The sequence below is a fragment of the Mastigoproctus giganteus genome, chromosome 5 (genome assembly GCF_048544385.1).
Source record: "Mastigoproctus giganteus isolate SK-2022 chromosome 5, ASM4854438v1, whole genome shotgun sequence".
In the NCBI taxonomy this organism is placed as follows: Eukaryota; Metazoa; Arthropoda; class Arachnida; order Uropygi; family Thelyphonidae; genus Mastigoproctus; species Mastigoproctus giganteus.
The window spans coordinates 133149478-133293656 of record NC_143579.1 but is presented as its reverse complement, the minus strand read 5'-3'; the positions used below and the strand labels follow the sequence as shown (position 1 = coordinate 133293656).

The window sequence follows — 144179 nt, the reverse complement described above, 5'->3', positions numbered from 1 at the left end:
AACTGAAGTCTTGTCTAAATGATCCTGCAGTGCTTCTTTAACCAGTGCCTCCATTAATTTTCCTGGAACAGAAGTTAAGCTCACAGGTCTATAATTACTTGTGTCAGCCTTTGATCCTCCTTTGTGAATTGGGGTCACATTTGCACATTTCCAGTCTATGGGTACCTCCCCTGAGTCCAAGGAAGCTCTCATAATTATGGCTAAGGGTTTGCTTACTTCCTTTGCTGCCTCCTTTAATATAACTGGATAGATCCCATCCACCCCGGGTGCCTTTCTTGTGTTTATCTTCAACAGTTTCTCCTCCACTTTACTCCCAGTTATTTCAAGATTCTGTAGCTTACTGCTAGAGTTGAATACACCTCTGGCATTCCCCTCGCTGAATAACTCCTCATGTGTGAATGTCGATGCAAAATATTCATTTAGTTTGTTAGCTACCTGAGCTGGATCATCAACAGTTGACCCATCGATATCAAGTGGACCAATCTGATTCATCCCCTTCCTTCTAGAGTTTACATAAGTAAAGAACTCTTTGCTGTTTTTCTTTGCATCCCTTGCCAAGGATTTCTCGTAATCTGCCTTTGCTTGCCTAACCTCCTTTGTAACTTGGTTGCATATCAACTTGTATGTATCATAGGCTTATATGTGATGTGTTAATTTGTAAGTATCCCATGCATTTTTCTTCTCTGCCATATGTCTCATTAGTTCATCTGACATCCAATTTGGCCTAAACATGGAACAATATTTCTTAGTTGGTATGTAAAGCCTAGTAGCTTCCAAGATAAGTTCTTTGAATGCTTCCCATTTTGAATTTGCTGTTGGTAACATCATCAGTTGGTTCCACTGTATAGAATTTAAATACTGTCTCAGTCCATCGTAGTCGCCTTTACGGAAGCAATAACCCTTCCCTTTACCCCTGATGGTAGTTACCTCTTTGAGTAAATCCCACTTCAGCACACTTAGATCACTGCCACCTAGTGGTTCATTTATCTGCAGATTCTTAATGGATGAAGAATCACTGCTGGTAATCAAATCAAGAGTGTTACTCCCTCTAGTTGCCTCCCGAACATGCTGATGTAGAAAACAACCATCCAATAAATCCACAAAAGCCCTGCTAGTGTGTGAGTGACCAGCTCCAAAATTCCAGTCAATATCTGGGAAATTAAAATCTCCCATTATAAGACTCTCTGATTTACTGGCCCACTCTATTTCCCTGTACAGTTTCTTATTATACTCATCAGAGTCATTAGGCCTATAGCACACTCCTACTCTCAATTTTGATCTCCCAATGCTTATGTCACACCAAACTGACTCAACACTGCACTGTCCAGCGATGTCGACTGGCTTCACTTCCTTGGTTTTTATGTGTTTCTTAACTAATAGACTAATGTGTTTCTTAAATAATGAATAAGTTATTAAAAATTGCATTTGAATGTCAGGCTAGCAGGGAAGAAGCATTGTAAGGTCGAAAGGGTTGAAGCATTTTTTTTTTTAAGGGATACGCTAGTTGGCCAAATGAAACCAAAATGTGGGTCTTATATTGCCAATCCTTGTTATGGTGGATGGACCACTTGTAACTCCTTTGGAGAGGTCGGTTTGAGATTCTAACATAGACCGGACAAATTCATGAATGTCTCATTAATAAACACTTTTTGTCCGATGACTTTCCTAAAATGCCTTCTAAATAAATTTTCTGTTTATACTCCGGCACGACAGCCAAGTTAGTAGAGTTTACAATAAATCGTCAATACAAATATTTATCGTATTTAGTAGCCACGGGCTTGAACCCCGGTCCACTCAAGGAACGCGTATTATGCACTCTCACTCCTGATTACTCGGCTACGTCAGGCCAACTCTTGCAGTTCCTTCACTCTTAACAAAAAATTACTAAATAAATTTGAAATGTTATTTTTTGACGACCACAATGATTCGTATTAGAGATCCACCTGGTCATTGAACCGAAAACATAGATGCTATGTTTTCGGTTTTCTAAAACATAGAAAACATAGGCATGAATGCAGAAAACTGGCTTCTCAAGATTGTGTCATCTACTTCAATAGATAAACTATTCTAACACTTTATACGCTACGATGAATAATTTTAATAAATGAGCATCACGTTATAAACCATTTACCAGTTTCATGTTCTCATGTAAGAACAGGGAATTCAGATTTGCCTTCCTCAAACTGCTCATCTCATGTGGTAAGAGGGGTCGCTAACCTGTGTCTAGCGTTCTTACAGCATATTACAGCCTATTGTTCTCTGGCACTCCCAATACTTCATTAATCCCTGCTTAATTTTATTGTGTAGCCCGGGGAGGGTGTAATATTTTATAGAATCTCTTGCATTTTTAGAAACCGTCTGTATGGTTTCTATAAATGCATTATATCCGTGCGTCTGAACTTAAGATAAACAATAAAGGTATTATTACTCCTGGTAATGTCTACTTTACTCCAATAACTATCACACTAGAGATTTTATTTTATTAATCAGAAAGCAAACGGTAAACGTTGGTTACATGAACTCCTGCAATACATATAAGTGACATATAATTGCACTTAAGTTTTATAATACAGTAATGCAATAGCTTGGTAACGGTGACATCGGCATATACAGTGAAGATAAGAAACACAACGAAGTTAAATTATATACGAATGGCTCAAATGTAGTAGTGCAATTACGAATATATAAATATGTGTCTATACCAACGAGTATAGATGTGGCAGTAAATGAATACCAGAGAGCTGAAGAAACAAGCAGAAAGTAAACGAATTGGTTGCTTACTTATGATTCTGAGATCTAGGGATGGAGCTAGGGGTCTGAGAATCTTTGAGGCTTGCACGAAATCAGTGTACAGATGAGAAGTCAAGGTAGGACAGTTTTGCACCCTACATAATCTTAATGAGTGTTGCATATCTCCAACGATCAATTCCGAAGGTTGTCAGGCTGAAGGATTCTTTCAGGAGAAGATTCTTGCAAGGAACTCGAGTACTGATTAAGTTCAAGAGAACAGAAACAGTAAATTTCAAATTTCAGCATTTCATACAGGACCACGAGGTTTGAGTATTTTATTCGTGAAGAGAGAGAGATGCAAAACCAAAGATGTCACAGTTCTGGACAGATGCCGTTATGGAATACAGTCCTATTTCTGTAGCATGGGTATTTTATCATTGATTTTTGAGCCATTTGTTTCTCCATTCAGGCAGCGATAACGTGAATTATAGATATGTAGTAGCATCTACTATTTTAATGCGGGGACTAGCAGACTAAAAGCTTTGCGAAAGAGATTGGGGAAATCAGTATTGAAAATATTATCCATTCTCAAAAATACCAGTTACAGTTAGGTGTGCGTTAAGCGGCAAGCAACTAACACATAATAAATAAAATAATAATAAAAGAAACTGGCGCTTAGCACAGATTGCTGTCTTCTAACACCGTATGGATAGGAATCCTTAAGGACTTCTTTAAACACCTGTCATCGTTACTCGGTCTCGGGGAGAGGAGTTGCAGGTTTTTTTCCCAAAAACAGAGTTTTCTTCTTGCAACGAAAACACCGAACATACAAGATTCCTTCTAAGCGGATAATAAAATACACTCAAATCACACATACTGGTGCCTTACAACTTGAGTAGCTTTTAACCGACTTTTCATAAATATTTTATTACCATTAAAGATAAGAGTAATTATTCTTTAAAATTTGCACACATTTAATATGGTATAAATATTATTAATATATTTATAAAAAAATAAAGCAAACAGTAAGTTACTTTAAAAATAATTAAGCTAGCAACACCATTAGGTTCAAAAATAATAAATGTATTTACTGCCCTCGCCGACAACTTACATGGGTATTGCCTCATACGAATTAAAAATTATCTTATTTTAAACCCTGTTCCATTTCCATCCGGATTAGGAAGAGGATTATGGGTTAATTTCCCTTTGTGGTGTTCGTCGATCTCAAATACTCCGAACATAGAGCAAACAGGAAATTACACTTTAAGGGCAGGGCCTTTCATTAAAGTTCAGAGGGTCCAGATTCAAGGATTAATGTTGGTGCTATCCCGTCGTATTCTTTGGATTATGGAGGTACTCTTTTTGCTTTTGGACACCCGTTTTCATTTGGGGTCTCGGGTACGTTTCACCTATCCCCCTCGCACCTCTAAGGACTGGTCGATCCTTCTTTCGGAGATTTTCAGTGGGTCCAATTGTGACCGGAATTGTAGATTTCTCTTCCCCCAGCAGATTATGCCATCCGATGCATTCTAGAGAGAGGTGCCGCTAAGAACTAAACTAATAATGCAAGCATTATACTCAAAGGTATTGCTTATTGTTATTCTAGGAAGCTAATTATAATTAGGACAAATATTCAATTTAAATAAATAATTTTTATTACTAATAATGTACAGTACATATTATGAGATGGGCTGCAATACGTGACCAATTGCCCATCACGGCGACAAACCAGGAGCGTTACAATATTGAGCAAAAATTTATTATTATTATTATTTAGATGATTAAAATAACGTTATGTACATAAGTTACAGGACATTTTAGTGAAACTGAGAGTATTACGGTAATGATAAGTAAATAATAATTAAGTGAGCATTTGCAGTTAAAATCCCATTTCAATAATCCGTCACCAGCAAAATTTGTTTGTGATGGTTTATTGAAAGTGAGAACACTTCCCAACGATTTCTCGTTGGAAGGGTTCGATTGCATTTCACTAATCTAAAAATTAACTCTTTGGACAGTTTATCTTCGTTTATTCATTTTAAGGTACAGTATTCGGACCCACCTATTAGTTTCTGCAGTGAGGCAGATTCTAAGGTCCACAGTTTCGTAGCATATAGGTTTCCGAGATATACTGATGTTTGCATATATCTGTTTTTTCTATCATTGCCGTTTAGAATATGTCATTTTGCTCTCCATATTTGACCATTGAAATACTTCAGGAGGTACTCAATGTAGTCGTCGAATCTAAGTTTAGTTTTGAGGCGAAGTAAACACAGACTAGTAGCTGAAGGCATCAGCCATCCTACAGTTATTGGTTGAATCGCAGTAATTTTATGTAATTTAATTTTTATGAGAGTATCATAACGGTTGATTTGTCAGGACTGAGGCGAAGCCCGAAGTTGCACAGAAAACTAGCAAGTGTCTGGAGGTGTTCATTTGTATTATACGTATAATCAACGTATAATACGTTGATTATACGTACTCATTGCGAGGGCGTATGAATGAGATCCAGCATATAATAAATACTCATTGCAAGGTATATAAAAGAGATCAGTACAGTAGTGAAGGAGAGGATCCCCCATATGAAACACCAGTAGATGTCTTCCTGGTGAAGGTTCTTTTTTGGATGGTAAGATAATAATAATAAAATTCTTTATTCATAGAAACGTAGGACACGGTTCCCGCTTCAGGCAATCAGAGGAATCTAACAATGAGCAGTACATTCAATATATACAAAATTACGTAGGTACACAGCAAATACATAAAATACATATAAAATGCCAATAGCTCGCTTTCATCGATATCAACTGAAATAATCAGATTTGAATTAAAGCTAATTACAATTTGAGCTGGTTCTTCTGAAATAGTGATTATACAGGGTATATATAGATTATATAGTTATTATATACATGATGAAATACATTGAGACAGTCTGAAAATCTTTCACTGGGAGTTATTACTAGTTCCACTGAGAATTTCAGGAATGCTGACGGCAAGTGACAATGGATTTGCGCTTTTCTTCTCTGTAGGCAGAATCTCTGAACCACAGATCCAAATCAATGCTTGCAGAGTTCAGGAGTTTCGAACAGCATCAGGATGATGCTGTTCGAAAAGTTCCGCTTGAGGGCGGGAGCTTCTACAGATTAAAACAGAACACTGGAGGGTTTCTGAGGGCTCTACCCGGGATTTTCCAGCCTACGATTTCTCAGATGTTGATGCACAGATTAAGTGCCATTGTGAGCTTCCTCGCATATGCCAAATGCTGGGCTGGGGTGTATCTGAGATTTATGCAGAGCTATGATTTTGATTGTGTATTGGGTACACAATCAAAATCATTGGGCCAACAATTGGGTGAACCCAATTGTTGGCCCAATTTAGGACTCAGAATTTTAGATCCCAGAGCGTCTTCAGACGGGGCATAGGAGCATTCGACCAAACTTCAATATCATAATTGATGATTGGACTAAAGTAGTAGAGGAGAAATTTTCTAACTGTTTCATTCTTGTGCGCTCTACAAAGATCAATTTTCATACCACAGAAACTCCGTAATGCTCTTGAACGCCTAGGTGAAAAGATAATATAGTTGGTCTTTTCCGGGTTTAGTTTAAGCCCAAAATAGGCGGCGTGTTCACAGAAAGAGGACAGATATTTCTTCAGGATAATAGACTTCGATAATTCGCATGTAAAGGCACCTGGGGTGGATGGGATCTATTCAGTTATATTAAAAGAGGCGGCAAAGGAAATAAGTAAACCCTTAGCCATAATTATGAGAGCATCCTTGCACTCAGGAGAAGTATCCAACAACTGAGAGATGTGCAAATGTATCCCCAATTCACAAAGGGGGGATCTAAGGATTACTCGAGTAATTACAGACCAGTTAGTTTAACTTCTGTTCCGGGGAAAAGAATGGAGTCACTAGTTAAAGATGCATTGCAGGATAATCTATACAAGACTGCAGTAATAATTCAGACACAGCATGGGTTTGTTACGGGAAAGTCTTGTCTGACAAAGTTGATTGGATATTATGATGTGGTTACAAAGGAACTGGATGCAAAAAATAATTTTGATATCATATATTTGGATTTCAGGAAAGCTTTTGACACTGTTGCGAATGGAAGACGACTGTACAAATTGGAGCAGAATGGTATTAAGGATAAGTTGCTACAATGGATAAAATGGTGGTTAAGTGGGAGAAGACAAAGAGTGGTAATCAATGGTCGCTGCTCTTCGTGGACTAATATTATTAGTGGAGTTCCTCAGGGTTCGGTGTTGGGCTCACTGTTGTTTTGTATATTTATCAATGATATTGATGAAGGTATATCAGGCTTAACGTTCAAGTATGCAGATGATACAAAGGTTGGCAGGGTTGTTAACGACAGTAATGGCAGTGTGCTACTACAACAATAGGATCTAGAAGAGTTGGGCAGATGGTCTGAGAATTGGCAATTGAAGTTTAGCATCGACAAATGCAAAGTACTGCATATGGCTAGACGTAACCCAAGAGAAACGTACCAACTGTGAGGTACTACACTTAGAATAGTAGAAAATGAAAAAGACTTGGAAGTAATTGTGGAATCAGATTCGAAGTTTTCTGAGCAATGCAGACAGGCTACCAGAGCAGGTTATTGGGTATTGTCAATGATATACAGGAATTTTGCTAGTAGGAAAAAGGAGCTGATTGTTCCTTTGTATAAGACGATGGTCAGGCCACGCCTTGAGTACTGCGTACAGCTGGAGGCCTCGTTTTAGAAAGGATGTAGAGTTGCTTGAGCGTGTACAGAGAAGGGCAACAAGATTGGTGAGGGGAACGAAGGGGTTCTCTTACCAAGAAAGGCTTAAGTTCTACAAATTTCGGCGGCTGGAGACTAGGCACCTGCGAGGTTATAAGATTGAGGTGTATAAGGCCTTGAATGGGTTGAGAAAGCTGAGCAAGTAAGCTTGCTCAGCTAGCTTCCGCTTGTTCAGATTACGAACTTGGGGGGGGGGGGGGGCATAAATTCAAACTGAGGAAAAACAGTTGTAGAATATACGTGCGGAAATTTACCTTTAGTCAGCGGTTGGTTAATTGCTGAAACAAACTTCCACCTGTCGTCGTTGAAGTTGATAGCTTAAATAATTTCAAGGAGGAACTGGACAAACGTTTAGAGGGAATGGACGTGTGAATTTTTTTTTTTTTTTTTTGTTTGGCTGATGCTACATAAGCTGATACGCTTGCTTTTTTGCATCACATGCCTCCCTTACTATTAGTATATTACTGTTCCATTTCGTGGTGTGGTGAGGTGTTAGCAGGGTTTGAGAGGTAACATGCAATATCGTCGGTGTAAGCAATAAACGCAGGTATTCATTAGCGGAATAACTATCGCTGAAAATAGCAGTGCCGACAACGATCCACCTTGAGACACTTCTAATCATTAGTAGTGGAGTAATGAAGCCCAACAAGTCTTTGAATTCGGATTTGTGCTTAAAGATGTCTGAATACCATTCTTACTTTTACGTAGGAAGGATTCGTCTAACCTTGCCGCAATAACCAACACAAAAAGAGGCATGGTACGTGGTACGACCAAGGGATTTTTGATCCTGACCTTGATTAACTAAGAAGCTAATCAAGGTTAGGACTACTTCAGGTTTCAAGTTGAATAAATAAATAATATACAGAGTGTTTCAAAAGTATGTGCGAAAAATTCTGGGACGTTTTCAAAATAAAAAAAAAACTGAAAGTTCTACAGACTTGTCTGCATGACAATTTAATTTTAAAAGTAGGTATGAAGCTGTGAATGGTAAAAAAATAATAATAATAAATAAGCAGACATACCTAGTAAAATGTTTATTCCTGCTGGAGATGTCAGCTTTCTTGACTATTTTATTAATTACCATCCAAACCGCCATAGCCATTTTTTAAATTTCAAAGAACCATAGTTCTGTAAGCGAAGTATCGGATACATGATCATTTTATTTTGGTCCGTAGAATGTGTCACAGAATTTGTTGAGCAAATATGTTGCTTCCCTTCTACTACGTATATTTTAAAAATACTCTCTCTATATATGCTTTTAAATTAACTGCTCATTTGCTTTTATTGATCGGTAATAGTTATAACTCTAAGGCACCATGTGCCAACAATTTATAAACCAAGAGCCTTTAAAACCTTACAAAGATGAAGTAGGTAAAAACTAACTTAACTTTTATACAAAACGATACAACTTTCATTCACAGTTTAGAACTGAAACTCTGTTACAGATTAATCATAGTGCAGTTGACTCTGAAGAAATACATTAGCAATATTAAAACAACTAGATGAACAATCTCGATTAGTTCTATTAGGTGTATTCAACAAAATATACCAAGAAAATGTTTTTCCAGACAAATGGCACCCAGCAATCATACTAGAGTTCCTGAAACAGGGAAAATAACTATCAAATCCACAGAACTATAGCCCTATAACTTTGACTAGTTTCTTGAGTAAAGTCTTAGAGAAAATGCTTCATAACGGACTAGATTTCCGTTCCTTAGGACTTATCTTTGAAAAATTAACTTTTTTTGCAGCGCATTGGCGTCCAGTTCCGTAGCCGAGTGGTCAGGAGCGGGAGTGCAAGTGCAGACGCTCTTTGAGTTTGACCGAAGTTCAAGTCCCTGACTGCTAAATACGGTCGATTTGCCAACCCGCACTGGACCAGCGTGGCAGATTATGGTCCATTTCCCTCGGTATGAATTGTTGAGGAGGCTTCCATGCTGAAGTGGGATGGAAGGCTCCTCAATATATATATATTTTTTTTAACTTTCAGTTTGATAATGGCTGCAGTTAAACTTTTTTAACCGCTAGACTAAGTGCCCCAGTACACACGGCAACATCCTGTGGGCTAAGAGGGCACGATCGGTTCATCACTGAGCCCGTCGAACAGCCCTTGGGGCCATCCGTATATCACCTGTACAAAGCCTGTATGAAAAAGCCCAAGAACCTACCCTGGATGAGGGACACTGTTAATTTTGTGCTCAGCGAAAAATTACTACCAGGTTACTACCATTGTTTCTACACCAGAATGTGGGCAACATTATCCGCTACAACCAAGATGCAATAAAATAGCAAGGAATCGATATCCTTGCTATTTTATTGTGTAGGATTAAGAGATCTTCTCAACAGAAATCTGAAACTTTAATCTTACGACCTGCAGGCGACTTCTCCTCCCACTGTTGGTTCAAAAAAAAAAAAAAAAAAAAAAAATATATATATATATATATATATATATATATATAATTTAAATTACCCTGGCTAGTACCAACTTCTTCTTTTTTCTTTTTCTTTTTTTCGTTCTTCCGGAGTAAAAGTTGCAGATGCTAAAGGAAGTTGATCCGCTGGTTCCAAAAAGACTAAAATTATATCCCTATCACGTGTCCATTGAAAGATACATTCTCAATTTTACTAACTTAATGAACAAACTATTTCAAATATTATATATTATTTCCTTTTTACCACTTGGAGAGTTTTTCATATAATCCATTTTGCTTTATCTCTTAAGATACAGAGCTGCATCACCCCGATTTCTCTTTATGCCTCAATTATTCAGGCATCGGCCTCATCAATATGTCTGAAACAGCACATCGGGCTGGATACTAAGATGGCTTAACCAAATAGCTGGAAACCCCTCACACCATCTCTACCCTCACTCTCACTCTTGGAAACAGCCCCGTGGATGCATATAATTATGGAACATAGGCACCCTTGCTTATAACCGGAGGGCATGATGCTCCAGACATCCTCAGATAGACTCATCAAGCAACCAAACACTAACAGAAGAATTACAGACCAACACAGAGAGAAAGAGAGAGAGAGAGAGAGAGAGAGAGAGAGAGAGAGAGAGAGAGAGAGAGAGAGAGAGAGAGAGAGAGATACTTCATCCTTGATCAGCTGGGCTGTTTGGGTAACATGTTCCCCCAGCTACGACACTCAAATTTGCCAACGACATGGGCATCTTCGGAAGATTTGAGAAGATAGCAGTTATGGAAAGATTGTTTTTGAAGAAACTTACGCCATGCTACAATTCAGAAAGACCAAAACCTAATAAACTTATATGCTATGATTTTGCACACAGTAAAAAATAACCAATATCTAAGATAACCAATTATTAAGTGTTACGTGAAACCCGTACTGTAAAGTGTTAAGTTTCACAACGCAAAATTTATTTAACTTTACTTTATCATAATCGTCTTTATTGCCCTCCTAGCATATAAATGGCGTATCGGGGCCAATATAATTTATTTATTTATTGTATGAATAACAATAATAATAAACAAGCAGCAATCTGCTGTACAGCACTGCTGTAAAGTTGACATCAGAGATTCCTCATTATTATAAGAAATTCGCGCACAACTGCTTTAATTAATCTCCAAGCTGACTAGTTCAGTATCCAAGTAGCTTCGTTTCAAAAACCTCTTTGAAGGAATATAAAGACAATTCCTTCTTTCAGTATTGCTTCTGTTAAATTATGACACTTGCTTTAGTAGCAGAATCCGCTTCCTTCTTAATCTTGAGCTTTACCAAAATTCTTCATTAATTCTTCATTTATATGCAAAAGTGGAGAACTTTTTTTTTTATTATTCAAACAGTGGAACATATTTTATATTGCTTCACCCTGATAAAAATTGTTCCCTATTTTCCTACTGTGTCCAGAGTTATCAATAACTTCATGCTGCTTACGAGGAGCCAATTTCAGATCACTGTTTGCTATATACAGATGGCTCAAAAATTGAATTTTGTGGTAGTGGCGGTTTACTCTTCAGACATACCTTTGCCCAAAAACTCTCGAAAGACTGCAGCATTTATACTGAAGAACTGCAAGCCACTATATGTATTAGCACTATATGAAATACCGCGATTAAATTTCCAAAGGAGTAGTTTTCACTGGCTCCCTTAGCTCCATGATGATTATAAAAATATCCGTTCTAAAACCATCCACTACAACAACAAATTCAATACAGAGTGCCAAAAGTCCTTTAACAAAGGTCACAGCATCACAGCATCATTGCTGTTCTCATGTCATGTCGGAATACAAGCGAACAAATAAAACTGCGAAAGAAGCGAACAGCAACAATTCTGCACCATAGCACATTCCTTTCTCAGGCTACAAAACTGGTAGGATATAACAATAGCAAAGGCAAGTTGTAACCAATAACAAAGTACGCCAAATTAAAAGTATAAAATAAATCTACCATACAGCAAAACAGAAGTGATTAGATGATATTAGAAAGGTAAGAATGGGACTTGCTCATTTCAGCCAATTTCGTCTCCTGTTAGGAGAGGCTCCTCAATGTTCTACTTGTCATACACCACAAAGTCGATTAGGTTTTAATTGATTGTCCAAATTTTGCAGGAATTTACTTAAACAGCTTAAAAGTGTTGATAACCGAACAGCATACCCTCACTCTCAAAATAAGGAAAAAACTGATGTTTTTTTCAGTTCCTTAAACAAATAAATTTTTAAAATCAAATATGAAACAAAGTCATCATGACCGATAAAGCTAGTAATTCCTGGACTCTTAAATTTATTCCAGTGAAATACAGTACAAGTAATAACAATATTGTCTTAATAAATCATTGGCGCATTTTAGCCACAATAGCTCTTATGTCAAGAACCCCAAAAAACAAACCATAATTCTAATTTAGTAATAAAATATTTTTAAATGTCGATCGTATTCAAAGGCGCTATATTTCATAATGTGTCAGTAAATATTGAGTTACCTGGTGTAAGTTCGGTATTCGTTTATTACAATACATGAAATAAACGTAAACTTCTTTATTAGTAAAACGTTGTAGTAAAATGAATTATGAGAAAAGTAAATGCATAAAGCAGTAGTTTTATTCTTGCCTGGAGTTTCGTCGTCGGTCTCCTTATTCGACTTTTCTACATTTTAAATTACATTTAATAATATTAATATTAAAAATATAATAAAAATACAAATTTATATAAATATAATATAAATACAAATACAATGTAAATATAAATACAAAATCTGTTCCTCATAATATCGTTTCTCGTGTATTTATCATTTATATCGCGTCTTTGAATTAATTTTTGTCAAAAAAATCAGAAATATGAATAAAAATAAAATAAAAATAAACACTGCCGTTAGGTTAAACATGATATACCAGACAATACCTTCGCCATAAGGAACTCTACCCACCACGTCGCATAATGCTGCTTCTTTCTGAACTACTTCATTGAACTCTACTACAAAGTCACAATAGTTGATCCGTAAAATTGCGCAACTTGACGACAAAAGTGATTACGAAGTTCATAATTAAAATTAATCCGTTTAATTCTAGTTAATGTTATCCTCTGAATTCCTAGTTAAGCTCCTTCAAATGATATATGCTGTGTCATTGTAAACGAAAAACTAGAGGATAGAATCGCGGATAAACATACGAGTTCATTCAGCAACAGTTTTCATAATTTAAAACACACTACTACATCATACTTATTGTACATAGTTTTCCTATGTATTCTTAATTCTACCAAAAATGTTTAATTAAAAACTAAATGCAACTAGGCATAATATCATAAGAGCGTGAAATTATCTATTTAATATCGGTGAAGAGAAAAGAGAAAACTACGAAAGTAGTGTAAAAGGCATCATTTCATCTGTATCTCATATTGTGAACATCCTTCACAACGAGTTGCCATGAAATTGCACTAACTCAAATAAACAACGCTTCACTAATAGAGAAGTCTATTGTTACTTATTCTCGATGGGTACCACCATCCAAACTGCACCGTTTGAAAAATGATATGGGATAACATACTCTTTTATCCTCATATTAGACTTAGACAGCAAAAAAGATGAAAGAAAGTGATAGTAGGAGAGGAAAAGGAAGGAATGCCGTCGAAAGAGGGAAGGGACATACGAGGGACATACACTAACACCACGGAAAAACTCAAATTCCTCGAATAGACAAAGCTTCCCCAGTGGGGAAGACTGTTGTTACCTATTCTTGGAAACTATGATTAACAGGCTCCCTCTGGCGACACCGTTTCAAAGCTGTTTGCCTATCATCGGTGGGTGGGCAGGTACCCTGGTATTGTCAACATGAGAACACAGTTGTGAAGTTAATCCTACAATATGAGAGATGCCAAAAGGTGTATGTCTGCAATATATAGTAACTCGTTATGAAGAATGATCTCAATATGAGATACAGATGAAATTATGCCTTTTATACTACTTTCGTAGTTTTCTCTTTAAGCTGTATTTACACTGATATTAAATACCAAAAATTTTTGTACTGTCGATATTTGACCTACTTGTTTACTAACCTCTCACCATTTAAATTCCAAAACTCCGATGTGGGTTGGCTGACAGCTCGCCAATTTTACAAGCATCCCGTGAGCCCCTGGCTACTGGTAGTCAAGGGCATATTACCTGAATTATATTAAATACCAACCTGTAGCATACAACCAAGCAATGAAGCACTTCCAAGAGGGATACACACTGTACTACAAGTATCGGGCACCAAGAGACATTCATATAAAAACAATTTCACTATGATATGGGCCTCCTTTCTGCTTCAGTACGGCAGATAACCTCCTCGGTACTTAAATTCATAATTTAAAAATTTGTCTGTTTAATTCTAGTTAATATTACCTCTGAATTCCTCCTTGAGCTCCTTCAAATAATATATGCTGTGTCACTGCAGACGAAAAACTAGAGCATAGAATCGTGGGAAACATATGAGGACAAACATCAACTTTTCACCAAATTTGGGAATGAAATAGTTCCTTCGGTATCTATGTCGAAATAAAATATCAACTACAGATTAAGATAAAGCCCTCAGCAAGCCAATTGTAAGATGTTATTTTCCTTAAAACCGATCATCGCACTATTGCTTTTTTTGCAACAAAGCCACTGAAACGTCGGTGTATTATGCATGTAAACTGCACGCAATTTACCTTAGTGTCAAAAAAGCCCCCAAGACTGGATTCGGACTGGGGCTTTTCCCAAATGGTGAGGAAGTACAGCGATCCTAACCAATGCGCTTCTTTAGATGTAAGCACAGTGGTTAGTTACAGTTTTTAGCAGCACTCTCTAATATCAATCATGAAAGCACGTCCACTTCTATTACTTCACAATTCCTCGTGGGTAGCGCGGTTGGTAGAATCGCCCTCCTCCCCACACCAGGTTGAAAAGACCTGAGTTGGAGTCCCGTCGATGACGAGAGATTTATATGGGCCTTTTTCACAACGTAACTGAGTTAGTCGGTCTCAGCCGCTGGTAGCATGTTTTTTTTTCTCGCGGAAACTAGGATTTTTCGTCCAGCAAACTTAAAATCGACTACAGAACACACGCAATTTATAGATAGATTATACGGAGCGGTATGGTGTTAGTCGCAGATGTTCCTACAACAACAATTTCATAATTAGGACAATGCAGCCCGCATTGAACACTTCCCCTGACTCAGTCAGTTTTTTCTGTTAGATTAAAGCAGAGTTTTTCCTCAATTTTATCACTCCAAAGAACGCAGTTGAATGATAAATTCATATTCATTTCCCACTAGGATGGCACCATTATACTTCTTGCTGAGAATTGACTTTTGCAATTATGTAATCATAGGTTTAGAAACTGCAGCTTGTTCATAAAAATTATTCCGACGCAATATTTAACGTATAGCAATCACGCTGATAGTCCCTCCAGGACGTTTCTGGTCCCCAGAGAAATTTTATCCCGGCTAATGTGGTGATTTTGTTTAAAACAAGTTTGACAGCTCAGAGTCCTTTTTTGTCAAAATACGTGGCCGGTCGGTCTTTCCAATTCACTTTATAACGTGATTACCCTATGAGTTCCCAGTACTTTTGCTACCATCGTGTATATGCACTGAAATCAGGGATATTTTAACAGAGAATAAAAGAGATTCAATGCAGTGCCCTAAAGGAGCAAAAACTTTGTTTTGCCGTTTGTGACACGTCAACCGCTTTTCCACCATCCATCTAATAGGACTTGGGAATAACTTAAAAATATGCCGAAGCGTTTTCAACCAATATAATTTTTCTATATGCCAAACTGTGGCGTGTTTTATCCATTCTGTGCTGCTCTTCACCATTAATCGCTAGAGGTTTGAACAGGGTTCTTCTGTATATTAACACAGAGGAACCTCCGCCGCTACAAAAAAAAAAAAAAGCCTGTCGCCATTTCTTGTTCTTTGTGACAGTGATAAAACTAATGTACGAACAGTAATAGAGATATTAAGGTTCTCATTTTTTAGAGAAATCGTCAGATCGCTGACTTCAGCCACAAATAATAGTTTTTTGCCCCTTCGTTGATGCATTATAAGCTTGCTTACTTTTATCTTTTTGTCACTACTATACTGTGTCTCAAAGACCATATCTGTGGTTTCAGCCAGTGGAAATTCTGCAGTCTTCCAGTTGTAAAATGGACGGATCGCTATTAGATTAAAATATGTAGCTTTTTGAAGTGACCGTCGGAACCACTGACTAGATGTCTTCCTTATGATCAGTAATTCTAAAGTTGGAATTTATGGTCCTAGAATTTATCTTGGTGATAAATTTATCTTGGCAATGACAGTCTTTGCGTTATATGAAGAGTTAAGTTGATTTATCAATTTAATGTGCAGTACTTGCTGTTCAATTCTCACACATTTCTATCACGTTGCATCCACACAGTTGACAGCGTAATATAGCCTCAGATGCTGATGCGCCATAAAACCACTAAACAAACAAAGCATCCACACAGAAAGATTCTCTCTTAAATTCCCAAAATTAATTTTTTGATTTTATTTCTTTTTTCTCGTTGCCTTCTCCTCTCTGGATTTTGTTTCTTGACCCGCACTAACAGAGCTAATAAACAGAGTAGAACATTATCTAATGGTATTCAGATAGATATTTTTCTTCCTCTCTTCATCTTAGGAAGTAATATCTGTGAAAAATTGTGGTTGGTTTTGATTTAGTCTAACGGAATAACTTTTACTAAGATCCATTGAAATTCTTTTGTAGAATCTAAATGTTTGCCAGGTCAAGGTTGAAATTACCTCAGTCAAGAACCTTGTGAAACCTGTGCTACTGCTTTATGCAAGTTTTAAGGCGAATTTTGATCAATATTAAGGAATGCTATTTCTTTATGTCTCGTCTAGACATAGAGACAGAGACTCATTCTCATCTTATTTCAAGGATCCTGCAAGGCAAGTCTACAATTCCTGGTAAGTTGTGGTTAGCTTAACGATGTAGCAATCGGCTGTAATATCCGCTTCGAAGACAACGAAATCTTGGAATTAAGTGTTATTTTTCTTCTCGGTGCTTAATATCTTCAATTTTCACCAGACAAAGGGTAATTTTTAACAGAGACTTCTCTAACAAACAATTCTAACACCATCTAATTACTATGCAACGTACATTACACTTAAATTTAAAATTATTAAAATTACAGACTACCAAACGCGCCTTTCACCACAAACAGTGATTACAGAGTTAGAGATAGAGAGAAAGACAGACAGATTAACCATTAGTGTCATCCTTGAAACGTCTTCTACTAGTTCGGTAACGGCAACCAGTTGAAACTATCTTAAGCATTGCATTTGCCCTAGAAGCCTTATAATATGCACAGTATAGGAATCATCAGCGCACAAACATCCACAATATGCTTAACCTAGTGGGCCGTATTTGGTTTCCAGTAGAATACAAGCATTCTTCTTCAAATGATGACTTTATTACGATCCAATAAAGGTTTAGCTGTATAAAATTTCGATAAATCAAAGAAAAGAAGAATGGTGTGACTTAGATCTCGAAGGGTTAAAATGTGACGCATTCATAAGAAATCTTTATGATGGAGAGCAAGGGATGATTTTTTGAAATTCATCCCTTTTGAATAATTCAATAGCGAAATATGTAATGAATGAATATGAACTAGTCATACTGTCCTAATTAACAAGTGTTTCTACTTGTACGACTCTGGTACGACTATTTTTGTATTAAACAGATAGCTTTGTGTATTAAACAGATAGCTTTGTGTATTAAACAGATAAAGTCTTTCCCCTTTCATCGAAGTTAATGGGGCAGAGTCGCAGTTTTCAACACACTATTTCACTTTCATGTGGTTTTAAGAAGTTAGTGATCACTAGGCTAATTTCCTAGGTTTCTTTGATTTCACATGATTGGAATGCATATAAATTAAGCTCAGGGAGTATTTTTGTGTATTTTCTAGAACATCAGAAACTATTGTCTATCGAAATTTTCAATAAAAAAACAAAGTTCGATTGGCTTTATCCGACTGTTGGCTTATGTTATTCTAGTACAATTGGCAAAACGCTATAAATCCTAATAGTGCTTTCAGTCTTTAATTCTAAACAGTCGTTTAACATATCCATCGCTAAAAATACGGACCGGATATTTTTGACCCGTAGTGTTGATCTGAACCAGTAATGTTTTATTTTGTTCCCAAACGTTGCCCCAAGGTCGACGTATGCTCTCATCTGGTCAAGACAGAATGACAAGTGGTCCAATGTTATTATCTAAAGGAGAAATCTGTCTCCGTCCGCCATTCCAACGTTGTCGATTTATCCTTGCCAGAATGATTTGTGTATTTATGTTGGCAGAAGCAAGAGCAAATCGATTTGGAATACCTTGTTTCCCTTGAACTACATTACTGGAAGATGCGTCTAAGGTGCGCCAAAATAATTAAGTTGAAAACGCTTAGCCTTACCAAAATAACAAAAAACCGGAATGAGATAAAAAGTTTCAAAGAAAAACAAATAAACAAGCAAACAAGGATCAACTTATGTATGACAAAAATATTCCAATGTATTTCATCAATCTGTGGGAATTCTTTCGTCTGCTGGATTTTAATGTTGTCTAGTTTTGTTTCAATTTCATTAAATATTTATAATCAACATTTCGCATGATGAAAAAATTCATTTCTTTGCTGTCGAAAAACCTTAATTAGCAGCATCGGTTTTCCTCCACCATTGCCACAGATACCTCATTAATTATGAGTTGGTTCTATCAGAGCTATTAAGGCAGAACAAAATCATTAACGCATTCAATTAGAACACCTTTGATAAGCTCAGCGAAACACTGGTGTGTTTTGCAGCAGAAGTAATTAATTTTGCATGTTTACGACCTCTTGTCCTGCTATGGACATTTGGAAGATGAAAACAAAAGGATAATGGAAAAGGACAAAAGGGTAAATGCATAAAAGAAACAACTATTCTTGTTGTCTAACTTTTTTACTTTCTTTTAGGAATTGAGCTCTACAATAGGTAAACGAACACTATTAGCAGTGGTGCAAGCAGGAGAAAACAGTTTCGCAGTGCATTAAATAGAAGTGCATTTTTCAGCAATGAGTGCATACACGAAACATTGCCAAAAAAGAACGCTGGGAAAATATCCGGGGATGTTTCGAGCTTGAAAGGAATCCAGAGTTTCCCAGCTGTCGACTCCACCTATCTCCGAAAGTTTTTAATTTTATTATCGTTCCCATTATCTTCGAGTGTGATAAGACTGGTTATTTAAGTAGAAGTTTTTTCTTTTTTCATTTCATTTAAGAAAACCATTTCAGATTGCGCTAACACGCAATACAACTCCATAGAAGAAGCGAAATAAACAATTTCTTCTTTTTGCAGTTTTCTAGTCCGGCGAAGCTTTGATGTTAAATCTTCATTTCCATGTCACACTGGTTAACATCTGTCAGCGTCTGTTGTTCATCTTTTTCTTGGAGATAGCGCTGCGTGCTTTTGTGCTTTCTCTCTAACCCTTTGAACACTAAGCACATCGAGAGAGAGTAAACGAATGTGGGCATCTTCGGATGCTGCTATTGTTCAGTAGCTTGCTCTCTCTCTCCTGACTGACCTCATTCCCACGAACAGCCGTGGTGTGCTTCAGCCAGCCCACCTTTTTTACTAGACAACAAGATTTACGCTTCTAGTCGCCTGCTCCCATAGCAACAAGGTTTAGAATAAAATAAAGAAGTTTATAAAAATGTCCTTCGCCATGTGCTGGTGAATAGATCACGGCCATGCGTTTATCTCTTATCCCAGGTGAAGCCGAATTTTTAAATTTTGTTTGCCGTTTCGGCATCCTCTTTCTCAGCCTGCAAGTCTGCGAGCTGCTGCAAGGCGAAGCTGATTTTTGTTGTAGGTCACCATCGCATAAAGTACCCTTTTGAAATATGTGTAACCATAAAGTGGGTCACTTAGTTATCATTTTGTACGAGATGGCTTTTAATTAAAGATAAATTTCGCCACTTATAGAGTATTTTTCCACATTTCTTCGTACTTCGATGATTTTTACTGCAGTAATTTTCCCTTTCGAAATGTGAACAAATATAAACGCACTTATTAATGAAACAAATGAATAAATAACGAATTAAATCAGTGAAACGTAATGGTAAACTCTGAATCCAATTTTATACAGTAAAGGGAATATAAACAGATTCGCTTCCCGGACGGCCTAAGTGATGCACTCAGTCAGCAAAATCGCATTCATATTTTATCCGCCGTTGAATATTCTGATATGCGTTAGTCTTCACTCACACGAAGAAACGGTTGATTACTTCTCAGCAACTTAGTGTTATCTTGTATTCTAGCAAGGCAAATGTGTAGTGTTTTCTTCTTATAGCAATTATGCACCCAGACACTCAGACTACTCACATCATCAACTTTTTCACCAAGGCTGGTTTAGGGAAATGAATCAGTACATTAAATCGGAGGATGTAATTGTAGTAATTTTTACTGTTTTTTTTTCTTGTTATCATTCTTACCTCGCCCACCAAGGACGACCGGATTGAACAAGGAATTTATACAATATTCACCGTGACATTTAACATATATTCGGTTTATTTTCGTCGCCGCACACACGCGCGCACACCTCACACGCTGAGTACAGAGCAGTTTGATGGCTATTAGCGGAAACTATTAATCAAGGAAAATTTCCAGTTATACTCAAAAGCTAGGACTCAGTTCGGATAGTTTACAATTTAGAATTTATTCACGCCACACATAAGCTCAAGTTAATTTAAACGGACACGAGCAGAATTTCGCTTGGTTCATGATGTTTTAAATCATCATAAGACAAACAGCTATGTGCGTGTGAAATATATAATTTTGTAGGAAGGAAGCGTCGTGCAATTCGCAATTCTTCATCGAGTTTTGTTCCTTAAAGAGCCAAGATTGTTTTGCTTAATACGATGTGGAATCATATCAGATGTCTTTTCGGTAATGTTCTTCGTGTCCACCTCATCTGTTCTCACAGAATGGATGGATGAGTTCTCTAAAGAGGCTTATTTTACTAGACTGTAGGAGGTGGATTTCTTTCTTTTTTTTTTTTTTTACACAGAAACAAGGAGGCAAAATCTTCAAGGTTTTGCCTCGTGCGTACATTAAAAAAAAACAAGGAATCACAATACATGCACTTTACAGATATAATGACTATATCTGTAATGTATATTTGTTAGAATATACATTACAGAATTATGTTATGTTATAATTAGAACATTATGTTAGAATATATAGTTCAGTGAAGAGCAATATATCGTTCAGTGAAGAACCCCAGACCCCTCCAAACGAATGTTAAACGGCAATGCATCGCGCAGACTAACCTGCTACGAAGGATGCTTTCTATGGCAACAACAGGGAGTGAACAAAATATGGAAACTCTCGAAAATTAAAGTAATAGTTTTTTGTGAAGGCTATAACGTATTTATTAACAGGCAATGGTATTTTTTTTTGTTTCTTGTACATAGAACTGTGAAGAAGGTCGATAAAAGCTGATGTTCATTTAGAAGTGATATAAAAAGTTCATTAGAAAACAGAGTGATAAAAAGATGCATGAAGAAAATGACCGACTAGTCTGAATTCCAAAGAGGTCAAATCGTTGGTGCACGTTTAGCAAGGGCATCGATGACTAAAACTGGTGAGTGGTTTTATATGCCCAGAGCAACTGTGCCAAAAGTGATGTCTGAATTCGCCAAATATGGAAAAACAAAATCTGATAATGTCAATTGTGGCAGAAAATCGAAGCTGACTGAAAGAGACCGCCGGCACTGAAAAGGATTGTAGTCCGAAAAAGTAACTTCAGAACTTAATGTGAGTCCCAACAAAACAGTTTGGTGAGAACTTCATAAAGCTATTGCCAAAATACTCGTTATGCTAGGAAGAGAATGATGGTGTGAAGAGCACGAAAACTGGTCACTTGATGATTGGAAAAATGTCTTATTTTCAGACGAATCATCATTCACGCTTTTTCCAACATTAGGGAGAATTTACGTTTGGTGAATGCTAAAGGAAGCTTATCATCCTGACTGACAACCATCAAACATGGAGGACGATCACCAATGGTTTGGACCGCAGTATCTAGTATTCTTTAGGTTTGTAATCACCCTGAACGGCGAATAATTTCCACTGATCACCTTGATATTCTGAGTGACCCAGTTCATCCGATAGTGCAAACTATTTCCCACAAAAGATGTCATGTTTAAAGACGACAATGCTCCAATTCATACATTCAAACGTATCCCATCTTGGTTTGAGCGGCATGAAACTGAGGCTAAGCATCTCCCGTGGCCTGCACAATCACAAGACTTAAGACGTTATTGAGCCACTGTGAACATATTTGGAGAGGAGAGTGAGAAACAGATTTCTTTAATCTTGATCCCTCAAGGAACTTAATCTTCCTCTGTGAAGAGTATTTATAAATAGAACTGTGAAGAAGGTCGATAAAAGCTGATGTTCATTTAGAAGTGATATAAAAAGTTCATTGATTTCGAAGATATTTACTTTTTGTTTTGCTAATCATTAATTAGATTAACAGTCATCGGTTGAAATTTTCTTGAAAATCGGGGAAGAGGTATATTTCTGAAGAATAAAAAAAATTACACCAAGTGAATTTAGCAAAAAAAAAAAAAAAACAAAAAAAAAAAATAGCACCTATGATTTAAAATCAGTTCAAAAGAGGCTTATGTACAAGTTAGATGATATACATATCGTATTTTATTTAAAGCATGTTCGATTATCAAATAACTATTTTTTTAAATTACTATTTTTTTAGAAAATTATTTTTTCCTGCTTGTACACTATATTCAAGAAGTGTTCACATAAACTTCACGGAATTTTGTTCACATGATCAGTAGCCGTGAAGTGGGATTTGTGTACCAGTTCTTTTTTAGGGATGTGTGATGCACTGGAAATACGCGCTAACCTGTTGTCATAATATTTGTTTCATAAGTTCCAAAGAATATCCTAAATGAAGCCTGAAATTTAAAAAAAAAGATCAGACACACCGCTGCAAATATATAGCAATGTTTCAGAAGAGGGAGAAATCGGAGTTATAGAATTCGAATTGGAAATAAAACTTCCCTGGAGACTAATCTATCTTTGAGACAAACAAGAGCATACAAGAGAGGAACAAACAAGAATATACAAGAGAGGGACAAACAAGAACACAAACTAAAAGGGTAACAGTGGCCGCAGGCAGAGGCAAAATGGATTCTTGCATTGCTTCTATTAGAATGAGCAGCAGTCTGGAAAGCAAGGCAATGGGGATTTCCAGGACTGCTGGGAGTCATAGTGGAACAAATAAATACATGGGCTGTGTTATGGTTACTAAGAGTAGAAACAGGTGCATGTATACTTGCATGTACACCAATGCTAGGAGTATAATTAATAAATTTGATGAGCTTGAAGTGCTAGTCAAGACATCAAAGGCAGATGTTGTTGGGACATCAGAGACGTGGGGTCACACAGACATAAGCAGTGCAGAATTGGAATTTGGGGAGTACAATGTGTACAGAAAGGATAGACACGACAGGAAGGGACGAGTGGTTATGCTGTTACTTAAGAAAACATAAAATCTAAGGAACTGCATCCAATTGATGTTGGTGGACAATGCAATGTTGAATCTGTTTGGTGTGACATAAGCACTGGGAAATTAAAAATGAGAGTAGGTGTGTGTTATAGGCCTAATGAATCTGATGAGTATAATGAGCAATTGTGCAGAGAAATAGAGTGGGCCAGTAGATCAGAATGTCTTATAATGGGGGATTTTAACTTTCCAGATATCGACTGGAACTTGGCGGTTGGTGACTCGCACACTAGCAAGACTTTTGCGGATTTATTGGATGACTGTTTTCTACAGCAACATGACATGTTTAAGAGGCAACCAGAAGGAGTAATACTCGTGATCTGATTATCAGGAGTGACTATTTGTGCATTAAGAATTTGCAGATAAAGGAACCACTGGGTGACAGTGATCACAATGTACAGATGTGGGAATTACTTAAAGATGTAACTACCATGGAGGCTAAAGGGAAGGGCTATTGCTTTCGCAAAGGTGACTACAGGGGTCTCAGACCGTTTTAAATTCTGTACAGGGTGAACCAACGTTGAATTCTAAATGGGAAGCCTTCAGGGACTTAATTTTGGAGGATACTAGGCTTTTCATTCCAACTAAGAAATACTGTTCAAGAGCACTAATGAGGCTCGTGGCAGAGAAGAAAAATGTAAGGGATGCATATAAAGTATCAGGTGACACAGAAGCCTATGGCAGATATAAACTTGTCTGTAATCAAATCACAAAGAAGGTTAGGCAGGCGAAGGCAGATTACGAGAAATCCTTGGCAAAGGATGCAAAGAAAAACAGCAAAGAGTTCTTTACTTATGTAAACTCTACAAGGAAAGGGATGAATCAGATTGGACCACTTAACATAGATAGGTTGACTATTGATGATCATGCTCAAGTAACTGATAAACTGAATGGGTATTTTGCATCTACATTCACACATGAGGAGTTATTCAATGATAGGAGGTCCAGAACTTTATCAAACTCTAACAAGGAGCTAAGTGGAACTGAGAGCAAAGTGGAGGAGAAATTTTTGAAGTTAAACATAAAAAAGGCACCTGGGGTGGACGGGATCTATCCAGTTACATTAAAGGAGGCAGCAAAGGAAGTAAGCAAACCCTTAGTCATAATTATGAGAGCTTCCTTGGACTCAAGGGGTCCCCATGGACTGGAGGTGTGCAAATGTATCACCGATTCACAAAGGGGGTTCATAAGGTGACATAAGTAACTATAGACTTGTTAGTTTAACTTGGTTCCGGGGAAAATAATGAAATCACTGGTTAAAGAAACATTGCAGGATCATGTAGACAAGACTGCAGTAATAGTTAAGACACAGCATGGGTTTGTTAAATGGAGGTCCTGTCTGACCAATTTGATTGGATACTATGATGTGGTTACAAAGGAACTGGATGCCAAAAATAAGTTTGATATCATATACTTGGATTTCAGGAAAACGTTTGATACTGTTGCGCGTGGAAGACTGCTGTACAAGTTGGAGAGGTATGGCATTAAGGGTAAGTTGCTACAATGGGAAAAGGGATGGTTGAGTGGAAGACGACAGAGAGTGGTAATCAATGGACACTGCTCTTCGTGGACAAATATTATTAGTGGAGTTCCGCAGGGTTAGGTGTTGGGCACACTGTCGTTTTGTATATTTATCAATGATATTGATGAAGGTATATCAGGTTTAATGTCCAAGTTTGCAGATGATACAAAGGTTAGCAGGGTTGTTAACGACAGTAAAGCCAGTATGCTACTCCAACTGGATCTAGATAAGTTGGGCAAATGGGCTAAGAAGTGGCAACTGAAGTTTAACTTTGACAAATGCAAATGGGTAGCAATTACCGAAAACTACATATGGGTAGCAATTACCGAAAACTACATATGGGTAGCAATTACCGAAAACTACATATGGGTAGCAATTACCGAAAACTACATATGGGTAGCAATAACCGAAAAGAAACGTACCAACTGTATGGTACTACACTCAGGGAAGTGGAAAGTGAAAAAGACCTGGGGTAATTGTGCAGTCAAATATAAAGTTTGTGTACAGTGCAGACTTGTTGCCAGAGCAGGTCATGGAGTCTTGTCAATGATATATAGGAATTTTGCTAACAGGTAGAGGGATGTGATTATCCCGTTGTACAAAGCAATGGTCAGGCCACACCTAGAATACTGTGCACAGGTCTGGAAGCCTCATTTTAGGAAGGATGTAGAGTTGCTAGAACGAGTACAAAGAAGGGCAACAAGATTGGTTAGGGAAACAAAGGGGTGCTCCTACGAAGAAAGGCTTAGCTTAAGTTCTGCAAATGTAGCGGCTAGAGAGTAGCCACCTGCGAGGTGATCTGATTGAGGTGTATAAGGCCTTGAATGGGTTGGGAAAGCTGAATGCTAATGGGATCCTTCCTCTTACCCAGATTAAGAACCTGAGGGGGGCACAGATTCAAATTGAGGAAAGGCAGTTGTAGAATAGATGTGCAAAATTTGCCTTTAGCCAGCGGGTAGTTGATTAGTGGAACAGACTTCCATCTTTTGTTGTGGAAGTTGATAACCTAAATAAATTTAAGGCTGAGCTGGACGGGCATTTGGAACGAACGGAGGAGGGGTGAAAGGGAGGTTTGTTTTTTTTTTTTTTTTTTTGCTTATTCTGCATAAGCTTGCTTTCTTGCATCGTATGTCTCTACTAATGCTAATACTCTGAAAGTTGATTTGACTTTGTAATGCAAAAACATCCGAAACATATTTGGATTTATATATCAAGATCTCAAAATGTTATGAAGGAAAAATCAAGGTTTTTATTAATCCGATTTTTGAATGAAATTTATGACGGCCCAAAAAAAAAAGAAAAAGAAAAAGAAAAAATAAATAATAATAAATTAAATATTTCAAAAAGACCAAATAAAAAAAAATTGGAATATTAGTCCACTAGATGTTCAGTTGTTAAATGCAGATGGACACATATGGTGTTGACAACAAGCACTTTATGCATTTGCGAACACCTAAAGAAACTATGAAAAAAGACATAACTCTCACAAGGCTGCAAGGATGGGTAATCATGAAACGTCACGAAGGGTGTCAGAAGGAGAAATTCCATTAATCCCTATCCGTTTTCTGCTTATCTTCATCCAAGGAAACCTTTCTGTCATGAAAAGAATGTTTCTATCAAACACAAATCAGTTAGTAAAATGAAATTAGACTTCTATATGTACACTAATGACGGGAAGTAGAGAAAAGTGATCAAAGAAACAGTCAAATGTTCAAGGTTATCACTCACGGGTGCCTATCACTTATCACCAACAATTAATAAGTGATTGACAGAAAGAGTGCTACGACCAATAGAACTCAATGCACCATAATCTTTATACAAGCAAATTCGACATTTGAACTTCCCCTCCCTATGCTCTTCATATTTATTTTGACCCTAACTTAAATACTTCCTGGTAACGCTTTAAATTTTCACATTGAATCTGTAATTATGTTAGCGCATGTTATTCCCCGCATTGCTCCTGCTATCTCAGGAAAACATCCTGCGATATCCATTACTTATGAAAGATTCTACCAGCCAAAACATGTGAGGGATTCTATTGTGAACAAATAAATAAAAACATATTTCATAATATGATGAATGTGGTTTTAATCCTTAGTTGTTATTGTCGTTGCTGCTGTTGTTAAATATCTACGGTCGTCTTGCCAGAAAAAAATTAACATACTCAGAGTTATTTCGTCAATATCATGGGGTGAGGATCGGTACACGTTACTTCATCTGTATAGAGCCCTAATCAGATCTCGCCTTGATTACGGTGCCCCGGTGTATGATCTTGCTAGGGAGAGCGTGCCAGCACGGCTTGCCCCTGTTCAACATTCTGATAGGCGCTGATAGAACTTCGCCAGTTCAAAGTCTTTACGTTGATGCCCATGAACTTCCTATAAGCCTCAGGAGAAAGATGCCGCCGACCGGGCTAGCCGAGTGGGTAAAGTACCTGCCCGGCAACCCAAAGGTCGCGGGTTCGATTCCCGCCTCGGGCTTGGATCAAAGTACTGCAAAAACCTTGGGAGGTGCAATATGGCCACAGAAGCCGATGCGCCAACAACTACCAAATCAAAAAAAAAAAAAAAAAGAGAAAGATGCTACTTCTCAACTATACAACTAAAATTCAAATTCTACCTAACCACCCCATTAGGCCGATACTTAAGCTCCCAATACCTCAGCTCCCAATGTACTATAGAAATAAACCCAAGGCAGTTCAGAGTACTGCTATCAGATTGCAGGCATTGTCAGAAATTGAAATATACATCTTGACAAAGTTCTCAAAGATCCAAACAGCCCGAATCCTCCATGGTCCGCTATCAAACCGTCCTGTGGCAGTTATTTCTAAACTAGGGAAAGCACTCTATTGCGAATGTCAACATACAACAACTCCATATTGCCCACATCCAAAATGATTTGCGTTTTACAAAAATATATACTAATGGGTCAAAACTGATAACGGGGTGGGTGCCGTAGCCGCATTCCCTCATAAAACCTTTTCAGTATCACTTTCCCCTGAATGCAGCAGCTCTACAGCTGAATTATGCGCCATCACGCTTGCACTAAAACATATTCTCCATCTGTTCATCCAAAAAAGCATGATATATACGGAATCCCAGAGTGCGCTTATAGCTTTACAGAATATCTCATCTCATGCACATCCTTTAATAAAGTTCATAAAATCCAAATTGATGCATATCCAGGAACTCCAGCGAGGGGTCATCTTCTGCTGGATCCCAGGCCATGCTGGGATACCAGGAAATGAATGTACAGACTATACTGCCAAGCATCCAACCAACATAGAATTATCACATTATTATGTTCCATATTCTGACTACAAATGTTATATACGAAAAATATGTAGGACATGTGGACATGTGTTTTTGTAATGGGCGGCTCCTAGAACGTTAGTTCAACTCCGCCTCGTATCGAAAAATATGTAGGAAACAATATTGCACTTTTCAATTAAATGGCAAGCTCAAATGGAAAATAAACTCCATCAGATTAAACCTCTATCGCAGTTACGGACCGCCAACTTCCGTGTAAACAGAAGGGAGGAAATAATCTTAGCCAGAGCGCGAATTGGCCACAGTCAACTTATCCACTGTTATCTTCTCACAGGTAATGATCCTCCGCAATGCACACAATGCAACTCTCCGCTTACTTACAACTTCTTGTTGAATGTGCTTTGTACACTACTGCACGACAAGTCTCATTCAGCTTTCTGCCTAATCTAAAAGGACCCCTGACACTCAACCATATCATAGGTAACGATGCTAATCTGCTGGAGGTTTTTCACTTTATCAAACAGATAAACTTAAGTGATCGTTTTTGACTAATGTCATAGTAATCACGATGCATGTGTATTATTCATACCATTGACAGGTGCAATATGGCCTATGTAGTCCTTGCACAAAAAAAAAAAAAAAAAAACAGCTGCTGTTACAATTTAGGCCATATTGCACCCGTATGTAATATGTCTGTAAATTGCGTGTGGTCTGTGATCAATTTGCTTTTGGCTGGACGAAAAAGAGTTTCCGGGAGAAACGACTGTGCTACCCTCTCTTGAGACCTACTAAACACAGCCACGTTCTATAAAAGACCCATAAAAATTTCTCGGTTCATTGATGGGATTCGAATTGGAATCTTTTCCACTCGGTGCGGGGAGGACGATCGTGATTATACTAAGTCTGGTACCCACGTTGAAAATGAGAATTGTCAATACCTTAGACATTTAAGACACAAAACTTGTAGACATCTGACTAATCTATTTCATCTAACTGCTAGTTGCCCAACAACTGCTAGATTTGGCAGTTATACTGTGGGACGCTTTCTCCTGTGAGGTGATATACTCGCATTTCTCGAAAACTTAATTTCCTTGTCATTTTATGATACCTCATAAAACATCTTTAATTATTTAATATGCATCCCTGTTCTCTCCTTCTTTCTAGTACCAGAAACCTCGCCCTATATCTTTGCGTTCTTGTACCTTATTTCTTCCTTTGTAATTTCCTTTTCCACGAAGACTATCCTACTTGTATTTGAGTTATTACTTTCTAATTTCTTCAAAGGACTCTTGGAAGTATTTTATGTTTCATATCTTCCGCGCGTTTCTGCCACCTTCATGGTCGTATTTTATTCATCTGCTTTTCTTCTTATAAAACTTAAACATCGTTATCTCTCTCTCTCTGTTCGCTTTTCTAATTACTTTTTTTCTTCAGTTTTATTCCAAGTCCCGAGTTTTCCATATATCTTGTATTTTTTCATGTTGGAAAAATTGGTTTTTTCCTGCTTTATTTCACAAAATTTTCTCTTCTTCGTCACATCATGAGATAATTTATCACAAATATTTGGTTATATTAAAATAATGAAAAACCATAGTGGAGCTAATTGTCGCCCTACAAAAAAAAAAAAAAAAAAAAGAAAAAAAAATAGATTTTGGAATAATACTCACAAGAGTAAAAAGAAGAAGTTTTATTTCAGCAGTCGTAAATTTTATACAAAGGGAATTATGGGCATAACATATTTGCATAAGCATTTTGGACACACATTTTAGAAATTGTTGTACATGCTTGCTGAAAACGAAAAGCATGTTTAAAAGACTGCTACAATATTTTGAATGAGTGAAACCGAATATTTCGAGCAGCTTTAAATAATATATGGTGTTTATTTTACATTTCAGGAATCTGAAAATACCGACAAAAATAAAATGCTGCTGTCGCAGCTAATGTTAACGTACGAGACAGTGGTGTTTTCTTTTAAATGACATTCTCAGATGTATGACTTCAGTAGTCTTCTATTTTTACAAATCACTGTTACAGTCTTTACAGTGCAATAAAGAAAGCATCTCAGTCCAGCACACCTCATCCAGGTCAGGCTATATATGTATACTGTATATATATAACAGGGAAGAGAAATAGTAAATGTGCAGTTTATCGGGGGATGAAAAATTGACATGTATGTCTGCAGCGTGACTGAAGTTTGCTATGATTTTAAGAGGTGTAATAGCCCGGCTTCATCTAGTCTGTTGCCAACACAGTTATTATTATTTTTTTTTTTTCTTTGACATTATGATAAGCAGAACTGTAAAGAAAGCTATTTGTAGATATTAAACCATAGTATTCCACGAGAATTTCATGATATGAAAACTGTTTTTCTAAGTAAATAAATTTTATTAGTTATCTACGTACCGGTTACCTTTCGTTCCGTGTGGGGCTAGGCCACACTTGTTTCACGCTTCGGAAGATCCGTGGTCAATTTTTGTAGGCAGAGGGGAGTGATTTATTCCCTATGGTACCGATTGAAACTTCTGAAGGGCTTTTTGTTTAAGCTTTATTTTTGCCACTTGACCTCTTCCTTCTCTTTTTTCTACAAAATATTGTTGTATATAGTCCTGAAAAAATTGCTGGTGTTTGGCTAAAGTTGCTGAGGAAGATGCCAAAATGATTTCTCAGCAATTTATATTTGGGAATTTTGAAGGTCTAGTGATGTTTAGAGAAAAATTGATTATACACCCCTTTTCGGTATCTATTGAGAAACCTTTGAAAATTTCTCGCTTCACAAGTACTAGAGAAACTGACGATAAAAAAAACTAAGGTTCCCTTATTTTTATAAAGTTTCAGTTCCTTAATTTTTATAAAGAAACTGAATACTCTTAACCATGTGATTCAAAAACTTAGATTCAAATTTCTTTCACATGAGTATGTATAATGAATAATAATTGTGTTACATAGACCTTCAGAATTTGCTTTGAGAAATTAAGTATAATGAATTAGGGACCTTTCCTTCTAAATTCCTCTTAAAATTAAATTATAATAATAATTTATGGTTAAAAGAACATTAATTTTGCTCACTCCTTAAATATTATATACTACAGTTTAAGAGGTTATAGCAGTACGAATAGAGCAGTGTCGATACTCCACAGATACTTCTATAAAATAAAGTAAGCAAATATTTTGGAAGCGAAGTCAAATTAGTTTAGTCCATACTTTCAGGCCTAAAATTTAGTTTACACAGTCGCATGGCTCAATTTCCAAGAAGAATTATTTACATGATTTTATTCTATAATGCCCTTAAATAATAATGTTGGGTTCATATTATTAAATGAATTTGATTTTATTATAAGCTAATTAAGAAGCTACATTAGAAATGTAGCCAATTAAGAAGCTACATTAGAAATGTAGCTAATTAAGAAGCTACATTTCTAATGAATCAACACAAAATTAAATCATAATTGCACATCATTTTATGATGCTACCTCAACTTTAACTGGGAAAAGTAAAATTCATAAATAACAAACGTAATTCATAAATAACAAACGTATTTTATAATTTCTTAGACGGATTTCGTCAGTGTCCCTAAGTGATGAAAATGTATTCTTTCTGCGATGGACAAAATTAGGTCAGAGACCATCTGTTGTAACTCGTGCAACACGAATAGCCGGAAGGAGGTGATTTCAACTGGTAGAGGAAACTTTCTTCGAAGCGAAACTTTCTCGCCTACGATTCAATTACACGAAAATATTCGAAGAAATTCCATAGCATTTTATATTCCTTAGAATAATTAGATATAGTTTTCTTCTAGAATACAGATTTATAGAATGTTACAAAACAAATAACGTCATTTATCCAGCAGAAAGCAGTGACTGGTATATATTTTAAATTACAATAATTATTAAACTTTTTGTCTTAATTCGCATTCGCTACTGACATTTTAAAAGTATATAACAGTTCACGAAAGTACCTTCTAAGCAAATTACAAAGAAATCTCACCATCTTCACTTAAGTTGAACTGCTCTTTTTTTTTTTTTTTTCTTTTCTGAGAGACAGAAAAGTAGGAATGAAAATAAAATTCTCAATGGCTAGATCAAGCCCATTTAGCTAATTAGTCCTTATCTGATTACATCCTTTAACTGCGCATTGCTTTTAGTGACTTTTCTGACACTGAGAATATTTTCTTACTTATGTCTTTACTCTTTCTATGCTTATAAGGCACAAGGACTGGTGTATTTACATCTGCTAAACCACAAACCAATAAATTTTTATACATAGTAAAACAGATTTCCCTGCCTCCATTTGAAGTAAGTCATTCAATTATTCTTGAAAGTAACCTGAGTTGTTTTGAATTTTACCCAGTTAAAAGCAATGCATCTTTTTTTTCTGAATTAAACGAGTCCCATAACCTACCATCAGACTTACTTTCCTGTGATGGACACACATTTTGAAATGATCTCTCGAAGAACTGTGCATATACTTCACGGAAAGTTCAAATATACCATAACCTTGAATGTACCAATACGAAGAAGCCCTGCTTTGTTGCATCATATTTTCTTGTCTGTTTGATTCATTTATCTTTTTTAGTTTTTAAAATACTTTCTCATTGTAGAATACCCTTGCATAGAGTATGCAGCACTTTTTAGAGTGGGTAGCATGTAGTATTCTACGAAGGTGTAGTTACTATTTGCTGATCTTGTTCTGTTTTTCCTCTGGGATCCTGAGCTCGGGTTCCAACCTGAAGAAAAAGAAACAAAACTTTAGAACAATATCTGAATAATCGCTTTCTTTCTCTCTTATTCTGACACAGATGCAATCCTGAATTTATTCCAGCACTACTTCATCGATAAAAAAAAAACAAAAGAAAAAAAAAAACACACAGAAATCGCCAGTGGTTTTTATATACCGTGTGTTAGGAGTGTAATATGCTAAAGGTTAGGAAATATACTTAATGTATGTTAAACAATGCTATGCCATTCATCAAGCAGGTGAGGTGCAATCAGTGAATTACCTTTACAAAGTCACAATTCCATGCATCATATTAAACAATAAAACCAGTGAAAGATTCCATCTGTTATTTGAGAAAATACAAAATATTCCTTAATATAAAAACTGTAATATTACACAAAAATGCATGTTATTTAAAATACAGCTTTCATCTTATCTATTATACACGTTTTCAGTAATAAAATAATTAAACTTACACACCAAGTTGAAAAATATTAATGAAAAATATGACAATCTATAGGCAATAATAATTTTATGACACTGTTAACATTTCATACCATCTTAGTAAGATAGCTTAGTGGGTGTTTTCATGCATTGATTCAGTATATCAAATTGTTTTCATTAAATGTGTAGTTATAGATGTAATAATTATTTTATAACGCAAATCAACATTTCTCTGTAAGAAAGAGTCTAATAATTAGACATCTGATTACAAAACTTCACTGTTTTAAATAAGACAAAGAAGGGCAGAGGATCTAATTTCTTTGAACCTTTCCCTTTCAATTTGAATGGGGTAGCTACAAATATGAGATACACCCATTTAAAAAGAACGCAAATGAAAGTTGCATTTACAAGAAAAAGGCTTTAATAATTATGCCTATTCTCTATGAATACCAGTCAAGTCATTCCTGAGAAGGAATTTATCCTGACAGAAAAATATTACAGTAAGGTATAGGCAACAAATCATATTTGCCTACCCTTATTTAAGTGAGTAAAAGTTTTCGTTCAAGAAAACTTACCCATGAATGACACTGTATGCATGTCTGGTATGCTGTTGTACGCAAGGCTCATGTTGTGCACCTTGCCCTTCAAAACTAAAGGATTGTCTCTATACATCTGAGACTTTCCTCCATAAAATGCAGGCTCAGCCTTTTATTGAGGAAAGGGCAAAGTCGTCACAGGCTGATAAACTTTCCCTATTTAAGAACCGGTATCAAATGAAGTGCAGTAACACTGTCCTACTGATGCACAGGACATTCGACTTCAGCTTCTTCAGCAGTGTCTTGTGTCTTGATCTTTAGTTTTTTTTTAAGTGTTTCAGTTTACATTTCTGAATACTTCGAGTGCATGAATAGTAATAGATAGGAGTGTAAATACATAGACGCAGAATAAATTGAAGGTACTACTCGTAGTGATTTTGCATATATTGTTCAATATTAAAAATGTAAGGAAATGCCGTTTCTATTATCTTCTAATGTGTGTAAATACGTACCTGTTACAGAAAGATCTCCAACATTCAGAGGCAAATATCAGGTAGCACAGAAATTTCGATAAATCTACGATTCTGACGTCTCTACATTTCATCAATATTAAAAAAAATAATAAAATATATAATTTCCTTTTATTTAAATTAAATTTTCCTCTCAAACTTTAGAATTCATACCATCTTAGTAAAATAGCTTAGTGGGTGTTTTCACGCACTGATTCAGCTTTTCAAATTGATTTTATTATAAATACGTATTTTTTTTCTATCTAGTTATATTAAAATTATTTCGGCTTTAGAAATATTAAGCTGCTTACATATTTATCACAATTCGTAGAAAAAATCAAAAATTCTGACAGAAATTATGCATAACATATATAAGAACACAGTAATTAAAAATTTAGCTTCATTTTTGCATTAGTACAGACGAATATTCTCTTAGGCCATAATAAGGCAGTTTCAAAAATTATTAACTTCATTGTTATTTATTTGTGGAACGTAAAATGGCACAGTAGGGATACCTTAACTCTTTTCGATATATTTATTTACTTTTCAATATTTTTAAGCTAAATCATGTTGTTATGTATTTGACTTGTTAAAAGATATAACAACCTGCATACGGAAATATTGTATATTTTAAAAACTGAATACATAAAAATGCATTATTTGAAAACCAAATTAATTGAAATCATTATGAAGTTATTTCTTTATGAGCTGAAGATAAAATAGTATAAAGGTGTGGCAATATTAGGGATTGATTTCCTTACTGTTACCACAGCCACTGCAAATTTGTGTTCCTTGAATTCCCTTTTTTGCCGTAATTCATTGCTTGATTTTATCAGCTAGAAATAGAAATAACCTAATTACTAATGCGAACTAAGAATGAAAAGGATTATAAAATCCCTCAACGGTTCTTTGGATGAACAATAAGCTCAATACATTTCATCCCCCAAGAATGGCTTCCCTTCCAGTGTTTTTCATTGTGAAACGTTATTTGAAAGAATATATATATATATATATATATATATATATGAAACAATAAATTCGAAACATTACAAGAGCTTGATGAATGAAAGGTAAGGTAAAATCTATAACATTTATTTTTTCAATCTTTCCCTCTTTGACTGTATGTCTCTCTATTTCCCAGTAGTTTTTATTTGTAAAAGTGTTTAGGGATTTATTTTATTAAATCTGTAGTAACTTTAGGAGGTTGATTTTTCTGTAATATAATTGAAGGCGAATTTACAGAACGAGTTTCAGTGCTTGGATATAAATATTTACAGAGATAAATCAAATACTTATATAATTTTATCATTATTTTATCAACATAATTTTGGATACTGTATATACAAAAACTGTTCTGTATTACTTCCAGGTTTCTTAAGTCTTTGTTATTATTCATATTTAAAAAAGATGTTGATAAATAAGAAGAAAAAAAACTGAATTGTAATAACGATAAAATCAAATTTAAAATGGTAACCCTTTACCTTAACCCTGAAAGTAGGCCTAAATGTCCAGAGTAACCACGCTCGTCTCGCCATCTATTAGACAGATGTTATACTTACTTTGGAAAAAGAGAGAAAAACTGCATTTCTTTTCAGGGTAACTGCTGGTACACCAAACGCCTTTCGTGTTTGGTATAGGAGTCTATGATGAAAGTATCTGTGTTGCTTCGTCCTAAGCTGATGACAGAAATTGAGTGAGCGTGAAAACATAATTTAATTAGAATTAGAAAGAGACGTGAACGATAAAATTTGTTGCATCAGTTGGTTTCTTCAAATTGGATAATATTCCTTGCTTTTCATCTAGAAACTACAATATAATAATATTATTGCAATATCATATTAAGTATCTAATAAATACATATTTATTCGAAATTTCTTGAAAACATTGAATTTTATTTTCATGTGCATTTCACATTGCTTTTTTTAGAAAACTTCTTTCAGAAAAAAGTAGTATTCCTCGTGTTCTTCTAAGAAAAGTGCACTGTGATTCCCATCTGAGATAATTTTACGACCACCACATATGTATAGCTGGAACTTTCGATTCGAAGCAATTCATTACAAAGTTATTATACAAAAAATATCGAATAAAAGAAGCCTTTGTTTTATTTTATTTTATTACTTGTAAATGTACCTCCATGTTCCCTTCGTAATAGCCAATGGCTATTAATGAAAGGAACATGGGGTATTTAATTAGTACAAATACTTACCATTTTTATTCGAAGTTACCTTTTACGTCATTGTGAAAAAATCTTTTCCAAAAGTTGGGATGCGATTTTTGGATCCTTTTGATATCTCACAAAGAAAATAATGCCAAGTTATTTTATTCTTATTTTTATCATTGAACAAAAATTATCTTAACAAACGGCAGTCCATTGATCGTTGTATTTGGCAACCCTTTACCATGTTATATATCTGTGTGGATACAGGTAATTCCCCATTAAATGTCGTGAATCTACTTAAGAGCAATATTTGAAACCATAGCAAAAATGCTAATTTATGATAAATAATATTTGTGACAAATATTGAACTAAGAGAGAAGTGAAATGCAAAGAGAACAGAAGGAATTCTGCACTAGATTTATTTCATCAAGAATTCAAATTGCGAATGTTACTTAGCGATGTTACAGAATTTCGAGTATCCCTGAAATATGAGGAATCATTTTAGCAGCACCTTCTTTAAAAAAAAAAAAAAAAAAACTTGCCATTCAACTTTGATTTGCATTTATTACATTTGCCCAATTTAATATAATTGTGCATGTCCATACAGAAGTGAATCATTGACTTGGCCACTTTTTTGTGATCCTCATAAAAATAGTCCAATGGGACTAATTTTTTATGACGGCCCCATTTTAAGGGCATGTCTTATAGAGATAACATAATTTCGAGAAACTAAAGGAACACAAATAGGATTTGGGCAATCGCCTAAGCGATTGAAGAACGTTTTCCATTTGTTGAAAAATCGAACTGATTTTTATGTAATATTACGAAAGATGGTTGTTATCGGACGTCTAGACGTATTCTTTAACTGTGTCAAAATTTATCAGTTCTGATTTCGCATGAACTTTCAGACAGTGTCGATTATGTGGATATCGAAAGTTATTAAATTTAACAAGACCATAACGACGTTACAAGATTTTCCCAGAATAAATTAGAGTAAACTTACTTTTAAATCATTCTGTACATTGTTTCTTTTACAAATTCCTTTCCACTTGCTGAAAAAAACTATATGTCGTTCTTCATCGCCTTTTTCAAGTGTTTCCTGTGAGTAAATTGTGGAAATTCATGATTATATGATTCCACAAAGAGCTCCATAATTTCGACGGTGAAAGGCAATGTGAATTTCGATAGCATAAGAATTTAATGAACTTAATTTGAATTATCTCAAGTCTGTGAGAAAGATATTCCATGTTATGAATTAAATTCCTGCAAATCACATATTATATATATAACAGACATTTTATTGTTATATTTTTTTTATATTTTACTATATAAAATAATACCAAGCGATACAGTATTTGTACTTAGCTATTTACTGTACATTTTACAGTACATTTTTTTGATAATTAAGTGATGGCAAAGCGAATTTTTCTTGGCATTTAAATTAATGACTGTTTTAAAATTTAAATAATTTCATTGTTATAAATCTAGGCCCTACAGCCAAAGTCTAATTAACTTCTTATACGAATTAGGATTTAAAATAGGTAAAAAAAAACCGAAACTCAATCATTAATAAATCAGTGTATGCATACTTTCTGTTTATAATACTTACCAACAGTTTTCGTTCATTTTCTTGGAAACACTTTAGCATTGCTTCATTCAATTTAAGAAGTGGACAGTTACAGCATTTTAACATGTAAAAATTACACTGCTTGATATTAAGAAATTCGTCGAAAACCACGAACATTACTGAACAGAACTGGATATTGCATGCTCAAAATTTTTATTAACCGGTTTATATAAGCATAAAGTAAGATTTAAATTTATTTTTTAGCTCTTTGGTACAATAAAAATCACTTAGTTTATCCATCTGAGTGATTTTTAACTTACAATGCCTCTCAAGAAGTCTTCGCACCAATTTCTCTACTAATAGCATCCGAAGGGTAGAATATCAAGCCTAACTTAAAACTACTTAAAAGTGTAAGGAAAGTGTAAACTACACTAGTTTTAATTTATTTAGTGTAAAATTAAGAAATTACCTAATTTGATGCAAATATTTTGCCGTTAAATATTTTTTGAACTTCAAATCACATTTTTTTTGTTTTAATTAAAGAAGAAGAAAACCACTGTAAGCAGTGGTTTTCTTCTTCTTTAATTAAAACAAAAAATATCGCTTAGTAAATTAAGCGATATTTTTTAACACAAAAATAAAAATATATATATAAGAAGAATATGATTCATTGTTAGAATATATATATATATATATATATATACACGAGATGGATGTTACGTACTGTTCAGTACTGCAATAAATTTATTTATTTAAATTTCAGATTTTCTCTGAAGGAAGAAGCGTTCCTTGGAAAATGCGACATCAGATGGCGCCACATTCGTAGTATAATTTACAAGCGCTAAGTATTTTTTGTAGGTAAATATCATCATATTATCGTTATAACAAATGAAAAAGTATTTATTAAATTCTAAAATTATTCATAATTAATTTATGTCTTTCGAGGAATAATTTACAAACAATTTACATCGAAAACAATATATTGCAGTTAGCCAGATTATAAATAAAGGAGAAATCAATGATCTTTTAGGAAGATGGGTATAATCGTTTTCCAAAGTTACCAAAAAGTATGGAATCAGTTTGCTGGTGAGGCAAATGTTAGGTCTACAGTACCCCAATCATAGAATGTGGGAAGGCTTCATTCGTGAAGAATAATGACGAATAAAATAAACTATGGACCTGCATGCTCGGAATACCGATATGAGTCCAGCAGAATCCATTGTTGGGCTGAAGTCAGAAGACTTGATATTGAAATCTGTTCGGTCAATATCACTCATCCAATTAAACTGCACTGCTAGGAGAAATACATTGGTGAAAAATATAGCAGGAAAACTATATGTGCTATATTACAGGCCGAAATATGATCTTTAAATTTAGTCTCATCCATGATATATAGTTATCCTGGCGTCTCAATACGCCTGATATTATAATGCAGTGGCATTTGCTTTTGAATATCCCGAGTTATAAATGGACGAAATTTTAAATCATGCTGTAGGAAATATGGAAACTAGAGTTTTGTTATGAGAACGAGATGTAGGACTAAAATCAAGCTTAATAGATGACTTTTATGTAACAATAATCGTATGATTGTGTACGGATCCTAAGTAAAGAAAATTATTTGAATTACTAGATTTATCAGAGTCTACAATACACTTTTTAATGTCATAATGAGGAGGGTGGGGTTATCAGTAAATATCATTTCAATAACCGTCCGTCTGGCAATACAGAGCTGTATTACGAGTGGATTAGTTTGTTTTGTTGGTCTAACAAGAGAACACAGTACCCACCTTGAAGTTTTATAAGTAATAATTTAAATTTTTAAGAGATTAAAAAAAATAACTGAAGAAGTTTATAATCAGCAAACCATATTTTAAGTTATTTTTATTTGTGTTTTCTGAATTGGGTCAAAAGCAAATAATTGGAAAGTTACTGTTAACTGTTATAAACACTCCTGGAACTTTGTAGCTACAACTCGTATAAAATGATTTATTTAAGACTGGCAATTTTGAAAGATTTATTTTAAGAATAAATATAGAGAGAGAAAGATTGCTATTTTATGTATGCGTGAATTATTTGCATATCACCTAGCAGTGAAGAGTTTTATATTAACAACATAACCTACTAACTGCTCATCTGAACGGGCCATAAGATAATCGTTCATTGTAAGAACGGTTATAGTATGGCCGAGAATAATATAGGCATTTAATTACTTCATAAAACGGTAGGTCCTTCTAGCGATAGTAATTCCATTAAAATTCTCGTTTATTGAGTTTCAGCAGATTGAGTTTTATTAAGGAAACAGTATTAAACTTATAGCTTATGTCCATAAAGATAAAATCAGTTTTAAATTTATTTTAGGGATTTTCATTTCGTATTAGTTTAAAATAAAAATATTTGACAACTGTTATCTTTAAAGACGTGCATGTTCAAAATATCCATCTCTTTGCTCAAAACATGCTTAATTTTTTTAAACATGTTTTGAGCAAAGAGATGGATATTTCAGAAAGTTAGAAAGTTTTTCTAACTTTCTGAAAGCTTTTGCAGATAAGGTACAGAAAATTAGAAAAGTAATATTCTCTCTTAGGAAAAATGATTCTCAGCCATAACAATTAATTACGACACACGTCGTGCCATCGCAGACAATTATCCTTGGTGTGAAAAAATAATACGAAACCCAATCCGAAAGGTTGACATGCAGTACCACTCAGAATCATGCTTCATGCTAATAGAAAGACAAAATGCTTCGTCTTCTGAATATAACTGTGGCATTTTGGTTTCTTCAGGGGGAGGCATGAAAAAGAATTCCAGTTAGAAACTGTATTTATAGAGTGTTTTATATATGGAACAACCATGTCGTTCCACCCTCTTAAAATTACTTGCACTGAAGTCTATAAAACATGAATGTTAGGACAATGTTGGTAAAATTTATATTTGTTTCTACGTCTTTGAAAGGAGAAAGAAAATCTTAAGAAACAGAATGAATTTCTGTTTCTTAAGAATTTCATAGTTGGAATTTTTCATGCCAGTGTTGTTTGTTTGTTATTTGGTTTTTAGGAGCATTAGCAACTAAGGCCATATTGCTCCGGGGATATGCGGTGGTCTTTCCCTGACCTTTCCGCATCCTCCGTATTTGGTGGTGACGGGCTCGAACCCCGGTCTAATCAAGAAGCGGTGCTACGCACTGCTGCTGCTTCCCACCTGGCCAGGGAGACGCGCCAGTGTAGGCATGGTTGCCTTAATTCTGACCTTCTTTTACTTCGGTCATAGTTGGAGTTAGCAATAGTTTTAAAATAAGTCTTGTTGTGAAGCGAAAACTTTTAAACAATAACTTCTTGTAAATGAATATGCATCACAGCAAATTGTAGAGATCCACTAAATGAATATCAAGAAAATTGCTGGACCATGACATTTTCAATTACTTATGGGTATAATTACCGAACCCAAATAGTAAACCTAAATTCGGGATGTTCCCGGAATTATACCATAATGAACTAAACAAGTGAGGCACATACACACACGAGCGTCCACTCACACACAAATCTGTCATATTAGCCACCCAAGACTTATTTCACCTACCCTACCCATGTGTAATGTGCTGAAAAATTTCATGCGTTTCTGGTCGGTTTACCTTTTTCGCTGAGCGAAAACCCTGCGGAAGCTTCAAAATGGCACGGCAAGAAACATATCGATAAGTATTCAATCAGCTGATCTGGAAGCAGTATGGGCGTTTCAATACACTGCCCGACAAAATTAACAGAACACGTAGAAAACGTGAGGCAACTCGTGCAGCTTGCGTTGAAGCGGGACAAAATTTGGTATGGTGGTGTACCATGGAAAAACGATGAAATGAGGAGACAGCATGAAACTTTGGACATGCATAAGGGACAATTACATGGCTTGTATAACGATTCCGAAAAAGGTCACATCACAGAAGTTGATACAGGATGCTCGAAAATATGGTCACATGACATCAGTACGGCATATGATCCCCTCCAACGGCCTGACAGCGGTGAACCATGCTCCATATAAGAATGTCTATAAAATTCTACAACAACAAACCTCATTCTTCCACCAGCGCACACCTTAGTTCATCAAGTGACCGAGGTTGTTGGCATGCAATGCGACGCCCAAGGGCGTCCCACACACGTTCGATCGGATTTAAGTCTGGTGATCGTGCTGGACACGGCAGTCGTTAGATATCTTCAGTTTCAAGATATTCCTCCGCCACTTGAACTTTAGGTGCAGTGGCGTTATCGTGCATGAAAAGAAATTCTAGGTCAACCGTACCCCTAAAAAGTCACATATAAGGTTCGAGGATGTGTTCTCGGTACCTCTGCGCAGTTACGGTACCCCTATCAAAAATATAAAGAGGGGTGCAGCCGTTGATCGTTATTCCGCCACGCACGAGAACACGACCTCTACCTCTACTGTTCTGGTTGACGTAATTCTCTGATGTTGAAGGGGAAGCTAAAGCAGGACTCAGAACTGTACCTAATTTGGCAGGGGCTTCCGGTCACATGTTCATGGCACCAGCTTCGACGGGCTCTGCGATGATTTGGGGTTCATAGAATACAATCCACTAGCTTCCTTGGATACAGTCCACTTGAATTGAGCCTTTTTCACAGAGTTCGGTTGGAAATGTTTTGACCTATGGCCGCAGCGACCTCAAGAGACAGTTGATGACAGGGCATCGTAAGGTTCTATCTTTTGCTGTTAGAGCCAGATAGCGGTCTGTTCTGGTTGACGGATCCGTCCCGCGACCTTTACCAGGTTTTCTTGTAATGGTTACTGCCTCCTTAAACTGCTTCCATAGTGCCGAGACTATACTGCGTTACACATTAAGCCAACGTGCCGCCTGCGACTGCCCGGCTTTAAGTCGTCCAACGGCCCGCTATCACAATCTCAAATAATCATCTAAAGGACGATGACTTGCCATTCTGGGTACTGGAGATGTGGCTATCCCACCGAGCAAGACAAAAAAAAACAAAACAAAAAACAGGATTGAAGTCATGTGTTCGCAACACGTATTTTTATAAGCAAGAATAATTTGCATAATTTGCGGCTCTGTACGGTGGTAGATAGATTTCAGTTGGATACACGGAATTTGCATGTCATGATGCGTATAATATCAAATGTTTCCCTTCTGCGACACTGTTCACAATAAAATATTCATGAAAAATATTCTGTTCTGTTAATTTTTTCGTTAAATTTTTATGGCGGGGAGTATGGTAAGGATTCGATTTGATAGCCAAGTGTGCCGAAAATTCCGAATGGATGAGAAACACAGGGAAGCGATGTTGAAAGGATTTATTTTATTTTTTTGTCCACTTCGAATTCTTACTGGAAGGTTTAATTGTGACCTTAAAATTGTACGTTTCAGTCCTTTGTCAACGATGAAAGCTGTCATAATGGAGTTTTAATTTATTCCTATTAATTGTTTCTAACCTCCCCTCCCTTTTACATATTTCTTATTACAAAGTTAACCTTATTTTAGTACTCCCCTATTCCTTTGTTAAGCCCACTTACTAAGGATTTCTACAGAATCTTTTATTTGTAATATTCAATTATCAACTCCATTATAACGAAGCATAGTAGTACATAAAACTCTCACAAAGTTCTACTGAGCTATTTTTTAAAATAACCTATATTATAAACAGAGAAGCCTTACGCTACTAGCTTGGACATGTCCCACGCTTTTAGTGATATTCACGCGTATGGTTATCAGCAGTTGTGCCAAATATGGTAATGCGCTTGGTACTTCGGGTAGTCACCGGACAAAGATTGAGAGATGGTGGGACATTGTGATCATTCCTTTTCCATCACGTACCGTCCAGGTGCATAAGACGAGCACTGGAGAGTCCAATCATATCCGAGATTTATGTAAATTATGGAGGATCTTCTCCCTTTAAAAACTGTGTCCTGGGATACCCAAAAGAGTTCAAGAGAGAAAGGAAAAGTGAAAGGTTGAATATAGCCGAGAGTAGACAGTGTCGGGAGGTGTCCTCGAAGCATTTTTTTGACCATAGTGCGTGAAAAATGTCGTGATAGTATTTATTTGTGATATGGTGTCTGTGTCGTCGCCAAGGAGAAGGCCGCCGCCCAGTTCCTCCGGATTTATTTTGGGTACAGCTCTCTTGCTGTACCCATGAGAGGACAGCAAGGGAGCGAGGGGAGAATAGGGTAAGTGAGAAACCCTTTCCATGAGAGGACAGCAAGGGAGCAAGAGGAGAATGTGGTAAGTGAGAATCCCTTTTCATAAGAGTGAAAGGATTGTGAGGAAATGATAACTGAACAGAAAATATCCATGTTAATTCTTACCCATAAGGAACGATGATTTCTTCCTAATAATATATATTTCTTCTTAATGTTATGCCTAGTGTATCTTGTGTTTTTTAGTATTCTGATAACTTAATAGATATGGCTAAAGAATTGATATTTCCAATAACGCGTTTTCAATGTAAAGCAATGACAATGGCTACTTATGTGAAATTACTATAATATGGGCTCAAACGAGTGACCACTATAACTAATTATTATGTTGACTTACTCTCGTGAATGTAGCATACATTATATTAGAATGTTCGTGTCTTTAATCTTTTTAATCTTCTTGGATGGAAGGTGTGATGTATGTTTGTTCATTAATTTGTTATATTAAATGTTTTGTTTGAAATAATTGTCTCTCTCTGCTAACTCTTCATCAACACCAGAGAAAAACTAGTTGTAGAATCAAGAAAGATTTTTTGCGGCGTTAGAGATTTTAAGCTAATTTGCATAACTGAAGTCTTTAATTAAAAACACAACGCTAATCCAAATCGTGATATTTTATTGGTGGGGTGATCCCCTTTTAAAATATTCAGGATATACGAGATTATTGTCCTATTTTACCACTAGACGGATATATTAAGCTAGAGGAATGGTCAGAGCTTAAGTGCACTGATAGCGAAAAATATTAGGAGCACCTGAACTCCCTATCTTCATTTAGCATCACACAAGGGGCCGTAATTCTCCAATAACATAGTCGCCGCACCCTTACACTGGCTAATTCACCCCCCTAACATCTGCCGCCGTGACTTTAATTAGCTATTCACCTTCCCCCAATATCTGGCGCCGTAACACCCCCCTTGACAAAGCAAAGAAAATACCGAAGAAATGCACCTGCAGGTACATCAAGTTTAAATAAATAAATTTTCTGTTTATACTCCGGGATGACCACACGGTCAGAAGAGTTCACAAGGTAGAGAGAGTACAAGAAACAGCATCGTATTCAGCAGTCATGGGCTTGTGCCCAGGTCACTCAATGCACGTGTACTTATGCACCCGCGCGTCTGACCACTCAGCTACAGCGGCCGTCATAGTTAACAATACTTCACTAAACATGAAATAACAGGGTTAGAGCATCCTCCTTGTGCAACAGAATTCACACCACAAGGTTTTATTTTCATTATCCGAGGGAAAAAAAAAAACAATAAAACAATTGCTTAAAGGTTGTTGCTTCAAACATGGCGGAGAAATATGAGGTTGGACGAAATATGTAGAAGGCTCCCTTCTAACAACTTTAAAATCGTGCTGGTAAAGATTTGTTATGTACAACGACACTCACTGTTCCGAAGGAAATGTCATTTTATAGGTACGCACATTGTCATATTCGAAAGATAAAATAATTCCCGAAATACAATAGTCATATTGCAATTTCAAAAAAAAAAAAAAAAAAAAACGAATTTAATAATAGGCAGCAAACTGGCTTCGATGTGGAATACTTTTCATTAAGTTAATCTGAATCACCCTAATTAAGGTAAATTTTGCTTTCATTACCCTAGTTACTGAAAAGTTAAATTATATTTTTAATATCAAGGAATACCCGAGACTTTGGGGTTCTTTTTCGTTTATTATGCTACCATTATAAGAAAAGTTGTGAAGAATATAATTAACACACCTGTTTGTGTGTTTGGTAAAAATGTTTTATTACACTCTTATTACATTTAGCCCAAAATAGCGAATTGCGCGATCGCTTAAAGAAATTCTTTTCACCCACATCTCCTCTAATAGTCTCCTATTAGAGACATCTTCTATTTAATATAAGAAGGACATCTTATATTTGATGTCTGTATGAAATATTTTTTCATGAGTAAAAAATCAACGCAAAATTTTTATTCATGCACTACATAATTAAACTTTTATTATTAATGAATATGAGATTTTTGTTATTTGCAAAAAAAAAAGGAAGAAATATAAAAAATAAATAAAATAGAAATAATAAAAAATAAATAAAATAGAAATAATAAAAAATAAATAAAATAGAAATAAAAATAATAATAATACTACTTTAATCCCTGGGATTATTCACATATCAAATCGCACGCATTGTTTTAAGAAAATTGCTTACGTGCTTTTGCTCAAGTTTTGCGAAATATTGTGGATGCTCATAAATTAAACTGCAAAACTTACAAATGTTAGGCGACTAATTAAAAAATATAAAATGAGAATTGATTGATTAATTGTATTAAGAAATATATGTATTGAAGATCAGTTAAAGCAAATTAATTGAATTTAATTGAGTTTCTCCTATACTGGGAGAGAGATAGATTAAAAAAAAATCCATTGTTTTGAAAGTAAAGGTTTTCATCAATTTATATCTAATAATACTAGTTCTCGTTCTGCCAACTCGTGTTAAGACGAAAATTTGCCCAATTCATGTTTAGTTTTTACAGTTCGGGGTAGATGGCAGCACAGCACAGTTTCTACAAATACAGCAATAGTCAAAACGACTAGTATAAGCATATTTACTGTATTTATTTATCCGCCCCCGCATACCTCAAGGTTAATACATACACTTTGCTGCAACTTTATTAGTTACACCTACCTAGTAGCGTGCTGAGTCTCCTTTAGCCTTCAAAACAGCCCGAATTCATCTAGGCATGGATTGAACAAGATGCTGAAAATGTTGTGCAGGAATGGAGTACCATGCAGACATGAGGTGTGTCATGCAGTTCCTTGAGATTCGATGGAGGTGTAGGCCTGCAGCGAACAGCCCTTTGCAGCTCATCCCAAAAATGTTCAATAGGATTCAGATCCGCAGACTGAGTGGGCCACTGCAGCAAAGCAAAGTCATTGTCATGTTCCTGGAACCATTCCATAGTGATTCGGGCTTTGTGCACCGGCGCATTATCCTGCTGGAAGTAACCATCTGACTGAGGATAAACTGTCAACATGAACGGATGCACTTGGTCAGCAACGATGTTTAGATATGATGTGGCATTCAGACGTGAATCTATGGGTATCAATGGACCCAATGTGTGCCAAGAAAACATTCTCCATAACATAACACTGCCCCCACCACCTTGCACAGTAGTCGTCAGACATGACGGGTCCATGGATTCATGTTGTTTTCGCCAAATTCTGAGCCTGCCATCAACATGATGCACCAGGAACTTCGACTCGTCAGACCAAGCAACTGTTTTCCAATCCTCGATAGTTCAGTGCTGGTGTTGCTGTGCCCACAGGAGGCGTGCTCACTTGTTCTTCATTGATAACAAAGGTACGCGATGTGCCCATCGGCTGTTGTAGCCTATTCGCGACAAAGAGCGACTAGTAGTCCGTTGCGATATTTTGTTCTGCGTACCAAGGTTGTATTCTGATGTGACGACGCTTGCACAATTATAGCCATCCTCCTCTGACCTCTCTCTCATCAACAAGCGATTTTCTTCCACAGGAGTGCCTTTGAGAGGTGTTTTTTGTTCGTTGCACAATTATCGATACACACTTGAAACTGTGGTGCGTGAAAAAAAAAAAAAAAAAAAGTGCAGGAGAACTGCCGCTTCAGAGATGCTTTGTCCAGCACGTCTTGCACTTACTACTACCATGCCACGATCGAAGTCCGTTAGATCACTCCCATTCTTGCTACTGATACTAGAAAGGTTGTTGTGCTGTATTTACATCCACAACTGTGATCATGTGACTTGCAACGTTGTGGGACAAACCATTTGTGTGCACAGCAGTGGTGTACCTAATAAAGTGGCAGCACAGTGTATCTGTGGAAAAAATCTAAAACTTAAGGCTTTATAATTTGTTTCGCTAAATTTAATTTTATAAAATCTGATTTTAGGTCCACAATTTCTTTTTAAAATTTGTTTTTTGCTATACATGATAAACCTCTATACAGTTCATGTGTTTTAAATATATTTTGAAGATCATAACTGTACATACAAGATAGCAAGCAATGTTAATAATTTTAAAATGCCAATAAAAGACTCATTTTAATATTATGTATACTGAAGTAATTTTGCTGATTAAAAAAAAAAAAAACAAACAAAACATTGTATGTGAGAAAAGTATTGTCCTATCTGTTATTACCGGTAGGACTATTGCATCCATAGTCGGATGAAATAATTTTTGTAATCGTAAAATTCTGTGAGGAATAAAGTTAAATATATGGAAGAAATTTATTATGTAAATGGTATTATTTAAAATTTTATGTATATAAATCTTAAATATAATTCTTCAATGTTCTAAGGCACATTTGCAAAATGTTTTGATGCCAACACAGTATTCACATGCTACAAATAATTCTACACTCATAGGAATTTTATAATTATTCGAGACACTAACTTCTTCCTTCCTTATCTTTAAGTTTATGGTAAATGCGACGATAAGACTTCTTTTGTTTCAGGCCAAAAAAAGGCTGAAAAAAAAAAAAAAGAAAAAGGGAGTAAAAAGGAGGATGCATGGTACAAAGGACAGGCTAAACAAAGGGCCATCTGAAATCACTTACGTCAGTTAAAAAGTCATATGCGTTCCCTTAACATATTATATGAATGTCTTTGCTAACAAAGTCAAGGAGGTGATATCCCTTTGTATAAGGCAATGGTCAGGCCACACTTTGAGTACTGCGTACTGGTCTCGAGGCCTCATTTTAGGTGGGATGTAGAGTTGCTAGAACGAGTACAGAGAAGGGCAACAAGATTGGTGAGAGGAATAAAGGGGTGCGCATGCGAAGAAAGGCTGAAGTTCTGCAAGTTACAGCATCTGGAGACTAGGTACTTGCGGGGTGATCTGATTGAGGTGTATAAGGTCTTGAATGGTTTGAGCAGGCTCATTGCTGACGGGATACTTCCGCTTGCTCAGATTGAGAACCTGAGGAGGGCATAGATTCAAATTTAGGAAAGACAGTTGTAGAATAGATGTGCGGAAATTTGCCTTTAGCCAGCAGGAAGTTAATTGCTGGAACAGACTTTCTTCTGTTGTTGTGGAAGTTGATAGCTTAAATAAAGTTAAGGCTGAACTAAACAGACATTTGGAGTGACCGGATGGGCGAAATGGGAAGTTTTTTTTTTTGGCTGACGCTGTATAAGTTTCCTTTCTTGCATCATATGCCTCAACTAATGCTAATGTTAATGTATGGCTTTTGATCATGTGGCCAGATGCTATTGTAAAAATGTGTTCTGCAGCAATTGTGCTGGGTTGGACCATTCATCTAAAGAGTGAGACAAATGAATCTCCTTGCGCTAACTGTTGCGGAGAAAGTTTCTCTGAGCACAATGCAGTGGATAAGACATGCCCATAGTATGCTAGGGCATTAGACATAAGGTTGTTTCCTTAACATAAGATTTATTAAGAAAAATGGACTGTGGACTTGAGTTTTATGCAGTTTTCAGATGTTATTGATTGACCAGGGTGATTCTCAAGTCTAAATGAATTGAAAATTCATTACGTTTTATAGATTATAATGAGTAATTGCAGATTGAAATTGCCGAAATATTGTATGTAGAAGAGAGCGGGTCTCCTTTCTCCCTCCAGACTTAAGTTGGGCCTCGAGCAGGGCCAGAATGACAGATGCTCGCTCCATAAGCTTAAATAGTTGGAATTGTTGTGTTGTTTTGTTTATTTGATTTTCAGCCATGTTAATGGGTACATATTTCCTAAAGAGGGCGATTACCTTCTCGAGATGGGGGCAGAGACATTGTCCCCGCTGTGAGTCTAAGGGTCCTTTCTTTTATTTTCTCATGAGGTCTGTGTTCACAAGATGGCTGTATCTCTGTTGATAACATACTAACCAAAGAGGTTTCTGATACAATCACAGCTGAGAATTAGTTGCATATGTGCGGAGCCAGGAGGTAACTAAGTTAGAGTTTCACACAAATGAAAAATGTCCCTGTGATTTATGGATTATATTCTATCAGATGAGTGCATGTGTTTCCTTAGGTTGATGTTGTTTATGTCCTGATATCTGCGATTAACTTTGTTTTTCACAGTTAATGAGATAGTGTGTAAACTTGACTGAAAGGGTAATAATTCTCTGTGACAGAGGAATTGTACTGTGCCAGAGAAGTACAACTGTTTTTTCCTTAGGTTGGTATTCTTTGTGTACTGTTATCTGGGATTAACTTTATTTTTCAGTTAATGAGATGATTGTTATTGAAATGCCAATTATCCTTTGAATGTCCGGGATTAATTCTGTTAGATAAAGAGTTGTTTTTTCTTAGATCGATTATGTTCTGTTCTAAGACTTGGGAAAAATGGCTACTTTCTTTTTATCCCAATTCAGTTTGTCTGTCTTATTTTTCTTTCAGTATGAACAGATGCATATTGACAAGCAATATGTTTGTTTGTTATTTGGTTTTTAGGAGCATTAGCAACTAAGGCCATATTGCTCCGGGGATATGCGGTGGTCATTCCCTGACCTTTCCGCATCCTCCGTATTTGGTGGTGACGGGCTCGAACCTCGGTCTAATCAAGAAGTGTGTGCTACGCACTACTGCTCCTTCCCACCTGGCTAGGGAGACGCCGACAAGCAATAGGCATTTATCGGAGACTGAGATTCCTTCTCACAGGTGATGCTATCTCATGGCTACAACCGAAATAGAGGGTGGGTGGGGGTTGACGTACTGTTTGTCATTGAAAATGATACAGTTTGCCAGAGTGTTTGCTTGTTAGATGATGGAAAGCAGATACCTTTCTGACAGACAAGGACAGGTGTTGCCTTTCTATTTAGATTGATGACTACAGAAAAGCACTAATTAAGTCTGTCAACTTTTGACATGAGTAAATCCCCGCTTACATCTGCAACAAAAAAAAATTAGGGGTGATATGTACATACGTATATACATATATATTGGTCAGATCTCAATGTTTGGTATAATAGTGCTGAACATACTGTTGAGCTTTAGTAAGTCTATTGCTCTTCAGTTAAAGTCTTTGTGTGTACAATAAATGTTGCACGCACAAAGAATGCCACAATCAGGTGTGCGATCTTCGGTTCCACAAATCCAGTGCGTCCTCAGATATTAGATTTTACTCATCGTCTTCAATTTAGTTAGCGTGTTTGAAAGATCTTTGCTGTATTCATCTGAATTGACATTTGGAAATGTATTGAGAGGTTTTGCCTGGCACATTTTAGTAAAAAATTCAAAAACCACTGTGACAACAAGTGAAATTATTAACTGATTTCATCTTCTCCCACATCTTGAGTTTAGAAGCATGCCATGAATGTATAGACTTTTTTATACTTAGCGAGTGTAGCTGTGCATTGGTGTATTTTAGATTCTGCATTCAATTTTTGTGTGCACACTTAAATGGTCAGAATGAGTTGTGGCTATTCGCAATCCAATTATCTCACACACATCTTCCACAAGGCATGTTTCTCTGACAGTATTTCTTTGAATGAATGCTGAGTTAACGAGAAAATCGGCGACCGATTTTGTGAATGTTTTCTAAATACGTTTTGCAATAACGAAATTCTCCTCCCTAATCTCAGCATATGCAGTCTGCCATATGTAACGTTTTCCAAGCAGTTAGCTCGGAAAAAGCTCTCTTGGAGCTTCCTAGAGGAGGTACAATATCCGCTTTTTGCATTGCAATTCAATTGATTTTTCCATTTATTCGCGGGAAATATCTACTAAATATAATTTGCATATCGATGATATTGTAATAACTGAAAAGGCCCAAAATAATAAAATTGAAATTTGAGATATTGGGTAATTTTACACAGACTTAAGGCATTTCATAGCGTTGTTATGCATAGGCATTTCATAAGACTCCCTATAATTAAAAAGGTGTGTGATCCTTCCCTATCTCAACTGCTACCCTATCTCCTTAAGTGTATCCCATCTCTACAGGATGGGATACACTTATATAGAAAGATGGCAAGAATATTTGCTGATGCTATAGAGGCAGTGCGTCGGAAAACTGTTAGCTTTGGGGGGGGGGATACACGGACAGTAGCCGCTGGCAGAGGTCAAAGTGATTCTTGAACTGCTTCTATTTGAATGAGCAGCAGCCTGGAAAGCAGGTGCTGGGGGTTTCAGGGACTGCTGGGAGCCAGTGTGGAACAAGTAAATACGTGGGCTGTGTTAGGGTAACTAAGAGTAAGAACAGGTGCATGTATACTTGGATGTACACCAATGCTAGGAGTGTAGTAAATAAATATGATGAATTTCAGGTACTGGCCAAAACATCAAGGGGCAGATATTGTTGAGATATCACAGACGTGGTGTCACAAAGATATAAGGAATGCAGAACTGGAATTTGGGGAGTACAATGTATACAGGAAGGATAGACATATACATAAAATCTAAGGAAGTGCATCCAGCTGACGTGGGTGGACAGTGCAGTGTTGAGTCAGTTTGGTGTGACATAAACACTGGGAAAGCAAAATTGAGAATTGGAGTGTGCTATAGGCCTAATGACTCCGATGAGTACAACGAACAATTGTGCAGAGAAAGAGTGAGCCAGTAAATCAGATTGCCTTATAATGGGGGATTTTAATTTTCCAGATATTGACTGGAACTTGTGGGTTGGTCATTTGCACACTAGCAAGGCTTTTTGTGGATTTATTGGATGATTGTTTTCTACAGCAGCATGCTCGGGAGGAAACCAGAGGGAGTAATACTCTTGATTTGATTATCAGTAGTGATTATTCATGTTTTAAGAATCTGCAGATAAAGGAGCCACTAGGTGGCAGTAATCACAGTGTGCTGATGTGGAATTTACTCAAAGAGGTAACTACGATCAGGGGTAAAGGGAAGGGTTTTTGCTTTCGTAAAAGTGACTACGGAGGTCTGAGACAGTTTTTAAAGTCTATTCAGTGGGACCAACTGATGATGTTACCAACAGAAAATTCTAAATGGGAAGCATTCGAAGAATTAATCTTGGAAGCTACTAGGCTTTCCATACCAACTAAGAAATATTGTCTAAGGGTTAGGCCTAAATGGATATCAGGTGAACTAATGAGACATGTTGCAGGGAAGAAAATGCATGGGATACATATAAATTAACAGGTGAAACAGAAGCCTATGATAGATATACGCTAGTCTGTAATCAAGTCACAAAGGAGGTTAGGCAGATTACGAGAAATCCTTGACTGGATTTCTCGTAATCTGCCCTCGTAATCTGGATGCAAAGAGTTCTTTACTTATGTAAAATTCTAGAAGGAAGGGAATGATTCACATTGGTCCATTTGATATCGATTGATCAACTGTTGATGATCTTGATCAGATAGCTAACAAACTGAATGAGTGTTTTGCATCTACACTTACACATCAGGAGTTATTCAGGGAGGAGAATACCAGAGGTGTATTAAACTATGGTAGTGAGCTAAATGATTTTTTAATAACTGAGAGCAAAGTGGAGCAGAAATTGTTGAAGATAAACTTAAAAAAGGCACCTGGGGTGGATGGGAGCTATCAAGTTAAATTAAAGGAAGAGGCAAAGAAAGAAAATCCAAAAAAAATTAGTTCAGGGAAGGTAGGATCGGAAAAGGATGGATTGGACCATCGTTCAAAAAAAAAATTAGATAAGAAAAGATCACACACCTTTTTAATTGTAGGATGTCTTAAGAAATGAGTATTAAAAACATGCCTAGGAAATGATCTTCAGTATGTGGGAAAAGACCCAATATAGCAAATTTCAATTTTATTATTTTGGACTTTTTCAGTTATTGCAATATCATCGATAAATGAATTATATTTAGCAGATATTTTTCGTGAATGACTGGTTTGTTATGTTTGTTGTTATTTGGTTTTTAGGAGCATTACCAACTAAGGCTATAATGCTCCGGGAATATGCGGTGGTCATTCGCTGACCTTTCCGCATCCACCGTATTTGGTGGTGACGGGCTCGAACCCCGGTCTAATCAAGAAGCGTGTGCTACGCACTGCTGCTCCTTCCCACCTGGCTACGGAGGCGCAAGTGAATGACTGGAAAAATCAATTCAACGGCAATTCCAAAAGCGGATATTGTACGACTTCTCTAGTTGACTGCTTGGAGCAACGTTGCATGTGGTAGATTGCATATGCTGAGATTAGGGAACAGAATTTCGTTATTGTAAAGCGTATTTAGAAAGCATTCACAAAATAGGTCACCGATTTGCTCATTAACACAGCATTCATTCAAAGGAATACTGTCAGAAAATATCTACTCAATGGGAAAGATCCGCCTATTTTTATATTTCATCAGGTTACAATTACTGTGAGGCATATTCTAATAAATTGCAATCATTATAATAAAATACAACTTTCACAACTGCAAGAACCTTTGACATTACCCCATCTGATTGGAGACGATGCAAATCTAGCTGATTTTTTTAAAGCAGACAGGATTAGTTTACAGATTTTAACTGGTAATTGCAATACGGAATAGAATCAGGCACAATATAGCCTCAGCAGCCCTTGTGCCACTAAACAACAAATCAAGCAACCAGCCTGTCAGAAAAACATGCCTTGTGGAAGACTGTGTGCGATAATTGGATTGTGAAGAGCCACAACTCACATTGACCATTTTGAGTGTGTACACAAAATATGAATGCAAAATGTAAAGTACATCAATCCACGGTTAAACTCGCTAAGTATAAACAAATCTATACATTAATGGCATGCTTCTAACCACAACATGTGAGAAAAGGTCAAATCACTTATAATTTAACTTGCCATCATAGCGGTTTTGAATTTCCTCCTAAAATGTGCCATGCAAATCCATTTTCAAATGTCGGTTGAATTACTGTCACTGGAAAATTATGTCCAATTCTAAGTAAGAACCACAGTACAGAAAATACTTCCATAGTTGATAACTCAAAACTGTTCATATGATAGTTTAAGCCACTAAATTTGTGTACGATTGAATCGTAAACACATTCACCAACTCTGTCGCCTCTAATACCACAATAACAATAAAGAACACAATTCTGCTGACTTAGAGGCGCTTTTATTGCCCCTCGAAACAGAGACAGGAGACCACTATCAGTCAATCCTAATTTCTCACATTCGCAATCTGAAAAAAAAAAAAAAAAAAAAAAAACCACATACAAATGTCAAGTCGAGCTCAACAAACAAATAACTATGTATTTCAATGTAACTCACCAGTATGAATCTCTGTTTCTTTTTCTGACATTACACTTTTTTTAAAAACATCCACAATAAATAGAGCAAAGAAACAGAATCGCAAAAGTAATTCAGATGAATACAGTGAAGTTCTTTCAAAATGTTAACTAAATTGAAGATGATGAGGATGAAACTGATATCAGAATATACACTAGAATTGTGGAACTGAAGATGGCATACCTTGTCACGATATTCAGAAGACTAAGATTTATTACACACACACAAACTTTTACAGAAGAGCAAAACACTTACTAGAACCAATTCACAAAAGTCTTTTCAGCACTCTGATGTACAAAAAAAAAAAGAACTTTTATTGTGTCATTTAATATTTTGTGCTGAAACCTTTTGCTTTTATGACGGCCTTCAATCTACGCGGCATACTCTCAAACAGCTTTTTATAAATGTCAGGTGATATGTTCCTCTGTTCCTCCACTCGGCCTTTAACACAGCCACCAGTTCGGCCTTGTTCTTTGGGCGATCTCGATGTGCATATACCCGGCGATCCAATACAACCCAAAGATGCTCGATAGGGTTCAGATCAAACTCTGGGTTGGCCAATCCAACTTTTCCACACCCATGTCCTCAAACCACTCTTACAACCCGAGAGTATTGCATGGCGCGTTGTCTTATTGATACAGGGGCCTTCCCCGAAGTATTGCCATAATGTTGGAAGTGCATAATTGTCCAGGCTGTCCTGGTATTGCACAGCATTCATGGTTTTGTCGATGACGTCTAATAGGCCGAAGCCAAACCATGAAAGGAGCCCCACACCATGACACTGCTTCCACCAAACTTCTTTGTTGGGAGGATATAATCAGGAAGGAACTGTTCCCCCTGGCATTTTCCACACACACAGGAACGGCCATCAGACTGGTAGAATGCAAACCTCGACTCGTCTGTCTATAGGACTGTTTTCCCATTCCTCTGCAGTCCAGGATTCGCTCCCTATACCATGTTAATCGGCGTCTAGCATTTGTTAAGGGGATCATTTCTGTTGAACTGTTGAGGTAATTGTGTTGAACGTGTCATCTTGCATGCCCACTTTTGCAATTGTCTGTTCGAAGCCCAGTGTGCATGTTTATAGCAGGTTCTGTGGCGTGTTGCATGCATAGGACCTGTTTCCCCATCCACGGAGGAGTGTCCTAATATTAATGATTATACAGTTATATATAACTATATATATGTATACATATATATAGTTACTGATATCAAAAGTTGACAGACTTAATTAGTGCTTTTCTGTGGTAGTCAAGCTAAATAGAAAGGCAACACCTGCCCTTGTCTGTCAGAAGGTATCTGCTTTCCATCATCTGACAAGCAAACAAGCTGGCAAACATTTCCAATCACAAAAGTACTTCACTCCCTGCTCACCCTCTAATTTCGGTTGTAGCCACGAGATGGCATTACCTGTCAGAAGAATCTGTGATAAATGTCTATTGCTTGTCAATATGCCTCTGTTAATGCTGAAAAAATAATACACTCTGACAAACTGAATAGATAAAAAGAAACCGGACATTTTTTCCGAGTGTTACAACCGAACATCATCGATCTAAGGCAAAAAACAACTCTGTTTGTCTATCAAAATTAACGTGAGACATACGCAAAATAATTGGATTTTCAGTAACAATCATCTCATTATCTGTGAAAAATAAAGTTCATCCCAAATACCAGGCCAGAAACAACATGAACTTAAGGAAAATCAGATGCACTCATCTGACAGATTATAATCATTCACAGGAACAGGCAAAAAACTAATTGCCATTTCAAGAGCACTCATCTCATTAATTATAAAAAGTAGTTCTCATTAACTATAAAAAATATTTTAAAAAAATAAAATGAAGGAAAATTGCCAGGTTTGTGTACTAAGTATCCTGCTGATTCCCCTCATAATCCATCAAATTGACAGGAAATATTGACATTTGACCTGCTTAATTATATTCACATATGATGCAATGAGGAAGGATTGTAGATGCCCTCCCCTATCTTCTATTCATATATGCATATTTCTAATCAGAAATATGCATGACTCAAAGGAGTATTTCTGTTGCGTTTCGACCAAAGATGGGTTGCTTACCCTAAGTTATCGCTTATAATATCACTGCCTACAGAAAACACATTGATGTATATGAAGACTTTAGATAAGGCGTATGGGTAGGGCTGAATTAAAAGTATTTTGAATTTTGCAGTAATTTAAATTTCCGGTTCCGTTACATTTAATTTACTAGCTAATTAGACAAAGCTATTTTACTTCCAGATTGTTGAGGCCCTAGTTATTAGACAGTGTTTGTCCGGCTAATATCCAAAATTTTTCAAGGAAGGGAATTAAACATTAAAGGGTGCCAACTAAATATAAACCCAGAAGTACCGATTATTTACTTACCATTTCTAGGTTGCTGTTCACATTATTTTGCCTATTTACATCCGTGGTTCCAAACAATGCATCGTAATCGGGCACAGTATAGTGACCCCCAGTAGTAACGGCATAGGGGTGATGTGCGAAGTGGTCCAGATTATTGTCCGTGGCTACTCCATTGCTAACTGTCATTATGTCGATCTGCCAGAATACACAAAGCGATTGATACAAATTAGAAAGTATTGTTTTAATCAACGTAATCAGAAAATTTTAAGTTTAAAGGTAAACAAAAGTAACCAGGCGGTTGACATCTTAAAGGATTATTCTTGCTTTGCCCATAACATTTTTGGAAAAGATGTGTTGTTTCAATTAGATTCCACCGTAATAACTCTCCATAAGGGAGAGGAACTTTCTATCATTGCACTGATTTGTTTAAATGAAAAGTTCTTATAATACTTATACTCCATTGATTATATGTATAAAATATAATGGCATGGTAGAGGTGGATTCCGTTAAGTAATAAAGCAAAGAATGAAAATGCTTAGTAAGTGCTAAGAATTTACAAAGAATTTGAGATTTTGCCGTATGATAAGAAAATATGCCATAGGAAACACGAGTGGCAAATCAGTCACAACTTCACAAGATTTCCACAACTTCCAAATGACTACACAAATGTGGTGCAGTAAATGTAAGAGTACACAAAGATGTTGGAAGGATGGACTTGAGAGGGAAACTTCCTACAATATATGGCCCAACTTACATCCATTATGCATTCCCCAAAAGCGTATTTGTCTGTATTCCATGTGTATTCTATGACCGGTTTTGCCTGTTGTTGGACGATGAACTACTGAGGTCATCTTTGGCAGGTAGGAGAGCCATTCCATCAAATATTCCACAAAAGGTTCTTCTTTGTATCTTTATTAAAATTGTGTCATATCTCGCTTCATGTGGTAAAATATTTAAGCTCAACCTTGATTCTAAATCTTATAACACGAAGGAAGTGTGTCATATTTTACTTATCTTCTTGAGAATGATGGTTTGTTGAAAAGCATTTGATAAAAATATGTCGACTGAAATGAATTAATCTTTGAATTTTTTTTACTTATTAAATATTAATTACGCAAAATAAATATATGGATTAAACTTTTCACGATTTTTAGCTATTTTTATTTTGCCTTTTACTTGAATTTTTACGTGTCTTTTACGAGTTTTTAGTAGCTCTGCTTAATAATACTACTTACAGATAGTTAAAAGAAAAGAAAATACAGAAGAATTACGCAGCTGTGCTGAGTAAAAGCACTACATAAGATGGAGAGCATCGCCTCTTGGTTGTCTCAAAATACATGGGATAGATTTGTCTAAAAAGCAGCTAACACACATTTTTGTAAATCTCCTACAAATCCCAAACGAAACTAACTTTTGATGGACTGAAGAGGGCCATCGTTTGAGAAATTGATATGCCTCTTTCTATGATTATCTAAGAAGGTTAGTGAAAAAAAGATGTCAAAATTCCTCTGGCTGAATGCAATCGAATCCTGGCCTTTCCTACAATGTGTGCTAGAAGGGGATTGTGTAATTGTCAAACGATGTGTCTCTTTGTGAAGGAAATATTTACCCATGTCACTTTAAGTTCTACCATGCAATAATTGCAACCTTCTTGTTGGCCCAGCTGGCATATTCGATACATTCATATTTTATTTAGTTTTAAGTGTGTTTATGTCCATTTTTTTTTAAACTAAAGGAGGAGGGATGCAAATTGAACGCTAAAATTCGTGATAACGTAAGAAATTTAAATTGTGTATGTATATTTAGTAGCATTTCGAATTAAAAAGTTAGCTAAGCCGTTTCTATCATTTAAAGTGCCTCATTTCGAAGTACATTGGTCATAGTTGTCCTTTCATTGATACGCCTCTTTCAAAATCCACTTTTTTTAGAAGATTACAAACCACTCAGATATTTGTGCTAACTTTATCACAAATCAAACAGAAATTTTGTTCTTTCTTAACTGGAATAGTAAAACTGTTCTAGTTAACTGAATTTACAAAGCTAAAATGAAATTGTATTTCGTATTCCGTTTACTTTCGTCTCTCTACAAGCACCACACTGCAGAAGAACAGGAAATTATGCTAACTTAAATAAGAAAGAAGGTGAAAGCATTACTTACTTGGGTTGTGCGAACGTGGTAAGGAAAGTTTTTATTGGTAGAAACAGGCCTTGTGAGTATCTGAAAGAGAAGAACAATTCTTAACAATGACCATTGGGAACTATTAAAGTTAATTTAGTGAATGACACTCGGAAAATATACACCACCACACTCGTTAAAGCCTGTGTAAATTATTTAAAATGTAAAATGTTATTTTTCACAGAGTGCGCAATAGACTCTGTAATTTTATACTCCTGTACCCTAAAATAACTAAATTGGGACCTGTGTAGTAATCATGCAATATCTATGATTACACATAGATATGGTAAACACTACAAGCAAATAAATTAATGAATCCTCACAGGATACATGTGATAACTAAACAAAACACTTACTGTCCGTGCATATTTTAGGTTTGAGCCCTTCTAAACACTTCGCATAAGAAAATATAATGATACATATAACTAACCTAAATTTCACAATATTTCGAATATTTATATTTAATGCAAAAGGTAGGTGAACATTAATGGATACCAGTATATTGACAATCGTGAAAGAAAATTGGAATGCAGAAATATTTCGAAATGAGTAAAACTAAATAGCTTTTCAGCAGAAAAAGACACGGATTTACATCGTTGTTACAAAGCAACAGAAACAGTTTTTTTTCTTATTGTATTGTTTGTTTGTTAGGAGCATTAGCAACTAAGCCCATATTGCTCCGGGATATGCGGTGGTCATTCCTTGACTTTTCCGCATACTCCGTATTTGGTGGTGACGGGCTCGAACCCCGGTCTAATCAAGAAGCGTGTGCTACGCACTGCTGCTCCTTCCCACCTGGCTACGGAGGCGCCTTATTGTATTGATAGGAAGTGTTGTTGTGACAACCATAATGATATTCTAACAAGGGATGCTTTCGTAGACCTTGCCTGAATTGATCTGTTGTACCACCTAACAACTTACTAAGAAGGCCGGGAAGAAGAAACAAAACAGAGGTCTAGAAAAGGTCATGTATTGCCCTAACGCAGCTGTCGGTGCAAGACAACGTTTGTGGAAAAAGTTATCATCATCATACGTCTCTCAAGAATATATCATTACAACATATCATCTCTACAACATATCATTCGCATATTAATTACGATCAGTGGCCAAGCACGCTTCTTTCCTTTTATTTTGTAGACTAGAAGTTGTTTTGAATATCCATCCTGTTCCGTTATTTCGATGCTCCGACTTCACTTTTGGCTGCAGTCTTTTATTTTCTATAACGCCGTTCTACTTTCAGTTCTTCCAAAATTTCTTCCGTTCTCTTTCTATCCAACAATATATAATTTGCAGTTCTTCGTTAATCTTTCTGGTTTTGAGTCGAGGCATCACACGTTTTATATAAAGTATCCTGCTAAACGTATTGGCGCATCCGTTGCCAGGTGGGCAGGAGCAGCAGTGCGTAGCACACGCTTCTTGATTAGACCAGGGTTCGAGCCCGTGACCACCAAATACGGAGGATGAGGAAAGGTCAGGGAATGACCACTACATATCCCCGGAGCAATATGGACTTAGTTGCTAATGCTCCTAAAAACCAAATAAACGTATTCAGGCATCCCTTTCCTAATCTTGTGAACGGTGTGAACATGATGTGTAGAAAGCAGGAACAGGTTTAACAGTGCACGAGGAATGGCAGAGATTTACAAATAAGCATAGAGCAGATAATGTAGTGGGGTGGGGAAGACGGAAGAACAAGGGAAAGTAGTTGTAAACAAACTATGGGCGAAAGGAGACATGGTCTGTCTATTATGTGCAGTTCATAATGGACAGACTATCTAATGAATTGAAGCCATTTAAATGGAAAATAAAGGTGAAAATTAAGATGATCCGTTAAGATCATTGTTTAGCAGTCATATTTTTCAGTGTTTATTTGAAACTTGCTTTCATATATAGTGAGATTCTTACTCTCTAAACATGCACTTATTAAGAAAATTGAGAGTGTTGACTTCCACTCTCTTAATGATGCTAGTAATTGCTCATAATTAATGATTTCGTCATGCCGTTTTGCTACAATATATCAAACAGCTTTTTTTATTTTAAATTGTTTAATACTTAGTCATGCTTTTAAAACCAATTGTCATTCTGCGTTCATACAAACATTTACCAACCAGGAACTGGACACGTAAAATGATTAAAACTGGTGTCCGAATAGTGAAATCGAAATGTTTTCAGTATTTCTGATATTTCTATTTGAAATTGAAGATATTTGGGTTGAAATCGCACAAAAGGTTGCCGAACCCTTATATATATATATATATTCCACGCAAAGTTTGCATGAGTATATTCAGTAACGACGATGTTTTCCAAGCCTTTTAAAAATTAGAAGATGAAACAAAATAACGTAATTTTTTTACTTACTAAAAATATTAGATGAGCCAAAATCGCAATGGAAAGTTCTACACCATTGATGATCATCTCCCTCATATGTTTGGATACAATAAAAGTCGCTATTAGGATCACTACAGGGGCTGACAAAAACCTAATGTGAAGGCAAAAATAGGATTATAACAGAATAATGCAGTTAGCTGACATTGAGAACAATAAAAAAATTTATTCATAAAAAGCTTTCATTAATAAAAGCATTTCAGTGAATTCGCGTGTTACCTTCAATATAATGTCATTAGGCGCATTGTAGCCAAAGTAGGTTATGCGACATGAAACCCCATGTGACAACAAATAATGTCACTGAATTGCAAGATTCATGGGAACAGGTGTTCCCATGAATTGGTATATTAACAGATCATCCTCTTGCCCGGATGTCCGGTGGTCTAGTCATACCATACTAGTTGAAAAATAATCACAAAAGTCGACCAGTTCTAGGAGTGCGAAGAAGGTCCAATGTCATTAATTGGTGTAATGGCATCATTTTGCAGTTCCTGTTGCTATGTCACAGAAAAAAAAAGTCAGACAAATATATATTTTAAGGAAATCTAATTTAAATTTAATCATAGCTAACATCACTTACCATAAAGTATACATGAGGAACAATCTCGTGTAGAATCCAGATTTTTCAGGATATTTAATAAGTGTAAAAATTGTAGCGTAAACGAACCAGCACCAGCCTATTAAACGGAGACCGATAATTCCGTAGCCTGCAGGGCTCTCATATAAATAGAGAACTTGCCCCGGGTCAAAATACTGAAATGCAAACAGATAAATCAGATTGAATAATTTAAAAAAAAACAACAACTTTTTATTTGATTATTTGATTCATATTTTATTGAAATAATTCATTTTGCAATATTGACTTAGATTTGTTTTCTTCTTTACGATTATTTGTAATAATTTAAGATCTTCTGAGGACGTCTAGGTTGGAATTCCGTCGGAGACTTATTTAAAAGCTTTAAGAGTTCATTTTTTTTAATTGAAAAACTTTAAAGATTTTTAGGTTTTCTGAGTTTCTCAGCTCATACAAATAAGCCCTTGAACGCACACTAAACATGCACGTGTTGTGCTTGGTAAATTAAGCAAAATACACGAAAAAACCGTATGACCTGCGGAACTGCGCACTGAGGAATGAGTTGATGGCACTCAAAACCTTTCCGAGACTAAACAACTTTGTAGACTTCAGCAGATAAAAATTATAATGATGAAATTACAATTATATGCTTATAGGTTCTGCATATCTTTATTTCTATTTTTCCTTCTTTTTTCCACTTTTCACCCCTTTTTCCTCTTTCGCTCGTAAGCGAATTATATTCCCTTTCTGCTAATGCGAGTACATGCCGAGTGTTGAAACAACGAATGTTCAAATGGAGTGCCCTGATTTCCACGTGGCATGCCTAACAGATTTAGCGTCGTTCTTGTCTACTTAAATTTTATTTCAACGTGGATATTTTTAAACTTAATGTACTGATGACAAGCAACGGTATCTGATTGTCACTTAAAATTGTACATATCACACTGAAATTAGAAAGAACTAGCTGCAAATATTCTTGTTGACATACTGAAATGAAATAAGAAGATACTGATACCATTGTCGAAATTTAACTGTACGCAATATCCATTGAGAAGAATCCCTTTGTTTTGCACGCACATGTAACATACTACGTAATAGGAATGAAAAAGCATCGAACTCAGGACTGCACACCGCAGAAAAAGATTCCCAATTCGTTTAAAATTTCCGCTAATGTAGCAGCTACCCATGCCAAAAATTCGACAAATATTTATGCTATGTACCTCACTCTTTCTTTTCTTTTTTAGAAATTTATAAAATTTTACCTATTTGTCGTTCCTCAAGTTTTAACTTTAATATCTCCTAAGCGTTAGTCAGTCAGTCGTTTAGGGATTGAATAATGAATTCTTTCGTGTGCATCTCAATCAAATCTTTTAGACGTGAGACGTGATAGATAAAGAAGAGAAATGACACTTGATCTCTTAGGAATTAAAATAAATCTCATTCTGTCTATCTGTGCGGAGCAGTTTTAACTTGTTGGAAAGTCACTTAATGCAGTTCCATGAAACGGTTTTGATAAAGATGCTTATCTCTTTCTACAATTTTATTAAAGATGGTTGATATTTACACTTTTAGACCGGTTTCGTACACGCTTGGCTGTTCTATAAGAGGATGAACTGCATTCCTTATATTTTGATGATGGAAAAGTGGAATTATTTCCGAAAATTGGGAGTAAATTGTTGCTTACTTAACAACATAGTGTAATTTACATTTCTTGTTAATTAACGTTAGTAATGTTTCGAAATAGTTATGTCAGGCTATTCATTCTAGTAGGATTTGGCTTTGTATTCTTATAATTCATGTCTAAATGGAATAAAGTTTGGCTACAGCCGTATTCTTTGTATTTTTGGCATTTAGGTGCACTCTGTGGATGCCCTCATCGTAGCTCATCACGGAGAACTTTTCTGGTCTTTGAATTTGAAAATAATTAAAAATTTTGGTTTCTGGATGATGGTAAATTTACCATCTAAACTGTCTCACTTAGAGATTTTCTCAAACTTCACATAAAATTTGGTATCAATAAAAGCAGATTATTCATTTTTACGATATAAAGAAACCACTCATTGCTAATCTACTTATGAATATTGATACTGCCTGATTTATCTTTTTGACAGGACGAAACATGTTAATTCTGACATTTTAATAGAACTGCTGCAAGTGCCCAGTTAAGCTGTTGCAGCTGAACAATAAAATTAGCGTAGTTATTTTATGGTTGTATCTTATATACGTACCATTTGCTCATATATGAACAACACTGCATACACAAGAACGTATAAACCCATAAAAGAACCTATTTTTAACCAGGTGATACCTCTTAAGCGCCCTCTCGTAATTGTGTAGCCTTTAGCAAACAGGATAAGGAGGAGTAAGAAGAGAAGCGTGCTTATGGATTCCGTTAGTTTTCCTGAAATGAAAATAGTAAAAAAATGTTAGTGGTGTGTGCATTTGTGTATATATATCATATAAAATACACTTTTAGAGTATAAACGATTTTAATTAATAAATAAATGGCTTTTTGTATTAAGTAAAATTATTGTCATAGTATTATGTAATGTATAAAGTTAAATGAATTACAACTAATAGATACAAAAGATAGAAGGAAGGACTATATAAATAAATAAATGGTCATAAATCAAGGTACTCATTATCTTATCAAGAAGCCACAACATGAGCAAGGTTTATGGAAGCACAACGTTCGGTTATCCAGACAGTTTAGTGCAAGTTTGGCAAATATTTTTGAAAAATTATTTTAATTTTGGAAACATTTTCTATTTTAAATTTTGTACATCTAAACTGAATGGCAGTGGCTTCAGTTTAGATGTATAAAATTTAAAAATAGAAAATGTTAGCGTTAGCAAAATTAAAATAATTTTGAAAACCTTTAGCCGAACTTGCACTAAATTGTCTGGATAATCGAAATACATGTACTTTGTGCTTCCACAAACCTTAGTCAAGTTGTGGCTTCTTGATAAGATAATGTGTACCTCGATTATGATCATTTATTTATTTATATATTACTTCTTTCTATCTTTTCTGTGCTATTAGTTGTAATTCATTTAACCTTATGCCATTACACTATTACATTAATTTTTACTTTATACAAAAAGCCACCTATTTATTAATTAAAAATTGTTTATGTTCTAAAAGTGTATTTGTATTATTTTATATTATTATGCCATCCCCGCTCGGCTATAGCTGCTTAGCGCTCGTCAGAGTGCGGGTTCCATACGTTCTACGTACTTGCCATATTTTCAAAACCCAATTGTTTTCCCAATTTCGTAAAAAATACGAATACCCCCTAGGCCTTTGCTCGCCTTACCCGATGGCTCTTTACACTGAGGCAGTTGCTGCCTCAGTGTAAAGAGCCATCGGGTAAGGGGGGCAAAGAGAGACCCCACAATTCTAAAAATTCTTATACCACTATAATACATAAATAACACTACATAAGGGCTAACCATCCTACCCATGGTCCTCTGCATGGTTTCTTGAGACTCTCGAGAGTTTCAGAAATTTTATTTATTTTTAACATTAAATGTCCTGAATGCCAAAATTTTGGCATAATTCAATTGTCAAAATTTTGACAAAAGTTTGACATAATTCATATAATTTTAATATTTAATTCATTCATATAATTTAATATAATATAATTATTTAAACGGTGAGTTTTGTAAAGTATATGAAGCATGGGATGTAATAAAGTTACACTAAACATAATTGATAACTTTGCTATTATCCCTCTCCAGATTTCCCAATAAACGCCGCAAATTATCCATGGATCACAACTATCCGGGTACCAACATAAAATATAATATATTCCACTTTATCTACTTTACTTTGCTTTGCACATCTTGTAACTGCAATTAAAGAACAATGATAACGAACGAATCAACTGTACAAAAATCTATTCTACTGGGGATGATCCAAAGTTTCTGTTGCTGTTCTTCATCTGCCGGACCGTGAAATAACTATTTAAAGCTTTGCATTTCTGTGTAGTACTGCCTAGTGGTAGCAAGATCAACCGCAATGAAAACTTACGCAAAACTTACCTAACAGTTTTAAAAGAGGCATTCCAATGCCGTCCATGGCAAAAATACCGTACGATATGCAGAGAAAGATCAGGCTGATGGATTCGTAAATGACTGATGCCATATAAATCAAGTAGGTTTTATGTAGTAAGTGACGGCTACGAAGAAGATCTGTCAATAGAAAAGTATTTCTTAGAAGAATAAGCAAACATTACATGCGAAATAAGTACGAATTTGATAATGTATAAATATTAGGCTCTTATGCTCTCTTGTTTACTGCTCCTCATTGAAACTGCACACCTAGAAGTTTAAGTATGTATACTTCAACTCCTGCTCCTGTACACTGAATACGTGGTGAAGGCATCTCTTAGAAAAACAGATTACCTTTACTTGGTCACCCATCACTGCTCACCAACATTAGCACAAGAACAAGACCGTAGTGGTGGTCACACTGGAGTGGTAGCTCCAGTGTTAATATGCCAACTTTTATGGAAAGTTCGTCGTTAATAATATTCTCTAAAATTTTCAGACAGATCCTTCTAAGTGGGCCAATTTCAATGATTGTGCATTATCGACACTAACACGGCACTGGACACTTACGGGCTTCGAAGAAGGAAGCGAGCACCAAAGTGACATAAAGGACGAGGTATCCGATATCCATCTGCAGAATATCTAAATAAAAATAAACTGATATTAGGCATTCCGTTATGTAGAATATAAAAATATTAACACCAGTAATTAGCATACTTGACATACTTTCTTTTTCTTTTGAAAAGTTTCTTAAGTACTCAAGGTTTATGTCCTATATTCGATACTTTTTTTTTTTCTTTTTGAAAATTTTCTTTTAATGTTTATAGTTTATATAGCTCTGTTTACTCTCCTCTTCTTTAATCACGCATCCGAATCTCTCTCCCCCACGGCAGTTTTGATTACACAAAATATCATTAATAAATATTATTATAGAGGTCCATAGTTACGACATGTAACTTCTCTTAGTGTAAGAGACTACTCATTATGAAGAATTTTAGATAGCCAGATTAACTATGGAACTGATTAACTGAATGCCCGTTGATTAAAGTTGAGTGACCTTGATTTTTTTTGAGTTTTTTTTGAAACACCGTAGTTTATTGACTCGTATGGAAATTTTAATAAAGCGCTATTTATCTAGTATTGCAGATTTGTCACACACAGCACTATAATTTTGAATTAAGTGCGGTTATTGTACTCTGTTCTTACCTCATAATGTTATTAATTTTTTATTGAATTGTGACCTTGTTTGTATTGTGCGCTGGTATTCTCTTGTCGGTTTGCCTCGGAAATTTTTCTGGACCAAAAACCCGAATTTCCGAGTGTCAAAAACTTTGGTATCCTCACCTGAGACCGACTAACCCAACCACAGAATGGGAAAAAAGCCCATAATAGTCCCTCGCGTCATTGGTGGTATCCAAACCCCTGGACATTTTCCACCAGGTATGGAGAGGACGACGATTATATTATCCACTCTGCTACCAGCGAGCATTGCTTTAATTTATCAAGTAGACAAACACTGTCCTTAGCATTTGAGCGATATTACATAAACAACTGACGCCAGTGTATTTAGGAACATTTAGAGAAAATGAAAGTAGGTATTCCGACCTCCCAATGGTGTATTTCATAAGATTATTATCAGTAGTAGTATAGCATTATTATATTTATCTATAGTTGTTAAATAGACGTTATCGCTGATTAACCCTCTCAGTGGCATAACCGACATATATCAAAAATCCCCGAAATATGGGGCGAGACACGATGCGAAAAGAAGACGTTGCTGCTCAAAGGTACTAAAGCTATAAAGTCCAAATCCTCTAGAAGGCTCATCAACTTTTTAAGGCATCAACGAAGCTTGGATCTCTGGATCGTGTAGACCTCATTTTGATTAAAATAAAAATCACGCGACGATTCAAAACCGAATTCAATTGTGGTGGAGGCGCATTGTTTAGTATTTTAACCCAGGGCGAAAAAAACCGTACGCTGTAAGAACTGACAGAATTCTTTAGAATTCTGTCAATTCCATTACTTTTTATCACTAGGCTACAGCAGAATTACCGAGTGCTTCGAAATAAAAGCAAATATGAAAAAAAAAAGCAAGCTAATCACAGTAATTCATCTTCATCTGTGTGAATGTTAACTTACAAAATTCGTCTGCTGAAAAATGCCGAAACCATGGATCAGATTCATCATTCGTCATCTGTATCCTATACTTCATCTTGAGGCCCTGTTTAAATTAAACAAAGCAAATTATTAGTGCAGTTACTAATTATTTCATATCTCTTAATATATTATCTGTTTGTACGAGAAGTGGAGTAAAATAAAACATCTTTTTAATATTTGTACTTGTTAGCGGTAATATTTTAATATTTATACTTTACTTTGTTTAATATGTAAGCACGTTAGCAGTATTTATATTTGCTATTGCTTGAACAACGGTGGCTGTTCCCACTATTCGTTTATATAATCTTATGAAAATGTATTGGTCGTCAATCGTTATAAATAACAATTTTAACCAGTCTATATAATGACCATATAATATGGACTATTATACATTATATATTTGCCATATTATATTATATTATAGGCATTTATCCCATATTAGAGCACGCACAAAAGTAACCTTACTTTTTGAGTACAGTGATGTTGACAATAATAGATGGCGACACTGTGCTGTCATCCTCGAGACAGACAGGAACTGTGCGCTAATTCAAAGCCAAAAATTGTCGAAAAGACCTCTCGCCACAAAATAGAAAGTTTATAAGATATTAGAGTATAAACAGTTATGATTCACTAATTGCAGACAATTTATAATTGCTGCTTTATGATTTTTTTTTAATTTATTTTCTGCTCTGATCGATATGACACCATTTTGGTGTGGTTCACAGTGGGATCAAAGAATTCGGTTATTTCATTATTGAAACAATGATTTAAGAGATTTAGCCTAAAAGAAAAACGGTGCGTTCTCTTTTGACTTCACATTCGTTGGTTTTTGTTCATCTTCAATGTTGGCACTGAAGGCAGTTTTGTGAAGGTGATTATTGAAATCTGCTTTAGTTTTCACTAGTGAAGGAGAATGCGAAGCGTTTCTTGTTATTTAACGAACGGCAAACTCTTTGAAACAGCTCTACACTTCGCTGTCCAAACTGCAGTGCTATATCGCTTCGAGGCAAAAACAGAGCTTGTGGTAATCTATGCAGGTATACAGATGCTTTTGATTCCCTAAATACTCTATTTCGCCTATGAAAAATGTTTTCCATATAGAAGGAAATGGGCTCTTTTTCCCAAACTCTCTCTCTCCTACGGGACAGATTTCTACATGCATCTTCGTGTAAATAATATATCTATCAACGGTCTATTTTTGATGGGATACTTCGGGGGAGGGGGATCTTGTTATGGTCCTGCTAAAACATGATATGGTCCTCCTACATATATGCCGATATCTAGGTCTTAACAACAATTCTGCCATCATTGAGCACTGCTGATACCCAAATAAATAAAAAGCTGAAGGGGTTGACCAACTATCTAAAACTGTTTGACCTCGTCTTAGTCCCTAGAAATCATTGGTGATGATATACTCACAAAAGAAGTTCCTAAAACAAAGAAATTTATATTTCAAACGATTGTACAAAGTCATTTATTGTATGGAGCGGAAACCTGGACATTCAATAGGCGAGGGGAAAACAAATTGCTCTCTACAGAAATGGATTTTTGGAGATGCTCAGCAACAACTTCTAGAAGAGACAGAAAACGGAGTGAAAACATAAGAGAGTAAATGGAAGTCAAAAAGAATATTATGGATACTATCAAAGAAAAGCGTTTAACATGGCATGGTATGGACATGTACAAATTTGTAAAACGGATGCAAGAAACCAGATATCCAAAGAATCGATACCTCCAGGAAAAAGGAGAAGAGGAAGACCTAGGAAGACATGGATGGATGGAGTACGGAAGTGCATGGCAGCTCGAGGCTTAACTGACCAAGACACCGTGAACCACACTTTATGGCGGGAAAAAATTCCTACCAAAAAATAACTTGTAGGCAGAGGAAACTCATTGTAAATAGAAACACACCTCTTGAAGAAGTTCCTAACACTGCTGAGCGTCTGCGCGGGTAGCACAGTGGTATCGTCACCGTCCTCCCCACACCGGGTGGAAAAGGCCTGGGTTCGAATCCCGTCGATGACGAGAGGAACTTTAATGGGCTTTTTTCCCTCCGTTGCTGAGTTAGTTGGTCTCAGGCGTAGATAGCAAGGTTTTTCTCCCCAGTAACTGGGTTTTTTTCGTCCAGCAAAACAGGCAAATCAACCATAGAACATACGCAATTTACAGACACAAATATGGGTTAATGTATTTAATTACGGACAACCCTAAAATAATAATAATAATAACACTGCTGAGGCCATCTCTAGACGTTCTAATTTCAGTGATTATATTGGTGCCATTTTGATGTCGACGCACCACTGTTCGATATCTGAGACCTACGGTCCCATTTAACCATCTTGTAGCAGAAATTTGAGAGTATGCCACCCCCAGCCAATTGAAGTCAATTTTTGCTATGCAATACTGGATACTTAAATGTGCTAATAATAATCAGCACCTCCCTGTCAAGCTACCCACAGCAGATCTAGCAGACCAGCTCTGCCCGCAAAGGTTACCTAATCTGAGTACTTGGAAATGCTCATTGAGAATTGTGAGGATATTATTCCTGTTAAAGTCTTAACAATGTTTCTGAGAAATATGCGAGTGGCACATTCTAAGCCTTAATGACTACTTATTCTCTCGGAATGTTATTGTCATCTAATCGTCTAAAATTGGTTGAAAGATTTTTACCAGAAAAGGCGCTTCCGTCAATCGAAGCCTTAATGACTATTGATAGTGGTTTGGAGAAATTATATTGATTCGAGATATACGAGAACAACAAAGCTGTGTGCATAATATCGATATTTGCATTATGCTGTACATCTCTCAAGTGTATGAACAATTAATATACTCAGCCAATTGGATGCGCAGGTCCTAATGAGAGCTTTTGCAAATGCGCCTCACGTATATAAGCAGTATTTGCATTATTAACCTTAACTGTAACTTCAAGATTTTGACAAAACAGAGTTATAGAGCTAAATGTACATATTTCATTAATGTGCTTTTAGAATTTGGTTTTTTAATTGCTTCTGAACGAAGTCAGATATATCTGTCTTAAGTGTCTAACGATAAATAAATATGAAATAATCTGTAATGTGTCTAATATGAATACTGTAATTATATTAGTTTTAAATATTACAGTTTAAACATGTATTGCAAGCAGTTCCCCGATTCTAACTCAGACTCTGTAATCGGTCTTTTAAAATGTAAAACCTTTGGTGCTATCTGCATTGAAAATATTTGTTCTCTATCAAAATATTTATTTATGGTACGGTATACAAAGATTTATTTATTTCTGTATTAACAAGTACATTTAGCACTATTTTCTAAAATATAGTGATGAATAAAACAGAACTAACTGACATTATTATTTTTACTGTTTCGGTCAATTACAAAAAAAATTATGACTTCCTTGAAATTGTTCAAGACTATATCAGGTAGATAACTCGATCGGATATAAACATATTAAAAAAGTAATGCACAAACGTAGTAAAAAATTAAATATATTGTACAGACCCTTTGTGATTGACAGTTGCTGATTGCAATAAACCACCACCGTGGTCTGGCAGATTCAAATCTCCTGTGGTATTGACAATGATTAACTGTACAATTATCATCCTGCTTTTCTAGCTTGCACATGGAAGAGCCATAGCGGTTTGTTAAGTTCACGATCTGGCCATTGATTATGGACAACACTGATTCTTTTTGCTCGCAAGTCTGAAAATAGGAATTGAAAACCGTAAAAAAACACTCGGCAATTAAAGAGTAATCGTAATTTATCATTAATGTTTATTTATCACGTGGCCGTTATTGTCGAATTTTCTATCAAAGAGCACAGAAACCAATGTTACATGCAGTAAAAAACAATAATAGATTAATAATATAAATAAATAATCAAAAGAAATCTTCAACTCTCGGTGGCTTAGATTACACTTATATTGTATCCACACTTTATTCTTGAAATGTCTTAATTGTGTAGGAAGGGGTTATCTTTGGATCAGATATATATCTTAAACACTAGACGTATCACTAACAGAATTGCCAGATCTGGAACAATGTACCATAAATAAATCATTATTTTTCCAACGTCTGAGCGTGTAGCACAGTGGTATCGTCACTGTTCTTCCCTACACCGAGTAGAAAAGGCCCTGTTTCGAATCTCATCGATGAGGCGAGGAACTTTTATGGGCTTTGTTTCACTCCGTGGTTCAGCTAGTCGGTCTCAGGTGCAAATAGCAAGGTTTTTTTTTTTTCCCAGAACCTGGGGTTTTTTCGTCCAGCAAAACTGCAAATCGACCAGTGAACTCACGTAATTTACAGACGCGATACACATGGATATGTACAATTTGCCGCCCTTTTTTATGTCGCCCATCTAAAAACTTTCTGTTTTAATATGTTTTAAGTGCTATCTTCCATCAAGTTCCAAATTTAAAAATTGTGGCTCATCGAAATTAAACCATTATTGCTTAATGAGGCCGGTGTTAAGATATGTCTGGAATAAAGTTAGGTACGAATAGTAAAATCATCACAGGATTTTTATATTCATCTCTTTCAGAAAATCCTACGTTGATGAATAATAGAGGTATATATTTTGAGCTGAACTTATAATATGGACGGATAAGCAGAGAAAAAACAGCGTCATGTTCGAGTATGTCTGTGGCAACAAGACAGAGTTCAAAAACGCATTAGGACATGAATAAAATTTATTTTATTGTTTTTATGTTCAGTTTGGAAGAGAATATGAATTATTTAATGGAATCAAAAAAGGGACTCCATGTTATAAGACTAGTTTATTTGTAGTTAATTAATGCGCAAATTTATATATGTCTGTTGAAGTATACGCAAAACAAAGAATACATGCCAAAAAAAAAAAATAATAAAATTTAAACAGTTTGATATCGGATTGGAAGGGAAACATCGACAGCGAGTTGAAAATGGGGAAATATTTAAAAAAAGTGTGACGGACTTTTTGTCGGAATTGTTCTCAACCACAGTTATACAAGTTTAAACAAAACAATGAGAAAACAGCTGTGTTGCATTAATTATTCATTTTAAAAGCAGATTTATACAGAAACAGTGGATATACTGATGCGTTCGTATACTGTGTTGTAATTGCATGTATTCTTTGGTCGGTACACACTGTGTACCTAATTAAAGTACACAAGTATAGTGTTTCGTCTAGTTCTTATCAAGAACTGTACTAAAAACTCTTCACTGCGATGTCAATGAAAGTTTGTGAAAGAAACAGACCACTTGTTCTATATTATCAGTTGACAGAATGTTTTGTGTTTATGGTAAAATAAAAACTACCTTGAGATTACATAATAAATATATAGAGAACTGTTAGTTTATTGAATTTGGTTATTACACAAAGTGGCAGTGTTTGGAAATAAACGAACGGTTTATTTCCATACACTGTCAAACACTTCATAAAACCGTCGGATGAATTACCACACGAAAAACAAACTGTGAGCTCTGCTTCCTCACATTCTGGCTGCCACATCCCGATATCTTTCATAAGTTGATTTCCAACACATTGTACAAATCAATCGTTTCTGTCTTTGGATAATAACCACAAGCTTGCCATTCATATCGAAGTAGCGGACAGTATTTGAGAGAATCTAATTTATTGTAAATAAAACTGAGCATTTATGTAATGAAGATTTTGTTTTTTCAGATTCTGAGTGTGCTCTCTATAATATCTAATGTATTCCTGAAGATGTTTTGCAAATTTTGCCTTGACGAAAGTAATATATGTGAAATGATTGGGAATATTGTGTTTTCGCTGGTATAATTTGATCTCAAGATGACTTCCTCTGGAAAGATTCCAGATCGTGACCTTGCACAGACCCTGATTACATAATAAATGTATAATTATGCTGCCCTGACCATGACTCCACCAGGAGAACAGACCTTTTGGGTAAATTCCGGTTGCAGAGCGTGTTGCGTCCAAGGGATTAAAATGTTGTTAAGAAATTTGTCACTAGAACTACATTTGCACACACACAATTAGATGGGTATTATATATATATATATATTTCTTTTTTTCCCCCATTTTACCAGTTTTTTTTTTTTTTTGGGTAAACCGAAGTTTTTTTGCTGGAAAAATGGTGGAGATGGATGATAAGAATTTCTTTTGATGATAAGCTGGTTTTGCTGACTTCTTTCTGAACGGTGCTTCCGTTTAATGTTTTTTCTTAATTAAATATCGGACTTGCAATACACTCCTTGTGAGTAGCACGGTTTTTTTTTTTTTTTTGTTAGTTGTTGACGCATCGGCTTCCATGGCCATAATGCACCTACCAAAGTTTTTGCATTTTACTTTGATCCAAGCGCGAGGCGGGATTCGAATCCGCGACCTTTGGGTTGCCAGCAGGCACTTTACCCACCTGGCTAGCCCGGTCAACGAGTAGCACGGTGCATATAAGCCGTCTTCTCCACAACGGATGGAAAAGGACCTCGTTCCAATCCCGTCAGTGACGCTAGAAATTTTATTACACTTTTTTCAACATTTTCAACATCTCGCCTCAGACCGACTAATTCAACGTGGCTGAATTAGTCGATCTTAGTCGAGCGTGGCACGGCTTCTTACTACCAGAAACTCAGCTCTATCGTCTAACAAATTGGTAACTCAAAAAGGCAAATCGAAAAAAAAAAAAACGGTATTTACAATCATAATATATATACGGCGCAATATGCTCTAAGTCGCTGATACGACTATTTTTCTATGATGCTTGAACGTTCATTCGTTCTTTATTTTTTGGGACCTCTACAATAATGTACGAAACTGGACGCATCAAACAAAATATTTCCTTTATTGGGTCACCTACATCCCACTGAGTATCACCGCTGCCACCACGACGTCAGCTTTTACTTAACTACAACAGTCCCGTTATATTCTTCTATTTTAAATATGCAGCCACCGCATACCCTTGCATACCAAAATATTTTCCCGATAGATCCCTGAATATTTAAAATATTCAGGGATCTGAATATTTTAAATCTCCAATATAATGAGCTGGAATATTTCATATTCTCACATGACATATGTCTCATTAACCCTTTTCACCTTATCATAGGGCGTCTACAAACGTCTTGAAGGTTTCGAAAATTCATTTATTCTCAGCTCTTTTTAAATCGAACTAATATCATATGTCTTAACAAGTAAAGTAGATGCATATTTGCAAAAAATTATATTTAAAAAAAAAAAATTCATTGGCAACGCAACTTGAAAAGCCAATCATCCAACGATCCTTTTCCAATAGAGAAAAGCATTCTTCTCCTGGATAATTTTTTTTTTTTTGACAATAACTGGGAGAAACCTTCAAGGTATTCAGTATTGGTATACCTTCTTATATACCTGTTTTGAAATAATTACAAGAGTGAGCCATTTTCCCATAGTTTTGCTTTAAGCTCTATAACTGTTTTTGCGAATGATTAACGATAAAAATCTGGTCGCATTTTTATATTTTTTTCACTTGAAACTCACTGTCGGTAGTTCATCCTGGTTCAAATATCGCGCTCCCTGTTTTTAGTTGAACAACAGAAGGTAAGACGATGCATAACACATTTTATCAAACTGACATTCATATTTTTCCAAGGCAAGAAACCTAAAGTGTATGTTACTAGAACAGTCGCTCATAAAGGGTTATAATTCTGAAATCTATATAATATTTGGATGTAGTCAGGCTATCATATAAACAAAGCTGTAACAGCGGCAAGTTCATTCACCTTATTAAAGAGCTCTCAATCTCTGAGAACGAGATTATGGCGTCATTCGATGTAGTGTCCCTGTTTACATCGATTCCTGTCCAACAGGCTGTAAGCTGCACCAAGAGGCTTCTGGACAATGACCCAAACCTACCGAGCAGAACATCACTGTATACTGACGACATCTGTACCGCCCTCAACCTGTGTTTATCAGGCAAGGTCATCACCTTTAAAGATTCTTTATACAAGCAGGTGCAGGGCACTGCCATGGGCGCTCCTGTTAATTCCGTCGTGGCCAACATCGCCATGGAAGAATTGGAAGAGCGGATATTCCTGAACCCACCTGTACCTATTACAACATGGTACAGGTGACATCTTCACCGTCATCCCACGTGGTTCTGAAACAACATTACCGGAGTACCTCAATTCCTAGTCTGTGTTCATCCAGTTCACTTTAGAGTTAGAAGTGGATGGATACCTTCCATTCTTCGATGTCCTGGTAAAACGCGTGGGCCACACCTGGAAATCTCACTATATACTGCAAGCCAATATGGTGCGGTCAATTCACCAACTACCGATCTGGCCACGCCCGAAGCCATCTCAACAGCACTGCCCGCAACCTGTTCTCCCGGGCTTAAAGCCACTCCAGCACTGATGAAGCTAGGCCCAACGAGATTTCCAGAGTGAGGACAGACTTGGTCAATTGTGACTATCCAACCCACATGTTCGAGAAGTGCTTATTGCAAGCGCAGGAGCTCGCGATCCACCCGAGACCACCTCAACTCATGACATGTACCTACCGCCTACATTCCCTACTATCCTGGCATGTCCGGCCAGATTTCAAAATTCCTTCGAGAATACAACATAAAATGTGTGCAGCTACCTGGTAGAAACTTGCGTTCTCTAGTTTCCAACGTGAAGACTCCGGTCGCCTCTCTCTTGCGCAGCGGTGTAGTATACCGCATAACCTGAAAAGATTGTGACTGCTACATAGGGGACACCTCAGGGACGTTCAAGACCTCCCTGCAGAGCACGGCAGATCGATTCGCCTTGCTGAGACTGACCAATCCGCAATCGCGAAGCACTTCTGGTCGACCCACCATGACCTTAATCCCAAGCTCAATTACAAAGTGATTGACCAGTCCCGACGCTTTCGCCACCGCCTCTGGCTAGAGTCATTTAATATATCATGTAATTCAAGAACTATGAACGGCAGCAAGGGAATGAGACTACACTCTATCTTGGAGGCAACTATTTTGAGACTAGATAAGCGCTGGAAGCATAACGCACACGTCCATGCAGCAACAATGAACACCAGTCTAGTGGTTGAATGGTCAACCTCGTGCCCACGCACGCCTCGTTGCGCGCACAACTGTATCCTTTTAAAAGTTTGTCTCTAACTGTTAGTATTTGCTGACGAAGACACCCGTTTAGCCTCGAAAGCTACAAACCATTTGTAATTAAATGTGTGTTAAAATCTTTACTGGATATACGTATTTATATTAAAGCTGTAATTGTTAAATGAAAAATACTACAATTACTACACAATAAAAAAAAAACCGTCCAATTTTCAGGCGCATAACTGCAGTGATCAGAGTAGTACCTCAAATCTACCGCCACACAGTTCTATAACGAGTGGAGAACCTGAGCTACATTTAGCCAACCATCCTTTTCAATCATGAAAAGTATTCATCTTTTTTTTTGGCAATAAACTAAAATTCTAAGACATTTTTAAACATCTAGAGACTTAGAGAAGTGATATAGAAACATATCACTTCCTACTGAATGCAGAAATCATACGGCTGAATTATATGCCATTAAACAGTTTCAAGGATACATTTTTCCCCTAATCCAAAAACCTTTTTTCTCTAATGCACTGATTGGCTACTTTATTAGGCACACCACCTAATAGGGAGCAGATCTCCCTTAAGCTTTCAGAACAGCCTGAGTTAGTCTGGTACGAACAAAAAAGGAGGAAGGGGGACCAAAGCGTGCCACAGGGATGCTGGACATGTTGATTCAATTGCTTCTCGCAGTTCTTGCCAATTGGATGGTTGCGGTTCTCTACTCCGAAAAGGTTGTTCCACCTCATCCCACATATACTCAATTGGATTAAGATTGGGTGGTTGGGTGGCTATCTCTGTAAGCTGAATTCATTCTGATATTCCCAGAACCAGTTATTTTCAATTCTGGCCTTATGAGCTTGATGTGTGTGTTAAGCGACTAAGCAACCAAGGATATAGAGACGTCATTTTATTGTTTCTGTAAATTGTGGGTATTATGCAGTCGATTTGCCTATTTGCTGGACAAAAAACCTCGAGTTTCCCCGAAAACAAAACTAAAATATGCAACCCTCTCCAGAGACTTACTGAATCATCCACGTTGTGAAAACAGCCGATAAAAGTTCCCTCTGCATGGATGGAATTTGCCTTTACTACCCGGTTTGAGAATGATATTTATTATATCCACTGTTCTTTTCGCGAGGGTCTATCATCTTGAAGAAACTATTCGCAGTCAGGGATGTGCCCGGTCAGATATAATTTCCAGATAACCTATTGCATCCGGATTTTGCTTCAGTGGTTCAAGAGACCAATGTGCACCACGAAAACACTACCCACACTATTACACCGCCACCACTAGCTTACGTATATATCTCTATCCTTTCATGTCTTATTTTCGCAATTTTCTGGTTCTCCCATCAACGTGGGAACATGCCATCCCAACAACAGAGACTGGGATTTGTCCGACCAGACAACTTTTTTCTAATCCTCCAGTGTTGGTGTTCTTGAGTCCACTATAAGTATCTTCTTGTTTATTTTTTATTTTATTTTATTTTATTTTTTGTTGAGAGGAGTGGAACGAGGTTCGGCTGTAAAAAACCATTCGTGATAAGGTACAACAAACCGTGCGTTTTGAAAGGACTTTTTGGTTACTGCTCTTGTACTGGGTGGTTACGTGATTGACTGGCTTCTTTGTTAACCTGCACAAGTCTTTTCAGCATCGTTCAAAGTCACTTAATATTTTTTCGTGCCCAATTTCGCACTGAATTGCATATATCCTGCATTTTTACATATCTGCCCTCATATTTGATATCACATGGCTCGAATACGGGATGTTGTTACTGAGGGTGCTGTCCATTTTATGAAAAGGATTGATGAACCTAATAAAGTTGTCGAACTATGTGTACTGACTCATAGAGTGCTCTTTGCTTTAGAAACATTTCCTCACCTAATTGACTCTTGATACGTCTCTGCTGCATAAGAATCGACAAGTATTAATGATAAAGCAGTCATTACGTGCAAGTATTAATGACAATGCAGTCATGATCTCATAATAATAATAATAAAACATGTACACAGCCTACATCAATTACCGCAAGGCCTTCGATTCCGTTCCTCATAGTTGGCTAATAGAGGTGCTGAACGTCTACAATGTCAGTCCGATAGTGACAAACTTCGTAGGAGAAATGATGGCGAAATAGAGTACCACCATTAAGGTCGAAAACATCACAACCAGGCCAATCCCCATCAGAGGAATCTTTCAGGAAGATGCTCTGAGCCCACTGTGGTTCTGTCCAGCACTTAACCCGCTATCCACCATGCTCAACAGCAGCAAGTACAGATGTAACCTCAAAGAAGGAAGGAAGAACCTGTACACCCTCACCAACCTGATGTACGTATATTTGGATTACATTTTACAAATCGTTCGTTATGTAATTTTTTGTCAACAGATAGCGCTTCCTTACCAACTCTCTTTAAACATGAACAGATTGTCATTAACAGTTAATAATTAAAAATGTTCATAGCATTAGCATTAATATTTTATATAATGTACATAATCGTGCACTCGCTTACCTTGTTCTTTCTGTAAATCGCTGGCCATTGGCTTTTGCTATCATAATACAAAAGGATATTTTGAACTTCATAACTCTGAAAATAAAAGTTCGTGTTAACCGTCAACGATACTAATCGCTTAACTCATAAAGTAAGAATAGGGAGGGAAATGGGAATCAAAAGGGGAAAAATGGATCATATTATGATTTTAATAATAATTTTTTGCCGTTTTAAAACACTCGTACAGAGCTGGCTGAACGTGTTTGCAGTCTCCATCATTTGGACAAGCAACCAAAGTTGCTCTAACACATTACAAACTGATTTGGTGGAATATCTGGTACAGATTCATTTTAATATTAATATTAGTAAATTAATAAGAGGAGTTTACCTCAATATAGTACGTGGAACACTTCCGTATGATACCCTCCAGAAATTAAAACGGAAAAAACGAAAAAATGGACAACTTACCGGTACATTAAAGTAAAATATAAATAATTAAATAATCAATTTAACACAATTCAAAATCAATTTAAAACAATTAAAATTCAAATTAACGCAATTAAAAGAATCTAACGAAAATATTCAAAACGATTTTCCTTCCTGAAGCTGACAATGCTTTTCGACCGACTGTCGTGATCACAGGAATGAAAATTACCGAATCAGGCTAAACCTGCAACTTAAATAGTAATTATATGTCTTCGCGCATGCGCGTAAAGGTCCACGCATCGGAGATCAAATATGGCCGCCGAACATTAACAGAATTCTCGTGTAATTTAATTTCAACAGTTTCTGCAATTAATAGTCGCGTATAATTACGTTGAACGTTAAGTATTTTGGCCTCGTTAAATAAAAAAGTATGTTTTTCGTTAATGGCATGAAAGGCTAATTCTGACGCTGCTGAACGAGAAGCACGAACTGAGGCTTCGTGTTGATTTACACGAATATTAAGAGAAAACCGCGTCGAACCTTGGTAAGACGAGTCGCAATCACCGCAAGAAATGTTGTATACGAGATCATTAATTTGTGTTGCGAACGCCGAAAGAACCGAGCGATTGTTCAGTATAGTGTGTAACTTCCGTATAGGCCTAGCTATAATTTTAAATTCGGTATCTTTAAAGAATCTGTTAAGCTGTTTGTGCTACTGTTCAACATATGGGACAGAAATAAAGTATTTTTTGATATCAAAAAGTAATATCAAAAAATACTTTATTTCTGTCCCATATGTTGAACAGTAGCACAAACAGCTTAACAGATTCTTTAAAGATACCGAATTTAAAATTATAGCTAGGCCTATACGGAAGTTACACACTATACTGAACAATCGCTCGGTTCTTTCGGCGTTCGCAACACAAATTAATGATCTCGTATACAACATTTCTTGTGGTGATTGCGACTCGTCTTACCAAGGTTCGACGCGGTTTTCTCTTAATATTCGTGTAAATCAACACGAAGCCTCAGTTCGTGCTTCTCGTTCAGCAGCGTCAGAATTAGCCTTTCATGCCATTAACGAAAAACATACTTTTTTATTTAACGAGGCCAAAATACTTAACGTTCAACGTAATTATACGCGACTATTAATTGCAGAAACTGTTGAAATTAAATTACACGAGAATTCTGTTAATGTTCGGCGGCCATATTTGATCTCCGATGCGTGGACCTTTACGCGCATGCGCGAAGACACATAATCACTATTTAAGTTGCAGGTTTAGCCTGATTCGGTAATTTTCATTCCTGTGATCACGACAGTTGGTCGAAAACATTGTCAGCTTCAGGAAGGAAAATCGTTTTGAATATTTTCGTTAGATTCTTTTAATTGCATTAATTTGAATTTTAATTGTTTTAAATTGATTTTGAATTGTGTTAAATTGATTATTTAATTATTTATATTTTACTTTAATTATTTAATTATTTATATTTTACTTTAATGTACCGGTAAGTTGTCGATTTTTTCGTTTTTTCCGTTTTAATTTGTGGAGGGTATCATACGGAAGTGTTCCACGTACTATATTGAGGTAAACTCCTCTTATTAATTTACTAATATTATTATCAACGTAGAACATATTGAGTATTACAGCTCTGTTTCATACTATCTAATTTTAATATTAAATATAAATTTCGTAGATCACACTTCCCTTGGATTAAACCCAAGAGAAATAGTAATAGCCACGTAGTGCAAGGAAGCCACAGGCTTTTGCTGCACTTGCCGGGAAAAAAACGAGTAGTTAGGAAAGTACAAATTATTTATCCATATGGCCTTTGAATTTATTCAAATTGTCAGCCTCAACTGCCTGTGTAGACAATCTGTTCCAGGAATCAACGACTCGCAGATTAACAGAAACTTCTTACAATCTAGGGCGCCTCCGTAGCCAGGTGGGAAGGAGCAGCAGTGCGTAGCACACGCTTCTTGATTAGACCGGGGTTCGAGCCCGTCACCACCAAATACGGAGGATGCGGAAAGGTCAGGGAATGACCACCGCATATCCCGGAGCAATATGGCCTTAGTTGCTAATGCTCCTAAAAAACCAAATAACAATAACAACAACAACAATCTTACAATCTAGTCTAAACCTACTTTACTGTAATTTGAATATATGCCCCAAAGTTCTGCAATTCTCTAGAAAGTGGAAATTTCGTCTTCGTTTTTTTTTAATAATAATAATATGATCTTTATTGTAAGGTTCCTAGGAACACGCAGATACCCTACCTTTACAAACGCTTCACGGCACTAAGCCAGGGGTTAACAACCGGCAGAGATATCATCTCGCCGGATATGTAATAAATACATAATAGGATAAATAAATAGCATACAGCAGATTGAATTTAGTTAAAAATAAAACAATAATTTAGTTAATATAATAACAATAATACATCAGGTTAAAATAATAAAATAAATTGAAATAACACATGACAGTTTCTTGAATTCAAGTTTCCCTCAAATTCTTGCCGAGCCGGAGCGATCTCACATCAGTGGATGGTTGTGGAACACACGTGCGATTCCAGGATGCGCCGTCTGTACTTTTTGTCATCGACGATTTTGCACAGGTCGGCGTCCAAAGACTGAACTAGATCGAGCTTCTGATAAGGGAGGAACCGATCTTTAAAATGTAACCTCGACGGAAGATCAAGAAGCTTGGGAGTGGAGCGGAGTGCTGGGATTCTCCAGCACACGGTGTCCTAAATGTTGGGCGCTGAGATTCTTCCAGCGACCATTTTGATGGTGAAGATTGGTCTTCTTTCGTTCATTAAGGCTCTGAATCTGGTTAAATTCAGTGCTTTGGCCATTGGTGTTGTGTGAAGTTGTGGTGGGAGATGCCACTTCCAGGTAGCCCACTTCAGGAGCCAGTATTCTGCGGCTGTCAATGGTTTTATTGTTGTGTCTGCGGCCGAGCCCCACAACTCTACCCCATACAGTATTCCTCCGAAGATCACCGTCCTGATATACGTTCTTATCAGATTGGTGTTATGAATATGTAGCAAGTGTTGCTTGGCAATCCACCGTTTCCTGTTGAATTTTGCACAGAGTTCTTCCATGTGATGATGGAATCTTAATTTTCGATCAAAGGTCACACCCAGATCTTTCTGCTTTTGGACTCAGGAAACCAAGACTCCGTCTATCGCAGGTTGAATTATTGTTGGTGTGGGTTTCAGTGAGAAGACCATGACGGCGGATTTTGCAGGATTGACTTGCAGGTCAAATCTCATGAGGTACTGCTTTATTTCTGATAAAGTCTTGTTGATGGTTGTTGTTGTGTATATCGGTTGATTTTATTTTTGTTAAGAGCTTCAAGTCATCTGCATATGATGACATATCTGGTCTGTTGTGTACTAGCAGGTTAATTATGGCTGTGAAAAGAATTCCAGACAATACCCCCCCCCCCCTTGTGGCACGCTTGCTTGTATTTTCCTAGTATACGTCTGCTTTCCTATGGACATTTTGATGGTTCTATTCTGAAGAAGAGATGCCAGAAACTTGGCCTGTGATATGATAGAAATTTTGAAGGAGCTTTAAGCAAGGCAGGGATGTTGACACTATCGAACGCTGCTTGTAGATCCAGGTATGTGATAGCAATTTCTTCTTTCTCCTCAAACGAGCCAAGGATGGCATTGGTGGTCATAAGCAGATTGATAATTGTTGATCTGTCCTGCAACGCATAATGAATTTGATGTGGCCTGTGAGGGAGGATGTTTGTGGTAAGCGTTTTCAGTACTGTTTTCTCAAGCAGCTTCAGTAAACACGAGGAGCGAGAGATGGGTCTAAAGTGCTTGGCCTTTGGGAGTGGCCTGATGGAGTACACATTCCAAGCTGGAGGGAAAAATTCTCCTTTTAATATGTTATTAAAAATTGTTAAGAGGGGATCAATTAGATATGGACTCAAACATTTTATTATAAACTGTGGAACTTCGTCAATCCCTGCAGTACCAGTTGGGCTATTGATTAATTGCAGATATAAGGTCGTGTCTTGTGATTAAAATGGCTGCAAGTGCATCTCTGGGCACATCATTTCTTTTATTAACTCCTCCAAGAATCTTATAAACCTCAATCAGGTCACCTCTAAGGTGCCTGGCTGACAAGCTCTTTAGCCCACATATTCGGAGTTTTTTTTCACGTGGTCGCATATTTGCCGATCCCACTCTGCGAGTTGCCCGTCTTCGGAGCGTTTCAAGAAGATCAATATCTTTTTTTCAGATGAGATCTCTATACATGAATACAGTATTCCAAATTTGGTCTTACAATTGCCTTATGCAGTGGGATTATGACCTCTATATCTATACAGGATACTGTTCGATAAATCATGGATAGAATGATTTATCGAACACAATGGGCTCTCCTGACTACCTGTTTATACTGCTAAAAAATTTTAATATCTGCCCGTATTATAACTCCCAGATCCATTTCTTCTTCTACCTTCTTTGATTCAACCCCACAAAGTGTATAATTTATATTGGGATTGCTATTTCCCAAGTGTAAGACCTTGCATTTCGTACATTAAAAGATATCTGCCAATTTTCCGACTTTTCTTGCAGCCTGTTGAAGAAGAGGATGAAATGTATCAGGTTATTAGAGATGTTATCTATAATTCGATAATTTGGAATAATAACGTTTTTAAATAAATGAAGTGAAATATATGTATGGGCTTAATATGCTTGTTCAGCAGTAGTATTAGCAGAGTACTCTCAGGAAAGGATGGATGAATGATTTATCCATATTCCAGGTTAGCTGGATTTTTCATTCCATAAAATAGGCAAAATTAGGCATAGGATAAACTTAATTTACACTCATTGTTATTACATATAGCTGTCTAGGGGTAGATGTAACCTTTCCCTTTCCTTTACATGAATAAATATACTCAGTGTCACAAAATTGTCCCGCCTTATACTTTTTTTTTTTAAATTTCAGCTTTGGTATATAAATAATTAAGCGTAGTGGTACAGACAATGTCCTGATAACCTCTTGAGGAATATTTCTTCATACCTGACTTAAAGTTTCCTTAAAATCGCCATGGTTTATCTACTTTAGTCCCTGCTCCTAGTTTCTATCTCATCATATTCCAGAAATGCTCAAAATGAAACAAATAGCAGACCAGAAAAGCATCTTGACATTGCAGAGAAGCTATCCGAAAACATTAGAGGAATGGAGGCGAGCATTTTCCTGTAGGAATAATGTTTTGTGCAATGTTGTAAAAATGAAAGAAAAGCGGCTTAAGCAAAGATTCAACACACAGCGTCGATTTTGTATATTGCCTTACAATAATGAGTGATGTGGCCCACGTCTAATTTAATTTTCATGTTTTTATTTGAAAACAGGTAGGAGTACCTCTTAGGTGCAGTTTCGTTACATAAGAACCCTTCTGTTTTCGCCTAACCAAACAAATTTCTTAACGATCTGTTTAGTTCATAAGGATTCTCATCATTAAAGACAATCCGTAATTATTTATTTGTTTAATAATAATATAAATAAAATATACATGAAAATATATTGAAAATTCCTTAAAAAGCAATAACGAAAAATTGAATACTTAAATACATCTAAAGCCTGTAATCTAAAATCATTTTACCGATAGAAATGTACATTTGATATGTTAATTTCATTGAATAAAATAAACAGCTTGAAGAAGAGTGAAGGAAACGGTGGAGTGAAATATCCAGTTAAGATGGGAAACTAGAATATTTACCAGTGAAGAGAAAGTGAGAGAATAGATAAAATTATTAACGAGACTGTAAATAAAATGAGGGTTACGCAAATCGAGCCATGAATTGAAATAAAGCAAATTGTACTGAGCACCAAAAGAACTATAATTCCTGCGATGAAACGTTACATGATTCCAATATTCTTCATTCCATTTGGTTCTACTGTTTGACGCCGCACTGAAGGTTAAACGTATCTGTGCAGTAACGTAAGGTGAAGAGCCGTGTCTCTTCACCTTACTGCATATTATCCGACCGACATCAATCTGCTCATCACCTCTTTGAATATCACTTTGGTTTACTCACCAATCATTTGCATTTGTTACTACAAAATATTTCTCAGTCGCTGTAGCAGCCCTATGGAAAAATAATATGAAGAGGTAGTTTACTCTACCATCTACTTGCACAGGTATGGCATTTAATATTACCTGTTCTTTTGTGACTGGGCTAGTGTAGATTAGATGCAGATTCAGAAGGCATTACATCTATTTCATGCAGATTCATCATACGCGTTGCTGAGCAGTGGTGCTGATTGCCACAAATGTTACCCAAGAATTCCAGATCTCCATTGTGTGGAAACTAATGCTTGAATATAGAAGCAAATGTTGTCTTGACAAAGAAATGGAAACCACCGAAAGAGAAAAAGACAGCAGGAAATCAGTGCGACTACATATAGAAGAATGAAATTATTATTTTAATTTTTAACAGCGCCAGTACTGTAACTCATATCTATCTGCATCAGTGATCCGTACCTTGCTTTTAAAATGTGGGCTGAAAAATCTGGAATAACTCACTGGAAAAACTCTACTTTCATTCCCTCAGATTGGTGAACAACAGTCTCTATAGAAAACGACTCGAAATTTCTCCGGATGTCGGCAGACACCCGGAGAAATTTCGAGCAGATGAAGAAATGAGTGAGCGAGTGTGTGTGTGTGTGTGTGTGTGTGTTAGTTGCTAAAGAAACAAAGTCTATGAGGTGTTAATATATTGTGCCTGTATGTTCTTTGTATTCTGTCGTCGATTTGCCTGCTTGATGGACGAAAAACCCAAATTTTCGGGAGAAAAAACATTCAACCTTCGCCTGAGACCGACTAACCTCAAGTCGTTGACAGGATTCGAAACCAGATTTTCCACTCTATCTGACGACGACGGTTATTATACCTGCTGTGCTACACACAAGGTTCTCGATGTATTACTAAGTTTTCTTGGAGAAATTACTAAAAGAAAAGGGCAAACTGCCTGATCCAGAAAAGGTAGGCGTCTTATACCAATTCGCGGTTAAAGCAATCCTGTCAGAATTATCTTTTTAACATAGATCAAAGCTCTTTCTCGGATAATTTCACATTCAAACATCCAAATGAGCTTCAGCCAATGTCCCGCTCGCCCACAAATCCAAAACCTCAGAGTAGAGATACATTGCTGAGCGGTCTATGCCGGTGGAGGAGGACATGGAGATATCACTGGAAAACTTATGAAGGTTATACATGGATTTGCTCAATGTGTTTAAGGTGGGACCTGAGGACTCTTGAAGAGCCATCGTATCCAACCGGTCAAACACCATGGTATAGAAGTACGAATGTACTACTATAGTTCTAGTCGGTGTGGCTGCTAAATGCGGTGATATTTTCGTATTCTCTTCATTGGGAACTCCTGACTCTGTGTGGGTGTCAGGATTATAAATCTTTATTTTTCGTTTTCTTTTTATTATTCACTCGTCAGTGGTAGCCTTGGCATACATTTCGTCTCTCTACCTGGAGTTTCTCCCAAAATTTTGAAGCTACTTAGCGCAGCATACGCCCTACCTAATAGTAAGTATTTCATGGTTCCCAAGGATTTCCGCTAAATACACATTACTCGTGCCTGTATTTTAGAGTAAAACATTACTCTAAAATACAGTTGATCTGTTGCAAAACAGATCAACAGTTAGTAACCTGATTATGACTACTAATGCAATCCTTGGATCATTTGAGGAGAAAGAAGAAATGGCAATCACATATCTTGATTTACAAGCTGCGTTCGATATTGTTCACATCCCAGCCTTGCTCAAACTCCTTCGAAATTACTATCACATCACAGGCCCAGTATTGAAGTTTCTGACATCCTTTCTTCAGAATAGAATCATCCAAATGTACATAGGAAAACAAAGGTATACTAGACAAATACATGCAGGCGTTCCACAAGGAGGAGTCCTGTCCGGAATTCTTTTCACTGCTATCATCTACCCACTAATACACAATAGAACAGATATGATATCATATGCAGATGATTTAAAGATCTTCACAAAAATAAATTTGACCGATGAAGCCAAAAACGCCACAGTAACCATCAACAAGACCTTATCAGAAGTACAGCAGTACCTCAAGAATTTTGACCTGCAAGTGAACCCTGAGAAATCTGCCATCATGGTATTCTCTCTTAAACCCATACCAACCATAATTCAGCCTGCGATTGACGGAGTCCCGATCCCCTGCGTTGAAAAGCAAAGAGATCTGGGTGTAATCTTCGACAGAAAATTACGATTCCATCACCATATAGAAGAACTCTGTGCTAAATTCAACAAGAAACGGTGGGTTGCCAAGCAGCACTTGCTACACATTCACAACAGAAACCTGATAAAAATGTATATCAGGATGATGATTTTTGGAAGTGTACTGTATGGAGTAGAGTTGTGGGGCTCAGCTGCAGACACCACAATTAAACCATTAAAAGCCGCTGAATACTGGCTCCTGAAGTGGGCAACCTGGAAGTGTCATCTCCCACCACAGCAGCGCACAACACCGATGGCCAACGCGCTGAATTTAACCAGGTTTTCAGCATTAATGCACGAGAGAAGACTCATCTTCACCGTAAAAATGATTGCCGGGAGAGTCTCAGCACCCAACGTTTGGGACACCGTGTGCTGGCGGATTCCCCAACCAGGTCTCCGCTCCACTCCCAAGCTTCTTGCTCTTCCTTCGAGACTACATTTGAAAGATCGGTTCCTCCCTTATCAGAAGCTCCACCTGGTTCAATCCCTGGATGCTGACTTATTTAAAATCATAGATGATAAAAAGTATAGACGGATCATCCTAGATCTGCACGTGGTCTCCAGAACTACCAACTGATCTCAGATCGTTATGGCGGGGCAAGAGACTCTCAGAAAACTGGACTTGAGGAAAAGCTTTTGTTATCACAATTTGTTATTTTTGTTATTTTGTATTAGTTTTCCTTTCAAGTCAATGTTATCTGCTATGAGTACTTTTTTTTTTTTTTTTTTTTTTTATATAATTTGCTAATCTTTACAATTCCTTTATTATCTCTGCCGTTTGTTAACCCCTGGCATGGTGCCGTGAAGGGTATTGTATGGTCGTGGTACCTGCGTGTACCGGTGAACTGTACAATAAAGATCTTATTTATTTATTTTAGTGACCGGCCTTTAGTGCGATATATGATCAACTACAAGAGATCGAGGACAATAAACCTATTGAACACCTTTTCAGAGTATTAAAAGCTTTGAACAATAGATTCCAAATTGATACAGTTTTCTGCACATAGTACATCATACTTCGACAATCTGTTGCATAGCAGGTCTATCTTTTATATTGAAATCTTACATTAAATGGAATGCTAACCTCAGAATTCTCCAGGTTTCATCACAAAAACTTTCAGACAACCTTCGGATTAAGAGAGGTTTAGCAAGATGAGTAGTACTTTTTGCTGGTCAGGGTGCCACCAGAAATTGTCCTTTTCTGTAGCTTTGGAGCCATTTATGATGACACACCGGAACTTACTTTTCTATTTGGATAACGTGAAGCAGTTTGAGACATAATATGACGGTCTCTAGAATTCAGTTTTGCAACCATCACTACTTTTGAGATAAGTGGTAGACAGAAGAATAGAAACATAGCTAGTAAGTGCGTTGTCGGGCCAAAATGCTATCAAGGACATCGCTGGTACAGCATAGAACAGAATCCAGCGCTGAATGAAAACCTCTGGAACTGTCCTAAAGGGATCTGTTTGGGCACCATTTGTATAAAAAGAAATTTATCAATTCACATGTTTGGATGGCAACAGAAACCTGCATTAGCATTAGTAGAGGTATATGATGCAAGAAAGCAAGCTTATGCAACATCAGCCTTTAAAAAAAATCCTTCCCATATCACCCATCTATTCGTTCAGAATGTTTGTCCAGTTCTGTCTTGATTTTATTTAAGCTATCAACTTCCACAACGACAGATGGAAGTTTTGTCCAGCGATCAACTACCCGCTGGCTAAAGGCAAATTTCCTCACCTCTATTCGGCCATTCAGGGCCTTATACACCTCAATCAGATCGCCTCACAGGTGCCTAGTCTCCAGACGAAGCAATTTGCAGAACTTAAGACTTTCTTCGTAAGAGCACCCCTTTGTTCCCCCAACAGTCTTGTTGCCCTTCTCTGTACTCGTTCTACAAATTCTACATCCTTCCTTAAACGAGGCTTCCAGACCTGTATGTATGCAGTACTCAAAGTATAATCATCTCCTTATCCCTCCTCGCAAAATTCCTGTATATCATTGACAAGACCCCATGACCTTCTCCGGCAGCCTGTCTGCCCTGCCTAGAAAACTTCATATCTGACTGCACAATTATCCCCAGATCTCTTTCATTCTTCAATACCCTGAGTGTAACACCACCCAGTTGGTATGTTATTCTGGGGTTACCGCTATTCATGTGCAGTACTTTGCATCTATCAATGTTAAGCTTCAGTTATCACTTCTCAGCAGATTTGCCTAACTTTTCCAGATCGTGTTGCAGCAGTATACTGTCATTACTGTTATTAACAACTCTGCGAACCTTTGTATCATCTGCAAACTTTGAGATTAAGCTTAATATACCTTCGCCAATATCACTGATAAATGTACAAAACAACAATGGGTCCAACACGAAACCCTGAGGGACACCACTAATAACATTGTTCCACGAAGAGCAGTGTCCATCGATTATCACACTCTCTATCTTCTCCCACTCAACCATCCCTTTATCCATTGCAGCAACTTGCACTTAATGCCATACTGCTCCAATTTCAACAGTAATCTTCCATGTACAACAGTATCAAACTCTTTCCTGCAATTCAAGTATATGATATCAAAATTATTTTTGCATCCAATTCCTTTGTGACCACGTCATAGTATCCAACTAAATTGGTTAGACAAGATTTACCCTTAACAAATCCATGCTGTGTCTGAATTAAGACTTGTCTAGATGATTCTGCAAAGCTTCTTTAACCAGAGACTCCATTATTTTTCCTGGAACAGGAGTCTAACAGGTCGATAATTACTCGTGTCACCCTTTGATCCCCCTTTGTGAATTGGACATACCTTTGCACATCTCCAGTCCGTGGGGACTTCCCTTGAATCCAAGGATGCTCTCATAATTAATGCTAAGGGTTTACTTACTCCTTTGCCACCTCGTTTTATATAACTGGATAGATCCCATTCGACCCAGGTGCCTTTCTTATGTTTAACTTCAACAATTTTTCCTTCACTTTCAGTTATTACAAAATCATTTAACTCCCTGTTAGAATCTGATAAACATCTGGCCTTCTGCTACTTGAATAACTCGTCATGTGTGAATGTAGAAGCAAATTACTCATTTAGTTTGGCACCGATCTGAGAATGATCATCTACAGTTGAACTATCGATATCAAGTGGACCAATCTGGTTCATCCCCTTCCTTTTAGAGTTTATATTAGTAAAGAAGTATTTGTTGTTTTTCTTTGTGTCCTTTGCCATAATCTGCCTTCGCTTGCCTAACCTCCCTTGTGACTTGATTACAGACTAGCTTATATCGACCATATGCTTCTGTGTCGCCTGGTAATTTACATGCATCCCATGCATTTTCTTCTCTGCCGCGAGTCTCATTAGTTCGTCTGACCACCATTTTGGCCTAAACCTAGAACAGTATTTCCTAGTTGGAACAAAAAGCCTAGTAGCTTCCAAGATTACCTTCTTGAATGGTTCCCATTTATATTTGCTGTTGGTAACGTCGTCATCAGTTGCTCATACTGTATAAAATTTACAAAATCTCTGAGACCACTGTAGTCACCGTTACGAAAGAAAAAAACCCTTCCCTTTACCACTGATGGTTGTTACATCTTTAAGTAAATCCCACATCAGTATACTGTGATCACTGCCACCTAATGGTGTCTTTATCTGTAAATTTTTAATGCATGAATAATTACTACTGATAATCAGATCAAGAGTTTTACTCCCTCTGGTTACCTTTCTAACATGCTGCTGTAGAAACAATCATCCACAAAATAAATCCATAAAAGCCTTGCTAGTGTGCGAGTTACCAACCACAACAAAAAACCCTGACATAATGAGGTCTACTCGCGAGTTAACTCACCTAACATGTAATACATTTATAAATTGCGTGTTCTTTGGTCGATTTGTTTGTTTTTTGCTGGACGAAAAACCTCAGTTTTCAGGATTAATTTCAATTAATAATAATAAAAAAAAATTATGATATTATGGTCACCCGTAAATGATTACATCTACCCATATATTTATTTTATCTGTAAGTTGCGTGTGTTCTCTGGTCGATTTGTCTGTTTTTCTGGAAATTTCAATTAACAGCTCTCCCTAAAATAATACGTACTTTTACAGGAAAATAAACTACGCATTGTGCCAGTGGCACTACCTTTATTTAGAATAAGGTTGGATGTTAAAGAAGAACCTTATGCCGTTGTACTTAAGCTTAATACGGAACAGTCCATCTCTCTCTGGATCGATCGATCTTTGCTGCTCAGTATACGTTGCTTTCCTTGAAACTAAGTTCTCCGAACTGCTTGTTTCTTTATCTTCTTTGCTCCTGTATGTCGAATAAGAACTAAAATGGGTCACAGAAAAAAATGTTTATTCGTACTTTTCCTGTTTGCGCCTCTACAGCAGCTGTTATTTTCCTGTGCAAATATTTCCTATTCTCAGAATCTATTTTGCTGTCGGACGCTTCATCTTAGTGTTACCGTTGTCATGCGTGTGTTATCTATTGTGACACGTACCAATTTTGTCAGAATTCACTGGGCGCGCATTTCATGGACTAACATTCCCTATCGACATAAAAGATATTTTTCAACGACCCCCATATCCCCGCACCCCCTTCTCTGGCATAAAAGTTTCAAGGTCACCTTCTTCTGTTGTGTTTATAATGAAATTATGCCAGGAATGATTGATGCGGTGATTAAAAGTATTTGTTTGTTTATGCCGGTGTATTCCCAACGTCGCAAAGCTCCACAGACCAATCGTTACTCATAACTCACTTCCGAGAATTTCGAAAGGACGATTCGTGAGTGTTATGTTTGGGGTAGATAACAACGTGACGTTTCCAAGAAGATTCTCTCTCTCTCTCAACGTGACGTTTCCAAGAAGATATTTTCCCATAAGCACATTCCAATAACTCTAAGCTCAGTGGGGAGGTGTACACATGGTGTTGCCTGGTGGTGGTGGTGGTGGTGGTGGTTGTTTGCGAAAGATGTGTCTTTGTCAGATAGACAACTGATATGAAAAAAAAAAATAATATCCCAATCGTGCGTGCATCAGTCAAACAGCTCAAGGTCATGGTCACGTACATAACTTCGAAATGTACGGAACATTGAAGCCCAATATACAACTGTTACAAGAACCTCCCTTTCCAAATATCCGTTTATATTTCTGTCGGTAATTTACTCTGGCATACTGACTTTCTTTGCTAGTTTCTATTAGGTGCATACATGGAAAATATTGGTTTTTGCACAGTAATGCCAAATAGAAACTAGTTCAGTGTGTGCTACTTTTCTGCAGGTTTGAGGATTGAGTGGTTGGAGACGCTTTTAACATTGGATTTCCCTTGTCTGTGATTTTTCGGGAAAGATGTGCGAAGAAGAATTTAGAGAATGAATGAGGATGATAAAAAAGTTACTTCGGAAAGTTTGGAGTAAAATCATAAATGAGTGTTAGGCCATTGTCACGTGGCAGACGTACATAGATGCCATTTCAGATAACTAGTGCCCATGGAAATATGCATAGTAAAGTCATGCAGCAGAAGCTGAACGCCTGCGTAATGGAGCAGAGTGAGTTGTTGAGTTAGGAAGGATTGATAAACTTGACTAATCTCTGATTACGCGTAACTGCTTAGACATTAAGACTACCTTTCTTGGAATTATCAGCTGCTGTATATTGTCAAAAATATTCTCATGTATATAACAAAAAACTCAAATGCCTTGGCAAAAATGACACTACAAGAGTGACTCAAATATTAGTGAGCATTTTTAATAAAATTCATTGTTTGTGTCAATAATACAAACAAAAACTGTTAACCTTCCAGACGGTCTCCTTTTATCTCAACGTTTCCGCCGTATTTCTGTTAAATTCTGAATGTCGGAAATGCGCGAATTCTAAGACCTTTATGTTATTTTGAAAATTTTTATTAAGAATGTTCCAACGCAATTTACAGACAATATGCACGGAGCAACATGGCCTTAGTCGCCGATGCTCCTAAAACCTAATAAAAACAACATAAGAACTGTTCTAGCGGTGTCAATGAATTAAAGATATTCTTAAGAGTTTCTCGATTAATGCGTTTCAGGTAAATCATCGTGTACAAGCAAGAACACGTATTTCGAAGCCATTCTCAGATATAATAATGTAATAAGGCTCTTTATAACAAGGTTACGTTCTAAATCAGCCTGTTGGACTTTTCTTCCCAAATATATACGCTTCATATTTACGTTTCATGGGCATTTTAATTAGAATATGGTTGTGGTATTATGCTGTATAAAATACATATTGTAAATTATAAATACTTAAAAATAACACACACGCCGTATTAAATACAGTAATTACTGAACGATCGAAACTACTTTGCACTTGCCTTTCAGACAGGACTCTGAGTACCAATTCAGCTGATGTAGCGTTAGCATAAGTAGAGGCATATGATGCAAGAAAGCAAGCTGATACAGCATCAGACAAAAAAAAAAAAAAAAAAAAATCCCACTTCACACAAACACTCGCTCTAAAACCAGTTCTTCCTTGAATTTTTTTTAAGCTATCAACGTCCACAACGACAGATGGAAATTTTTTACAAGAAACAACCACCCACTGGCTAAAGGCAAATTTTCAAACATCTGTCCTCCCTCAATTTGAATTTATGCCGCCTCAGTAGCATAAATTGTTGCAGTAGCATACTGTCATTACTATCATTAACAACTCTGCCAACCTTTGTATCATCTGCAAACTTGAATATTAAGCGTGATATATACTGAAAGTAGAGGATTCATGGAATCCCTGGTTCCTGGGCAACGCGACGCTGTCACCCCTCTCGCGAGTGGACGATCTCACCTCTTAGCAGGTATATAGGTACGCTGCATCACTGCATTCACGAAGACTGTAATTCGATATCAGTATGGATAAACGTCGTGAGTTAACCGACTTTGAAAGAGGAATGATAGTGGATGTCCGACGCATGGGTCACTCTACCGCGGGGGTGATACAGAAATTGCACTATCCCGGTTCGACAGTATCAAGAATGTATCGGGAATATGCCATTTCCGGAATAACATCTTACCGTGGACAGCGCTGTGGACTAGTGAAAAGTGTAAAGCGTATTTTCTGTCAAACGGCACCAGGGGTTTCCCCCATCTCCGCGTTACTTTCATTGTAGGTGTACCAGTTCGCTGGGAAGGCCAGTAACGCTGTGGACTGAGAGAAGTGGTGGGTGAACGTGGCCTTCGATATCTGTCTCGCATTGTTTCAACCAACAGCAGAGTGACAGTAGCACAAATCACCGCCGACTTCAACGAGTGAGGTGCAATTTACAAATATAATTCATAAACGCGTATATGTAATCATTCACGAGCGACCCTAATATAATATATATATATATTTTTTTTAATTTGAGGGTGTGTATCTGGCGGACCCCGCACGAAGATATGCACCCGTCATGTCAACAAGGAACTGTTCAGGCAGGTGACGGTTAGTAATGGTCTGGGGCGTAGTCAACTGGCACATGTTGGGACCTCTGGTACGTTTATATGCATTTCTCAACGGTCAGGTTAAGTGTCCATCCTTGCAGACCATCTGCATCCTTTCATGGTCATCGTACACACACAGGGCAATGGACTCTTTCAGCAGGACAATGCGCCTCCACATAAAACCGTGGTGACTAGAAAATGGTTTCAAGAAAATTCCCGCAGATTTTTCCACAATGGAATGGCTTTCCCGTTCACCGGATATGAACCCTATGAAGCATCTTTGGGATGTGGTGGAAAGGTCCGTTCGAGCTTTGGATCCTACACCCAGGAATGCAACGGAATTATGGACAGCGGTGAGTTAAGCATGGATGGAAATACCTGTGAAACGCATTCATGAACTAGTGGACTTAATGCCTCGCCGTGTGTACTGCCCTTATCCGAGCGAAATGTGGGCCTACCCATTTCTATGTAGGTATCCCTGAATTTCTGTTCACTTAGTGTACTTTCATCAATATCATTGATAGATATACAAACCAACAATGGGTCCAACACCGAACCCCGAATTAATAGACACTGCAGTTCACGAACTGCTGTGTCTATTAATTACCACTCTCTGTCTTCTCCCACTCAACGACTATTTTATCCATTATAGCAACTTGCCCTTAGTGTATAGTGTATAGTGTTTTTAGGGTCTAACGGCACCAGGGGTTTCCCCCATCTCCGCGTAATATACATTGTGGTGTGATACAGAACACTGTAGAGGCCAGAGGTTTAAAAGTGTATGGATATTGTAGTGTGTAATGTTTTGTACCGTTGTTCATCTGGTCTTTTAGCCGTTGGGTCTCAAATGAGACCCACCGTTGCCCACACTATACCTCGTGGAGGCAGACCAGGTACACCAGTATTTTAGAAATTTACTATTTACTCTGGCAGGTCCTGCCACCTAATTTCCTGAGATTTCAGTGGCTAGGACCTAAAAAAAAAAAAAAAAAAAAAAAAAGTGGAGGGGGGAGGAGAAACGCTAGAAATTGGGTCAGACCGAAAGAGATATAAGTTATACGGGTTATAGTTCATTTTTTTATTATTATTATTATTTATTTATTATTTTTTTTTTTTTTTAAATTTTTGTGTGGGGCTTGTGTAGTTTTGGCAAGGGTCAAACGCTAGTCGCAAGATAGCTAGAGAGGGAAGGGAGACTGAAGACTGGGGGGTGAAAGACAGAAATATGGAGTCAATAGTGAAGATAACCCCAAAAGTCGGTGGGGCAGGCCCATGCCTCACCAGGTGAAGATAGGGGATGGCAGGGGGGAGGGTACAGAGTAACCATCCCCTGCCAAGGAAAGGGAAAGAAAGTGAACCGAATGAGGGTACCCGGTTCAGATCGCCTAATGATGTTTCGGCAGCAAACTGCATAATGTCTTTGTCAGGTCTTCGTACGCCATTCCTGGGACATGTTGTTCCGTCCGTGTGAGTGGTCAAATCCAGATAATGACTCCAGTTTAAGCCAGTGGTCAGATCCAGGTTAAGTTAATGATTAGTTTTTCAGATTGTAGCTGTTAGGTTTTTGTTTGGTTGACACATCTAAGGATCTTTATTATGGATGATGAGTGGTTAGTTTGTGGGAAAATTCCTGCTAAGGTTGTGGGTATGTTCTTCTTCTAGTAAAAAGATCCTGCGCAAACTGCGTTAAGGCTTTATAGTTGTCCTCGCTCTCCAGGAGATATTGTTCTTGGTTTATTGGTGAGAAACGTATTCTAGTTATTAAGAGGCAGCGGAGGTCTTCATATAGTTGGCAGTGGTGCATGAGGTGCTCCCACGTCTCTGGCTGTCCACAGTGGCAGAGAGGGGTGTCACTCAATCCGAAACTGGAGAGTTTTGCTCTTATTGCGCCATGTCCCGTGAGCAGGTAAGATGTCAGCAGACCCGGTGAAAACCAGTTTGGGCTTTGGGGAAACACTAGTTGATTATCCGGTATGAATCTTCGGGTGACTTCCCCTTTTGTCGAAGTCGTCCAGCGGGTTTGCCAGGCCTGCTGTAGGTGGGTGAGAAGGCGTTTTTTCTCTAGTTTACGATCGTTCGCCGGATCAGTTGTGTAGTCTAGGCAGGTGATTGATTTGCCTTTGGATAGTTGATAAAGCAACCCACAGCGGACGATCTCCAGGTCCAGGGGGAGAGCACCCAAGAGGACCTGGAGGGCGTGGGTGCTTACAGTACAGCAGGCTCTCGAGATTGTTAGTAGGACTGAACGTTGAATGGTCTCTAGCTTCCTTTTGTTAACTGCTGTTACCGCCTTGTGGAACCAGACTCCTGATGCGTATGTTATTGCTGGTAAGAAGACTGCCTTATAGAAGAGGGCTAGGGTCCTCTTCTTAAGTCCCCAGTCGCGACGAGTGACTCTAGCTATTAGTGCGGAGTATTTTTTGATTTTGCTTCTGAGGTAAGTAAGATGGGGTGTGAATGACAGATTTTTATCCAGCAGAATACCAAGATATTTAAGTTCAGTGGAAAGCTTAATTGTTGTTTCCTGAATCTTTATCTGGGGAGGCCTTCTGATATTGAGAGAACCTTTAAGTAGGATGGAGCAGGTTTTTGTTGGGGATATCTTTAAGTGGTTTTGGGTGGCCCAGTCTTGTAGGATATTTATAGCACGGTTTGCAGAGATCTCTAGTTGAGTTCTTGAGTCTGCCGCCAGCATCAGGATCAGGTCATCCGCATAGGCCTGCGATCGCACATTACCAAGGTCGAGGTTTAGAAAGCTGTCGAGCACCACGTTCCAGAGAAGTGGGCCAAGTACTGAGCCTTGTGGGCATCCTCTATAGACTGGTCGTGTGACTGAACAGTACGGAGCACTGACGGTTACTGTTCTGTTTGCAAGATAGGTTTTTATACAATTGTACAAATTAGCTGGTAGTTTTGCTTTCCGGAGTCTGCCAAGGACGCTTGGCCACCAGAGGGAGTCAAACGCCCCGGCAAAATCCACTGAAATGACAAGGAAGTATTTATGGCTGGTAGTGGTAGCTGCTTTGACGATATTCTCTAAGGCGTCCACCGTGGAGTATCCCCTTCTAAAGCCGTATTGGTTGTCAGAGTGAAGGCCAGCCTTGGAGTAATGAATTTCTATTCTGTTGCTTAGAAGATGTTCTAGGAGTTTGCTTAGTATGGATAGAAGAGCGATGGGCCGGTATGACTCCGGAAGGTCTTGTGGTTTTGTCGGATTCTTGAGAATAAGCCTTAATTTTGCAGATCTCCATACTACTGGGAAATGGCCTGCTTCAAGGCAATGGTTGAAGAGGTTTAGGATCTCATTTGGGATGGTTTCAACAGCCTTCTTTACGATCTCAGGCTCCAGCATATCTTCTCCTGGAGATTTCTTGTTTTTTATTTTTGCTGCAGCGGAGTCCAGTTCTTCCTTGGTGAAGCTGTCTTCCACTTGGGCCGTGGTGTATGTGCTGTTTTCCTCACATAGTAGTATTTGCTCTGGGGTACTTGGTGGCATGTGTTGATGGAACATGGCGTCAAGGATGTTATTTATAGATTCGGACCATGTCTTTGTATACGTGCCTTGTGGCGTCTTGGTGGCTGGGATGACTTCTCCCCTGGGGAGTTTGTTTGTGATTACTCTGTAAACCACTCCCCATGGAGCAGAATTTCCAACTGTGGAGACTAGGTGCTCCCAGGAGCGCTTTTTCCTTTGTTTAATCAGGGCTGTGTATTCGTTTCTTGCCGTTCGGTACTGCTGCTTGAGATACTCTACTTCCGCTTCTGGCCATGTCCGTCTTGCGCGTTGAAAATTTTTCCGTCGGGTGTAAACCTCCCGTCGCAGTTGTTGGAGCTCTGGGCACCACCAAGGTACGGCTCCAAGAGAAGGTTTCTTCCGTTTAATAGAGTTAATTGAGCTGTCAGTGACTAGGCTTACAATTGCCTTTTGGTGCTGGTCTGGGTTCAGTCCAACTGTGCTGAGAGAGTGGGCGGCCATGATCAGTGAATCCTTAAATTCCTGCCAGTTTGCCTTGTCAATTGCAAATCTATGTAGAGTTTGCCTCATAATTGGTTGTCGGCTTACTGATCGGTGTAGTTGGAAAGTTATTACACGGTGGTCCGAAGTGGTCCAGCTTTCTCTAACTGTCCAGGATGAAAGGTGTTGTGCAACGGATCTTGTGGCCAGGGTGATATCAATTGTGGCTTCCCACATTGTACTAGAGAAGGTCGGTAGGTTATTTGGTTGGTTGAGAATTGAGAAAGAACTGTTTGAAAGATATTCTTCCAGTCTTTGTCCGTTGTTTGTGCCTCGTCTATCTTGAGTTTCACTGAACCACGCTGGCGACCTGCAGTTTACGTCGGCGGCAACGATGATTTTTGCATTTGGGAATTCCAGAGAGATGCTTTGTAAGTATCTAATAATCAGGAGAATATCCTCCCCCGGCCGCGAGTAGAGAGAAACTGCGTAAAATTCCCCCAAAGGGGTGATGATATGGGCACAGGCTGCCCAGGGAAGGCAGTAATGTGGTATTTTGGTAACAGTGAGATCAGAGTTTCTGACCAGAATAGCCGCCCATGGGGTCTCCCCGTCCACTTGAACGATCTTATAAGCCAACGGATACCCTCTGACTGCCTTACTATGCGAATATGGCTCTTGAAGAAAGAGGATATCGAGGTTCTCCTCATCTGCCTTTTTCCTCAACTGCGCTGCGACTGCTTTAGCTCGCTGGGCATTAATTTGTGCAAATTTTACAGTGGTAGTATTAAATGGTTTAAGGTAAGTCCCCATAATCGAGCCTTAGTTGGCATGTGCTCTTAGCTTTTGTGTAGACAGGGCATTTATTGTCCCGGATGGAATGATCTGCCTGCATTTTCATTGATTTGCAGTTTGCGCAAGTGGGTGGGTCTTCTTTTTTAGTGCACGAGTTAAAGTCGTGGCCTCTCTCAGCACAGTGTCCACATGTGGGTTGAGCTTGGGTACACGTGTGTGTCGTGTGTCCAAAACGACAACACTTGTAGCATTTGGGGACAGCCACATGCTCCTTGAAGCGGTGACTGCCCCAATTTATGAACACTCTATTTTGTTGACTTATTGTTCTCCAGGCTGCGGGGGAAAGCTCCACTACCCAGTTGGTAGAATTTCCCACTCTGGCATTTTTTTGGAATTTCGGGAAAACGAGGTCATTTGGTTCAACATCTGGGTGGTCCTGCTGGAGGTTTCTTCTGTATAGTTCATCCTGGAGCGTTGCTGGGGTTAGGTCCTTTTCGGTATCATAAATTATTATGCTGGGCCCCTTTCTTTTCGGGGGTGCAGCCTGTAGGCCAAGTGTTTGTATTTTGGGGTTACTAATGATTTTGTTAGCTTCTTCTTTCGTCTCAGTTTCAATGATGACACCAATATTACGTGTCTTACGCACAGATTTAATTTTTGCCATTTTCAGGTCTTCTGCTAAATTTGCGACCACTATATTTTTTACTTCCTCACTTGTGTGATGATCTTCTGTGGAAGTAGATCTAACAATTACCAGATGTGGTTTTTGTAGGAGAGTTTTCCTTTTGGTTGAGTTTTCTGATTCAGTTGTTTGTTCAGCATTACTGGGAATCCTCAGCGTGTCTGCATAATTAGGGGCGCGCTGTTGCATTTGACTATCCCTACCGTCAAGATATGCCTCGAGTTTAGCCACTGCTTTCTCGCGTTCGAGGTGCGTTGTAAGTAAAATGGTTTCCAACTTCGTCCATAGGGAAACTATGTCTGCGCGCAGAGCTGTACTGACTCTGCTGTTGGTTGTCTTCATTAAAGTTTCTAGTGCAGTTCTCAGGTAGAGAACCTGCTCTAAAACGGGACCCTCAGGCAGAGTGGGATCCAGTGGTGTCTCTTCATCATCATTTTCTCCTTGCTGGGAAGATCGGTCTTGTAGTTCCTTTCGTTCACTTTGGGATCTGGTTTCCATTTCTGATTTCGGAAATGATTTTTTATTACGCTTCTTGGAGGCTGGAGTAGGCCTGGAGGCCTCAGTATCACCCCGTAGGCCTAGAGTTTGGATAGTTTCAGGAGTAAAGTCCTGGCATTCATCAATGATAGTATAGTCTGCAGTGGACATGATTTTCGAAAAACGGAAAACAGGGGTTTCCAGATAATCGGGTCGCCGTTAGTATTCTCCTAAAAAGTAGCAAAATGATGGTTGAAGCAAGTCTCTATGATAAACAGGAACCCGGTATTGGGCTGTAGCCTTCTGTTCACGTGGGAAAAAATAGGAAAAGTTCAAGCGGAAAAACCTCTAAATTAACAGAACAAGGTCTTTTTTTTTTTTTTTTTTTTATTATTATTATTATTAGAAGTTTTTGGGGACGATAAATACGATGTCAGTCTTCATTTTCTTGCAGGATAAGCCCGGGGGAAGTTTCACATCTGCCACAAAAAGTTTGTAGACGTGTGGGGAACACACAGAAAACATGGTAAAGTTAGTTTAAATCAGGCGAAAAGTTTCAGAGACGTTGTGCCTATGGGCATAAGAGGAGAAAAGTGCAATTAGGGTGGAGGAGTATAATCCCTAACCTTGTCGCCACGTGACGTTATTCTTGACCTTGTTAAGCGACAATCACTAGGCAACGTAAGCAGACAATTGCTGACACACAGCGGGTGGTCCCCTCCCCAGTCACAATTTGCTAGATATTAGCGTGGCAGCTCCGAAAAGACCGAAAACTGCTCTCTTCAATTTCCTGCCAATGGCGGCATGGCGACCTAACCATTGACAAAGACGTTGAATAATTAACGTTAAGATCTAGCAGAAAGATCCCAGAAAACACCAAAAAAAAGTCTCACCAACGGAATCCTCTTCTAAACTTGTCTATGGAGAACATAATTCCAGAAGTATGAGGCACTTTAAGCACTTAAATTAAACAAAATATCAGGAGCTCGAATTATTGCGTCTGCATGCCGAGACTATCCCCCACTCTCTGCAGCAACTTGCCCTTAGTGAAAGGTGAATGAACATTCTTTCACCTTTCACTAATCTACTTCTCTTTCTTTTTCTATTTTCCTCATCCTTATAGTTACTGGCGCCTTGTGTAACTTTCACATCCATTTATACTTACTTAATTTAATTTAATATTAATAAAAATTACATGCACTCTTGCATCTTTTAAGCCTGCTTTGCGCTTTTAGGTGCATCTGTCATATTTATTTTATTAAACTTGCTTTCACCGAAACCACCATTTCATCTACTGTTTACTCTTTTCTATGTGATTCTTTAAACTTTTTTTTTAAAGAGTTACATTGAAAGCCCATTTATACACACACACACACACACACACACACATATATATATATATATATATATATATATGAAATATGAAAACGAAGAAGTGGAAGGAAAAAAAAAAAAAAAGGAAAAAGCAAGGAAAAACAGTACGTGTACCTGAATGCGCAAAGCAGCAAAACAGGATACATGTATATAAATAAGTGTCACCAATGAAAGTAAAATAAAATAAATATAGATGGAGAAGTTATTAAACACCAAATGCCGAGCTTAGTTGAAGAAAAAAGAGAAAAAGAATGTTAAGAACCTATATAAAAAAAAAAAAAAAAAAAAAATTAAGTAGAATTAAATCTGAATTAATGCCGAATTAACAGGCCAATCATATGTACAAAAGCTGAAAGAAAAAGAGGGGAGGGTAACAGAGATAAAAATTATAAAATAAAAATTAAAGAATTAAAAATTAAAAATTGGTACATAGATCAGGTATTTCATCAGGGGGCTACACCTGATCATGTACTTTGTGTTTCTATGCAAACTCATGCTGATGGAGACGCTATAGAAATGAAATGGATATAAAAAACATGAAATGGATATAAAAATTATTATTATTATTTTTTTTTTTAATTTTTAAATCTCCAGAAACAAGAGTAGGTAGCCCCAACGCAGTGTATTTAGATTAATAAATTAAGTAACGTAGTGTATTTAGAAATAAATTGAGTCGATAGTATGTAAGAAAGCAAACGCAGTGTGTTTAATTTAATAAATTAAGTAGAAAGTGTGTAAGAACGTAAGTTTAAATCAAAAGTATGTAAGTTAAATAATAATGAATAACAAGGTAGCGGTATAGAAAAAGGAAGCAATGCAAGGTAGGGGAGGGAAAAGAAGTTAAAAATATAGAGGCGAAGATAGTGAGAATAAGAAAAGTGAGAATGTCCGAATCACCCTCGTATTACACTAATAGTTAAACGGACGGAAAAACGAAGATCAGAAAGTAGAAAAATGTAAAGAGAAGGAAAAGAGTTTAAAGGATACTAGGCAAGCTGGGTGTGTAAGTACCCAACCTCATAAAGAGGGCCTTGGCTGTGAGAGTGTTAGTAGAAGTGGAAATTAATACCGCTAGCTTGTAGTGTATATTTTGAGTGAAAGACATGAAATACAATAAAAAATATGAAGAGGAGAAAAATTAAATACCTATGATATTTGGCAGAAATAAGTTGAGTGAAATATAATCAAGAAATGAAGATATAAATTTGCGATCATGATTAATAAGAATGGAATGTAAACAGAGGGAAAACTATGACAACGATGGTGGAGTTGCTCAGAAGAGAAGAACTATGGGAGCCCTCTGTGGTTAAAATAAAATAAAGAAAATAAGATTGGACATAAATAAATATTGATATTAAATTACGAAAAATGAAAAGAAAAACTTAGGAAGTGAAAGAACACGAACATCGTGTCATAGTTTTCCCTCTGTTTACATTCCATTCTTATTAATCATATTCGCATAATTGTATCTTATTACTCATGATCGCAAATTTATATCTTCATTTCTTGATTATATTTCACTCAACTTATTTCTGCCAAATATCATAGGTATTTAATTTTTCTCCTCTTCATATTTTTTATTGTATTTCATGTCTTTCACTCAAAATATACACTACAAGCTAGCGGTATTAATTTCCACTTCTACTAACACTCTCACAGCCAAGGCCCTCTCTATGAGGTTGGGTACTTACACACCCAGCTTGCCTAGTATCCTTTAAACTCTTTTCCTTCTCTTTACATTTTTCTACTTTCTGATCTTCGTTTTTCCGTCCGTTGAACTATTAGTGTAATACGAGGGTGATTCGGACATTCTCACTATCTTCGCCTCTATATTTTTAACTTCTTTTCCCTCCCCTACCTTGCATTGCTTCCTTTTTCTATACCGCTACCTTGTTATTCATTATTATTTAACTTACATACTTTTGATTTAAACTTACGTTCTTACACACTTTCTACTTAATTTATTAAATTAAACACACTGCGTTTGCGTTCTTACATACTATCGACTCAATTTATTTCTAAATACACTACGTTACTTAATTTATTAATCTAAATACACTGCGTTGGAGCTACCTCACTCATGTTTCTGGAGATTTAAAAAATTAAAAAAAAAAAAAAAAATTTATATCCATTTCATTTCTATAGCGTCTCCATCAGCATGAGTTTGCATAGAAACACAGTGTTTGGTACATGATCAGGTGTAGCCCCCTGATGAAATACCTGGTCTATGTACCAATTTTTAATTTTTAATTTTTAATTTTTAATTCTTTAATTTTTATTTTATAATTTTTATCTCTGTTACCCTCCCCTCTTTTTCTTTCAGCTTTTGTACATATGATTGGCCTGCTAATTCGGCATTAATTCAGATTTAATTCTACTTATTTTTTTTTTTTTTTTATATAGGTTCTTAACATTCTTTTTCTCTTTTTTCTTCAACTAGGCTCGGCATTTTGTGTTTAATAACTTCTCCATCTATATTTATTTTTATTTTTATTTTTATTTTATTTGACTTTCATTGGTGACACTTATATATATATATATATATATATATATAAATAAGGGTCCGCAAACGTTTTTTCATTTTTGAAGGTATCCGTAAACTCGTTTTGATGGTTTGCATCCATTTTCATTGTAACTACATCATAGTATCGAATCAAATTGGTCAGACAAGACTTTCCCTTAACAAATCCATTCTGTTTCTGAATTATTACTGCTGTCTTGTCTAGATTATCTTGCATTGGTTCTTTAACCAGCGACTCTATTATTTTGCCATTCAGAAGTTAAACTAACACGTCTGTAATTACTCGCGTCACCCTTTGATCCACCTTTGTGAATTGTGCCCATCTCTAATCCGTGTAGTCCTCCCCTGAATCCAAGGATGTTGTCATAATTGTGGTTAAGGGTTTGGTTACTTCCTTTTTTGTTTCTCTTAATATAGCTGGATAGATTCCATTCACCCCAGGTATAATTTCTCATATGTAAATGCAGATACAAAATATTTATTCGGTTTGTTAGGTACCTGAGAAGGATCGTCAACAGTTGAACTATCGATATCAAGGGGACCAATCTGGTACATCCCCTTCCTTCTAAATTTACATAAGTAATGAAGTCTTTGCTGTTTTTCTTTGCAAACTTTGCAAAAGATTTCTCGTAATCTGCCTTAGCTTGGCAGACCTCCTTTATGACTTGATTACAGATTAGCTTATGTCTACCATAGGCTTCTGTGTCGCCTGTTAATTTATACACATTCCATGCATTTTTATTCTCTGCCATGAATCTCATTAGTTCATCTGACAACCATTTAGGCCTAATTCTTGAACAGTATTACTTAGTTAGTATGAAAAGCCTAATAGCTTCCAAGATTAATTCTTTGAATTCCTCCCATTTAGAATTTTCTATTGGTAACATCATCAGTTGATCCCACTGTATTGAATTTAAAAACTGTCTCAGACAACCGAAGTCACCTTTACGAAAGCAAAAACCTTTCTCTTTATCCATGATGGTAGTTAGCTATTTGAGTAAATCCCATATCAGTACACTGTGATTACTGCCACCCAGTGGTTCATTTATCTGTAAATTCTTAATGCATGAATTATCACTGCTGATAATCAGATCAAGGGTATTACTCCCTCTGCATGCTTTTCGAACATGCTACTGTAGAAGGAATCATCCAATAAATCCACAAAAGCCTTGCTAGTGTTCGAGCGACCAACCCACAACCAATCCAGTCAATATCTGGGAAGTTTGGTCAGGTTTGCGAGTGGTCAGGAGCGGGAGTTCAGTAGACACGTTTTTTGAGTAGTCACTAGTTCAAGCCCCTGACTGCTAAATACGGTCGATCTGCCAACCCGCACTGCACCAGCGTGGCATATTACGGATCGTTTCCCTCAACATGAATTGTTGAGGAGGCTTCCATCCTGCAGTGGTTGGATAATGGCTGCAGCTTACCTTTTTTTTTTTTTTACTTCCGGCTCAGATGTCCAGGAACTTGACCTTGACTTTCAGCGCTCTACCAATGACCAATTGTATAGAATAATATGCCTTTCTAGGTTTTTTTTTTTTTTTTTTTTTTGTGGCATCACCATAACTCTCATTCAAATGTCCATCTTCCAGCCATCTTTCATTGTCGTTCCTCAAAATCTTACACTCAGAATCTTCATGGTCTTGTAACTGTAGAATCATAATTTATTTTCAGCCCTATCAAAATTCCCTCACCTGACACGTGATAACTCGAATCTCGATGTGGATATATCGGAATCAGGTGCGTTATCTGTTTTATTTTTGTGAACGCCTGGCCTGTGATTGTGAATGACGTTGTTATGTCCGGAGAATGCTACTTTCCGAACTGAATTGTCCCCACATAGAAGTTTGGGCGAGGTAGAGCGATAGTATGGGCTGTTTTCCATGGGTTGTCATAAGATCATTGGTGTTTTTTTACAAAACCACGAATGCTGAGGTCTATCTCGACAACCTGGACAATAATGCCTTATCTACGTTGTGGTAGCGTCGGGGAAATACCCTACCTGTATCAGCAGGACAGCGTTCCATGTGATACTGCTCGACATGTGACGGATTGGTGTGAGGACATGATTGCCGAAAAGTTGGACCAGTCAGCCCAGAGCTCTGACCCTGGTCCTATAGAGAACTTCTGGGATGAAATTGATTGTGGGGTGCGTATGAGGGGGATGGCTCAGAAAACAGAGCCGAACTAGTTGTCACTTTGAATGTCGAACGTTGGAAAATATCGGAGGATATTTAAAAAAAAGAAAGAAAAGAAAAAGAAAATGGCAGAGGGTGTTCCAAAGAAGCTAGAAGACATAAGAAAGGCTAATGGTTTCAGCATACGTTATTAGTCTTCCTGTAAATAAACGCTATTTGTAGATATGTAAGTGTCCAGATATTAATGGTAGGACAGTGCATATATACATTTATTGGCAAATAAAATGTCTGATGGAAAACACTGAAACAAATGAGGAAAACCCATTTTTACATAAATAGATACGCAGATATATTTTAAGTCTTACATCATTGTGATGTTCGAAAATGTTTCACAAAGTGTAAAAAAATTTATTACATGTATAGTATATCAGCCGTCTATGTCAAAACTAGTGAGACTACTTCAAAAATTAGATTAAATTATTTCCAGTTAATTAATCAATTAGTTAGAAATTAATTCTCTTAATTTTTGCAACAAATTTACTACTTGGTCTAAATATGTGATTCTCCAAGACGTTCATAACAGAAACGGGATGATAACTATTGGAGCCGGTTCACCTCTCTTTATTTTTATAAATTTACACATTATAAACTTGATTATTTCTGAGAAACAGTAACTGAAGAGATATGTGATCATCGAACTAACGTTGTTGAATATTTGTTAAAAATATTTATTGATTACAATCATAAACATAATAAAATTAAGCAAACGGAATAAGGAAGTAATAAAATATTTTACTGCTATTTATCGTTGACTTTTAATAGCTTTAATGGCAAAATGATACTCACAACTGGATATTCGATGTCGTATGTGAACACTCCGATTTTTGAGAGGAAGCAGAAGCGTGCTAGAAAGACCCAGTTCTATAAAAATCAAAAATGATGTAGTAAATTAGTATCGTTTAATGATACAACAGGAAAAGGCACAAAATAAATAAGTCTCAAGAGAGCAGAATTATTTTCTCCAAGCAAGAGGAAAGAAGAGGACTTTGATTATGTCAATCTAATCACTACTGAGAGACGATTAGATTGAAATAATCAAATCCCTATGTACACAACCGTCATTGCAAAAATATAAGAAACAGAATTTTAATAAGTATATATATTTAGATTGATCTATAATAAATGCTAGAGGAAATCTTAGATTTTATTACATTTTAAGAGATCAGTATTAATTGAGCTTTTTGGAATGCTAAAGTTATCTTGAACTATGATCTTAATATTCACCACCAGTTTCTTAAATGCTAATCTCCGGCTAAATCTCCAATGGGACGAAGAAAACTTAGTTAAATTAAATTATTCTAAAATTTAGTCCTCTCTTAATTCTCGCAAAAAAAGAGTCTACTGCCTCTATTCTGATCTTCCATGACTCTTGGATTTCTATACACGATGACATATCTCTAACAGCTGAAATACCCTTATAATCTTATAATCTCGCTTCTAATCGCCTCTAAACTTCTAATCTCGCTCACTTGGCATAAGCATATCTTAAATATTGCTTCCTATGCAAAAAAACTAACTGGGTTTTTTCCTTCGCTCTTAGTATTAATTTTCTTATAAACAAATCCTCACTCTCTACAAACTTTAAATGCATTCTACCACGGAATATTATTTCGATATCTGGGGATGCACCCAAAACCTCTCTCAAGTTTCTTCACTTCATTTAAAAAGGGAAGTCAGGTTAATTAATGGCCCGTTTATTAAAGTCCCTCCTCTCTCTCTCTCTCTCTCTCTCTCTCTCTCTCATAGATGTTCCGTTTATGCTGCATGCTTTTACTGTAGATACTTCCATGGGCACTTATTCTGAATTTCCATCTGTAAATCTCCACCCTCTCGCAAACCAGTCTGAACACACAACGACTAGTCAACCTCCATTCACTGTCCAACTCTATACTTGAAGAGGCAACTTTTTCTCTTCTCATTTATTGCTCCTACTTCTGATTTCTGAAACAACCTTCCCTCACATACATTTCCTGAAAATAACAATTCAGGAGAAATTCAAGTCAAAAACTACCTTCTTTTATCCTCTCAACCTTCAACCCACGCACGGTACTAAGTACTATAGGTTTTAATAGCTTTCGTGTTTGGGGTTTTCATAAAAGAGTATATATATCTACAACATAAACTTGACATTTCTTGGACGTTATTCTGTATCGATTCCGTGCACGCAATGGAAAACCACGGAATGTTACCGATAAATGCTCTTCGCGGGTAAAGCGGATATGGTGCGTTCTTTGAATACAGAACAGTATGTAAACATTGTGACTATAATTTAGTCCATTAATAATGAATACTGCTCCATGTGGCCACGCCTGTTTTGTTTATAGTCAGACATGAATTGATATTCCTAAACATGTTGTTTTTCGGTTTTCGGCGCACCAGCAGCTTAGGCCGTATTGCGCCAGTGCGTAATAAGTCTATGTCTGCAGAAGTGTGTGTTCACAGGTTGATTTTCCACGTTTTGTGGATTGAAAAACCCGGATAACTCGAGGGAAAACCCCATTCCCTCCTCATGAAATTAAAGTTTTGTACAAACTCCTCCAGTCATCAACGGAAATCGTACCTAGACTTCAAAAGTGTGATGAGTAGTGAAACCTCTATACTATCACTGATGACCCTCATCATGAAAATTTTGTTCGAGATCATGATACAGGGTGTTTCACGTAAAACCGGCTCCAGTCATTGGCATAATAATTAGAGAAATCTAGATAGGAGTAAAATGAGATAAACACAAAAAAACTCAGTCAAAAGTAACTTTATTTATTCTCTCCGAATGTACACACAGTTATAAGAGATGCCGGAAATGATGTAATTGTGCATCGATACACTTTTGTGCATGTGTAATCATATTCAAGGTCACCCGCTGCAAAACAGTGATTTCGATAGCCTCGATATTTCTTCGAATGCTGACTTTCAGTTCATTTATTGTGTGGGGGTTCTGCTCATAAACTCTTCCTTTCAAATATCACCACAGGTAAAAGACACACGAGGACAAATCTGGAGAATGCGGCGGCCCCAATCCTTGGCCAAATGTGCGTTCTTCTGTGAAACTGTCATGAACACGGGCTAGTGATTCACGAGACATGTGACATTTGGTGCCGTCCTGTTGAAAGTAACAGTTTTCACGCTCGTGTTCTGTTAACTGAATGTAGAAGTTCTCAAAAATCTGAAGATAAACTGCTGTGTTCATGTAGTGTCAAAAATATTGGGCCGACAATTCGATGGTCAGAAACTGCACACCGTACCCCGATTTTCTGGTCGTGAAACGGTTTCTGATGTAAGTTGTTAAGATTTTCGGCACACCAGTATCGAGTGTTATGAGAATTCACATGTACCAGAAAGATGGAACCATGCCTCATCACTCACGAAATAAAGCAGTGGGTCTAGTTCACCGTCTGAAATCTTCTTAAGGAGCCACTCATAATAATTCAGACGTTTTGCTGCATCAGGTGGCAGTAATTCTTGTACACACGTCACTCGATAGAGTTTCAATTTCAGGTAATGAAGTACACGAAAACAAGAAATTGGTTTCACTCCAGTTTGTTGCAACAATTTCCTGAGAGATTTTCCGGGGCCAGCTAAAATTCTCTTTTTTAATGTTCAACACCACCTCTGGAGTCCTAACAGAAGGTAGACGTTTTCCGGTGCGTTTACAACGAAACATGTTGTCTGCCATTTTGCAAGTAAACACTGAATAGTACTCTTAGCTGAGATGGCAGCAATAAGAAAGATCTCAGAACACAATTCCCTTTTTCTTAAAAGAGCCAGTACGTACATAGGCTTCCACTATACAAATTCTTTCTTGCACAGAATATGGTATTCTTGACGATACTCTCACACACTTACGAACGCCAAACGTCCACTGTATGTTGAGCAATACAAACTGAAATGATTTGGCTAAAATTCATTCTTTGAACAAATTCGCGCGGGAGTTGTTCAAAAATGAATATCACACCAGTATGAGGCGGGCCGGTTTTACGTGGAACACCCTGTAGTAGGAGCATTGGCGAGTATTTTATATAAACTTCAGCCAATACACGGTATTTTAGCATGTTGATTCTGGGAGTTGGAAGTTGGAGTGTAAAAGGAGCTGAGTTTTTTTTTTCTTTTTGAGTGGTTGCGGCGTCTGCGTGGTTAGTTGTGGTATGTTGACCGTTCTACCCACACCGGGTGAAAAAGGCCCGGGTGTGGGGTGTGAATCCCGTCGATGACGCGAGGAACTTTAATGGTTTTTTTTAGTCGGTCTCGGGCGTAGATAGCAAGGTTCTCCCTCCCAGAAACTGGGGGGTTTTCGTCCAGCAAAACAGGCAAAACGACCAGAGTACACACACGCAATTTACAGACATAATATATAAACGGGTATATGTAAGAAATTACGGCTGGCCCTAATATAATAATAATTAATTTCAATTGAGTGATTGCGGCAAATTACGAAGAATTATAGAAACTAATTCAGCAGAACAGTGGCCATGGAAGTATCTGTAGAAAAGGCATGCAACAGAAACAGAACGTCTGTAAGGCACAGAGTGGAGAGACTTTATTAGAGATGGGTCATTAATTAACCTAACTGTCGTCTTGGAATGGAGTCTACAAGCTTCCATAGGGTTTTAGAGGTACTGCTCCAGATGTGGGAGACAATTTTCAGTAGTCGGGCGAATTTGGATTTGTATAGAGTGAGCAGCAGTTTGGGAGAAAAGTGACGCTGCGAGCGGAAGAGAAAACTCAGTTTTTTGGAGGCAGAGGAAGCAATAGTTGTGATGTGCTTGTGCTAAGAGAAAGGGTAGAAGTCAGAGAAATCCCTAATAGAGATATGTGATCTTGTCTAAAAATCTGTGTCATGAAAGATAAGCATAGGAGCAGAAGAATCCTTTTTGTGAGTTATAAGAATAAGTCAGAACTGAATTTTAGAAGAATTGAAATCAACTAAGTTATATTTTCCCTACTGAACAATTACCTGGACAATTGCATTTAAGGAATTGGTAGTGCATATTCGAGAAGTAGAAGCTGTTTGTGCAGGGCAAGTTTCCTCAAACTGGAAGGTAGAATGCAATGTGCTATCATTAGCTAAAATATTGATAGGATTTCCGGTCAGTGGAAGAATGTTATAAAAAGGCGTGATGTCAAAATTTGCAGAGAACATAAAGATTGGTTTAGTCGTTAATGATCAGTGTCAACCGGCGCTCCTTCAGGATCACTTGAATAGACTTCAAAGGTGGTCAGAGAAATGGCAGCTAAATGCAAGGTTTTACGCTTGAGGAATAGTAACCCCCCAAAAATGCATAATTTATATGCATCCCATGAATTTTTCTTCTCTGCCACAAATCTCATTAGTTCATTTGACAACCATATAGGTCTAAACCTTGAACAATAATTCTTAATAGATGTGAAACTTTTAGTAGCTTCCACGATTAATTTCTTGAATGCTTCCCACTTAGAATTTGCTGTTGGTAACATCATCAGTTGATCCCACTATACAGAATTTAAAAACTGTCTGGGACCACTGTACTCACCTTTACGGAAGAAAAAAACCCTTTCCTTTACCCCTGATGGTAATTAAATCTTTAAGTAAATTCCACATCAGTACACTGTGATCACTGCCACCTAGTGGTTCCTTTATGTATGGAGACTTCACTTGAACAAAAACATTGAGCTTCTTGAAAAGGCCCAAAGACAGGCAACTCGAAATGATCAGATCGGCAGAAGGACGAGAGTATGAGGAAAGACTCCGATTATGTGAGCTACAGAGCTTGGCAACCAGGTATCTCAGATGAGGCCTGATTGAGGTTTATCAGGCTCTGAGAGAGAGAGAGAGAGAGAGAGAGAGAGAGAGAGAGAGAGAGAGAGAGAGAGAGAGAGATTAGTAAAATGAATGAAGGTGTAAATGTCATTGTTATAAAGAATGCTCCCTGTACCAGGATCTCCGGTGTATACTCATCTCACAAATTCATTACCTCCCTAGAGATCAGGAACAGTGTCTACTGGATAATGAAGAAAACTACAAAGCATTTTAAAAATTTACACAGCATCTCTTTTCCAAAAGCAGAACTTTCCCACAGCAATAAAGGGACTAATATATAGGGACAAAACCAATCTCCACAACTTCCTGAGAATCTTCAAGCAGGGACGTCCCACTCTGAAACCCGGGACCATAATTTCGACAACAAGCAAGCAGCACCCAATTACCAGAACCGGCAACCCTTTTGTGTCACGGCTCTAAATATCCTCATCGAGGAACCTGACTTGAAACCAGCCTGAAATAATTGTACATTCCTACTTAAATTAAATTATTATATTAGGGTTTCCCGTAATTGATTACATTAACCCGAAATTGTGTCTGTAAATTGCGCGTGTTCTCTGGTCGATTTGCCTGTTTTGCTGGACGGAAAAAACCCAATATCTGGGGGGGGGGGGGACCTTGCTATCTGCGCCTGGACGGTGACGATACCACTCTGCTACCCGCGCAGTGTTATCTATATTTCCTGCTGTGATACAATCACTGGAATATGCCTAACAACGGAACGAGACATCCACCAACTGAGACAACGACAACCACTCGACTATAACCTTCGCCTTGTTATGACTTCTCCTGATCATGGGAATTCCACTGATTTCGCGGGCCTGACCAACATTAAGCTTGAATTCACATCCTCCGCCAGATGGCGATATAGACTGTGCATCCTAGCACATTTACTTTTAATGCCACTCCATCCCCCCCCTCTTCGCCTGATGGAGCTTGTCTACATTGACATTTGGGAACGCCTTCGTCTACATCCTTGATACTTTAATATTTTCACTCTCCCCGGCACTTTATCATAAACTGTAATTTTTTTTTTTCGGTCTTTTAGGTAACTCAGGTGATCCATGGCAGAGCAGCCAGAGAATATGAGACTGCCTGGCTTACCTTCCAGAGGTAGTGGCGAGAAATGTGGGGTCCCACTAGGGGGCCCTGCGGCAAAAAGCCAGACACTATATACATAGGACTGCAGCAACCCAACGCTACACTTTTACGAAGCAACGATTGTCAATATGGCCACCGTTGTGAGTTGACACGTTATTTCGTGCTCCTGATTTCTATGCTTAATTAGTAGCGTAAAATGTGCAATCTAGTTAAATAAGTGTACCCATCGAAAGAACTTTACTTGAGGATTCCCTATGTGAGAAACTTTTAACATTTCTCTGGGATATTAGCAAACTATTTGTTTTCCAGACTACACTGGTCACCATTTTGCTGGCAGCAGGATCATAGAGAGGCACCGATTACTACGCTGAGGCCACGCTGGTACTTTGTACTTCACTGGGGAGGGTGCCCCAATAGTGTCTTTATCAGAGTGACGTCATACTAGTGGCTTATGTGTGTAGCTGAGTTTTTTCTCTGTGGTTTATATCTATTTTTAGCATTTCTTTGATATCCCTATGTTCAAGAATATGTATATCAGAAATTTAAAGTTCGGGTGAGTGGAATGGTGTTTGTTTGAAAGCTGACAATTAAGGGGTTGAGTTGAAATAACTATTTCAATTCTCATATATCTACTGGTAATATTAACGTTAATTCCTGCTTAATGCCATAAAAAGTTGTTGTTTTGTAATTGTCAGCTTAAACTATTTAGATAAAACTTTTGTTCTCCCCCAAATCTGGGGTGTACAAGTGATTTGAGTCTTGTTCTGGACTGCTGGGTGACTGGTGACTTTTTTTCTCTTGCTATTTGTTCACTTTTTAATTAACATAGGCTCTTGCTATCCACAATGTATTTGATCCACTGTGTCTGCCATCTTTATTTATTTATTTATTTATTTATTATTCAATTTATTCCATATGCTTCACCCCTGAACAGCCTTCAGCTAGGAGGGTGCCTATATCCATTTGTACATTTTGACTTAGACAGCAAACATAGAAGTCGTACATAAATTACACATATTATTATTATTTCTATTTTATAGAAACAGTTTCTATATAATATTATGAACATTAGTTTCTTTATCCAACAAACATCTAAAGTGAGCAAATATAGCGGATAAAAATATATACAGTGACACGAGCAAAAGGTAGAGACATATAAACACATACGCGTCCTAATGTGTGCACATACAGCCAATACATATACATACAAAACACATAATGATTTAAAACAAATTAATTCTTCAGCAAAGTAGAGTTCATGGGAGATTCCATCCTGAAGGAGATAATCAGGAAACTTCTACAGTTGTATGTGGTGGTACATGTCCTGTATCTTCTCAGATCTGTGCGCTTTCTCATCACAGAACTTGTGGGGATCAATCTTCAGGGTGTTGTACGTTTGGAGGATGTTAGACGGAAAACATCTTCTAAGCATAGTTAAATTCTGTAATAAGCTTCTTAGGGGAATCCATGAACTATTGCAAAGGACGCGGGAAAGCCTAGGACCTGCAACAAGATTATGGACTTTTGGAGCGTCAAAGCGATCGGTGAGGAGTTGACAGAGATTACACAGATTTCCTGTAATCAGCAACTGATTCCAAGGGGTGCAACCGAGGTTAGCATACATGATTGATCTCGAGATGGTGAAAGGGAGGCCATTAACACGGTTCAACCACCTTAAAATCCAGTACTCGATACCCATGAATTTTTTGATGTTAGTGAGGGAAGCAGAGGACCAGATCGTCGAGGCATACATGGGAATGGGAACAAGACATGTTTGTATGTAGTGAGTGGCAAGTTTTTGGTTGTTTACTCCCGTAAGTTCCTGTCTTATCGCCCACATTGCTGACAGACTCCTGGCCTCCTGCTGAGGTCCAGGCTCTACGGGAAGCATATAGAAGATATCGTAACGACTACACAAGCCTCATTCGGCAGAAAAAGAAAGTGTCTTGGCAGAACCTTGTGACAACCACTGGTAACGCAGATCCTTGGGGGGTCGTTTATCGCATTGTTATGAACAAGCTGCCCAGGGGAGAGATGTTAAATGCAACCCTGACTCCTGATGGCAATCCAACACACACATGGGCTGAATCCATGAATAATATTCTGAATGCCCTACTTCAGACAGATGAGAGTCCCCTCAATGATGAACAAAAGCAAATTAAACAAGACAACCAGGCCTTCTCCAACAATAAAATAGAACCTCCTTTCACCTCTGAGGAAATGAACAAAGCACTTGACAGAACAAAAATGAATAAATGCCCTGGTCATGATAATATTGAGGTTGAGGTCATCAAGAAAGCAGCAACACATCTCCCAAACCACCTATTAGCACTATTCAACAAATGCCTTGCGAAAGGAATTTTCCCTGATTCTTGGAAACAGGCAGTGCTTCGACTCATCCTAAAAGGTCCAGATAAAGATCCTACTCTACCCAAATCTTACCGCCCCATTGCTCTTCTCCCGGTCTTGGGAAAGGTAATGGAGCGGCTGCTTCAATCCAGATTATCCACCTACTACCAGACAGCCAACTTAGACTCTCCAAAGCAGTATGGCTTTAAGCCAGGATGCTCCACTGAAGATGCTATGAACAATCTGCTCAACACAGCAAACTCAACCACAGAAAAATATCTACTGGCTATTTCCATTGACTTTGCTGGTGCCTTCGATTCCATCTGGTGGCCCAGCATTGTCAGGAGATTACGTCAAATCAATATTCCACTCAACCTCTACCGCTGTCTCCAGAACTACCTCTTCAACCGCTCAGTCACTGTTCAAACAAATTTTCAGAAAACCTCCCGACCAGTTGTTAGAGGGTGTCCACAGGGCTCGGTTCTTGGGCCCCTACTTCTGGAACTTGATACTAGATGAATTTCTTCTTATGGATTTGGGTCCTGTGGACTGCATGGCCTATGCAGATGACCTCATCCTCCTTATCAAAGCTGATTCTAGAACTCAGCTTGAGCAAATTGCCTCCCCTGCCTTAACGATCCTCCAAAATTGGGCAAACAACCACAAGTTAGTCATCTCTGGGGAAAAAACGAAGACAATCCTCCTCAAAGGATCCTTGGACATAAGAAGACCACCCCAAATTAAAATCTCTGGGCAGACATTGCAACTCAAAACAGAACTAAAATATCTAGGAGTAACCTTTGACTCCCGATTAACATTCTTACCTCATCTTAATTACCTCTCCAATAAAATACGTTGTTATACTGCCATGATCGTAAGAATTAGCAGAGCAGACTGGGGTTTGAAGAGGAGGACTCTCATGCTACTTTATAAAACCATCTTCTTACCAGCTGTGTGCTATGGTGCAGCCATATGGTTCCCTCGTGCCATCATTGCACGTAATAAAGCAAAGCTACATACAATTCAACGCAATATCCTACTCACTGTGACTAGAGCATGCCGCACAGTCAGTAATCCTGCCCTGCAGGTCTTAGCAGGCACTCTTCCTCTGGACCTGGAGGTTATTCGTCGCGGCCTTGCATACCGCATAAAGAGAGGAATTGCCACCACCATTCTGGATATAACACTCGATCTAGCTAATGATCCAAAAAACGAAATGAAACAGATTTACACTAAGCTCTTCCAGCATTGGCAAAGATCTTGGGAGCAAACAACCAAAGGTGAAACAACTAAAAGATTTCTTCCACAAGTTATGATAACTGCACCAAAACCTCCTCCGTGGTACTCACCAGGCCTTCACGTCTCGTTCTTCCTCACTGGTCATGGATCGTTTCGGGCCAAGCTGCATGCCCTGGGTCTCACCGATTCTCCTCTCTGCACATGCCGTGACAATGAAGACTGGATTCACCTCATGTATAATTGCCCTCTTTATGATTTACCCAGAAGTCTCCTAATTACCAAAACTGGAAATATACCCAGTGGGCAGGAACACCTCTACATAATTGACGAAACCAACTACAAAGCCTTCACTACTTTTGCCCAGACTGTATTTGAAATGCGTCAAATTCACCTACAGCAAACTGTTCAACGCACCCCCATCTTATAATGAACCCAAAACTCAATTCACAGAACATATCCTGAATGGAATCAAAGAAAACACAAACAGAATATTGATCTTTGTCATGACCTAACAGGAATCTCTCGACGTTCACAAAGGAAGCTATCTGACAAACCCACGAACCCAAAAAGGACTTTTCTACAATAGCCACAAGAACTCCAAGCAATCCTTGAGTTTCATGAATCCATGTGCCTCCTCTCATCCCCTAAGAGAAGATTATCCAAGTCCCAGTGTGGGACACTGCCCATTGCCTACAAGTCACCCTTGGATGAAGAAGATTAAATTGTTGACCCTGGGCCCCCTGCCCATTGTGGGACCCACTCACTTGCTGGCACCTCTTCTCTTCAAGGTGTATGACAATATCTGATTTTCCTACTTGTGCAGGAACTCATATAAATACTCCTCTGGGAGTGGGGCTGGCATTTGACTTTCAAATGCAGGATCATGCTATTAGGCAATCTGACTTTGTGGGTCACTTGACCTCACAACCTTTTCTCTTCTTCCTGAGGTAGGGTGGGCTCCCCCCAGGGGGGAGCCCACCCTACCTCACCCTCTCTCTTCTGCTTACCTTCTTTCTTCTCCTCAATCTCTCACCCCTTCTCCTATTTCAAAAAAAAAAAAAATTTTTTTTTTTTTTGAAATAGGCACCTCTATTTCAAATAAATAAAAAAATTTTTTTTATTTATTTCAAATAAATAAAAAAAATTTTTTTTTTTATTTATTTTTTTATTTTTATTTATTTTATTTTATTTATTTATTTTATTTTTTTATTATTATTATTATTTTTTTATTAATTTTTTTTTTATTATTATTATTTTTATTTTTTTATATTATTTATTATTTTTATTTTTATTTTATTTTATTATTATTCTTTTTTATTTTATTTTATTATTTTATTTTTTTTCTCGGCTCTCCCTGGGAAGCTCAGGCTAACCCCAGGGTCGGCCAGCCAGAGTTCTCTTTCCACATACCTGGTCCGGCTCCCAGTGCCAGTGACGGTAACTAGCAGTCTGTGGTGTTCCACAGACCCTAGGCTAAGCGGCCAGATGAACAACATAACCCGCACTAAGCAAACATGAACATACACTAACATATGATATCTGGCCTTGACAGTACTGTACTGTCTTACTTCACAAGAGATTCAAATGCGGAGTTGTGCGAAAGCACCGGTGCCGCTTGTCAAAAAACACTATGTCACTATGTCACTATGTCTGATCCTACAAGTACGGCCATATTGTCTTCCCCAACTTGGGAACCAATAAAAACAGCTTATTCTCATTTTGGAGGGAAAATTTTCAGTGTACGTGTTTAGTCATTTTGGGGTTACATTTCTATCTGCAGGGGCAGCTGTCTGTTATTTCTCCCATACTGCTTTGTTAAGAGTTTTTCATGGCTGCCTACAGTGGAGGCTGCCATTTAGTTTCTACCGCTATCAAAATATATGTTAAATTTGCCTTCCCGTTTTTTGTCGGCCATTTTTTCTAAATTTATGTATCTTTGGTAAAAATTATTAGGAACCCATTATTATAAATCTGTATCTTCTTATGTATTGTTGTTGTCATACACATATAGGTGTGTATGACTACTAATTATAGACATCTGCTGTCCGTAGGGTGTTTTGGAAAGGTCTTGGGCTCTTTGGGCTATTAATTTTCTTTTGTCAATATCTCGGGTTCTATGGGGTGCTTTGACTTGATCTTGGTTTTGTTTTTCTTCTCTAGAGTTTCTCTTTCTATATCCTTGCATTTTGGCGCCCCCTGGCGGTAATCTCCGAAGATAGCTTATAACTTCTGTTTGGTGTACCGAAACGTTTGTTGGGGGATCTTATTCTAAACTAGACAGACATTTATACCTTATCTATCAATTTCAGGTCTTTTGGTCAAATATTCGCTGAGTTCTGAGGCTGGTTGGAAAACCCCTCTTTTCATCCAGCAAAAATTGTCATTTTTTCGAAATTCTTTCAATCGCTATAACTTTTGATCTATTTATCGGATCGGTTCCAAATTTGATATTCCACTACATCTTATACTTCTCTTTCTTGTGGCACATGTGGCGCCCCCCTAGCGGCGATTTCAAAAAATCCTCAAATTTAGTCAAATTTTCTCTGTTCATTCTGTTCAAAGTACTTCCAAATTTGGCCAACTGTTCTTTCTTTTCTGTTTTAGGGACTTGTTGTGGGGTAACGTTTAAAGAATTTTCTCAAACCATTCCATTTTAGCTTTATTTTAATTTTAAGAGAGAATTTTCATTATGGCTTCTTCTTCTGCCTCTGATCTTGACGTCTTAGCTCCTTCGGCTGTTTTCCAAGTACTTTCTGAGGGATCTTCTCCCTCCCATCATGTTCCGGGTGCTTCACCGGTTCCTTTTAAGGTTGTTTGTGCTGGGGATACTATTATTCTTGACTCCTCAGAGAATATGCTTAAGGTATTTGATTTTTATATAGCCAAGTGTAATAAATTATATACGCGTCGTAAGTCAACCGGCGACATAGCCTTGGTAAAAATGGTTTTGGAGAAAGTTAGAGGTTTAGCCTGCTTGGTTGGTGAACATTATGATGATGTCAAAAGACATGTTAATAATCTATGTGACAAACTAAATATACTTAACGAAAATTTTTCTGCCTTGGACAAACAGAAGAACTCTGCTCTTGATCGTGCCCTCAAGCTCTCCACCGCCCTTGACTCTAAAGTTAAGGAAGTGCTTGCTAAAGATGTGAAAATAAAGAGTCTTGAAACTTCTATTGGACAACTAGAGGAGGTGTATATCAAAATGGACCAGGTGTCTTCTGACCTTGCGGACAGTGTCCTTGAAATTAAACAGAAGAACGAGCAAATTTCTTCCTTGGAGCGTTCACTTTCCTCCCTTGAGGCCTCCCAGGTTTCTTCGGAGACCCTCTCCAGGGAGCTTGCGGACAGGGTTCTTGAGATTCAACAGAAGAACGAGCATATTTCTTCTTTGGAGCGTTCTATTTCCTCCCTTGAGGCTTCCCGGGCCTCTTCGGTGAACCTCTCCGAGGAGAATCGTTACTTATCAGATTTATGCAAGTCGAAGGATTTTCAGATCAAAGAACTTTTGACAAAAACCCACATTCAGGTTAAACAAATTGAAGAACTATCGACCCAACTTCACACATCAGATGAGCTTATTTCTAGATTGGATGACGTTACTGTTTCCTTTGATTCCAAGGATGCCCAGCTTAAAGTCCTTCAACAAAAATTGAACAGTTTCTCTGAGCAGTTATCTGATGTACTAGTGAAGGTAAACCAGCTCCCTGACTCCACCCCTCCTTCGGCTCCCCCGGCGCCCCAGCCTTCGCCTTTGGTTTCGACTGTTTCTACTTCCTCTGAACAGTTTATCCTACTGATCAAACCAGACGTCTCCTGTTCTTTAACAACGAGTTCTGATTTCTGTTCCACTGTTAAGGACAAATTGAAAAATGCCTTCAAATATGTAAGGTTCAAATCAGTTAGACCTACCCGTGATGTTGGGCTCGTCATTGAAACCGCCACCGCACGTGACTTGGATTCATTTCGGCATAGTTCCTTACTTCAAGACCTTTCACTAAAAATTGACACTCCCAAAAAACTTAATCCGACCCTTGTTCTTTACGCTATTCCTCGGAACACAGACAAAGACTTGCTTCTTGAGGATATCCATAGGAGAAATTTTGATCCGGTTTCCTTCTCCCTTGAGGATTTCAAAAAGGAATTTATTTTTAGATTTACCATCAGGGCAAAGAACACGAAGAACTTACATTGGATCTTCGAAACTTCTCCAAGGTTGCGCCTTCATTTCTTAGGAATGCACAATCGTGTTTTCTTTGAATGGAGCGCTCATACTATCAAAGACTTCATAATTACGACTAGATGCTCTACCTGTCTACAGTACGGACACTCTGCCCGTCTCTGTAGGCAAAAATTACCTCGCTGTGGACACTGTGGCTTGTCGGGCCATCAGATCTCTTCCTGCAACTTCTTAAACTCTCCCAGTTCTTGTTCCAATTGTAAGTCCCGGAACTGGACATGTAACCATTCTTATAAAGATTCAAGTTGCCCTGTGTACAAAATAGCACTTAACGCTGTGAGGTCCAGGACTGCATATGTTTAATATTCTTCTGGATGTTATATGTAATTGTATAAATAATGTATATTATTTAAGTTCTTAAATTTCTTCCTAAGGTTTGGGAAGTATATTTTAATAATTTATGGTAACGGCGAACGGTTTTGATCCCTTTTTAAGTTTATTTTGACTTTACATATTAATATTCTTCTTGGTTAACGGGTCTCCTTTTACTTAATTTTAACTAGCTTTAGGTTTTATTTAACCTCAAATTAACTTGTTTTATTTTACGGCGGTATTTCTGCCAGTTTTGTTTCATGCCCTGTGGCTAGGTTTCATTAATGGATCTTTCCTTAAGTTTAATAGTTTGTGCAGAGTTAAGCTCTTCTCTGCCATTGTTAATGATAATATAATCCTTGGAACAATTCGTTCCTCTTTGTCAGTTTGGTTTCAGTGTTCGTCCTTCTTTGCTTGTGGTGTGTGGGAGTTGAAATTGTCGGCTTCCCATATACCATAGGCTTTTTTTTTTTTTTTTTTTTTTGGCTGTATTATGACCAATACTGTAATTATATCTTACTGATAAAATTGTAATCTTATGCTATAGCTTTGTTTGGGTGTTTGCCGTTAGTTGCATTTTTTCCTTTTGCCTTGGAGTGTGGGGGTTCAAATTGTTTGCTCTCCCACATTCCTTAGGTCAGATGTTTTGTAATAATTGTATAAATTTTAACCCTGCTCATACAAAGTTTTATGTTATCTAATTGATTGTTATTGCTTAAGTTAATATTTTCCTTTTCTATTGTATATACCCTATTTTTCACTGTAGTTGGGAATTTCATTCAAAATCCCCTTACTTTTTCCTTGACAGTAGTTCCTGGCTACCTCCTCGTGGTTAGGGACGGGAGCGGGGGGTTGAGATAACTCTTTTCTCGGCCCCCTGCTGCTAAATGCCAGGCGCCGGCAATACATACAACATAAACAACACATAACACTACACTAGTAAACAAACTTCTAAATTATGTATCTCCTTCTTTCTTCCTTTTTTTTTTTTTCTTGCCGGCTTTTGGCGCCATGCCTTAAAACTCGCGGAGTATAGGGGAAACCCTGGTTCCCGCACGTAACTTACATGAATACTTGAATACTTGTCCGATCCTACAGACTACAGTTAGTGGAAATTTCTTTGTGACTAGTCATGGATAAGTTAGCTGTTGGGTATTCCTTTTATTCTTGTGTTTGTGACCACCCCCTCATTGTAAATTTATGTCATTCTGCTAGAGCCTCTCCTGGTGAGTTTGGGGACATATTTGTTTTTACTGACAGAGAGGAGATAGCGCTCTGCTAAACGTTTGAAATTAAGTGAATATTAGCGTTGAAATTGCTTTCAACAACAGTATAAAATGGCTGCCACTTATCATTGTCTCCTTCTCTGTTGGTAGATTTTATCTGAGTTTGGTTCTTGTCCTCTAAATTTTGGGGTGACAAGGACTTTGACACAATTCTGGAACTGCAGGGTGGCTGCTTGGGGCCTTGGGGTTTCTCTAGGTATATTCTTTGTAGGCCCATACCCAGCCAATCAAAAGAAAAAAATACTTTGGCTTTGTCCCACCATAAGTAATTGAAAAAATAATTTCTAAAATGACCTCCATATTGCCTTCTTCCCAATGTATTTTAACCAATCAACTGCTAGTACTGTCTTTTTGGAGGGAAATGTTATTATTGGGAGCTGCCATTTTGATTTCTATGGCTGCCTTCTAGTGGGGGGGCCGCCATTTTGTGTTACATAGTATTGTAAGCTAGTACATTTGGTATTATTGTTACTGTGTGGGGTTTTCTGAACTGTCGGAAGGTTAAAAATGGCGATCTACAGTGGGCGCCGCCATTTTGAATAGCATAATAGTGTATATATGTATCTTTGTTCCAAAATATTGGATGCCCCATTTTCATTTTGTGTTTAATTGATGGTATCTTGCTTAGAATACAAAAATAACTTCATATTAGTGTCTACAGTGGTTTCCAAAAGTGTTGGGGACCTCTTTTGGGCTATTTGGGCTACTATTTTAAACTTACAATATCTCTGTCTCTATGGGGTCTTTGGACGTGGTTGACACTTCATTTGTCTTCTTTTGGGTTCCTCTTTCTGGTTTGAGGGCCTGCAGCGCCCCCTGGTGATTAGTTTTTAAGTTCGATTTTTTTCTCCTCCCTGGTGCTCCGAAACGTTTGGTTAGGGCCCCTATCTTGTTTCTTACTGGGATCTACACGTGTATACAAAGTTTCAGCTCATTTACTTGATTAGTCTTTGAGTAAAAGTCCCGTCTTTAAAACCCCTCTTTTCATCCGGCTAAATTTATCATTTTTTACTAATTTCTTCAAACTAAGATATCTCAGGTAATTACAGTCCGATTCTCACCAAATTTGGAGGGTATTTTCTTCTTTCAAAGACCTTTCTATTTTCTAAGTTGCGCCCCCTAGTGGCAAATTTTCTAACCTATATTTTGGAATTTTAAACGACATGGATTCCAGTGATTCAAGTAGTTCTTCTGACTCGGACTCCTCCGGTACTGCTGTTAAAAAAACCTACCAAAGTAACTAGTGTTACTGTTTCTGGTAATCTTCCAGATCCGTACGTCAAAATGTCTGATTGTCTTTCTTCAGGACACTCTGCCTCTAATACCTCAGATGGAACTAATCTTCATAGTGCACAGAAATTATCTGATTCCTCCGTGAAAGTTGTGGGATCTGATGTTGTGGTTACCTTGGACACTCCGCAAAATATAATCAATGCCTTTGATTTTATAAGAGATCAATTCTTTAGGAGCTTCTTGGAGGGATCCTCTATCACTACTTCTGTAATGAAACATTCTTGGAGTTGCTGGAATGGTGTGAGTAAAATCATACAAAGTCTTGCTTTTCAGAATGAGTTTCGTAGTCAAAACGAAAATTCCCTCGCCATTGAAATTGTACAGAAGGATGCCAAAATCTTGGAACTTCAGGCTGTCGCTGTGTCCCTGAATGATAAAATAAAATCTCCTGTTTTGGACCTGGCCCTCTTAACTGATGAACTTCAAATGAAAAATGCTCAAATTGATGAACTGGACGCGGTGGCTTCTTCTTCCCTTGAATTAGATAGGGAACTTTTGTATCTTAGAGAATTGTCCAGGTCTAAAGATGTACAAATTTCGGACCTTACTGCTAAGCTTGATATTGCTGAGGATATTTTAAGTAAACATGAGGACTTAGTGAAAAATTTCAACAACAAAGAAAATAAAATTATAGAGCTTAGGTCTAATTTGGATTCCCTCAATGAACAAATTGAAATTCTAAATGCACAGTTAACTTCTTCTGCAGCCCCTAATTCTTCTATCCTTCTTCCATCGTCTTGTGATATTCCTTCACAGTCTTCCTCAAAGGCGGCTGACTCTTCTACAAAGATAAACTCTTCCAAACATGTCTTAATTATTAAGCCAGACGAGCATTGTCCTCTTCTAACGAGCGAGGAAATTCGTACTTCTGTTACCAAAGACTTAAAATCTGCTCTCAAACATGTTAAAATTAAATCGCTGAAATCTACTAGAGAAACGGGGGTTGCTATTGAGTTGGCTTCCCTCCAGGACCTTAATACCCTTAAAAAATGTCAGAAACTAAAGGACTTGCACCTACGTTCTAACCTTCCGAGAAAATTAAACCCAACACTGATCATCTATGATATCTCGAAAGACACTAATGAAAATGAATTAATGGAAGACCTTTTAAATAGAAACTTCAATACTACTGATCTCACTTTTTCAGATTTTACTAGAGAGTTTAAATTAAGATTTAAAATAAAGGCCAGAAATCATAGCAAATTGCATTGGATTGTGGAAGTGTCTCCGAGCCTTAGATGCAGATTCTTGGACCTTGATAGCAAAGTTTACTTGGATTGGGCCGTTCATACGATTAAGGATTTCTTCATCGTTCCTCGTTGCGTGAAATGTCTGCAGTATGGACATCCTGCCCGTTACTGCAGGCAAAAATCTGAAACCTGTGGACACTGTGGACACTGTGGCCAATCAGGCCATCAATCTTCTTCCTGCCCTTCTCCGGAGGCCCCGGATGTTTGCCCTAATTGTTTGGCCCGGAAAAAACCATCGAATCATAGCTATAGAGACCATAGTTGTCCCGCATATCTTGCCGCCTTGGACATTGTAAAGGGTAAAACAAATTATGCTCCCTAGATTTGTACTTGTTGTTTGATTTGTTTACTACACTGTAAATATGCTCATTACTTTGTTTTACTACTAAAGCCGTTGTCTTTTGTTACCTTCTTTTGTACCTTGGTGTTAATTTTGAGTTACCTAATTTAGGTTTGAAAGGATATTGATGTTGTAAACTAATTTAATTTTCCCAAGAGTCTTATACTCTTAGTTTGTAAATAAGTTTCTCATTCACTGTATAATAGTTACTCTAGTGAATTTTCATATATATTGTTGCCTTTTTTTTTTTTTTTTTTTTTTTAAGCTTAAGTAGTTGCTTAATTGTAGATATTTGTACTGACTTCCTCTTCCTGTCTTATATTGAGATAGGAATCTGCCGCAATGTTTTGGACTTGGTTGGGCCACACTTGTTTTGGTATCTCCATTATTGTCGCAGTGTATATTAATTAAATTTATGTTGTCCTGTGCAGTCTCAGGACTTTTCGGTGTCCTGAGCCTTGAGTTAGCCATCTGGGACTTGGTTCCTCTTGGCTTAGTGGCATCGTTCCAGCTTGTGTATTTAGTCTTGTAATATTATGTGAATTGTATTTAATTTGCCCATGGGTTGGGCCTGGTTTATCGATTACTAAATTTAATGGAATTAATTGGTTTTGCCAGCTTTGTTGGCTATTTATTAGTTTGCACCTTGCTTTTAGAATTAATAACTAATTGTTTGTTTTTAACCAGTTTAAATATATTTAAAAATTTATGATGTTTCTCTGCTCCTGTTTGGAGCTCTTTAGCTTTAATTCCTGTAATATTTAAAATTTTCTTTGGAATTTCCTTAGCTACAGAATACTTGTTAAAATTTTCTTAACTTAATCTACAAAAACCCTCCCGCTAACTAGTCAAAATTTATTTTTCCTTCGCGGAAAGTAGTTCCTGGCCGCCTCCTCGTGGCTAGGGACGGGAGCGGGGAATTGGAACGTCTCTTGTTCTCAATCCCCCGCTGCTAAAGCCAGGTGCCGGTATACACAACAACACATACAACACATTACACAACACTAATTACAATGATTCTATCCTTTTGAGATTTTCTTTCCCTTAGTGATTCTTTTTTTTTTTTTTTTTTCCTGCCGGCGTTTGGCGCAATACCTAAATTACGACGGATATAGAGGAAACTCTGGTTGCCGTCATTAAACTCACAAAATACTTTGAATACTTTGTCCGATCCTACAGTCTTGGAAAAATTAATTGTTTCTCGTCTTCTAAATTAGTAACATACAAAATTACTTTGTCCGATACTACAGTCTTGGAAAAATTAATTGTTTCTCGTCTTCTAAATTATTATTTAGACAGAAACCTAAGTTCCCCACTTCAATTTGGCTTTACACGTGGAAGGTCTTCTGTTGATGCTATTTGTCAGATCTTGAGTTCTGTTCAAAATTCCAATTCTAAATATGTCCTCGTCTCTTTGTTGATTTCCAAGGGACATTTGACACTGTTTGGTGGCCAAGTGTCCTGGCGAGGTCCAGAGAGGCTGGGGTCTCTGCTCCTATTTACCGTCTCCTTTCGAATTACTTTGATTCTCGCAGCATCACAGTTTCCTCAGGATTCTGCTCTGTCTCCAGATCTGTTTCTAGGGGCTGCCCTCAGGGCTCTGTTCTTGGCCCTGTATGCTGGAATATGGTCCTTGATGGGTGGCTCGCGGTTGATCGAGACAACATCCTTCAGATAGCTTACGCAGACGACCTTGCTATTCTGATTTTTGGTAATTCCCGCCGGGAGCTAGAGTGCAGAGCAAATGAAGTTCTAGAGGACTTGGATATCTGGTGTCAAACACATAAACTTCAAATATCGACTAATAAAACAAAACAAATGTTGCTAAAGGGTTCTCTTGATGTGAATAGACCACCTGTTATTAAGTTGAATGGAGTAATGATTAGGAGTACTCGGCAGCATAAATACTTAGGAATTTATCTTGACGACCGTCTTAATTTTAATTACCACGCAAAATATGTACTTCAGAAAATAAAAGCTATGACCTATAAAATTATTAAGATTACCATGAGTACTTTTAGTGTAAAAAAATCTTCCATTAAATTATACTACTCTTGTATATTTATACCAATTGTGTGTTATGCTGTGGGGCCTGGGGATACAGAATCGGTAACTCCCTTGTTCAAAAATATCTTACCCAAGCACAAAGATTCTTTCTTCTCGCTGTAAGTAGAGCTTGTCGAACTGTCTCTACAGCTGCTCTCCAGGTCCTCAGTCATCGACTGCCAATCTAATATGAAGTAACGTTACATTATCTTTTATATTGTAGAAGAAAAAATGTTCCTGCGATTGTAAATGGTATAACGTATAATACTGACTTGCAAGAAAAGGTGGACATTAAAAGAATGAGAAATGAATGTTGTAGAGCATGGCAAAATACCTGGTCTACCTCTACTTTGGGTAGGGAGACCTTTAAGTTTTTTCCCGAGGTTGTTGATTACGACAAGAAAATGGATTGGTTCAATCCTGGTTTATATGTTACGTTTTTATATACCGGTCATGGAAGTCTTAACTTTAAATTGTTCTCACTAGGATTAAGTAACACTCCTCTCTGTAGTTGTGGTGCTCAAGAAACTGTCGAGCACCTCGTGTTTCATTGTCCTCTGTACGATGATTTAAGACTGGACTTTCAACTTCTCACAAATGTATTTGACTGCTCCGAACTGCCAAGATTGGTTAACTGTTCTGAATATTATACTGCCTTCTCCACCTATGCAGAGAAATTGTTTAAACGGAGGAAAAGAATTCTTGTCCCCTGAGGTTCAGTAAAATGCTAGACTGTTTCTTTGAATTACTCTTACCTGATGTATTGATCAGTCTGCTGGACTCCGAAGCCCAGTATTTATTTATGTACCATCATTGTATATAGTCTTCTATGTACCACCATTGTATATAGTCTTTTTATGTACCACAATTGTAAATAGTCTTTTTATGTATAATTAATCATTGTACGCTTTATGTATAACTAATCATTGTACTTTTATGTACAATTAATCATTGTAAATTGTACCCAATGTATAGAATACTTTCAGCGGTGAATAGGGGAAACCCTGGAGCCCGCCAAAAAAATAATAAAATACTTTGAACTTTGAACTTTGTCCGATCCTACAATTTTGATCTACGGTGTCCCGAAGGACTATTCAAAGGAGGATATTTTGGAGGATTTAATTAATAAAAAAAATTTAAAAGACTTTGGTTTTAGCCAGGAGGAAGCTAAGAATGAGATTACATTCAGATTTAACTCTGGCACCGGAACCAGAGTGACCAATTGGGTTATTGGTTTCAGCCCACGCCTTATGGGATACGTGATTCAGAGTGACAAAATTTATCTAGGTTTTACGTCACATAGATTTCGTAAGTTTACACTTATAAGCAAATGCTTCAGATGTCTGGGGTATGGTCACAATGCGCAGTTCTGTTCCCTGGAAAATTAAATGCACTAGGCATAATCCTTATGGGTTTTGATAATTAACAATATAATATCGGTGTGAATACACCATAGTTAACCCATAGATTTGAGCTACGATTGTAGCGTAGAAGGCATCGTTTTAATTGTATCTCATAATGTGGTTGCCTTCACAACAAGTAGCCTTCTCTACTAGAGAAGCGTTATTTATTTGAAGTAATTCAATAGCAGCGATCTTGTTGTGAAGGCAACCACATTATGAGATACAATTAAAACGATGCCTTCTACGCTACAATCGTAGCTCAAATCTATGGGTTAACTATGGTGTATTTACACCGATATTATATAGTTCTGTTCCCATAAAGCTGTATCTTGTGGCCACTGCGGAGGTGGAGGCCATGTTTTTTCTGACTGTATTCACAAGGAGGAACTAGCTCAGTGTGTTAATTGTAAACGTAGCGGTAGGGATTGTAATCACTCGGTCAGAGATAATAAATGCCCTGAGTATCTTAAAGCTGTTGAATTGACAGACCGAAGAACCAGACATGAATAATACAACGGTAATTGATTCAACAAGTGTTAACCTGCAATACGGCGAAATAAAACTTCTTCAAACTAATGGGCAAAGATCTCGTGCAGCGGCGGACGAGATTAGGAAAGCTTCTGATGATCTGGGGTTTGATGTTATATGCTTGCAAGAACCGTATTACTCTTCTCAGGTAGGGGGTTCAGCGTATAAAGTTATAGGATATCCAATTTCGGCAAGGATTATTGCCTCAAGTGACGATCGACCCAAGGCCGCCATAATTATCTTTAACAGTGAACTAGTAATAACAACTATCTCAAGTGAATGTTCTGCTACCACAGTTTGTATCCTGGTTTCCTCCAGGGACCAGTCGTTTTATCTGGTTTCCCAGTATTTTCCTCCCTTGCAATATATTTAGCCTGCCTTACACAGACTTGACAGGGTATGTAGCAGATTTTCAGCTAAAAACTTACTAATTACAGCTGATTTCAACGCTAAGTCTACACTTTGGAACAGCGGCTTTTCTGATGCTCGAGGCGAGCAGTTGGTTGATCTGATCTTGGATCATAATCTCTGTGTAAAGAACTTGCCAAATAAACCATATACATTCTCGACGACAAATGGTGAATCTAATATCGATGCTACTTTAACCTCCATTAATCTGGTGGATAGGGTGCAAAATTGGGACGTCAATCTGTATCTAATTAATAGTGACCATCCAGCAATCACCTTCTCGATTTTACCGGAGGATAGGCAAGTGGATATAACAATAAGGGATTTAAGGCGTTTTCGGATGGACAGGGTGAACTGGACCAAGTTTCGTGAATATCTGAATACAATTTTTAATGGAGATGACAAAGTAATCATTAACACCTTAACAGCAAAAGAATATGTTTTTCTGGTTCAATATCATTTATATCAAGCGATGGCCTACTCGACGAAAAGAAAACAGACAGGAAGAACTTCTGTCCCATGGTGGTCTTCAGCACTAGCTGAATTGAGACAACAAACTCAACAAGCACGAAAAGCATACCAAAGGAATAGGCATCTATCGGACGCAGACACTCAGGCTTTGAAAAATGATTACAGAGACTTGAGGCAGAGGTACCATAAACCAATTGCTGATAGCAGGCAAAATTGATGGCAACGTCTGGTGAAGGAAACAGGAAATGCTGACCCTTGGGGTATAATCTATAAGCTTTCAAGAAATAAACTTTTGTGTGGTGAAATTTACAACACGATAATTAGAGAGAATCAAAAAACTTCGAACTGGGAATCTACAGTCGAAAGTATAGTGAGTAGCCTATTTCCGGAAGACTTGCCATATATGGACAGCCCTGATCAAGCAGAAATTAGACGCATTAATCGGGAATATAAGGGGATAACCGAAACTGCCATTTTTAATATGCTTGAGCTAGGAGCTGCAGAAGCTAAATTGAACCATAAAAAATGTCCTGGCATTGACCTCACTGAGAATCAAGTAATTGAAAAATTTTATGAACTCTTCCCTCAGATTTTATTGAACTTATTTAATAAATGCTTGCTAAAAGGGCTTTTCCCTCTTGAATTCCCGCTTTTCCCTCTTTTCCCGCTTGCACTCTTAAAAATCTAGCATAAACCGGGAAAGCCGAAAACAAACCCCACAGCATACAGGCCAATCTTTGCAAATTATTTGAAAGGATGATTGCGCCAAGGATTTTAAAATTATTTACAGAACAGAAACTCTCCTCTGATTGCCAGTTTGGATTCAAAAAAGGACGTTCCATTGAGGACGCAATCTCAACCTTGCTGGCTTACATTCAGGAGGCAAACAGCAAATATGTTCTTGCTGTTTTTATTGACTTTGAGGGCGCTTTCGATTCCCTTTGGTGGGAGAGTGCTCTCAGGTCACTGCAACTGGTAAAGTGTGATGACTACCTGTTCAAAGTCCTCAGATCTTACTTTAAGGACCGACAAATTAGAGTATGTGCAAAGCATTTATCATACACGACTACCGTTTCAAGAGGATGCCCTCAGGGTTCAGTCTTGGGACCTCTCTTTTGGAATGCAGTGCTAGACCAGTGGCTCACGAAGGATAGCGATGAGCTCATCAAAGTTGCATATGCAGATGACTTGGTGGTGGCAGTGCAGGGAGGATCAAGACAAATTCTCGAACAAAAAATTCAGTCAGTTTTGAATAATTTAGTGGCATGGGCGGGTTTGAATAAACTAAAGATTTCTGTCACCAAGACCAATTTCATGGTGTTTAAACACCACTTCGATTATGGAAGGCCGCCAAAGGTAACCCTATATGGTACTCAAATTCAATATGTACAGAACACCAAGTATTTGGGTTTAACTTTAGATGATCGTCTCAGGTTTCATGTACATGTCACTAAAATCAATGAAAATAAAAAAATCAAAACGTTCGTACCAGCAGTTGTTAGAATTTTCCGCAAGGAATGGGGTTTATCCAAAAAAACTCTGGTATTGTACTACAAGACGATATTTCTTCCCATTGTAGTTTATGGTGCTGGTATTTGGTTTGCGGCTGCTACCAAGGTTACAACTAAAGCCAAGCTTCTGTCCCTGCAACGTACAATGTTGCTTACAGTTATACGCGCTCCCAGGACAGTATCGACAAATGCCTTACAGGTTATTGCAGGTACCATCCCCTTGGATTTACACATTATTTTCCGAGGTATTGCATATAACTTAAAGAAGGGAAGGGCGTTACAAATATTGAATATCACCTCTAATCCAAATAATAACATAAAGGAGGAAAAACGTAGAATTTGGGGTGAGCTTGTGAATTTCTGGCAGCAACGTTGGGATTTGAGTGAGTATGGAACCATTACAAGAGGCTTCATTCCAGCCGTAAGCTTTGCAATGGACAGGAGGGTGTCTTCTTGGCTTGCTCCCACCATGACCACGAGTTACGTAATCACTGGACATGGCTTAAGGGCCAAACTATTTGAAAGAGGATTAGAACCTGACCCCTACTGTTCGTGCGGTGAAGTTGAATCTTGGAGACATGTCGTCCTTGAATGCGGACTGTATACTTCAGACAGGCAGGAATTACTAAATAAGTTACCAAACCTGACAGAGAATAATTTACCTCTCTTGGTTCAGAGGTGGGACATCTTTGCTTCGCTTCAGGAATTCTCGGCCAAAGTTTTTAAAAGAAGACAGGAGTTAAGAAATCTTTTGCAGGATACCAATTAATGGAAGTGCTGCACGTTTGACGACAGAACACTTCTTGTAATGTCATCTTTATAGGATGTTTCTTGTTTACAGTGCGAGATGATCTTCTGCTCCTGGATACCCAAATGCAGGCTTGCATTTGTGGATGGACTCTAAAGTGGAGATAATGTTAATCTAAGTGTTAATGTTTCTAAGTGTTATTGTTAACCAAATGTCATTCTAAGTGTATGTATTTGCTATTTACATGTAAATAATTGTATAATGTTGCTTTTGTTTCAACAAGTATACATTGTTCTTAGTTGGAATTTTTTTTATTATTATTTATTTTTTATTTTTATTATTTTTATTATTATTTATTTTTTATTTTTATTATTTTTATTATTATTTATTTTTTATTATTATTATTTTTTTTTTTTTAATTTTATTTTATTTTTTTTCGCTGGCCTCCAAGTTTTGGCAGCCTTGGGGGCATGGATTGCTGGCACCTACCAGTATAGCACTACTTCCGGTAGGTGCAGGATTTGTGCATTACAGCACACATAGAGAATGGTTGATTCAGGTGTTGGTTAATCCCTGGTGGCAAAATGGCCTGACTTAACGCTCTTTTTTCAGGCCTGTTTTGCAGACATTCTGAGCTTTCTCAGGAGTAAAAGGTGGAGATGGGCTTATGTCTAGGAGCCACCCTTCATATCAGGACACACACAATCAATGTACAGAAAGACTACAGTATATATAAGAGTATGTATATAAAATCTGTATATAAATATTGTATATAAATTGATTAATATATCTTGAGAATGTATATACAGTTGTGTGTTAATAAATAAAAAATAAATAAAAAATGGCTCCACAGGCGATTCATACTCGATAGATTTGAGGGGCCCCCCACAGAAAAAAATCAAGGCTCTATAAATCAGGTGAGCGTGGGGGCCAGGCAACGGGTCCACCAAGGTCAATCCATCGACGCCCAAAACGCCTGTTCAAAAATGGTCACAAACACACCTTCCATAATGGGCAGGCGCCCCGTCATGTGAAACCAAATGTTGCATTTCACATTTGCGGGAACATCGTCAAGTAACCCTGGTAGAACTTGTTCAAGAAAGATCCGATATTTAGCGGAGTTTAGGCGGGATGGTAATAGTTATGGGCCGAATAAGCAGTCACCGACCATACCTGCCCACACATTTATTGCAAAGCGATGTTGGCCGCATGGGGGCGCACACCGTGTGGATTGTCGTGAGCCCACACATGAGCATTGTGCTGATTGAATAAGCCTCATCCGTGAACAAAACATAGGCTGGAAAATTCAAGTCTTGAACACTTTCTTGGAAAAACCACTGCGCAAAAGCCAAACGTGCAGGATGAACTTGGGGGAGCAGTAACTGAACCCTTTGGAGATGAAAGGGGTGTAAGGAATCGTCGTGCCAGACACGCTGTACACTGCAACGAGACACTCCTAAGGCAGAAGCAACGGCACGTGTGCTGGTAGTGGGATTATTCTGGACGGCATTCAACACACTTTCTCCCATGGCGGGAGTTGGAGTCGAACGTGGTGTGCCCGCACTACTCCTGTTACCTCTAAATGACCCATAATCGCACAAATTTTGATGCACACACGCACAAACAAACGGTGGTCCGGTACATGTCTGTCTAGGAAGCTTTCTCCCTAAATTCGTTTAGCGGCTCATCCATTGCTCTCTGCTAATCCATACACTAGGTGCATGTCTGCCAGCTCACAGTTCGTATATCGATGCATGCTCTTCGTGTGGCGACTACTGCTTGAATGAGTAAACAGGAAATTTTCCCTCTCGTGAACTGATGAACAGCGCCGTCTACCGACTTAGGGTGACGTTTCCGGTTATGGGTTCCTATGCGATTCACATTCCTTTAGATGTTACCTACCTCCCCTAAACGTTTGTACCAATATTTTTGAGACACCCTGTATACATGATATATGTATTATACACATTCATATGATATACAGATAAATATGATATACAGAAATATAAATCAGAAATATTTTCACACCTGGGTGTTCCCCCACCCCCAAACTTCCATTTACAGCACAAAACTTTAAAGGCTTGCCTACATCCTTTAAATTCAGCTACGAACTTGTCGGGGGCATTATTTCCATAATTTCTTGAGCGCTACTCCATTGGGAGAGAATAACGCAGATAAACCGGCCGATTTCTTTTATCTGAACATCCGTTGAAATGGAGGGGAAAATGGATAAAACCAAGGACCCACTGCAACAAACCCAAAGCAACGAATGTATTTCCATGCTTAACGAACAGGATGAAGGGATGAACCTTAGTTCCGGGCCCCTCACTCTGGCAAGGGAAAAAAAAACAGGAAGGCAATGATACCAAAGTCAGAACTGGAAACGCGTTCCCAAACCGAGTTAAAGGAGATGCAAGAAAACTCCATAGTGACAGTGGGAAAAAGTGACCAGCAATGACAAAGTGCAAGAGCCACCCCTGGATCCTACGATACCAGAGGGCAAACTATATGAAAAGTCCCTGTTCCTAAAAGTAGCTCTGGGAACTCTCCTCAAAGAGCAGACAAATAGTGTCACCACCGGAATACGGGCACAGATGGCGTATAGTGTATTGTATTTGGGGTATAAAGGCACCAGGGGTTTCCCCCAAATTCCGTGTAGCACATAGTGTTATACAGAACGCTGTATAGGCCATAGATTTAAAGGTGTATGAATATTGTAGATTGTAGTGTTGAGTACCGTTGTTCATCTGACCTTTTAGCCATTGGGCCCCTGGTGGGTCGACCGTTTACCACGCTATGCCCCTGGGAGGCAGGTAAGTTTCCCAGTAATTGTTTTAGTACTCTGGAAGGTCATGCACCTAGTTTCCTGAGATTTCAGTGGCTAGGACCTAAAAAAAAAAAATGAAAACATTAGGATTGGGTTTGGCCTAAAGGAATTTAGATACGTAAGTTATGTGATTTAAGATTAAAATTTTGGGTGTTGGGCTCGGTAAATTTCGATATGTATTTATTGGATATTAGTAGTGAAGACAGAGAGGGAGGGGAGACGGAAGGCTGGGGGAAAAAGACAGAAGTATGGGATCAATAAAGAAAACAATCCGAGGAGTCAGTGGGCCATGCCCCAGAAGGAAAAGAAGGGGTTTATAGTGTGTTCGTGTCTAACGGCACCAGGGGTTTTCCCCATCTCCGCGTTGCTTTCATTGTAGGGAAGGCCAATTCACTGGGAAGGCCAGAGATTTAAAAGTGTATGGATTTTGTAAGTGTAGTGTTGAGTATCGTTGTTCTTCTGGCCATTTAGCCACTAGACCCCTGCTGAGGCCCAACGTTGTCCACACTATGCCTCGTGGAGGCAGACCAGGTACCAAGCAATTTTAAGTTTTCACTCTAACAGGTCCTGCCACCTAATTTCCTGAGATTTCAGTGGCAAGGACCTTAAAAAAATTTTAAAAATACAGTTTAAATAATAATAATTTAATAGTACTGGGAAGTAGTCCCTGAAATGTTAGGTCTAGAGTGGTTTTCATATGCATTTGGAATTTTGACATTGTGTGGGGCGTTCGCTGGTGTTTAGACAGAGTAGGGGGGGAGACTGAAGACAGGGGTGAGTCAGAAATATGGAGCCAATAGGGAAGGCGATCCCAGGTCAAAGATTTAAATTTAGATTGTGCGGGGTTACGCTGTGAAAGTGAACAGAGTAGGGGAGAGACTGAAGCCTGGGAGGAGGAAACAGGAAGTAAGGGAGATGTCGATAGAGGAGGTGACCCCTGTGGTCAGTGGGGCAGGCCCATCTCCCAGCAGGAGGAAAAGGAGGGCGAGGAGTGGAAGAGACAGTGAAACCATCTCCTCCCCTCCCCAGGGAAGTGGAAAGAAAGTACCGTGCAAGAAAGCACAGTATAGGATATCCTGTGGTGTTGGCAGCAGAGCTGCAATGAGGTCAAGTCCATGGTAGGTCTTCTATTTAAGTTTAGTTCTTCTAAAGAGATGTCAACGTCTAGGGTTGTAGGTCATTCCTGGGACAAGTCTCGTACTTCCAGTTCAGGTTGTTGAGGTTGCGCTTGCAGTCTGACATCAAGTTTTCGGTTTTAATCTTCCGATTAAAGGAGGAGAAATGCTGGTTGGTGATTTGTTTTTTCTATGTGTTGTCATAGTCGGCTGGCATTTCCTCTTTTCCTCAGTGAATGGCAATTTGCACCCTTCTTCTCGCGAAGTGGTCCTGGGCGAATCGTCTCAATGCTTTATAATCTTCTTCCGTTTCAAGGAGGAGAAATTCTTGTCCTCTTGGAAGATATTTCACTTTTGTAATCAGAATATATCTTAGGTCTTCGTAGATGAGACAGTCAAACATAAGATGGTTCCAGTCTTCTATCTCTCCAGAAGTGCAATGTGGGTTTTCTGTGAGTCTGAAGCCAGCGAGCTTTGCATTAAACGGGCCTTGCCCTATTATAAAATACGTTGTATGAAGCCCTGGGAAGAACCATGATAGTGATTTCGGGTATACTCTATTAGTCTATGGGAAAAACTTGCGGGTGATCTCTCCTTTGGTGGTACCGGCCCATCTGTTTTGCCACTGCTGTAGCAGGTGGATCTGTAGGCGTACTTTTTCTGCCTTCCTCTTATTAGTGGGGGCAGTTGTAAAATTCAGGAAGGTAACTAGGATTCCTTTGGAAATAGAACATTCCAGTTCTCACGATTTCTAGGTCTAGTGGAAGCGCTCCTGCTATTACTTGTAAGGTTGGAGTACTCACTGTACTGCAGGCGCCGGTTATGGCATGGAGGATGGATCGCTTGGTAGAATCCAGCATTCTTCTATTTACTACTAGCGTGGTCTTATTGTACCCTATGGCCGAAGCATATCGGATGAAAACTGTCTTATAATAGAGTGTCAGCGTTCTCTTGTCGAGGCCCCAGTCTCTACTTGAGACCAAAGCCACCAGGGCCGAGTAGTTCCTGATATTCGTTCTGATGTATTTAAGGTGTGGCTGAAAGGATACTTTGCTGTCTAGGAGAATACCTAAATATTTGAGCTATGGCGCCAATTTTATCGTGCTCTCATCAATTTTAATTTGTGTTGGTCTACGCAGGTCGAAAGAGCCTTTAAGGAGAATGGATGAAGTTTTCTCAGGTGATATCATGAGAAAGTTCTTTGTTGCCCAGGTTTTAAGCATTCGAAGGGCGTGGTTGGCCAGGGTCTCAAGCTGAACTCTTCAGTTTGCTTCCACTGTAAGGATGAGGTCGTCCGCAAAAGTCTGGGATTTGACTTCCCCCAGGTCCATCCTCAAGAATTCATCGAAGACAATGTTACAGAGCAACGGGCTTAGCACAGACCCCTGCGGACAGCTTCTGTAGATCTCTTTTTCTATCTTCTTATACGGGGTATTGATCTCGACCTTTCTCTGTGATAGGTAATCTTTTATGATGTTGAATAGATTTATTGGCACCCTGGCCTCCCTCCACCTGCCGATGACACTCGGCCCCCAAAGTGAGTCAAACATCCTCGCAAAGTCGATGGAGATCAGGAGGGAGTATTTTCTGCTGCATTCCCTTGCTGCAATGAGCAGGTTTTCCAATTCATCTATCGTGGAGGAACCTGGTTTGAACCCATATTGGTTCACCACTGGTAGTCCTGCTGCTTCGTAATGGTGGGAAATTCTTTTATGCAGTAATCTTTGGTACAGTTTACTCACCACTCATAGAAGTGCAATGGGTTTTTACGAGTCTGGATTCTCTGGTTGGGTTCTTCAAAATTAACTTAATATTTGCTGTCTTCCATTCAGTTGAGTATTTTCCTGCTTCCATACACATTATCTTGACACATTCTCCCTTGCTCTTAGGTGTCTACAGCCCTGAGACTTTGCCCTCACTTCTCTTCTCATGTGACATTTCTCCAAATTCGGTGTAAAGGAAACTGAGCATTTTGTGGTGCCGTTCATTACCTCGGATTCATCGCTCTAGCAGAGTGATTTTCCCCAAGAGGGCACGGAAATGCTCATTCCACGATAAGAATGTAATACTCACACGAGTAGCCCATCTATTCAGTAATTGGGAGTACGGCAATCGGAGGAGGGCACGGAAATGCTCAAAATAAAAGAGATTTGTCCGGTAGGACAAATCTCTGGTCAAAGGAAGTCTTCCCTCGTGTGCGGTGCAGTCACCGCATCTGGGAGATTTCCAGACCATCACCCTTCTCGTACGAGGTCTGCCTGCTTGTCACACCTTAACAGCACGACCCTGAAAGCAGCAGCCGCATGGTCTCAACGGCTGCCGTGATGTCATTTTGTTGACACCTTCCCTTTGCCTCGTGCTCACACGAATAGCGCACTCTTCATTCATTGGGAATATGGCAATCTGAGGAGGGCACGGAAATGCTCTAAATAAGGGGATTTGTCCAGCCGGACAAATCCCTGATCAAAAGAAGTCTCCGCAGCGTGCGGTATAGTCCCCGCTTCTGCGAGATTCCCAGACCATCACCGTCCTCAGACGATGTCTGCATGCTCATCACACCTTAACGGCACGACCACGAAAGCAGCAGCCGCATGGTCTCAACGGCTGCTGTGATGTCATTCTGGTGGCTCCTTCCATTTGCCTCGTACCCAGAAGGGACGAAGGCAACGACCTGCTTTGGAAGGCCTTCCAGTTTGCAAGGCAGGATTGGCACCGTTGCGCTAGATGGGATTCTAACCTAAAGGCGTTCAGTCATAATCCCTCTGGATATTATCCAGACCTGCCGTTCCTCTCGTACTGAGCAGAATTACTATCGCAACGGTTGCATTAGAAGGAATTCTTGACCTACAGGCGTTCGGTCATAATTCCCTACACCCAGCACATGAATTTAAACCTGCCTTTCCTTTCTTACTGAGCAGGAATATTTTCGCAACGAATAGTCATCAGTAGGCCAAAATTAACCTTTCTTAAAGCAATTTTCACCTTCACCCTACTCTTGGGATCCGGCATGAAATGACTAGAAGCCAATGTCGCTTTATTCTCGGCTGCCCTCTTCTGGTATCCTGGCAAGGCCTGTTCTTCCCACCTTTTCTTTACATCGTAAAGCCAAAGGTCAGAATCTTCTTCATTAGTCCAGCTCATTCCCCACACTTCATGAAGGTTAGAGATGGTGACGTCGCTACTACGCTCGGCCACCGTGAGCCAGTATCCCAGCAAGACATCTTCTTGCAGCCTCTAGCTTTATGTCTTAAAACCAAAGGTCAGGATATCCTTATTGGCGACCGTGCGACTTGCGCACACGGTTGCCTGAAGCCCCTGCAGGGACTTTTCTGGACACCTCTTAGATTAAATGTCTTAAAACTAAGAAGTCGGTATGATTCCGCTTTTGCGGCTTTTTCTGGCTAGCTTTTGCCTTCTTACTTCCGTGAGGTTTCTGTCCTCACGGTGCTAACCTCAGGACACCTGCTGTACCTTTTCACAAGTGGCTGACTGCCTAACTCCCAATCTGAACTGGAATCGAGATAGCACTGGAATTCAGCACGTTTACAGCGCCCCAAAGGGATTTGCCCGAGGAATTCCTCTCCCCTTTAACACAGTTTGAAAAGACATTGAAAGTAGTGGTCTTTCACTGGCGGCTGCCAGGCGACCTCCCACTTATGCTGTACCTTTCATGTCTCTTCGACTTAACAGACTAGAGTCAAGCCCCGGGCAGGGACTTCGTCCCCCTGATCGTCAGCCTGGTTTCACTCTGCGGGGAGGCTCGTGAAACCATTTCGCGTTCTTCACATACAAACGCAAATGATGAACTCGAAAGTGCAGCAAACTCATTATTTGGAAATTTGAACCCAGTTAGCGCACAGGGCTTGCCCGTCTGTCGGGTTTGCCACTGTACGGGGTCTGCTGTGTAGACCAACAGGCACTACTTCGCGAACGGTACGGGGAGCACTAGAGGAAACGCAAAACAACACAGATATGTCGGACCATGCATCGCACTCATTCTGCCCAACCTGTGCTACTGCTTTACGCTTCACTCCGTTCCGAGGAACAGCTCCCCTCATATATACGAGTGCGAAGGTGTATAGAATGGTGTGCCCGATCTTCGGTAAAAAACAAACCGTAACTCTAATCGAAAGTTAGCCGCAGTCTTCCGCTTAACGAAAAAGTCGTCCGGTAACTTCACACATTAGTACGGTTATAAAAACAGCAATGTCGCTTTGGTATTGGCCTCAGATTTGTTCTTCTTATCTCTGCTATGACTGAGAGAGAGACGCGAATTGTGCCCGGTGCGTTTGCCGCGTTGCTGATTGAATTGGCGGCAAGCATACACATTGACGCCGTTGAATATAATTACGTAAAAACACACGCAAAGCGATTTTAGAAGTTGCCGAACACTGAAACGAAAAACACTGGTGCCGTAGTCGTTGTAGACTACTCGTCTGTTGGCTACATTGAAGAATGCAACCAGAAATAGAAGAGAAGTAGTAAAACTCCTATTTCCCAGCAACCTAAAGAATTAATTTTTGTAATTCTAAAGGTTGATCGGAGAATTCCGTTTCAGTAAACTTTACCAAATATCACGCAACAAAAATGAATTTATGACTTTTCTACAAAGTCTCAATCGAATAACACCGAAATTTCTTCCAAAACATTAAGAGAAACAAGAAATTGCCCATTTCTGAGCACCCAACAGAACTAACTGTAATTCTATAGGTTGGTGGGAAAACGCAGTTTCCTTGAACATTCGAGAAAAATAAATGAGGCCACATGGTATCCGGTGTTTCTTGGAATCATATTGTTAATGCTATGTTTTGCATTTCTTTAGTTTTAATATTTTTCTCTGTTTCGGCAAAAACAACTGGATTTTTCCAG

General features: G+C 37.9%; 1 protein-coding gene across 1 annotated transcript; it reads right to left on the bottom strand.

Moving 5' to 3' along the window:
• Positions 1–33019: 33019 nt before the first annotated feature.
• On the bottom strand, positions 33020–121714 carry LOC150085706 (transmembrane protein 145-like). The gene is made up of 14 exons (XM_090374656.1): positions 121535–121714; positions 109833–109907; positions 80914–80988; positions 72866–73066; positions 69353–69434; positions 67781–67852; positions 67202–67351; positions 65387–65559; positions 63165–63337; positions 62558–62678; positions 60182–60241; positions 58045–58218; positions 37732–37827; positions 33020–33091 (listed from the first exon to the last, which is right to left on the bottom strand). The coding sequence occupies exons 1-14, from the start codon at positions 121712–121714 to the stop codon at positions 33020–33022; spliced, it is 1704 nt and encodes a 567-aa protein (XP_090230782.1).
• Positions 121715–144179: the final 22465 nt, after the last annotated feature.

Excerpts from the sequence above, each read along its gene's own strand:
- LOC150085706 (XM_090374656.1), bottom strand. The coding sequence starts at position 121,714 with ATGCAAGGATATAGAAAGAGAAACTCTAGAGAAGAAAAACAAAACCAA. Across the intron at positions 67,853-69,352 it reads TTTTTCAGCAGACGAATTTT|ATATTCTGCAGATGGATATC; the intron begins GTAAGTTAACAT and ends ATTTTTATTTAG. Across the intron at positions 33,092-37,731 it reads ATGTACAGAATGATTTAAAA|GTTGGAACCCGAGCTCAGGA; the intron begins GTAAGTTTACTC and ends CTTTTTCTTCAG.